Consider the following 116,442-nt stretch of genomic DNA (forward strand, 5'->3'; position numbering starts at 1 on the left):
GCGGGGGGGCAGGCAGGGCGCCTTCTCTTGCGCTTCTACTGCCTGAAGGAGGTGCTTCCTCCTCCCTCATCGGTGGGCCAGCTCTGTGAGAGTGGACCCAATGAAACTACTACGCATGACTAAGTTAGATTCAGTGACTTTACTCTTCCTGTGCATTTGAAGCACTATTTTGTCACTTTAACGATCAGTGCTTCTCCCAGAGAATCCTGGGCACTGTAGTTTGTTAAGGTGCTGAGAACTGTGAAGAAGCGCCTATTCCCCACATCAGTGTTCCCGAACCTTGGGCCTCCAGCTGTTTTTGGCCTACAACTCCCATCATCCCTGACCACTGGCCTTGCTAGCTAGGGATGATGGGAGCTGTAGTCCAAAAACAGCCGGAGGCCCAAGATTGGGGAACACTGCCCTACATAACTACAATCCCCAGAGCAGTTTAACAACTGAAAAATTTGCAATGCAAAGTACCCTATGCAAATTAGCCTAATTTGCACAGGAAAATTATCCTGTTCAAAATATCTCAGAAAACCTACTTCACTGTTCTATACAGAGAGATATACAGACTTATATTAAATGCTATTCTATTTCTTTTTGATATGCCTTCTTTATGTTTCTCAAATGGGAGGGGGGAGGTTTTTGATTTGTCCCCAAGTTGTTGAATTCTCTAACCAGTCTTATCTGAGTGCTGCAATTTGCTGCTGTTCGTACAATCATATATCTGTTCACAGTAAGGAAACTGAATATATAGGCCCCTGTCAGCCTATAGATATCTAGGTACCTTGACTTACTGAGCTTTGAGCAGGTTTGTCGCTGATAACAATATGAAATATCCTAGTGTAGTACAAACATTTACAGAACATTTACCTCATCTTTTTCCTTTTAAAGATAAAAATAAAACTTGTTTAGTTTTACTGACAGCACTCACAAGGTCCCCTACTGTGACACTGTGGTACCAAAATATATTTGTTGTCCTCCAACCCCAACCCCCACATTTGTCCATTTTTTAAAAATCTGTCTGGTTCCACAGGTACCCCACAGTGAGGTTGTGATTCCAAAAGTTTTTTGTGACCCCCAAAGCCCTCCAAAATGTGTCCATTTTTAAAAACCTCCTTGGCTACAGCCATGTTTGCTCTGTGGCCATGACCCCTTGACATGTGCCGCCCAGAGGGTTGGGTACGGTTCAGTACAGCCCTTGGTCCAAAAAGGGGTCAGCTCTGCTTTAGTGAGCTACCGTGAACCTCAGGTTCACATATTCACCTCTCTGCCCTACTTTCCTTAGCCATCAGTTGTCACGGGCCTGCGAACTGTAGCTAATATTAACTGTGGTTTGTTCCAAACTAGGCAACTTCAAACCACTGTTACTAAATCCAGCTTAGAATCATAGAATTGTTGAGATGGGCGGGACTGAGGGCCAACCCCTGCAATGCAGGAATCGTTTGCCCCATATGAGGCTTGAACTCATGACACAAAGATTAAGAGTCTCTTGCTCTACTGACTGAGTTTGCATAAACTTTTAATAATCAATATAACCACTGTTCCAGCCCCAAATAACATAGCAAGCTGTGGCTAATCAAAAGCAGAAATGAGTTTTTGAACCCTTTTCCTCCTGTGTGGAGTGAGAGCTGCAGCTCATTCTGCTAAATACGCAGAATGATTGGAGCCCTGCCACCGCTACGCGGGGCTCCGGTGAGGCACGTGGGAAGAGCGTCCCGTGACCTCGGCTCCCCGGCGGGCCCGCTAAGCTAACGCGCCCTTCCCTCGCTCCCCCTGTAAAGGGGGAGTGGGGGTGAAGGGAATGCGGAGGCTGGGCCATTAGGGGAAATGCCCCAACCGGCGGAAAAGCGGCGAGAACCGGCCGTGGTGAGCGAGACGTTCTACCTGAGAGAGATGAAAGGAAAAGAAGCTGAGGGTCGTAAGTACATTAATTGGATTAACTGCTGAGGTTCAAAGACTTAACGACTTAACGACCCTGGAGGTGCGACAAAGGCAGACCGCCTGGTCTCCCTTCTGACTGAGAAAAATAACAGATAGTGATGCTGTTGGCTATGAATGGTACATTGTTAAGACTTTTTGAGGAGTGAGACTTTAGAGATCTCCCTTGGGGGAGGAAGAGGATGGAAAATATTCCTTTTGAAGTTTTAGTCTTTGCATCCCGGTTTCAGAGAAAATGGCCGCGAAAGCTCTGAACCGAAGTGGAAAAGTACTGAGTACTGTTACATTGAAATAGAAACTGAAATTTGATACCTATGCCCATCCTCACCATGCTGGGCTATGTTTTTGAAATTGTTTTGGACTCTGAACTAACTGATGAAGAAAGGATTATTTTACTGGAACTGGAATTGATTAATCGGAAATTGAAGGTTTTGAGTGGGGGTTTGAAGGAAAATATATTTCCCACAGAGGAGACCTTCCAGATACTTGACACTATGGAAGAATGTCTGGGCAAAGAGTTGAAGGAGTTGTTTGAGAAATTGAGTGAGTTGGCATGGCGATCCCTGGAAAAAGGAGCGTTTCTCGGTGGTGGCAGCTCGAGAACGGCAAGGAACGTTATATCCAGCCCCCGAGGTGTGAGCTCGGGAGCGATGGTCAAGAAATTAAGATATTTACAAATAGAAGAATGCAGCATTGAATGGGAGAAGCCGAGAGATGAACAGTGTATCCTGATGCTCGATGCAAAGATGGTTGGGGACGGTGTCTGGCTGGTCTGGCCCTGTGGACGTATAAGAAAAAAGGACAATCCGAGGAGCGGTTCCGGTGAAAGACGGAGAAGGACACTAGACAGAGGGGGGATAGGGTGAACTTTACTAAGTATAAAATATAAATGCTTTGTTATGGTAATCTGAAATCGGAAGGTTAAGACTGTAAGCTTTATTTTAATTTTCAATAAGAAAAGGGATATGCTGAAACTTTTTGATATTAGCAACAGTTTAAGGGAAGAAGAATAATTTAGATTTAATATAAGAGCAATTTGTTAAGACCCAAAGAATTGTTATTAAGATTGTGGTTTAAGGTTCGAATTGTATTAAGTGAATAAAATTTTTCGAGAAAGGATGTTATTAAAGTAGAATAATGGATATAAAACTGAAGGAGAGAGGGTGGGGGAAGTCAATTGTTAAGATTTGGAACTAGAAGATTTTCTTAAGTGAGGAAATAAGGAAATAACTTATGAATGCCATTATTGGATAGAACTAAAAGTAAATGAAATGATAGTCAAAACATACAGCAGGTAAAGATACTGGTTGTTACATTTTTTAAAAATTCTACTTCCCACCACAAAGCATGTTGCTGACATATTCTCTGTATGATCACTTACTAAGAAGGTCCATTTTCAAGATTTATTCATAAGATTGATAAGCTGCTTGATCAAAGAACACTGCAGAGTACCAATAAAACTGTAGATAACATATAGCTAAAATCCACAAACCAATTAAAAAGCGAATATACATAAAATGATGATTCAAGCACCGATAAATGAAAGTTTAAAAACAAATATAGTTAGCTAAAGTTATTTATTTACTTTGAACATATAAAATTTGCTCTTTCCAGCTTCTACACATACTTCCTCTTCCTGGTGGCAGTTTGTGCAGTAAAATTACAGAGCTCCTTGGCTCCGCGCCTTGTTTTCATTCTCTCTAACTTGTTGCCCTTTGCCCAGCTCTTCAGTTCTACTGTGCCAGTTTTACCCAGTCCTCACTCCTACATTGCCCACTCTGAATACTCAGGATCCTTTCATGGATCTGGCCCCGGCTTAGACTACAACTGTCTTCTTCCCTCCTGTTATGGCACTGTGCCACCTTATCACGCCTCCAAAAGGTGAGAGGAGAAACAGCTGGCCAGAGTTCTCCCAGGCTGGAATTAATATGAGAGAAAAAGAACCAGTCTTCATGGACAGGTCTTTCCCCTCAACTAACCATCATGACCAAGCCCTCTCCTCTGGTGAGATGCATCCAGGCAACAATGCCTGCCCTCTTACCTACCACCTGAAACTCTTAACCTGTAGCAAATCTTTCTGAATTCCAGTGAGAACTAACTTATGCCACCATATCCCACACTAAAGTGCACATCACAACATAGCTATGCTTTGCATTTTGCACTTCTCCAAATTTTGTGTTTCAGTTCTTAGTTCAATAAAGCAGTAAATATATATTAAAATACTTACTTTAGAGCCGGGGGGGGGGGGGATTTAGAACTGCGTATATTGTGAGAAAATATGCTAATTTTCATTCTTAATTTTTGGATGAAAAACAGCAGAGGGCAGATAGGATTGATGGAGATGTGCAAAAGTGATAGAGACTGATCTGTCCAATCACCATCCCTTCCAGGGCATAACAGTCAAACACCTTTAGCAGTCTAACAGAGAATCTGATACATTATTTCAAGCAAGGTAAACTAAGAACAGAACATTCATTACCTCCCAATGTTATCAATGACCTTTCTTGCTGTCCTGTCTATTTCATTACCAGTTTTGCCATTTTTCTCTCAGAATTACATTGTGTTTGTTATTGTACGTGGAATATGCTTTTGGCTGATGAATTAATGAAGCTTGTTAGGAAAATATGCCCTGTACCCATTTTGCTAAAATGACAGAAATTGTTCTAAGCACAGAATGTATAGCAGAGATGAGAGCCTCCATGTGAAATTGCAAACCACACAACACTGAAAGAAAAGAAATCCACTGAAATATGCCTGTTTCTAATGTACAAAGTAATAAACGTTATTTTCCCCACATTTTTAAAAACAGCAAATGCAACAGTTCCAGGGACAGTTAAGATAAGTGCCAGGAGTTCAACAAAGCAGGAAACTCAGGAGTGGAGATTAAACTAAAAATATATAGAAAAGCATTTAAAAGCAGAAGGGTTCAGCTGAGTTGGAGAAAAGAACTTGCTGAGATGTTCAAGTTATTTCATTATGTTGTTTCAAGAAAATCACTACAGAATTTTACTTGTTCTGCATTACTGCTTCAAGTGTGGACTGAAAGAAGCCTGCTTACCAACTAGGCTCACACGAATGGAACATGAGTTTGAACTTTCAAAATAAATGTGAAGTAGTTCTTGATATTAGTCCCTGTCTGCTGGGAATAAATATAAATCTCTGATCTGAAAAGGATTGTCCTTGGAGATGGAGAACAAGCTACCGGTATTCTCAAACTCTCCCCCCCCACCCAAATTGCTACCCCCTTCCTAAACGTAGGAAAGTTTTCCCCAATCTGGTGCCTTGCAGGTGTTTTGAATTAGAATTCCCATCAGCCACAGCCAGCATTGTCAATTGTGTATTTATTAAAATATTTATAGACTACACTTCCATAGCAGGACAGAAGGTGGAATACAGCAAACAAAATTACAATAAAGAGAAGAAAAATGTCAATTAAAACACATCAGGTAAAACATCAATACTGGTTAGTGAAAAGAAATTCCCATGGCAAAGGTCTGACTAAAATCATTTTTAGAAGACATCCAAAAGGCGGCAGGAATGAAAATTGCCAAGTTTCTACTCGCAAGGAGTTCCACAGAGCAGGGCTGACACACGAAAGTCTCAGTCCCTAGTAAAGGCCAAACAAACTCCATGGGAATCAGGAATCACCAGAAGTGCCCCATCAGACGATCTCAGTGATCTAAACCAGAACATAAGGAAACAGACAGTGCCTGTTAGAGATTATATAAGAATGATTAAAACCGTTGTCCAAAACACCTGCAGGTTGAGGAAGGCTGCTTCAAGCATTCAACAAGCCTCAGGGGGATAAAGATCTGCCAACACATTTTATTTTAGAAGCCATCTTGAAAATTCTTTCCTCATTCACTCTGGTTAAAGTCAAAGATTGTGTTTTGTGACGGCCTCTACCACCTACTTGCTTTTTAAATGAACTTTTTGTTCAGGCCAGGTGAATGCCTTTTGCCTCATAAGAATAGTGGAATGCCCTAGGCTTACATTATAGATATAGCTGGCCCTGGTGTCTATCAATTGTTCAATGAAATAATGTAAAACAATAAGTGTCAGGGAAAGAGGGGCTACTCGGGAGGAACAGGGAGAGAGAGAGGAGCAAGATAGTGTTTCCTCCAGAGAAGGGGGGTCGCTGGGTTACAGAGAGCAGCCACCGATAATATCCACTGATTCATCTCCTAGCTCAAGCCCCCGTCAGGAATTGTCACCGGAAGAGGGAGAGGTGCCAGGCTATAGGAGGGCAGGGCAAAGACCAAGAGCAGTCAGTCTCAGACAGGAGGAGGAGACGATGGGGGGGGGGGGGGAGGCGACGCAGACGTCATTTCCAAGTGCCCAGCCGTTGGCTGTGTTGGCGGGCAAGACAGAGTCTGCCACTCCGAGAAACTGAAAGTAACTGACCAGACGTACTCCAGAGACTCTGTAACTACATTATGAAAATAAATAGTTTTAGCTTACCGGAGAGCCTGTCGTTTCTCATGAGCAACATCTAAAGGGGGGAGCAATCCCTTACAATAAGGCAAACACATTTTAAAATAATGACAAGACTTGTGACATCTTAAAAATCTAAAAAATTTATTTGGCCCAACCAGTGCTTTTTTTCTAGAAAAATAGGTGCCAGTAGTCACCATGAAGTTGTTAACACTAAGTGCCACACTTCTTAACAGCAACAACAAAAGAGGTGCCAGTACTGTGTACCCGTGAGTACCCCCTTGGGAAAAAGCTCTGGACCTAGCCTATTGAGGACCCAAGAAGCAACAGACTTGCATCAGCCATAACCAATTCTACCTTGTTCCGTTACAAGAGCAATGATTTTTTTATGTGGGGAAGTATATCCATCTGCTAATGCTATTTCTCCAGAGACAAACTGCAAGGTAGGAAGAAGGCATGGGTGGAGAAGAGTCCTGAGGCCAAACACCTTCCCTTGCAACCTCTTCCCCAAGCTGGTGCTGCCCAGATGGTTTCAACTGCAGCTGACATCAGCTCACACAGGCACCAGGTTTTGGAATGGTGCCAATACCTTCCAGTGTACGATCTCTCAGTCTCTTTCTCTGCCCTCTTTCACATGCTAGGGAGCAGTCTCTCGCTTTCAACTCTTTGCTAAGATACACATTTCCCTTTGCTTATTTCTTAGCTTCGTTCTCTCCCTTACGGGGAAATCCCCACTTCTTGTAATGGAATCCTAGTGTACAGTAAGTGGCTTCAACAGGGCAGCCGCAGAAAGAATGTGGTTCGTCAAGCTGTGGGCTCAAAAACCTCTGGGTCACCTTGTTACAGAAGCCATTAGATGTAACATCAGGAGACATAGGAGCCAACTCTTAGGGGCTGTGGTGGCTTCGGCCCCCACAATAAAATATTTGAGGGGCCTGCGCCTCCACAAAGTTGATGGGCCTTCCCATTCAAATGGTGTGTGCGCACTGCATCGTGTGATCGATTATGCGGTGTGGGGCTTACCTGGGCCCCCCAAATATTTTATTCAAGTTGGCACCCCTGTCGGGAGACCCAGTTAAGAGCAGCAATTCCCTCCACCAGCTCAGGGTCTTGGTACTGCAGAACAGCCTTTCACCCTTTCACTCATCTGCATTTCCCCTCCTCCCATAGTTATATGCCCTGCAAGACAAAACATAAAAGATATATAGGCAACTTGCACATGAAAAGCCTGGATTAAATTCACTCTCTAGCTAATCTCATACGTGTCATCAGAGTGATTTTAAAAAATCATATTAAGCAAAAAGCCCAGCATGGTTCTCCTGATAGATGCAATATGGTCACACAAGGTCCATGGATTAGTTTTCACTGCATCATACTGCATTATCATTGAGTTTGAAAGCAAAGCTGTTCCCCTCATCAAGTGCGCAATAATATTTTAATTCGGTATGGTTTAGGTGCCATGGACAGCCCGTAAATTGGATTCAGATCTAGATGATCTTCAGGAGGTTTCTCCAGCCTCAGCTGCTGCAAGATGGTGGTGAGGATGACAAAGACTTCATTGCGGGCGACTTCTTCTCCCAAACATTTTCGTATTCCCATTCCAAAGATCAATACCTTCTCAGCCAAGCTCTTGTTGAGCTCTCCATTTTCATTCAGAAATCTATGTGGTTTAAACAAGTAAGGGTCTTCCCATAAAGATCTGTTGTGAAAAGGGGGGAACACACCATATTTTAAGGTCCCAACTCTTACAAGAAGCAAAGATGGCTGCTATAGTCCAGGTAGGACACTTAATTTAAGTTATGCTTCACATAATTTAGCCACACCTAAGCAATGAAGAAAGCAACATTCCATTGAGATTTTGGATTCCAATTTTGGGAAGCCCACTTTTAAAATGGAAAAAACCAATGTCCCTTGTGGAGGCAGAGATGAGTTTGAAATGGATTGATAAAAGTGCTAAGTTTATTTGCCGAAGAGACTCAAAAGCAAACAGGAAGTAGAGATTAGGTCACCCATCCATGGGATATACACATGAAGGCAGATGTCGTAGGAGAGTGGCAGAGCACGTCTTCCATGCATATGGTCCCAAGTTCAATCCCCAACAGGTAGGGGTGGGAATGTGCTTGGAGAGCTGCTCCCAGTCAGTGTAGACCTGGTGTTGGGAAACTCTGGCCCTCCAGATGTTGATGAACTACAACTTCCGTCATCTCAGGCCACTGCTTGTTTGCGCTTGCAGGAGTTGTAGTTCAACAACATCTGGACAACCAATGGTTGCCCTTCTGTAGACAATACTGAAGTTGATGGAGCAGTTGGGTATAAAGCACCTTCCAATGTTCCTATCAGTGGGGCACAGAGAGATGGGCTCAGAGAGAGAGAAAGCTTTCAGTTTTAGTCCTGCTCACCACTGCCTTTGACTCACTGGTGACCTCGTAACAGATTGCCCCCAAGGGAATGCTGCCCTCAAGAGAAAAATGATTGCCCTCCCCTGCATTGGGAGATGCTTGAAATGCCCCTTGTGTTGCTGGGAGAGGGGGTCTTGCAGTGCTACAACCAGAGAGGACACAGGCAATATCCCTAACAAGCAAAGGTAATCCCTGATAGCAACCAAACAGGGAGGAGGCATGGCTTCCACTGACAAGAGGCCACAAGGTGGGAGACAAAAGCAGCCAGCATGGAGGGACGTCACTGTGCACCTTGCCTCCTGGTAGTGGTACGGTTGCCAGCTGCTGAGATGATTGGGATGGGGTTGCCAGTGCACTAGCACAGCCAACGAGGCACTTCTGCTAGTCTGATCACACAGCCCTGCCACCTCTCATCTTCCACTCTCTGCCTGGAAAGCAGCAGGGATGTCTCTGCTAGGAGACCAGGTGTATGTTACTGCCCATTGGTCCAATAGGAGCAATGTGGTGTAGTGGTTAAGAGGGATAGACTCGTAATCTGGTGAACCAGGTTCGTGTCTCCGCTCCTCCACATGCAGCTGCTGGGTGACCTTGGGCTAGTCACACTTCTTTGAAGTCTCTCAGCCCCACTCACCTCACAGAGTGTTTGTGGGGGGGGGGAGAGAAAGGAGATTGTTAGCCGCTTTGAGACTCCTTCAGGTAGTGATAAAGCGGGATATCAAATCCAAACTCCTCCTCCTCCTCCTCTTCTTCTTCTACCTGCCATGCTCAGAAATGCATTATGCCCTCCAAGACAAGTCCCTCTCCATCACTCCCTGTCCACCCTACGTTCTAAGCCTATGCATAGCAGACACAAGAGAAACCCTGACTATAATGCCTTTTTAAAAAAATAGTATTGTTACTTACTCATCATGATTTACTTGATACATATTAATGAAGATACAAGTCTTTGCGGGAATATGGTACCCATTCAGAGTGGCATCTTTGGTGGTACTGGAAACAAACACACAAGCGCATACACATCACTGTTGTTCAACACTGTGATATGTGGAGCTGCACAACAGCTTCACAGCAATCTGCAGATAATGGTGAGAGATCACCCCGTGGCCCCTACCTATCAGAAATATAATTTAGGATTGCTCCACACTGGTCTACACTTCCTGCTACGAGTGCCATGGAACAAACAAAAGGAACCACCAAGAATAGCCTGGGTCCATCACTGCTGATGTAAAGGGTCGCTTAGATTTTATGTTGTTATATACCAGCATTACAGATCTTGGCTTCTCCAGTTAGGGATCTGAGAGTTTTCCAAATGTCATGGAATATTTCATGTGAGTGAAATGCTATTTTCCTTATTCATTGTTAAAATAAATGAATGAAAGATGAAATAAATCCCACAACCCGTTTTTCATTTGAGCAATGGTTTCTTATTTCACTCTCCCACTTAATCTTGTTTATAAATTTGCTAAGTTCCTAAAGGTTGCTAAATCACATTGGTTTGGAATTGGTGCAAGTCTCTCTTCCCTCTCCCACCCCATTTTGGGTGGCTTAAATACTGCCAGCTGAGTTGAGGTGATGGACTTTGCTAGCACATCTCTGGCTGAGCCCCAGCTCAGCCGGGAAAGTACAAGATCCACTCTCATCCTGGTGGATTTTGAATTTGGATGGCACTCATTTTTTCTTCAAATTGTTTGATTAAAGATGTCCAACCCCTGAATTATTATTTGTTCATTAATGTGTTTTATTTACAAATATAGGGCATTTAAACAAATAAAACTTTTTGGGTGGTGCTGGTGGTGAATTTTAAACAGTTTTGCCTGAGTGGCTTTCTTGCAATTGGTCACTTTAGGGCTAAGAACATTATAGTATTGGGGGATGGCTAGGGGATCTAAGGTAACTGTAACAGGGTGGACAAATATCCTAAGCCACATCTTTTACCTATAAGCTAGGGAAACGCCTCATAAAATAAGATACTTCTTTCTTCAGTACTCTACTGGACACAGAATTCAATTGATGATGGAAAAAATTATCTGGAATATTACCTCTGTGGTCAAGCCCCAGTATTTAATAATAAGGCAGAATCCAGTGATGGGAAGTTAGGGAAGGTGGTGGTGGGGGGGGGGGCAGAGTGCTAACTATTCTTGGGTTTTACATGGGTTTTGTTAAAAGTCTGTTGAAAATATACAAGGCAAGGTATTTCAGCAGATTTGTAACAAACCCCATGCATACTGAACCCCAAAATAGTTACCCCCTCATTCCCTATCACCTCTACCCTAATCCACCCGCAATGCCTAACCAACCACACCCCACTCCTTGTGGCAAGGAAAATGTAGATTGCATTGCAGTCACTTAAGGTAGCTTGGCAGTTCTGCGTTGGCAGCACCATGCAACACATTAAGTAGTCATATGAGCAGAACTCTGAAACAAAACCACTCTCCAACTCTGCTTCTTACCAGTGAGGAATAGTGAAGGGCAGGAAGGAGGTGTGCCTAAATATTTCGTGAAGAAAAGCTTCTGTGTAATGCAGAACTTTTCGATCTTCAAACCTTGATGGTCTTTCTCCAATCTTTGCATCTGCACAGAACAAAATGGAGCATGTTTCAAGCAATGTGCTTCACAGATAAGGGCCTCAGTATTGTTTCCATTTTCCATTTAATCCATTTAATCAAGAACATTACCAATTTCTTCTTGTATTTTCGTTTGAATTTCCGGATTGCTTATCAGGTACAGAAATATCCATTGCAAACATACTGACAGTGTAGCAAAGCCTACAAAATAAATGAAGAGTCAGGATATGTGATGGTTAAATTATTATTCTACACACAACACTTTGGTATTTCTATATGTTGAAATCCATTGTAGGCATAATGCACAAATCCCAAGAGATATTCCATCATGAAGCTCTTTTCATGGACCAGATTCCATACACTTCCATATAAAATTGACTAGACCGTTATGATTTGACATGTTTTGGTACTACTGGTAATTGCTAATTGGTCACTTAAATCCAGGTCCTGGATATTTCCATGCCTGCATGAGCATTTCCCCCACCAGACGTGCCCTCTAGCGGGGACCGAGGACCCCCAAAATTTTCAAGGAGGGGGCTGGGCACCCTCAAAATTCCACAACCACGCGCACCTGCTGCCAGGGCTGTGGCAGGGCGAGGCGTCTTTGCCCTGTGCATCCCTTTCACAATGGCCAGGGTGCCTTTCAAAAGGTAAGGTGGTGGGCGGTGGGGGATGGCGGGCTGAGTCGCCCTGGTCGGGTGGGTGGGATGGTGGGCGTGTGACATCACGCATGCATGACAGACTCCCCCAATGTTGGGCACAACTCAATGCCTCTGTTTCCCACAGTTGCAATGTTTCATTGGCTTTGTGGGATGGTGTTTTTGTCACCAGGTCCTCAATTTATTGCCATCATTTTATTTAGCCGAATGGCAAATTCAGGTCACAGATCCATTTTCGCTGAAATTTACAGCCAGTTCCAGCTTGACAGTCAATTTTGCAATTCCACCCCTTCTCAATGGTCCAAGAAAATGTTCAGACATACAGTATTTTTCTATCAAATGTTAAAGTGGATTTTGTTGAGTTCCATTCTAGGGGGTGAAACAAATTCCATATTTTATGTGTTGAAGAAATTTAACACACTTTGCTGAAGTTTGTCCATGTTGACACAAAATCCATCTACACAGAAGATACTGGGCAAGAGGACTACAATTAATTAATGTATACTTTTCAAAAATCTCATGAATTTTAAGTCACACTTAGTCTATCCACCAATAAAGATAGGGGCCTTTATATGGTCCCAAAAAAATTTCAGCGGCTCTTCACCTAAAAGATCAGATGTCAACAGCAGGCAGCTGTGTTTTAAGGGTCATGTTTAAAAACTCGCAGTGGCAAAAATGTTTCATACTTACCAGCCCCAAAAATGTCATTGACTGTAACTATTATTTTCTGATGAGATAAAGCTGCAGCTTTCCCATCCTCTCTTTTTTCATTGCTTACACTAATCAGGGCATCTGTGATGTCTCTGAGGTGGTTCTACAGGAAGGAAACAAAACCCCGGATGCTATTTTCATCCAATCACTTTTTACTCGGCAACCTACAATTTGTTTAATCCTATCTTGTTTTTTCCTTCCCAGCCAAATCAAGGGCTTCAGACTCTTAGGACAAAATTTATTTTGGAAAAGGAAACAGCAAGTATCAGCTGTTAATAATATCCCATAATGATAAATAATTCCCATAATGATAAATTCCTTAGGCAACAATCCTAGCCTGACTTCATAGCAAGGTCTTGGCCTAAGGAACATTAAAGCCACAGAAATTTACTGCCAAGTCAATACACACAAAAGAAAGCTAATGATATTTCTCTTGACAGTACAAGAGTGTTATCTTCTCCCAATCTCACATAAGGCTGGACAGAAGTCGCATTAATCTGTGACTTCTGTTTTAAACTACAGTGGTACCTCCGTTTGCGCGCAGGATCCGTTCCGGAGCTCCAGTTGGATCCCGAGGAATTTGCAGCCGGAGGTGCAGCTTCTGTGCATGCACACAGCATGGTAGAGAGCTTCTGCACATGCGGCGAAATAAATATTATTTATAACTTGAAGCCATTGGTTCAGGTTCTAGTCTCTGGAGCAGGAATCATAGAATTGTAGTTTCTAGACCCAGGATCATCTTGCTTGCCCTCCTCTGCACACATTCCAGATTGTCGATATCCTCCTCAAATTGTGTTGCCCAGAACTGGACGCAGTACTTTGGTATGTTTTTTGAACCAAGAACGGATATGCAACATTCCTCCTCCTCAGAATTCCGGATGCAAAATCAGTATCCCAGAACTCCAGGGGGTGAAGAACTCCAGGTGGTGGCCAGGGATATACACACCAGCATTGTGCCTGTGCACTTTCCCCTCCAGAGCTAATAGCAGTTTTTGGAGGTACAATTTTGCATTAACTGCTGCAAAATGCTATTGCCCAATTAGCATCTAAAAAGGTAAAGGGACCCCTGACCATTAGGTCCAGTCGCGAACGACTCTGGGGTTGCGGCGCTCATCTCGCTTTACTGGCCGAGGGAGCCGGTGTACAGCTTCCGGGTCATGTGGCCAGCATGACAAAGCTGCTTCTGGCAAACCAGAGCAGCGCATGGAAACGCCGTTTACCTATTTATCTACTTGCACTTTGACATGCTTTCAAACTGCTAGGTTGGCAGGAGCAGGGACCGAGCAAAGGGAGCTCACCCCATCGCAGGGATTCGAACCGCCAACCTTCTGATCGGCATGTCCAGGATATAATAGTTCTGTTTTCCTCACAAGATTTATATACCACTTTACTGTAATAAATCCTCAAAGTGGTTTACAAAAAAATGAAATTATTTTTAAAACAGTTTAAAACAGCTATTTATAACATTCAAAAGTGATTAAAATCAATGATAAGCAGAAAACTAGATTAAAACACATGTCAACCTTCCACATGTCTGGAATGTTAGGAATGTTAATATGAGAAATGTAATCTAAGTTGCCATTCTACTCTGCCACAAAGTATAGAAATGTAGTGTTTGAACAGAAAGATACTGCATTCCTGTATTCACCCTTTCAATGTTTTTGACAGGCGTCTCCTGCCATGCCTACTTCGTAGCAATTCGTCACAACTTTATGGTATTGGCAGTTAGGCATTGGAATATTTAATATGTGGTGTAATGTGTGTTGTGTGCTGGAGGGCAGGTTGTGGCCATCACCTACCTCCTTTGGGTATCCCATTAAAGGGATCCGGCGGTTGTGGATCCTGTCCGATGCCCTGCTGGTGGCTAGGGCCATGGCACGACCCCCAGTGACGTCAGGGGAAGCTTCCAGTTGTATTTGCATCAACAAGCTCCTCCCACTGGTTGTTAACCCTAAGATGGCTACCCGCCGGTTGGGGTGGAGTCAAGCGTTGTTCTCTTGTCCAATGCCAATACCACTCACATACTGTAACCAATAAAGTTGTGGCCTTATTTTGCCCATTAACCTAAAATCATGTGTCCTTGTGTTTTATTTACCCCACGCAGGTGGCTGGTCATCAACTCGCAAGTGTCATGCTACCTGAAAAACCACCCCCACCACCCCCGGTGTTTTCAGCCTCCACGGATGAAAGCTTACCTTATCGTATGTGGTGTAATGGTCTTCCACACGTTTTGCAACAAAGTTGTTGAACTTCCCATAAAACTCTCGAGCAGCCTTTGCAGCAGGCAGTGGGAGGTAACGGAGGCATGGAATAAAATCAGCTGGATTGAAGGCGCCTGATGCTTTTATGAAATCATCGTTTACCTTAAGCATGCATTGAAACTCCTCGTCATCATGGTCATACCTTTTGTTGAAGCAGAGGGCACAGACAACATTCGCAACTGCACAGGTAGTGGAGACAGCAGGGTCAAAGCTACCAGCCTGTTTGGAGAGCTCTACGAAGGTTTTCACCAGTTCCAAAGCTTCAGCACAAACATGCTCTTCGAGCAGACAAGAGCAAGTTGAAGACATGGTTTCTGATTTGGTGAGTGACCTTAAAGCTTTGCTGGCAATTTGCTTCTGAAGCTTCCAGCTTTCTCCGTACTTCACAGAAAATGACAGGCTCTCTCCATCAGCAAAAAAAGAAAAGGTGTGCATGTCAGGTCGGGCAGCAAAACTCTCCCCATCTCTAAGCAGCACCTGTTTCACTGCATCCAGTCCATTAACTACCACGACTGGTACCATTCCCAGCTTTATCTGAAACACATCTCCGTATTTCTTCCGCATGTGATCAAATGAAATGTAGGGATGCTCTCCCAGCTGGAGAAGATTGCCCACAATTGGCAGAGACCAAGGTCCTGGTGGCCGAGGTTGCTTGCTCTTCATAAAAATTCGTATAGAAATTAAAATGGAAGCCACTGTAAAGAAGGCAATGGTCACCTTTGAAAAGGAAACTTCTTCAGCTGTAAAATTCATTTTCAAAAAAGAAAATACCTGAGAAGAAAAATAGCAGAGACTGAGACTCCTTTAAAATAAAATGAAATAAAACTTACAGACATGTGTAGATACATAGATTTCCGGCAAGACATTTTGCAGCTCCATACACAGTAGAACCCATTTGCTTTGTGGCACATTATCTCCGTGTCCCCCCTTCCCAATGCAACTCAGAGGTTCTCCCACACTTCTGTATATAGTGATATCATATGGTAAAACCACTATATTTATATGTATGTATGTATGTATGTATGTAAAGGTAAAGGGACTCCTAACCATTAGGTCCAGTCACGGACGACTGGGGTTGCGGCGGTCAACTTGCTTTATTAGCCGAGGGAGCCAGTGTACAGCTTCCGGGTCATGTGGCCAGCATCACTAAGCCGCTTCTGGTGAACCAGAGCAGCGCACGGAAACGCCGTTTACCTTCCCACCGGAGTGGTACCTATTTATCTACTTGCACTTTGACGTGCTTTTGAACTGCTAGGTTGGCAGGAGCAGGGACTGAGCAACGGGAGCTCACCTCATCACGGGGATTCGAACCGCCAACCTTCTGATCGGCAAGCTCTAGGCCCTGTGGTTTAGACCACAGTGCCACTATATACATACTATATATGTATATAGTGGCAAAGCATACTCCCAGCTCATTTACATTTTAGAATCCGTATACAACTCTTGACTCTTAAATTACAACCAAAGGCACCTTTCATTGGGTAGAGCACCCTAATACCTACAGAAGAGCCAAATAATTAAATGTGTCTAAATATCTCTTGGGGAACACAGCAATGTTTCACCAAAGCCAAGTTCTTCATAATATATAGCCAGCAACCTTGCGGTACCTCCAGATGGCTGCTTATTGTGGGATCAGTCTTGCTCACGCAAACAAGCTTTTCACAGCATCCATACGATGTTGTCAGCATCAAAATACCAACCCATATTTTTGCACCATTAATCTGCCTGAAGTGCGTGCATATCCTGGTTAGACAGGATTTGGTCATAGCCATAGCCATAGCCTATGGACATGGCCATAGCCTCCTCCTTGTTCCATGAAAACAAACCATGACTAGGGATCTGCAAGTGGTAGGCTGGATTTAGTCCTGGCTCTAAAGAATGTAAGTTGGCCTTTTAGTGCCAACTTAGAAGCAATGGGGATATTAGGAGATGAAATGGTTGTGGAATAAGACTTGCTTGGATTCCAGTGGGGGAGATGAGGACCATCCATCGCCTCCTGAAAGCGGCTATCTTGTCAATGAGATTATCAGAACAAACAACATGGGATGGTTCCTTTGAGAACGTGTGCAGGCAAAACAGAAGGCTGGCTATTTAAGAAATGAAATGAGATGTAATTGTTTTGGGGAAAACATAGTAAGTGGCAAATTCATCCCAAACTATTTTCTTTAAAAAAAAAAATCCACAAACCAGAATATGTCATTATGGATGGAGAAGTCTGCACTTTGGCAATGATTCAGCAGTATTCCAACTCTAAATATTTATGATAGTGTTGTAATAGTGTGCACTTTGAACCAAGTTCTGGCTTCCCCGCTTGTGCCTCTAAAGCAAGAATTGTTTACTGCAAACTGTCCCTTCTCCAATGTAGAATTCCTGGAATCAGTCTCAGCTTCTCTCCCATAAACTGAATCATGAAGAGGCGTGTGAAGAAACTAAAGTTAATTTAAGAACAGGATTTCTGGATAACTCATTGCTTTTCAAAATGTAAACAAGTAGTTTAAATCTCCCCTCTCCTAGCTACACATAAGTCTTCCTCTAAAGAGCTAAAGCAAGATATGTTTGGGTTTTATATCTACAGTATCACCATGTTTTCCAATAGAGAAATATCAGGGTTGGAAGAGATAGAAATGTATTTAACCATTTTCACATTTCCCCCCATATTTATTCAAAAGTTACAATACAATGCATTTTCATTCAATATATCCCTTCCACAGACACCTCTGTGATGATGGTGACATTAAAATATTCTGTTCTTCAATAAAAGAGAAAAGGGGAGACCAGATCGTGTCAAAGGTATCTTTTCTGGAGATGACTTGTGAAGACATTTGTGTTGGGGGGGGGGGGTTGTCCATTGCAAGGGGGTCCCCTGGGTGCAAGGACCATTCTCCCTTTTCTGAGCTCTTTATTTTGGCTCTCTCTGACACTCTACAATCAAGCAGTCACCAAGCAGGCTGGATCCTGATGCGAGTTGTAGTCAAAACCTAAGGAGCCTGCAAAGACTAATCGTGGTCACTCATTGTGTGGGAAAAGGCATTTTGCATATATCCAGGACAGCTCCCCCCCCCCAAATAGCGCAAGAGCAACGCAGAGTATATCCTGCTCCCTTGAAGCACGCCTTCGTAATCCCGCAATGTAGACATTTTCTGGCGGACAGACCACCAGGAAGCCACAATGAGACTCGCGCGGTCTCTTCGCATTTGCCCAAGACCCAAGAGGCTGGACGAAGCGGTTTTCAAGGGATTTCCTAATTCCTTTTATTATGGCACCCTGCAAAACGCTGTTCAAAGGGGAGATCAAGCGACTCTGCACATGCTCAAAGGCACGTCTCTCGGCCGCTTTTTGAAGCCTTCACATTTTTATTTCTCAAAACCAAATCAAGGGTTTTCTTATTCGTTTCTCTTTTGTTCTCTCTCCCCCTCCCCCCACCCTTGCAAACAGCACCGAGAGTGCACGAGCGGCCTTCGCAAAATCAACCCAAATCTGCAAAGGAAAGCCGTGGCTTGCGAAACAAGATCCCCTTTCCCACGGCTCACCTGCCCTTGGACGCAGCAGAACTGCGATCCGACGCAAACCCGGCGCTGCGGTGGCGCTTCGCGTGCCTTCTTCTTCTATTCCGCTCCTCGCTCTTTGCCCAAGCGGAGCCAGCTGCGGCGCTTCCGACTGCTTCCAGCAGAGGGCGCCAGGCGCAGCCCGCCGCCCTATGGCCCCGCGCCGTTTGAAATGGGGGGCGCTGCCGCGTGAGGCTCCTGCCCGCCACTAGAGGGCGCTCTGTGCACGCGGGAATCTCTTGCATATCATTACCATCCTCCTCCGTATCATATATTTATACCCCGCCTTTCCCGCTGACGGGACTCAAGGCGACTTACATATAAAAAGAAGAGCTGCTGAAAACATAGAAAGACCCATTAGATGTTGACAGAATTAAATCTGTTTTAAAAAAGAAAAAAGAAAGCACAGTGCCTTCAATTCAAAGCAGCCAGTTCCCTAAAGCCTGTTGGATGGAGCCAGCCTGGCTTCTCCAGGGAGGGAGGAACAACCAAGGGGTGAAAGGAGAGAGTGCTTCTGAGCATGTGAAGGTAAAGAGGGGTGGTGGAAGCTGCCTGGACTGCACTGAGCTCCTCGGAGGAGAGTTGAGATATGCAGGTAATAAAGCGACATTGCAGGGGGTTGGACTAGATGACCCTTGGGATCCCTTCCAATTCTACAATTCTATGAACATGGGTTAATCTCAGTGCAAAAAATGAGGCATACACAGCTGCTGATGGATCAGCTACAAATGCCATTAATAATAAGTTCATATGTGTTTCCTCAAAGTAATCCAAGTTTCTAAATTTAACTGGTGCAGAAAGTAAGTGTTAACCTACTCCTCCAGACATAGTTGTGCTACAGCTTCCATCATTGGCCATACTGGCTGTGGCTGATGGGACTTGGAGTCCGGAAAAATTGGAGAGCCAGAAGTTCTCCATCCTTTACCTACAAGAAGTATTTACCAGGCTGGTGGTAGTCTTTATGCAGTCACATAATTTTGAACATGTTGGGTTAGATCTAGATTCAGGCTGCAGTCCTGACTCAACGTACCTGGGAGTAAGACCCACTCAATTCAGTAGGACTTATTATTGTGCTGTGTGTCTAGGCCCACTGATTTCAACTAGGCTCCCTTTTTTGGCTTTATGAAAAATGCACTTCTCCTGCTGCCTCCTTTTCCTTTGCAGATGAGACTTGGCCTATAAGCTTTGGTTATATGACTGTGTTTTTCATTCCTATGGCTGCACTAACGTCTGCTTGGAACATCCATGGTGCCTCCTGATATTTACTGTATATTCTGGTATATAAAACTACTTTTTAATCCAGGAAAATCTCCTCAAAAGTCAGGGGTCGTCTTATACACCCAGTCATCTTATACGCTGGAAAATACGGTACTCTTCAAATAATAAGTGACTAGCAATTGCATAACACATTGTCAGAGTTACAAAGGTTGCCCCAGTCACCACTTGTATACTTCCTTGATTCTGCGTATTTTTCTCTCCAAATACTTTTCAGGAAAGAGATTTGCCTTGGCACATATTCAGCAAACATGCCACAGCATGGGAGCTGGACAACTTGGAAAAGAACTTTACCCATAGAGATCAGTTAAGGACGCTTATCTCCTAATTATGCAGGTTAGAGCTGGTATGATAGTAACGCATATTTAGCATTTTAAAATATTGAATGGCAATATCCCTGACAGTTAAATCCAGTCGCGAACGACTCTGGGGTTGTGGTGATCATCTCGCTTTACAGGCCGAGGGAGCTGGTGTTTGCCCGCAGACAGTTTTCCTGGGTCAAGTCGCCAGCATGACTAAGCCGCTTCTGGCGCAACGGAACACTGAAACCAGAGCAGCGCACGGAAATGCCGTTTACCTTCCTGTCGGAGCGGTACCTATTTATCTACTTGCACTTTGGGGTGTGCTTTTGAACTGCTAGGTTAGTAGGAGCAGGGACCGAGCAACGGGAGCTCACCCCTTTGCAGGGATTCAAACTGCCAACTTTCTGATCGGCAAGCCCAAGAGGCTCAGTTTACACCATAGCACCACCAGCGTCCCAGCACAGCAATTGGGTGGTGGAAACATAAACAGCATAAGAGTGCCCCCAGCTCCCAAGTCCTCTAGACTGTCCAGAGAGAAATCATGGTCAATGGTATCAAAAGCCACTGAGAGATCCAGCAGGACCAGGAAACAACTTTCACCTCTGTCCCTAGCCTGCCGGAGATCATCGACCACAACAAATGCTTGGAAATGGAATGCAGGATGATGCCTTTCTCTGATACCCACTCTGGGAATCACATTATAGGGACAGGTGCCAATGCTGTGAAGGCCACCACTGCCAAGAAATACTGATCCTCAGCCGCCACCACCAAAACCTGCTTGCAGAAAAGCTGTCAACCTGTCACAGTATCTCCAGCATCAGTATACAGAGGCCCGTCCGTAACATGGAACTGATGCAAGCCGAAGTGCCGCACCTGTGCACGCGCATGGCACAATTTAGCACTTCTGCGCATGCAGGAGCAGCGAAATCCGGAAGTAGCCTGTTCTTGTACTTCCAGGTTGCCGCAGGACGCGACATGAAAACACGTAACCTGAAGCAGACGCAACATGAGGTATGACTGTATACCAACTCAGACTAGAGCCCCTCCTCCCCGCCCTCTCCCCACAAGCCACTTTTGTATTCTACAAAAATACAAAGTAGACATAAGTGACTTGGAATGACTTGGGGGGGGGGTACCAAGCTAGCCAGCAGCCCCACTGAGGAGACAGAGGTACCACCATCAGAAGAGCACCAGTACATACCACTATGTACCAAAGGCCAGCACCACCCACTAAGGAATGCTCCATAATGAAGCATTCAACGTCTCTCTCTTTTGTGAACATGAAAAGCAAAACCAAGAAGAGGAGGGACTGCAGAACAAAGCAAGCATCTCCTGCCAGTGCAAAAAGGAGGCCTGATAGAAGTAGAAGAAGTACAATAACCTGGGGCTCACGAGATTGAGAGCTCCAGCATCCTGGATGACCAGCCATGCCAGCAGGGGCTAATGAAGAAGAAGAAGAAGAAGAGTTTGGATTTGATATCCCGCTTTTCACTACCCGAAGGAGTCTCAAAGCGGCTAACATTCTCCTTTCCCTTCCTCCCCCACAACAAACACTCTGTGAGGTGAGTGGGGCTGAGAGGCTTCAGAGAAGTGTGATTAGCCCAAGGTCACCCAGCAGCTGCATGTGGAGGAGTGGAGACGCGAACCCGGTTCCCCAGATAACGAGTCTACCGCTCTTAACCACTACACCACACTGGCTCTCTAATGGGAACTAATGGGAGTTCAAGTCTAACAACAACCAGAGGGCACCAGGTTGGGAAAGACAGAGTGAGCCTATCTTCTCCTTCTTCTTCTTCTTCTTCTTCTTCTTCTTCTTCTTCTTCTTCTTCTTCTTATTTTTAGCAGGTAGTAATTCAATGAAGAAATCAAAGAAATGGTCGCTGTAGTTCTAGAAGATCAGGCAAAAGTTTGCATTGTGGGGAGCAGTATTGCATTCACATGATGGTAGATGGTTAAAGGCACGATCTCTACTTCCCCCAATTAACTTCTTCGAATAATCCAGAAAAAAGCCCAAGTTGGTACAACAGAAGGTTAAACAGAGTGAATGCTCAAATATATTTTAAAAAATGGATAACTGTGAACTCTACACTACTCCTTATTAAAAGGTTTCTGTTTCAGGGACCTCAGTTTCTGTTGTCTTCCAAGTGTGCTGCTGTATCTGAAGTTTCTTATTTATTTTCTCCTTTCAAAGACTAATCTGTCAAAGGACTTGAGTAATGCAGCAGTACTTAGGAGTTAATGATTTTTCAAAAACAAAAATGCAAGTGTTTGTTTCTAAATTTGCATAGACAGGGTATTTCCAAGGTATTTCTTGGACTGAAGAATGTCTACCCAGATGCTTAGAAAGTTGAGGTAATTTTTAGTATACTTTAGCATTTTAACTTCTGAATCCTTTGAGGGATGGCTGGGATTTTTTCTTGATTTTCTTGTTTTATCTTTTTGTAGTTTTTTTTACAATCAAGTGGTGTAGAAAGTTTATGAAAGTTTATAAATAAGGGAGGATGTCTTTTATTTATGAGATTTCTGCCCTTTACCAGGGTAGGTTACAGCAATTATACATATGTGTGTGTGTGTGTGTGTGTGTGTGTGTGTGTGTGTGTGTGTGTGATTATAAAACAAATGAAGCAGATGCCATCACAAAACAAGTGTAAAATTAAAAACAGTTCCATATATAAAATAATACAAAAATTAAAAACAATTCAATATATAAAAACAGTTCAAAATAGTTCCAACAGAGATGCAAAATGGGATAAAGATCTTCCTTTAACAGGCTTGTTGAAGGAGGATGATCTTCTGTATTTGTCAAAAAGAGTATACCAAAAGGTTGCTGCCATAGCGCTAAAGGCCCGATTCCTATATTATATGGAACAAACCTGAAAGGATGTTGTCTACAGGAGGTCCTCTACTGCACAGCACAGGAATCAATGTGGTATACAAGTACCTGCTCCATTATATGCATGATAATGAAAAACCAACATATGGTCCCAACCCCCTTAGAGCTATTTTCCTGGAGTATAGGTGCAGTCCCATATTACACCAGGTCATCAGCTGAGAGGCATCAGAATGAGGTGGGAGGCTCTTGGCATCAGCAGAAGTGAAGAGCCACCAGCAACATGCCCAAGAAAATGTCTGTGAGCACTACAGGAATACTCAACCAGCTAAGCCTCTCTGCTGGCCACGGTCCACCTGCCGATCCCTGAAAATGGGGTTGGATTCGTAGGCAGGGTATAGTGTGGTGCACAGGGGAGAAACACACCTATGCTGGTTCCTAACCTCCTCCTGTTGCGCAAACATGCCTGCAAACAGCAAGACAGGAGCTGGCACAAGTACCCACCACCACCACCATTGACTCTAGTGGGAGAGAAAAAAGTAAAATGAGACTTCTACATGAAATAGCGTCTCCACCCCCACCGTTCATCCCACTCAGGTCCAGCTCTGAGGACCTTCTGGAGCATCTCTCACTGTGAGAAGTGAACCAGGGAACCAGACAGAGGGCCTTCCCAGTGATGGCTCCCTCCATGTGGAACACCCTCCCATCAGATGCCAAGGAGATAAAGAACTATACAACTTTTAGAAGGCATCTGAAGGCAGCTTTGTATAGGGAACTTTTTAATGTTCAATGTTTTATTATGTTTTTATATATGTTGGAAGTCGCCCAGAGTGGCTGGGGCAACCTAGTCAGAGGGGTGGGGTACAAATAATAAAATTATTGTGATGATTATTACTTACCCATCCTGCCACATTTTCCTGGCGTTTCTGCCTCCCAAGTCTGGGGTGGTTTGGAAATCACAGAGCTCATACCACCAGACCACGGGCACAGCAGAGCCTCATCCCATTTGCCAATCCATTAAGACTGAGTGACAGCTTTAAACAGCCTGAGCTGAATTCTAGTAAGAAATCTTCGTTTTACATTGTTAGTCATGCCATTTATTTATTTTTTATTTTAAGTATATCTTTAACAGTGGGAGGAAAACAATAAACCTTTTGGGGGGGAACACCACCTTCCTATTTTTTTAAACTTATAGAAATATGTAGCTTTGGATCCAAAGGTATCCCTCTCCATTTAGAATACATTTTAGATTCAAGCCATGGTTTTTTAAAAAATGTTGTTGTTGTTGTTTAAATAATAAGAATTGTATATTTGTAATTCCATGAAGTAAAATATAAATTAAAGGTGTCAAACTGTGCAATTGAAATATTTTAAAGCATTTTGCTTGATTCCTTTCTATAAATACTTCCCTGCAAAAATATAGAAATGTGATTTATATAACAACGATGCAACGGGGGGGGGGGGGGGAACGACTGCTTTTGTTTCCTGACTCGTCGGGAATATTTGACGCTACGGAGTAACAGAACGACGGAGGGGGGCTGGGGACTTTTGCTCCATTGCTTTTTACTGCCACCAATCAAGAGGGAAAGGTACACAGTAGGTATACATTTGGCACACACCCCGAATTCGGCGCCCGGATGCCCTGCACCCCTTTGCACCCCTGGGCAAAGACGGCCCTGCATTTGAAGCTTCAGCTAGACAATCTGTAGCCATTATTGAAAAACATATTCCAGTTAAGCGTTCATCAATTACACACACACACACACCCCAATGCCCAATGTAATATGGCATTATACAGTGCTTTTTTTCTTTTTTTTAAAAAAGGTTCAGAGGTACTCTCATTTTCCTACTCATATTGAAATACTGCCCCTCAATGAAGCCAAACTTAGATTCACAAAATGTTTAGGGGTATGCGTACCTCTGTACCCCCCCCCCCCAAAAAAGCACTGGCATTATATATTTGTTCCAAGTTTAGGTGATAAATCACATTTGACCAATATTGCTAATATGTGCTACCTGCACACATTACCTTGGTTATCCAAGATAAGGAATTGCACAGTGCATTCCTTGAGACCTTCCACCTGTCTGTCCTGCCTGTCATTGCAAAGTGGTCAAGGGCCAAGGGTGTTTTTCTTTCCAGTTAACATTTGTCCAGCACTCTGCAGCCTCCCTGGTTGCCCACACTTACTGATCTGGAAATGCGTCATGAGTTTTGGTTGAAGCTAGGGAGGCTGAAAATTGCAGATCACTAATGAGATGGTTTGTAGTATAAAATAATGGATATTCACACAAAAAAAAACCTCTTGCACCTCAAAAGTAAAGCAAGCACATTTTTTAAAAGCATGCACTCAGCCCCATCTACCACGCCTCATAATCTCTGAAAGACACACACACAAATCAGATCAAATTTCCGAAAAAGAAAATTGAATGAGTAAATAGTTGAGGACAGCCTTATACTGAATCAAACCAACAGTCCATTTAGTGACAGCCACTCTCCAGGGTTTCTGATGGGACATTCCCAACTCTACCTGGAGATATTGAGGACTGAAGCTGGGATTCCCTGCATGCAAAGCAGAAAACTCTCTTTGGCATATCACTGAACTCAGTAAATTATATTTTACCTTGCAGAACTGCTTGTAAAGTCCTGCTACCTAGATAAATCCTAACATCATGCCATCGGCAATTCTGCAAGGAATATTCTAAAAAAAAAAAAAAAAAAATCATACTCAGAAATGCATTGTCCTTGCAGTATAAAACAGGTTAAAACTATTGCACATGTTCTATTCAGCTGCCCATTTTACACAAAAATCCGTGATAAACATTTAAACTCCATGCTGAAAAAGGTTAAATTGTTTTGACCTCTTCAGGGTTTCCTTTCTACTCAACAGTCGGAGAACGAAGCAAAATTTATGAGAGATGCCATGAAACTATGTTGCTATAAGACTTGAGAGGCATTTTTGAACCTTGTTATGTCTATATTAGCTTTATCTTAAAGTAACTCCTTTTATGTTTTGATTTATATACTTTTGTATCTTCTGTATGCCAATAAAGCTGATGGATTGATAAATTGTGTTCAGCCGAGGCAGTGCTGGAGGTGGGTCAGAGCTTCTCAGCTGCCTTCCCAGCAAGTGGATGGCTATTGTGAGACAGAAAGGGAAAGGTGGTGGGGAGGTCAGGATGGTGAAAAGTCACTAGCAGAGCCAGCCGGGACGGTGCTGCTATGTTTGAGCCATGCTGACCTCCTTCTAAGCAACACCACCAATGCGCTTGCCAGAAAGCAAGCATGCCAGCTTCACCCCACAATCCATTTTTGGTGTGCAGTATCAAATACATGCCATCCAAAGTCAGCGAGAAGGAAGAAAGACCCCCGATTTGTAACAAAAGAGAAAAATTTAGGAGATTTATCAGATTAAGTAACTTCAGCATCTATAGTAGAAGGGGAAATGCTTCTTCACTGCAAATCACGCATACATTCTGTAACGCTTCTGCATTCAGAAATGTAATTAAATAGAAGAGTGATGCAAACAGAAGGAAATTATAGTAAAAAAAAAAAGTCAAAATATAAACACAGCAATATTAAAGCAAGGGAGCCAAAACACAGAGGAGTGAGATTAATTTGAAAAACATAATTTGGTTTGCTCAGAAGAAATGGAATAAAATTCTCAGGAGTTTCAGACATAGATTTTCATTATTTGCATACACAGTCAAGGATGCACCTAAAAACTAGTGTGCTCAGTTGGAAGAGCAAGAGACATTTAATCTCAGGGTTGTGGGTTCGAGCCGCATGCTGGTAAAAGATTCCTGCATTGCAGGGCTGGACTATATGACCTTTGTGTTCCCTTCCAACTCTACAATTCTAATGTAAAACTTGAAACTTCATCTTTTTTGTATTAGGAGGCAACTCATAATCTAAAACCCTAAATTGTAGTTTACGTAAATTGTTTGTAAATCTGACACTGATTGCTTGCCATGACACTTGTAATCATTTATTTCCCTCTTTTCCACATTCCTACAGCATGTAATACTAAAATGAAAGAACTGGTGTTTTTGGCGGGGACAGGGCGCCCAGTGTTTCATAATTCAAGGAATTTAATAAATGCATTTGGTGCACAAATCTGAATTGGTTAACAAGGACAGTTAGCACAGATTTTGGCTGCAAATCTATACATTCCTGGAAGTTAATGAGACTTCTTTCCTAAAAGCCATACATACATAATTGTGCTGTAAGCCTATATTCCTAGTCACATATGCATTGGATAGTCATTTTGCTGTCATTGATAACTTCTAACACACGGCACCTAGGAAACACTCACTTAGCAAGGAGTAAACAAAACACATTAAAATCACTGGCATTTACTTGCTCTGTCCAGGTGCTTTATAAATGAAAATGATTATGGTTATGACTTTGAGTTAACCCGAAGGATTATTCCTTAAGGACACTTTTTCCTTTTAGTCACGATGAGAATTAGTTTTATGGTTTGCTAAGTTGCTACAGCATTTTTTCCTTGTCGTTACTAATTATCACATATTTTCATTTCCTAAAAGAAACAAATCTATATGATGGCTATGGTCCCTCCCAGCTCTACAGTTCTATGATGCTACAATTCTAAATCAATATCACGTAGTGCTATAAAATTATTCTGCAATTCTATGAGAGAATAACAATTTTTTAAATCAAGCAAACTTTGGGAAGATTGGGGATCATGTAGAGGAGTTTCATTTGTGTAAAAGCCATTTTATTCTAGTCTGAGGGGAGAGAGAGATTTAACATGTTCCTAAATTGTATTTATCTGCTTTTGGGTACCAAAACCAAAGGCACAGTTATGTGCATTTAAACCCAAACTGTTTGGGGCTTGCCTAACATTCTCCACATCAGTTTGTGATTTTTCTAAAATCTCCATATAAATTCATCATGTATATAATTTTCACTAATATATGCACACTTCACCATAGTATACACATTTTTTAGTCATTACTTGGGTGGCAAACTGCCCTGGAAAAAATAAGAGGAGTGTGAATTTTGAAGGGTGGTTGTGTTTTGGTTTGTGTGTTGTTTTGGAAAATGTGAATGACATATTCTTGCCTTTAAATGCAAACTGAATCAATTTTTTTCTTACATCTTGATGGTGTGCACACATATGCATGAACTGTATGCCCAGTGAAAAGTGTTCTTCAGCATTAAGTCCTGCACCTAAGAAGAAAGACAACTCCACAGGGCACAAAACTGCAACTGGTAAGCAGACATTAGCACACAGCTTGATTAAGTAAGAGAGATTTGTGTCTGTTTTATCCTTTTTAAGAGAGACAACTACAAGTTTCTCATTTGAAAGCAAACACAGAATATAACGGCTTTGAAACAATCCCAAAGAAGCATTTTGAATCTGCAAAACTTTTATGAACAAACATCACTTACTGCCACATTTTCACACTGTTTTTCACTGCTCTGCCCTAAACCTAATTGCATTGCATGGGATTCTGCCAGTGCTGGAATAGTCAAGTGACCAATCTCGTTCTTATACATACTGTACATATTTTACAGTCCGTGGAAACACTCTGGATTTTTATGGGGTTGAATACCAGCCCACATATATTTATATAATCCCCCCACAATCCATGTCATGCATTTCCCTTATTTTGATGCTACTGTGCCCAAGAAAGCCCAGCACAAATAACAGGCTGAATAGCAACGCTCAGAAAGAAGCATACAAATTTCACCTCTATAGCATAAATAACCTGAAACTCTTTTAATAATATTCCAGTTTCTGGAGGTCAGAGCCAGATTTTTAATCCATTTATACAAAATCAGTACATGATGCAATCAACTTCAAGCTCAAGAAGAAAGTTTCCACTGAGATCAGTGACTTTACTTCCAGGTAAATGTGATTGAGACAGAAGTGCTATCTGGCAGAAAAATGAAAAATAAATAGCGTACTATATAATACGAATTCCACTTAATGAATGTATAAGACAGCTGAAGCAAATTATAGATTATTGGTAAAATAGCACCCATGTGTCTCTTTCATCTGTATTACACACTACCTACTCAATAATCAAATATATCAAAGCATTCAATTAATATGCCCTGGCTGAAAAAGAAAAAGGTTTCTGTTCTGCATTCCTTTGCATGCGTAAAGTTGCTGACTTATTAGACTTCAACACAGCATTCCAATTTAGTACAGCAATTGCCTAACTGTCTCAAGAACAGTCCTAAATCAAAAGTGACCCCAAATAAAATAAATACCAATTAATAGTAATCAATTGTTTTGCAAATGAAGTCTTTTTCAGGCAACACACAAGGCCTTCTGCAGAGAGTACATCTGTTTGCTGAGATACTATTTCAGCTTCCACAAAACCCACTTTTAATAAAACAAGAACAGCATTATTCCCATGATTAGAGAATGTATCTTAATGTGAAATGGCCACTCACAATCCAAGCCTAGCTAGCAATTTCATTTCAGCCACATTTTGCTGAATATTAACAAACATCTTATCCAACCTCCAGCTCCTTGCTTATGTTACCTCTTTAAATTGCTGGATCTTGAGGCTCTAAATATTAAATAGAACATCTCCAAGTACAAGCACACATGAACACTTTGTCCTGGCTGTCATCATCATTGATTTCTGGATCTTCTGCTGGAAAGTCAACTCTTTCACTCCATTCATCTTGCTGCCTTGAAGGAGGGTAGCTTCCCATAGCTTCACCCTGGGTGCCTTTAGCCTGACAGGATTCATGATCTTGACTGCAAATCTGATTAAATCCAGCATTAGGAGATGATCTGGATGTGCCAAACATCCTAAATGGGAGTTCTGAAACACAGAGAACAATTTTCTGGGAAATTTCTATTTACCAGCATCTGAAAATGACTCACCAGTTCCCTTTTGTTTGGGGAAGGCAAACTTTTAAAGTGCACCCCCACCCTTCCTGGTGATTATAAGCCTTAGCACCAGAGATGGCAGAGATGGTTGCTTGGCAACACATTTAGCCCTATCCTAACTAAATCTCTCCTGGAAAGCCACAGATTCACTTTGCACAGCAGAAACAGCCAACAATATACTGTGCCACACAGTCTTAAATTTATTTCAGGTATTTTTAAAGTACCTGAATGATCAATAAATTGGTTTCCTAAACAAAGCCCAAATATCTTCCACAGTTTGTATAGTTAATTCAGTTACATCTCCCTCTTCACCCCCTTTTTAAATCAACCATTCGTTTTCTTTAGAGGGCTGGGGGCTGGCAGGAACAAAATCACATTCTGTTTTAGAATACAGGTCATCTGAACGGATGATAGGCTGCGTTAGTCAGCCATTTTCTTTCAAAGCAAGGATCTGCCATGATGCCCTGTAAACAGAATGTGCTTCGCTTCAAGAAATTTATGTGGGTTTATCTTAATGTCATGTGAGGCATAATTTAAGTTTCACATTTGAAAGTGGGCTATATTGATTCAAGGTGGTATGAGTCAGTGAACAAAACAAAAAAAACACCCTACAATTAAAATAATTATAATTAAGTTATAAACTGATCAGAAAACAGAAATGTCTGAAAGCTCTATGTCCTTGTCAGTTTCTTAAACTTGTATCTGCATTATACCAGTTTAACTGTTGTGGGGCTGCATTCAACACGGCACTAATGGCATCCCACTTGCCCCAAAGAACTTCCCTTTCCTCTCTCTGCAAACCCCCCCCCCCCCGCACGCTCCATAAACCTGGCAGGTTTTGCACAGGGAATTGCAGAGAGGAGGCCTCAGGTTTTTCCCTGAAAAATTCTGGGATTTGCTTGGTAAGGCCACTAAGAATTCTGTTAGAGATCCCAGCCAGAGATCTGCAGCATCAGACTACAGTTCTTTGAGTTCCAGAGCAAAACAAACCAGTAGAAAGACATGGACAAAGCCTGCAACATTCTCTCCAGCCTGGGAACTGCAGAATGAGCAGTACCGGAGCTATTTTACCACAAGTCGACCACCCAATCAGATATATTATACCGGTACTTCCCTCCTTTAGTTTAAATAAGTGTGGTTTCAAACCAGGGATGGCGAAGCTTTTGCAGCCCAAGGACTGCACTCCCTTCGGGTCAGCTTTCCAAGGGCCACAGGCCAGGGATGGGTGGGGCCAGAACCAAGAATGGGCAAAGCAAGAAATGTAAAAGAATTTTTTGGACAGTAGATGGGTTTCTATATACAGTTCTCCATCCAGAAAAGCAAAAGGCAGCACCAGAGTCCAAGGACACATTCCAGCCAGGCAAAACTAATGCAGTGAAGAGCAGAATTGGGGGGGGGGGGGTTGTAGCTTGGAGAGAGGAGGTGCGCCTTGCAGCGGCAGGCTGGGGGCAAGAGACTGGAGGGCCTGAGGTTCACCAGGTGGGATGTAAACACAGAGCAGCCAAACACAACATTGCTAGAGTGGACATGAAGGTAACTCAGTCCTCCAGGCATAACTTCCTGCTTCCTGGACTGAGTTAACTTCCTCTGACCAGAAGTAGGTGTGGTCTTACCTGGGAACAAGATCCCAGGTACTTTCACCATTTTCTCTCCGTCTGTTCAAGATGCAACAAGATGTTCTCTTGGCTGGAAGCTACTTTTCCCTATGGAAGTAGCAACCACATGTAAATACTTTTTACTAAGCAAGCCTGCCATTCTGAGAAACACTGTGTAACTCAGGAAGTAATGTGAGTAAACTCTTTTTATTCATTTAGGATACATTGTGTCGTCTGTAGTCCTTTAAGAGGGATAAAGGGGAAATATATACCAGGAACATATATATTATAGAGGCTTTAGCAAGCCTGTGCAAGCGCATCTGCTGTGTGTGTTTTAAAAGGGAATGAAACTCTGCTAAGTTTGGAGCTTGTTAATTCAAGCTGGGATGAGATATATAAAATAATATATCATCATCCACACTCCTAAACATTCCCACACACCACTCCAGTCTCAAACCATGCCCATATTTTTAAATGCTCACAGGCCTCTCATTATGAAAGTGGGGATGAATGAGAGAGCACAGGCCCAGCATGAGCACAAAGCAAGGTCAGAGCTCACACCAGTATCCTTATTTTATTTTATTTTATTTATTTTAAAAACACATATATTAGGACCTGACATTGAGAAAAAATACCAGGCAGCCACAGATGCTACCATCTTTCCTATGCTTGTGGGTTCAGCCACAACATCACATCCCTCTGAAAAGCTGTGTCTGGGTTGACAGGTTTTCTGGGGAAATGAAAATGGTGGTGACCGCAAGGAAAAAGTCATCAACTGCTGACACTCCTGTCGGCAGAGAGTGCACAAGTTGAAGTAAACACAGAGGAAAAAGCCTCTAAGCTTTTGGTGATTGGTTTGGAAAAAGAATGGGGGGGCGGGGGAATGGAGAAAGAAGGACCTCTCGTCTTTTAAATGGGACTGGAAAATATGGGATTGGGTATGACTTAACGGAGACATAACAAATAAATAATTGTGAACTAATATGCTGTTAGGATTTGTTGGAACCCTTGCAGAGAAATACATTTATCTGTTTTAGTTTTATTTAGATTATTTTGGTTTTATTATATTCTGTGTTGAAAACCTTCGATTAAAAATTGATTATAAAAAAGAACAGAAAATGGAGATGGCTGCCAATGTCTGGCCCAGCACTTCTTAGCACAGAGTCGGGGGAACAAGGGGTTACATTACTATCCATCCCTGCAGCCACCTGCTACCATCCTCACCCCCTGGTATTGTGACTTTGGAGGGCCCACCAGGTGATGTGGAGAGGCAGAGGTGACCTTGCCTGGGTACCCCTCAAACCTAGTTCCAGCCCAAAGTCTCCCTTAGGGAGACTTATGATGTCCTTGCGGTGTCTGGTTATTTACAAATTCACCAACAGCATTATGGAAACAAGTGGACTCCTGAAAATTGGCAAAATGGCTGCTAATCCTTCATCAGTTTCTTAGTTGCTATATGCCAAAGATGTTTTGGGTATACCGGTAATATCCAACTTTCATCTTGGGAAAAGTTATGGAAAGAAGAAATAAAATTTACTGCATGTTGTTCATTGAAATAAAACTACAGTATATGAAAATGATGTATCGTTGGTATCTAACATAGAGTAAAATTGCTAAAATGTACAAAACAAGTTCAAAATTGTGTTGGAAATGTAAAGAGAAAGAGGGCACTTTCTACAATATGTGGTGGACATGTACATTGGTAAAGGCTTTCTGGGAAATGATATACAATGAACTTAAGAAAATGTTTAAAAATACATTTGTTAAAAAACCAGAAGCCTTTTTACTAGGTATAATAGGTGAAGAATTACTAAGAGAAGATAAAAGACTTTTTATGTATGCAACAACGGCAGCAAGAATGCTTCTAGCCCAGAGATGGAAGGAAGGAAGGAGAAATACCAACAAAAGAGGAATGGCAGATGAAACTGATGGAATGTGCGGAGATGGCAAAACTGACGGGGAAGATCCGAAACCAGGAAGATCAAGTATTTACTAAACATGGGATTAAATTTGTAATTTATTTAAAAGGCCACTGTAAACAATTAAAATCTTTGGCAGGGATGCAATGACACTTGTAATGTGGAATTATTTATGGTAATTATGGTTATATAATAGATGGATAATGGTAAAAGATGCAGCAAATTTAAACTTAAACATGGAACAAAATGGAGGGAGGGAAGGAGATCCGAAGGTTCAAAAGAACCATGTATTTTAATGTTTGAAATGGTTATGTTTTGTATGTACAAAATTATCAAAAACCCAATAAAATTATATATATAGATATAGATGTTGGAGCAACTCCCCCATGAAGAAATATTTTAGAAAAGGAGGGGGGACATGATAGAGGTGAATAAAATTAGGAATGGAGTGAAGAAAGTAGACATGAAGAAGTTGTCGTCTCTCTCCTAATACTAGGGACTCAGCTACACAGGTAAATTTATAACGTTAAAGATGTCTTATAAACATGTGACACTAGATGGTGCTGAATCCAAAGTTGATGGCATATTGCCTTGGGAGCTTTTTCCCTATAGTTTTTTTTATAGCATTTTAAATATTTGTATAGATCCAGCCTAAGTCTCAGTACCTTCCCATGAAGCTGAATGTCGGAAGATTCAGGAATTACATAAGAAAGGACTTCACAAAGTGCACAGTGAAACAGTGGAACTCATTCCCACAATATATTGTGATAGCCACCCACTTAAATGGCTTTAAAAGAGGATTAGAGAAATTCATGGTGGATAAGGCTATCTATAGCTACCAGCCACAATGGTTGTTTTCTACCTCCACGGTCTGAGACAATGAACTTCTGAATGATACTTGCTGGGAATAGGTCCCATAAGTACCTGGTTGGACTCAGATGGGTCTTTGCAGGGTTGTTCGTGTTGTCTTAAGTTCTCCAGTTAAGCCAGTGTGATGTAGTGGTTAAGAGCGGTAGACTCGTAATCTGGGGAACCGGGTTCGTGTCTCCACTACTCCACATGCAGCTGCTGGGTGACCTTGGGCTAGTCACACTTCTCTGAAGTCTCTCAGCCCCACTCACCTCACAGAGTGTTTGTTGTGGGGGAGGAAGGGAAAGGAGAATGTTAGCCGCTTTGAGACTCCTTCGGGTAGTGATAAAGCGGGATATCAAATCCAAACTCCTCCTCCTCCTCCTCTTCTTCTTCTTCTTCTTCTTCTCCTCCTCCTCCTCCTCCTGCTCTCAGCGCCACAATCCCAGATTCAAACTGCAAACTGCCGTCTTTTCTGCCACAGAACCTGCTTATGGAAACCCTGACTCCAAACCCAATTCTGCAGGTGTCCATCCAATAAAAACCTCCCCAGTTGTTTGCTCCTATCAAGGGAACACTGACCAGTATCATACTTGACAATCAGCAAGCAATCTGCTTACTCAAATGGGTTACTGGTCAGTCACTCTGCAGCAATAGCAACATCTTCCTTTGAGCCCTCTTGCTTAGAAACCTGATAAACTCTCACAAACACCGAAGCAGAAAATAAATTTATTATTAGAGCAGAAGCAGTCTTAGCACAGAAGGAAAAAGCTGAAAATGCCCAAATGTGTGTGAGTCAGCTCAGCAGCACTGGAACTGCTGGGCCAAGTAAGCCCAACCCTAATTGCTAGTTACGAGGAAGACCTGCTGTGCAGAGCTGTTCCCAAGGAGTGGAAGAACAAAGTGGGGGAAAGGGAATGCATACTGCTAACCAAATGTTGCACCCTAAATGCCCCTCCCCAGGTGTGCTAGTAAAATAGGAGTAGAATTTACAAAGATTTTGCAACTGACAGGAGCACAGACCACACACCTGCCTTTATCTGTGCCTTCCTAACTAGCAGAATTCAGGTATGCATGGGAAAACATTTTTCCTTTATTTTAATGCAACCAACATTCTCTGTTCTGTGTTAATTCCTTTTGTTATTTCAAGACGACCCTTAATTATTCATTTTTTCTCAAGTAAAGGAGGCAAAATGTGTTAAAGAAATATATATGAAGAAGCCTGAATGGCAGGTGCCTTAAGGTAATGGTGAATTTCAGTGCATAATATATGCCATTCCAAAAATGTAAAAAATTCAAAAGGCCACACAAAATGTAGGTAGGTGAAGAATGATATTGTGAAATAAATTGATTACAGATCACAAAACGGTTGTTTCAAAGCTCAAAGCTACTGGGTACTTTCATCCACATGAAATTCTTTAGTAAGATGTAACTCTTCCAGAATCTTGAAAGGGTTCAAGAACCTGAGCCAGTGGTATAAGGGGGTTGTAGCTGGGTATGGAACTGCTGAGTGTGATCTTCTTAACCAATGAAATTTCCATCCCTTTACTTAAGGTGCCCACTGTCCATTCCACCATCCATGCTTATTCCAGGCAGGTCTTTCCCCCTGTTTGTCACAGCTGTGTGACAAGCAGAAAGTCAGCTAGTATAGCATTACTTAACATGGATGTGTGATGGCAGGAAAAGCTGGTATTTGGTTGTTTTGTTTTTTCATATCACACAGCTATTGATGGCACAGAAACTTTCAAGAAAAATGTACTAATCCAACCAGCAATATTTAACACTAAATATCAGCAACAGGCTGCTCTTGCAGAGGCAACTACTTACAATGCTCTCTCTTTCTTTCAGAACTTGGGTTATAAGTGAAGTTTGCCCCAGTACATGCAGGTATTTTTGAAACACAACCTGCCCCATTGGTTCAAATTTGCAACATGGAGTTGAGCTGTGTGGATTACATAAATACTGGCATGCAGTGTAAAGGCTTTAAAAGGTGCATTTTGTTTGGACAGCAAGAGTCTCGCTACAGAGTTTCAGCCTTCAATGGCTAACCTGTCATTTTTACAGCAGTTCATTGCTAATCAGTGATGAATTTTTTGTAACACTGGAAATCCCTTTTGCGTAAGATGCCCTCATAAAAGTCCTAGAAAAGACTTTCGTCCTTCCTATTAAGATCTACTATTCTATAGGGCCTACTCTGTTGACGAAGTGAAACTCTTTGTTTCCTTGAAATCAGGTCAAAAAGAGAAGCTCCATATATTCATTTCTCTCTGATCTTCTTTCTTTTCTTACAGATGGCCCAGCCACTTTCATCACCATGCAACCAGCAATACAAACTATTATGGTAGCAAAATAATCACTGGTGTGGCATAAAGAACCCCCATTTATGGTTTTCCTAAATCCAGCTGGATGTTTTGCTGTGTTCTCCCTCCCCTTTCTAATACAATTATGAGATTATAGCTTTACCCTTCAAAAAATAATAATCTGAAGGTTTTCAAAAGGAGCTAAAAATCAAAGAAAGCTATTAGAACTTATGCACAGTGTTTATGAGTAAAATGTCCATGTTTTTGGTGTATTCAAGTTTATCACCTAAACTTAAAAGGCAAGGGTAAAGACTAATGTGAATTTTAAAAATACTTTATTCTTCAGCTATAGTGGAAATGTGCAAGGTCTCCTTACATCTAAGAAATTATTATGCAGAAATTACTGGATTTAATATTCCTTTGGATTTTCAACTCAATTCTACTTCCAAAAAAAAAGAACTCTATAAACTCATGATATGGAAAGAAGTGGAAATATATAATATGAGTAATAAAAGCATGGACCATTGAAGTGATCGCCAAATTAACAATGTATATACAGTAAAATGGGAAAGATGGGAGGTGAAAATAAAGGAATACTGAGAGAAATTGGTTGCTTAAGATCTACTATACTGCATTTACTGTGAGAAAGGAATGAGGAATGCAACCTTGGTTGCAACAAAATGCTCTTAACTAGTACATGCAGTAACATTTGTTGTAATATACAACACACTTTCTCTTGCAAATAGAAGGGGAAGAAATGGATGCAGTGAGAGATTTTACTTTCTTGGGCTCCATGATCACTGCAGATGGTGACAGCAGTCACGAAATTAAAAGCTGCCTGCTTCTTGGGAGGAAAGCAATGACAAACCTAGACAGCATCTTAAAAAGCAAAGACATCACCTTGCTGACAAAGGTCCGTATAGTTAAAGCTATGGTTTTCCCACTAGTGATGTATGGAAGTGAGAGCTGGACCATCAAGAAGACTGATCGCCCAAGAATTGATGCTCTTGAATTATGGTGCTGGAGGAGACTCTTGAGAGTCCCATGGACTGCAAAAAGATCAAACTTATCTATCCTTAAAGAAATCAGCCCTGAGTGCTCACTGGAAGGACAGATCCTGAAGCTGAGGCTCCAATACTTTGGCCACCTCATGAGAAGAGAAGACTCCCTGGAAAAGACCCTGATGTTGGGAAAGATGGAGGGCACAAGGAGAAGGGGACGACAGAGGATGAGATGGTTGGACAGTGTTCTCGAAGCTACCAACATGAGTCTGACCAAACTGCAGGAAGCAGTGGAAGACAGGAGTGCCTGGCATGCTCTGGTCCATGGGGTCACAAAGAATAGGACATGACTGAACGACTAAACAACAACAAAAGTACATGCAGTAACATTTGTTGTAATATACAAAACACTTTCCCTTGCTTTTGTGCTTTAGAGAAACCTGGCATAATTAGATCTGCAAGTGAAAAGTCTGTCTGTCAGAAAGTCAAATATTTATAGAAACCTATAAAAATATACAAAATACATTTAAAAAATTTGAAATATTAAAAATTCAAAGCCAGAGAAAGTAATCATCTTCAGAACAGTATATTAAGATTGCCAGGAAGAGACTGGCTTGTGCTGAAATTCTGCTGTTTGTGGCCCTGCATATTTTCCACAGTCCTTCCTCTCAGACCTTACCCTTCAACATTCCTCGGATGAAAATAGAGACATTTCTCACTCCTCTAACTGACCCTCCTTGACCCCCCCATCCCCCCTGCATTTCCTGGTTTTATTTTATTTTATTCTTCTTTAGTAGATTTACAAAAAGAAAAACACACACCAATAAATAAATAAATTTTATAAATTTTTAGATTAGACGTGGATGCACAAAGCATTTTTATTTTAAATCATGACTTTGTGCTCCACTCCATTCCCCCTTTCTTCCCACCCAGGGCAGTCCTGCCCTCTGCTCATCCCTTAGAGCTGGGGTGGTGCTCAGTGGCGCCAGCCTCTCTTCCTCCTTGCCTGCTCTCCAGCAACCCCTATGAGCTGCCCAAAGGAGGAGGCCAGCAGCAGCAGCCATGGGGGGGGGGGGGTGTTGCTCCCGCACAGCTGCTGCCACTGCAGCTCGGGACAAATACTGGCTCATCCTTCTCTCCAAGCACCGTGGCGGGGGCAGCACTGGCTCAGGAAATGGGGGCATTCTGTGATCAAATCAGAAGCCAGGATGTCTTTCATAATTCTGGGGCTGTGCCTGAAAAATTGAGACCTTGGAAGGTATGAATATGTTATATGCGTGGACATGGATGTGTACATGAAGAGTTAGTCCAGTGGGCATATTTATTTTATTTAGAAAACGGACTAAAGGTGCAACAAATCCTTTGCTCTCTTGGATTACATGATAGACATACCAATGGAGACTGCTTCTGCACTTTGGTGTACTACTTCCTGGAACTGTTTTCAAGATAAATGAATAACCATCACCAGTGTGAAAGGCGAGCAGCAGGAAAATTGCTGTGCCAGCCTTAAACTGGTGCAGAAATTGGACCAAGTGTGGGCCTGATGCCCTCAGGCGATGGTAGTAGAGTGAGCTTAGAATCCAGTGGTTCTGAATCAGGCCTATGCCATCAGTGCCATGAAAGCAATTGGACCAGCTTGAGATCCTGTGAATCCTAGGTTGAGTCGGGCTGGCCCCCCTCTTCTGCCTCCCCCTGGAATGCTTTGGTGGGTAGACTGGGCAGCTCCACACTGATGGACTGAAAAAGCTTCAGAAGGAACCTTTTTTTAGCACATGGAGGCTGGTGGAGAACAGCAGGGCAGGGCAGGGCAGAAGGACAGTTCAACCAGCCAAGGGTAACGAGAGGTTTGGATTGCAGTGTAAAATGAAAAGCATTTTTTCCTTTTAAAAATAAAAATAAATAAGCATATGGATAAAATTGACCAGATCTCAATGTTTAGGTGTTTCTGGGCACAGTTTAAAGTGCTGTTTTTGAATCCAAAGGCCCCTTAAGACTTTATGACTCAGGATCCCAATACGTTTCAGAGCACCTCTCTACATAGGTACCTATGTGGACCTCTCAGTCTTCATCTGAGGCTTTTCTCTCAAGGCAGGGGGCCTTTTTAGTTGTGGCTCCCCATCAGTGGAATGCTCTTCTCTGGCAAGGCCCACCTGGTGCCATCAAGAACATCTTTTTGACACCAGGTTAAAACTTATCTTTTCTCCCACTCATCTGATAGCTGTGTGATGATTGGCTGATGAATGAAACAGTCTTGCTGCTGGAGTTGGGTGTTATTGGAATGGTTTTGTTGAAACATATTACTTTATATGTGATGCCATTTCAGCTTTTAACCTTTTTATCAATTGCTTATAGACTCTTTTGTAGTAACCAAGAAGAGGAGGAGAATAATTTATCTTCCACCTTTTCACGACGTGTTGCATATTGTCATCCTCTTCCTTCATTCCCTTTCTCCGGGTACCCCAAATCTCTGGACCCCTCCACCTTTCCACTCTTCTCCCTTGTTCTTCTGACATTGTCTGGGATGGTTAGGATACACCAGGTCACACCTCAGCCTGTCAGGACACGGCGCCTCCTTTGCCTTGCTGGGCCCATCGCTTCATTTCATCTGCAAAGAGGCTGGCGACGAGCTGGCCTCGTTAGACACAAATAACGACAGCAAAGCCAAAGGCAGCCGGCAGTTTCCTTCTCGGTTACCTGTCACATTCCCTCGGCTTTTCCTAAAGAAAGCAGTGCTTTTATTAACCCCGGTCAAGGCCAAGGCTGATGAAGACAGATACACATGTATAGACAACAAAGGCTTTGCCATAGGCTTTGCTTTCGTTTTGTAACTGACCTGAAACACAGAGAACCTACGGCCCACCCTCCCCTTCTCCTGCCCCCTCGGCTCCCAGATCTCCTCCTGCTGAAACTCCTCCTACTTTTCTTAATTAACCAAAACCCCACTGCATGAGATCACTTGCTGCCTTTGAGGAGCGGCATTTTGTAAATTGTTCCAAAGAATTCTTGGCCTAGGCTTCTGCCTCCGATTAATTAATTAGTAGACAAATGCACTAGTCTTTGCTACAGTGTTTTCCACTGGCGATGACTTTTGCCTTTCCATACCATACACACACACACACACATACACAAAATAAATATATATATATATATATAAGCCATCTTTCCAGACCATGTCCACCCAAGGTGGCAACAATACAACTGTACTACACACATATATAAACACCACTAAAATATAAAAATAGTAATACACTAAAATGTAAACCAGAATAAAACAATTTCCAACCACAGCAGTAAAATTATTTAATAGCAACCTATCAAACACATGACCCGGAAGCTGTACGCCGGCTCCCTCAGCCAGTAATGCGAGATGAGAGCCGCAACCCCAGAGTCGGACACGACTGGACCTAATGGTCAGGGGTCCCTTTACCTTTACCTATCAAACACATCAGTTGCAAGCCATTTTAAACAGGTGGGTTTTTAAAGACTTTGAATACTGCACCAGAGTGCCCATTCATCTAATTTTTAAAGATGAGCCTACAGGTGAAACTCGGAAAATTAGAATATTGTGGAAAAGTCCATTTATGTAAGCAATTGTTTTCATTAGCTACTGGGGCTTAATATATGAGATAGACTCATGACATGCAAAGCAAGATATGTCAAGGCATTTGTTATAATTGTGATGATTATGGCGTACAGCTGATGAAAACCCCAAAGTTGAAATTGTTAATTTGGGGTTCTCATCAGCTGTACACCATATTCTTTACAATTATAACAAATAAAGGCTCGACATATCTCGCTTTGCATGTCATGAGTCTATCTCATATATTAGTTTCACCTTTTAAGTTGAATTACTGAAAGAAATGAACCTTTCCACAATATTCTAATTTTTCGAGTTTCACCTGTATGTTCAGGGCTTCCAATGGGTGGGCTCATATGGGTGCAGGTGATCCCTCAAATAGCCTGGCACCAAACCACTTTAGATTTTAAAGGACAACACCAGAACTTCAAATTGGGCCTGGAAATGCATTGGTAACCAGCAGAACCAGCACAGAACCACCAGTGTAATATAATCTGACCACCTGGTCCCACTGAGCACACTAGCAACCATTTTCCTGCACTAACTGAAGTTTTCACATAGTCTTCAAAGGCAGCCCCATGTATGTAGTCTAGTATGGGTGTAACAAGGGCATGCCTATCCACCACTAGGTCTACTTTCTCTAGGTTGGGTCACAGCTGGCATACCAGGACTCCCATGTGCAAACATGGCCCTTCAAGGAGAATATAGCCCCTGTGCACACACACCAGTTGCACCCCTCAGCCACTTTCTTTACGCATGGTACCACCACCTTGTATGGATTAAGCTTCAGCTTGTTCACTCTAACCCATCTCAAAATCTTGGAAGCTGCCTTTCCTTTTCTTGATGCTGAATATGCACAATGGCACATTTGCCAAGATAAACATCCTGATAAAACAAGGAAGGAAGGAAGGAAGGAAGGAAGGAAAGAAAGGGTGTGGTGAAACAGAATGTAAAACTTGTCAGGTTCAGATTCTTCTCAAAGAAATTTAGTCTAGAGGTGTGGAGGAGCAAAAGTGCTAATTAAGCAGGATACGGAAATCTCTTATGTGATCCCACCTGCTGATCTCTGCTGATCCTCAGTAGACAGCACTGTGAAGGATCAGCAGCCACAATGCACAGCTGGTGAACCAGCCCCACTAACCTTCTTGAGGGGACAGCACAGAAGCCACATCCTTTGGGATAACCCCAAACTTGATGCCCATTGCTTTTCTTATAACCTTGTCTAAATATCCCCTTTTACTATTTTATGTTCTACTTGAAAAGCAGAAAATTCCTCCACCAGTTGTATGAAATCAGACTGACACAATTTGTGACCTACTAAAAAGAACTCAAACCTTCCAGACATGCAATGTGACCTGTCCAAGGCTTGGTCCATTGGAAATCTGAGGCAAGCAGCAAAACTAAATGATTTACAGTGAGCTGGCATGGCTGCATTCGTGTAAGTGGTTTGTGCATTAAAACAGGCGAAAGCAGGAATTGTTTGGTCAGGAGCCTTATCACACCTTGAAGGGCAAAGCTGAGGTGGGTGGTTGCCATCTCATTCACTTTGCATATGCATCTTCTGAGTGCCATGTCTGCTGCTAAGTGGCCCATTTTATTCCATACTTTGCAACACGTGTATCAATGCTTAAGGATACCGAGAGATGCCTTAGAACTCCTGGGTTCCAGGCCACCCTATAATTGCACCATGGAATGCTACCTGTGTCAGGCCAAATCTTTGCACAGCAGGTACTTTTATCAACAAAGATCTCATAGGATGAATGGTTCTGTATGTCTGATATACTATGCACTAGCTTAGACCAGGGGAGGACTTTGGTAATATGGCACCCTGAGCAATGACAAAATTTGGTGCCCTACCCAATATTTCTTATTTTCATGCCCCCCTCCCTCTCACCTTCCATTCTGAGACCCCTTGGCTCAGCGCCTGTGTGGGGAAACCTCACACACAGCCCTAAATCCAGCGTTGTGTAGGCTATTTTGGGAAAACAAAGCCAAGAGTATATGGAAATAGTGCTATTTGAATTTGTAACTATATATTCTACGTATATAGTCTATATCTTCTGCCACTCTGCATGAAGGATGCTGAAAAATAGTTCTCTTTTTTAGTTCAGAGGCCAAAACAAGCCATGCTGCTGACAACATGGATAGTAGGCATTGTGGAGAAACCATAGCGCTGTTGGGGGTTTCTAGCGGACGCTGGTGCTGTAGGCTTTGTCCATAACCAGGCAGGGCTTGATGTTATGGCTCTTATATAAACCTGTACAGCCTCCACATAAGGACAATAATGTGTTGAAGTGAAGCAGAATGGGCAGAGTAGGGATAGTAGAAAGACTTTGGCTTTGGAATCTAGTTTGAAATGCATCCAAATGAAAATAGGAAATGGAATTTAACTCCAGATGGTCTTTGGTGGCTTCTCCCAGGTGCAAGTTAAATATTTACTTACAGCATCAAAAGAATAGCATTTAGCGAACTTTCCCCCTGCTAAGAATGGAGTCTTGCTGTATCCATTCCTCCACCTAACTCTTAGCTGAAACTGAACCCTTCTTGGTTAATGATCCGTTTTCTTTCTGTGGCCACCCCTCCCCCAACCTTCAATCTCTCCCTCTCCCTCCCACCACCCTCATTAGTTTAACTTGAGTTAATTAAGACTAGTAGTCGACCTTCAATCTCTTATGTGTTAAAACAGAACAATCCCAAACAGAAAGACACACAGACACAACTATGTGATTTCATTGTCTCGGGGAGACAGAAAGCCAGTGGGGCTTCCTTTATCAAGGCTAACATCTTCCCAATGCTTAATCTGGCTGGCTTTAAAATGTCCTGCAAATACAGGATCTAGGATAACAATCTGTCCGTGTTTCCTCTCACCGCCCCCATTTCATCATTGGTAAGAATGAGTGAATTGGATTGACATGGAGGTGATGGAAGAAGAGAAATGGTCTGGACGTCAAAATGACAATGTATATTACATGGTTAACAGAATAAATGGTATGTGCAATAGCTGTGGGTATTTTCATCTGCTATGTCAAAAATAAGATCCTCCCCTCCCCCTCCTCCAAGTGTATCATTCAGTTTCCTCCCAATGGAAATTTAGTGTTTGCTTGAAGGATCTGTTTCTATGAGTAACCTCACATGATAAACAGGGGGATGAAGTAGGACTCTCGATAGCCACTTGTTGCGGCAACTGCTGTGTGCATATATATAGAGAGGTCATGCGTGATGCTTTGACTGTAGTGTTGATCACAGACTATAGGACGGAGTGTGCTTTTGAGCGAAGTGCATCCCATCTAGGAACTCAACGTGCACGGGGAAAGGTAGGGCCTTGGATTCTTGATTATCTTTATATTGGGGGGGGGGGTTGGTTGAAATTGGCACTTAAATCATGCTTGCTTTAGAGCGATCTCAGAGAAGATCCTTTACTGCCTATTTAGGAATGCTCTAATTGTATGTGCAATGCAAACAGCAATGTTAAAAAATTACAGCATGTAGATGTTGGCTTCCAAATGCATCTACACAACAGTGAATGGTGTGATATAGGAAGACGGTCTGTTCAGTTTTTCTTTGAAAGTGAAAAGCAAACAGAACCACCATGCAGATAGTTTACAGTACTTTTGAGAAGGAATCAGACAGAATTACCAGCCAATGAAATAAAAGAAAATGAATTATATTATATACATTATATATTTATTATTATATATTATACACATTATATTTATTAGGAAGGATCTCTTGCTTGTTTATTCTTCTCATTAGAAATGGCTGAATCTGAAATAGGGAAAAGTGAATTGCTGATGAAGCCCAAGGTGCATATTTGTAATTATATCAGATGAAATTAGTAAAGCTGATAGGGGCGAAAAACTCTGCTTAAAAATGCCCCTAGATACTGAGGTTCCAGAAGTATTCCTAGAGTTCCTAAAAGCGATCCAGGCTAGGCAGAACATACTCAAATGCAGACAATGTATTGTTGCCTTTAGTGATGTTGAAGTTGAAACAGGATCCATTTATTACAAAAACAGCCACTCTCTCCTAACCGTTCTTAGAATCCTGCATAATAACCCTTGAAGGATAGGTGAACGTCTTATGTAATAACATAATCAGGTTAGCCTTTAAGTGGTTTATTTTTCCATTTCAGCTTTTGAAATGCAGATATGAAATGATTCAAATGATTCAAAATGTAGCTTTTGAAATGATTCAAAAGAAAACAAATCAGACTTTGGCATTCGCCAGAGGTAGGAATCAGTGAAAGATGCTAGTAAATCTAATGTCTTAAGGGGCATGCTACATACAAAAGTAAAATGAAATAAATGGATTGCAACATTTTTGTTTTAAGCAAAGCAGCTTTCTGAAATGTAAACTAGTGTAGGAGATTTCCTCTGTACAAAGAAAGACAGAATAATATCTGCAATGTTAAGAACCCTGCCCTGCTATAATTTAGACAAAAGTTTTGACTTCAGATATTCAAATTTGTTCATGTACTAGACATACCAATAGTTCTAGTGATGGTAATTGTAAGAACCTGGAATACTTTTAATCCATGTTCTTTGATAAATCACTCATCTCATTTGCCTTGCCTCACAATCTACGGAAGTAGGGGAGAAGATTCTGATTAATCAACATATAAATTTTACCCATATTGCTTCTTTGTGACTGAGCTTTACTTGCTCTTCTTTGTAACGTTTTAATATTCCTCCTGACAGAATAATTTACCCCAGCTGAATGTGCATCTCAAGCTTAACCAGCAAGTCTGAACTTCGGCTGAATTAAAATAAATATATTTATAAGTAAAATGAGTTATTATAAATAATGTGACTAGGCATGTTTAAGATATTGCAGGTCTGAAAAGTCAAGGCGGGGGCACTTACCTTTGATGACTTTGAGGTTCACAGTTCAAACAGAAGCATGTTAGTTTACAACACTACAAATAATTCATTTGTGATTATTTTGTAATCCTAAAACAGTATTTTAAAGGATTTGCTTTGCCTTGCCATTTGCCTTTGTATATTTCATCACTTTTTTAATAAACACATATAAAATGAAATATAATAATTTTTGAGTTTTTCACCCACTTTGACTATTTAATACTTCTTAATAACCTAGGCATAATATTTACTCTGGGTTAAAATTTTATGGCGCCTTGCAATACAAATGTCTCATTTTCAAGCATCCCATTGATTTTCTTATCATGCTTTTATCTGTCCAAACTCAACTGAAATATTAGGCTTTAAAGATGATTTACACATCAATTATAATATACACATTAATTGGAAGTAAATGCCAATATTTTAGTGGAACGTACTTCTGTTTTGGATGATACCCTAAGCACATTTTTGGAAGCAGTCTCATTTAAATAAAAAGAGAGACTAAGGCTGCAATTCTAACCCTGCTAAACTGGGAGTAAGCCTCACTGAATTCCATAGGACTTAGTTCAGAGAAGATGAGGTTAGGATTGTGCAGCTATTTCTAGATAATGTAGATGACAGTCCCATTAATCCTAATCCTAAAAACATTGACCGTGATCTAAAGTATGTACCAATAATTTGCTTTAACCTAACATTTTCTAATAGAACTTTCTAATTCTAAACTGTACGTCCATTATAACCCCCATTTAAATTAAACCTCCCACCATATCCTGCAGGATTTTATCCTTGAGAATGCTTCCTACCATTCAGTTTTGGACTCCTGCCCTTTCAGTCATTTTAAAATTCATGTTATAGATTGCTGAATAGTAGCCAATGTTTTCCTTCTGTTCTTAAATAGTTGGATATAGATTTTGAACAAGCAGTTTGCAGATGCACAGGAGACTGTTTGCAGATAATATTGCACCCTTACCCTGGATGCATTCATTATTAGTTTGTTACTATCAACTGTTTCTATGGTGCTTACTTTGAAATATGGATATTAAGGGGGGACATTCCAGGTCCAAACACGTTTACATGGAAGTAAGGCCAAGAGGTTTCAGTGGGGGGTTTTCCCCTCACCCCAAATTGTACTTGATACTTTTATTATCTAAAACAAGCTAACCTAATCTTATGCACGTTTACAATGTGTTGTGTCCTGCTGTGTTCAGAGTAGACTTTTTGAAATTAATGAACCCGCTATTTGTGTCCATTAACATCAGTGGGTCTACTCTGTGTAGCACTAACTTTGAATACCACTCTCTGTTGTTCCGCAGAGCTTATTCCTAGGTTAAGTGTACACAGATAGGATTACCACTTCAATGTTTTGTGCAGTTTACCTGGCTCTTGTTATCTGTGACTTGTATCCTTCCATTCCCCTAGCTGTACAAGAGCCCCAACTTTACTTGTAACTGGGTTTTCAGGGGGTTCATAGCACCTCTGAAATACCTGCAGATTATTTTTTTAAGCCCCACTCCAGAAAGCGCTAAGGACAAATGGAGCTGCCTTGTACCAAGATGGACCACTGATCCATTGAGCTCAAGGTTGCCTACTCTGGGCTTTCAGAGAAGGGTCATTTCCAGGGATGAGACCTAGGACCTTCTGCATTGCTCTACCACTGAGCTATGGCCCTTTCTGAGCCCATTGTGATTCAAAAGTGTTTCTGTCACCTCCGTTATAAAGTTCTCGTGAGAGACCTGCTGCTTGGACACATTTTGGAACAGTTCTTGCAGGAGGTGGTGGTGGGTTTTTGTTTTTTTGTTTTGTTTTAGTTTAATAAATGGTGAGCGTGATGTAGTCCCATAGCATGAGGCTACCATTTCTCCTTTAGCAATGCAACATTGTATGTCTAGAGACAATGGATAAAACAAACACCATTAGATGTACTGCTGGAAAGTGTTTAATGGCTATTGTATTTGTATTTCTTTAGAAACCAATTAAAAACTGCATAAAATAAATAAAGAGATGAAAAGTTTTTTTAAAAAAAGAACATGGGGGTTGTCTTTTGGTGGGTGTGTGCTCTTCCCTCCACCACCACAGTACAATTTTCCTTCTTTTTTTTTTTAAAAAAAGAAACAAGTACCCCCCCCCCAGCAATTTCAATTCCTTATTGCAATATCACATTCCTTATTGCAATATCACATTCTGCTTTCTAACATTATAACACGATTGACACTGAGACTACCAAAGCACTAAGAGGGAAGCTTCTGTCCTTCTGCGGGGAATCTGTGTGGCAAATTGTTGCCTAGATTGATCCTCCATAAATTTAATTGCAGTCCCTGACATCTAGACTAGTGGCCATCACTGCATCTTCTTTTCTCTCTTCTGAATCTTCTACCAACCATCTTCATTGCATGACTCTCAGGAAAGGAAGGGGGGGAATGGTCTCCACACCGTGGGCTGTTTTATAAATCTGTATCATATCTACCCATTCTCACCCTTCCCCCCCCCCTAAACTATGAGGACTCAACTCTTGACCTTTTCTTATAGGCAAGCTCCTTCAAACTCCTGATGGTTTTGATTGCTTTTTGATTGCTAACCTACCACAATCCCAAGCTCTCTTTCCTGGTCAATCACTGCTATCGGTAAATATGTGAAATTAGGATTATTATTTTTTGGTTGCCCCACTGTGCTTGCTTAACACTTAATTACACCAAACCGCATTTGCTATTTTGCTGTGCATCCTCCTTTCAACAAAAGATCCTTTGAATCTCTAACGGAATCTCTAACTGATTGCATGTCTTACAACAACTTCAGTGTGCTTTTTGTTAAATATATGAGGTTGTATGCAATGCTGCCCATGTGTGAACAAAATGGAGGTCTGCTCACTCTGTGGAACTTCACGCTCTTTTCATTCTCCCTAGAGCCCCCTGCACACACTCAACATCTACCCCTGAGGGTTGGGCAGGGGGCTCTAAAGTAAATTTGGGGGGCGTGCAGAGGAAAAGAAATTGACGGTCTGGTGCGTGAACATAAATCTGTTCATTGAACTCATCCTTCTGTATCAGAACAAAAGCCCATCTAGGCAAAGGCATCCTGTTCTCACAGTGGCCAGTCATGCCTATGGGAAGTTCAATGGCACTTTCCTCGCCTGGATTCAACCCCTGGACCATTGCAGGACCAGGCATCAGACTTCCCATACCCCAACCTGTATAATAAGAGACCAACAAGACTGGGTTTTGGGTCAAAGCAGGCCACAACTTTATAGAATACAGTGGTACCCCGGGTTACAGACGCTTCAGGTTACAGACTCCGCTAACCCAGAAATAGTACCTCGGGTTAAGAAATTTGCTTCAGGATGAGAACAGAAATTGTGCTCTGGCGGCACAGTGGCAGCGGGAGGCCCCATTAGCTAAAGTGGTGCTTCAGGTTAAGAACGATTTCAGGTTAAGAACAGACCTCCAGAACGAATTAAGTATGTAACCAGAGGTACCACTGTACAGATTAAAGATTGCATGGGGCAATCTAAATACTTGCGGTCTGCCTGCTGGAAGTGACGCATTTCAATCCAGGTGGGGGTTCCTAAGACTTACATTCAATAGGGTGACCCCCACAGGGACCACTGTCTGGGGGAGTGCCTTCAGCCCTGGCCTCACCAGGACACACAGACATGGCCACTCCCCCTGGATCCCTTTAACAGGATACCCCAGCATTTGGAGGGGCAGGTGGAGACTACAACCTTCCTTCCATCCAAAACAAAGGATTGCCCCAATGTTCAACCAGTTGTGATGATTGCTATGAGGTAGGCAAAACCACCGGGTCAGTGCAAATTCCTACCCGGCCCCTTAAAGGGCGGTGACCACCGTAGCCACAGCAAAGGCATTGACTATCAGCTTAAACAGAGGGTGGGTAGGTGGGGAAACCTGGCGCAGCAACCAACAGGCTGAGCCCCCAGGTGCTGGCTGCCTAAATGGGCAAGGGGCAGATCCAAGGGAAGCCCACTGTTGGCTCCATTGGCTCCATGCCCGGCACAGCCCAAGTCCCATTTGCCAAAGCAGGGTGCAGGCTAGGATCCAGTTCCTGATAGGGAGGGGACAACAGTTTGAAATCCCGCATCATGGCCCCAGTGAAGTCTCCTCTGTCCTGCAATGCCGCCGCACGAAAAGGGGTGAGCAGGCTTATAAAAATGTTGATATATTTCAGGCAATTTGTTTAAGGCATGTGCTTTTAAGATGTGCATGTCCTTATTTGACCCATCTTGACGAAGCTCTGAAAAAAATCAGTAGATCAGCACTGCACACAAGCACAATGCAGTCTTCGCTAAATCATTGCTCAGATGATACAAACTCCCTCTGTAATAAGTGTAGGCTTAGCAGTGATTTTCAGCCTTTGGCCGTGAAATAAAATTCTGCCCATATATTGTTTTGCATTTACTAGTTGGCACCAAGCCTGACAAGAGTCAATGGAAGTGGCATTAGATTTTCTAGCTCATTTTTATTTTGTTTTATTTTGCATGTCTAGCTCAGCATATATTGCTTTGACTATGGATTATTTATTATAGCTCTTCAAACATCTTTCATTGTGAATTTTTACTAGGGCAGGGGAGGATGGGGCAATCTGTCAAATTCCTGTTTCTTGTTTTTCCACATTTCCACATCTGATTGCAGTTTTTTAAAAGTCCTCATAAAAATTAGTAATAGTTTCCCTTTACATATTTTGTGTGCAATTTTACCTAATATTCACATGTTCACAAGCAATTTCCCCCAATATAATGCAGTTTTGTATTTTATTACACTAATATTTGAGCTTTTATGCCCAGTATATCCCCAAATATATATATGTGGTACATCTTACTTGGCTGAAAGAATGCATTGCAAAAATCAGATAAGTTCAAAGTTCAAAGGATAGCTACATTTTAGTTTGTGTATCATTCTGGGAAATGTGAATTAGGTAGGTTCACCTTTAAATGTGAACCGAACCAAATTTCTCTACTGTCTATCTCTAACCTATGAGTCCTATTGTTGCAACCTCGTTTGGCGTTTTAAAGCACCCCCCTTTTATAGATTATTGGTGGCGGGGAATTTGAAGATAAATAAAGTTCATGCATTATGCTAGAAATATGAGGTAGGGTGTGCTTTTGTTGCCTAGGCAACAAGAGGTCACTTCCCGTGCAATGCTAGAAATTACAACACTTTACAGGAAGAAAGGGGAATGTCTCCTCCTGATTCACCAGGCAAAGCAAGGATACTTTCTTCTGTTCCTGCACTATAATGCATGCAAGTCACAGCCCAGAGGTGGAAGTGAGGGGAAAAAACCAAGTGTCTTGACAACTTTCTGTCTCTTCCTTCTGTACACTGCAGCCTGTGTATCCCTGCAACACAGTTCAGAAAGATAGGGAGATTACTGCCCGGGCACAGTGAACCCACCCCATCTAGCCATAGCAGGAAAAACCAAGGACCACCGATAACATTCTTGCATTTAAATTAGGCCACAACTTTTATGGATTGCAGATGTAAGTGAGTTTTGGCTTGGCACTGGGTAGCCACCATCTCCTCCAGCTTACTTGCTGGAGGGATATCAGGGTTCAAGACTGATTTGGGGTTCACCTATGACATACATCAAATAGGTGCAATTCCCACAGACTTGCCACGTTGGAGAGTGCTATGGTCCTCAGTCCTCGCCTGGACGTGTGGACAGAAGCACCTCCCCATGGATCCCTTTATTTCCCCTCTGCCAAAGACTAGGAATTTACCCAATGCCATATCCGCTCATGTTGTGATGATTGCTGCGAGGTAGGCGAAACCCTCAAAACAGGCCAGTTCTTCTGGTGAGAAATTTTCCTCCCTAACCCCACATATGGCAACCATAAGAACAATATCAAGGTCCATCAAATACCACACAACTGCACAACAGAACAGCGAAAACCATGAAAATATGGGGGGAGGGAGATCCGCAGGCAACTGTGGTCTCAGGTAAAGGCCAGACCAGGTTTTGTGCCCAGGGAGTGGACCTGGGTGAAGACTCCACCAGGAAGTCTGCCTCAGGTCCACCCCCCACTGCCACTCCCCCAAGCCCACCTGTGATTGGGCCAAATTGCAGGTGGGCAAATTTGAATTGCACAGCTGCTAGAAGAGAGAGGAGAGACACCTCTCAATTGCTGTTGAAGCCAGAGACTGGGAGCCGGGGCGGGGGGGGGGGGGGCTATGTCAGGCTGCAAAAACCACATCACGCCTGAAGAGATGAGTGGATATTCAGCTTGAGGTCTAAGCAGTTGGGTGACTCATCCTGCCCACCTTGCACTGTGCCACAACTTGCTTCTTATATGGTTGTAAAGTTTGCACACAATCACAGAAGACATGAATTAATTGCATATGTGAAGTTTATATGGGGGTATTTTGAACACCACAAACCCCCTTTCATTCTAAAGTCTTCGCTTGGTGATGCTTTGACTCAGCACAAATTCTTATTGTAAGAACTAATTCTTACTATGAGTGATTGCTTAAAATGCCCCACATACTTTGCTTACCATGACACTGAATGAGTTCTTTTCCAAGATGCAATGTGCAATAATGAGTGCTGACACCTTTCTTTGTGGGCGCCCTTTGCAGGACCGTGCGCGGCACCTCTAGCCACATGGGACTCACAAACTGCTTGGGCTGGTTCGCCTCCCTGTGATAGTCATTGGGGGTTCCCGCTGAACCCCAGTTAACCTATCAACACCTTTGAGAGGTGTGGCCAGTTGCATAAATAGGAGGCGGAGCTGGCAGCAAACATGCAGTCGGCTCTGGAGCTTCACCCACCCAACCCTCCCTTTGTCTATTGCTTGTTTGTTTGCAGGTTAACCATTTTTCCTTCTTGTTCAGTGGGCACTGTTATGGTATTTTGATGGTTGCTGTTGAAGAACTAGGAAGCAATTCGCCACAACTTTGGCGGTTTGAGGCCTTGGGTGGAATCCTTTAGTCTATCTTCCATATATGGGGGGGGGAGGCGTGGTGACTCACCGCCCCCCCCCCAGGTGGCGATTCCGGGGTCCCCTCTTAAAGGGGTTTGTGAATAGGGAGTCACTGGCCATACACTGAAAGGTTGTCAGTGAACTCCCCTGCGTTGCGGGGATATGGGGTGGGCTGCCTGTGTACACAAGCGTCCAGTGTGGTGTAGTGGTTAAGAGCGGTAGACTCGTAATCTGGGGAACCGGGTTCGTGTCTCCACTCCTCCACATGCAGCTTCTGGGCGACCCTTCTTTGAAGTCTCTCAGCCCCACTCACCTCACAGAGTGTTTGTTGTGGGGGAGGAAGGGAAAGGAGAATGTTAGCCGCTTTGAGACTCCTTCGGGTAGTGAAAAGCGGGATATCAAATCCAAACTCTTCTTCTTCTTCTTCTTGCAGCGCACCCTCCCATATCCCATTCACCCTGAGGAGTCCCCATTCCCCGGCTGGGGGCTGGGGGCTGGGAGGGATACACGCCCAATGCCTAAGCCAAGGTCTTCCAACTCTGAAAGGCTTAATAAAGTTGTGGCCAATTTTTAATTCCATAACACGTTGTCACGAGTCATTATTCCTTCTGGTGTCTCTTGGGGCCAAGAAATTCACCCCTTGCACGAGAGGGTGTATATTTTTAAAGATGTGATTTGCTTGGTATGAACTACAATACACATTGTGCCATTCCCAAACTACAGAGTTTGAGTGCAAACACTGTAAAGGGACCCCTGACCATTAGGTCCAGTCGTGTCCAACTCTGTCGTGTCGTGTCCAATGTTACTGGCTGAGGGAGCTGGCGTACAGCTTCCGGGTCATGTGGCCAGCATGACAAAGCCACTTCTGGTGAACCAGAGCAGCGCACAGAAACGCCGTTTACCTTCCCACCGGAGCGGTACCTATTTATCTACTTGCACTTTTGACGTGCTTTCTAACTGCTAGGTGGGCAGGAGCAGGGACCGAGCAACGGGAGCTCACCCCGTCGCGGGGATTTGAACCGCCGACCTTCTGATCAGCAAGCCCTAGGCTCTGTGGTTTAACCCACAGTGCCACCCCCGTCCCAGCGAACACTGTAACCCTAGACAAATATTTGCCAAGGCATCACATAGCCTCATATAAAACATGCTTTGGCTTGGTAGGAACTCTCCCCTGCAAGCAAGACCTTTTCTGTGCACACAGTAGGAAAACTGTTTGTGCACCTGTGCACAGAGCCTTTCCCATGACAGAAGTTAACAGAAAACTCCACCGTGCATGCTTTGGATTGTGTCCAATAAGAACAATTCAAAGAAAGGGGTGCCAAAGTCTCACTGGGATCAATAGGAGCTCAGCAGACAATAAAGTCTTTGCATTCCACTTCTTCCAGTGACACTACAGAATACCTGACTTTCTATTAATCATCCCTTGTCTGTTTGGAAACTTGTCTTGGTGGAATCCAATCTGTTTGCTGGCACAATTATTATAACCCATAAGCTTTGTAGTAAGTGGAAAGTCAGTAATATTGTTGGATGCTTTACATATTAATAAAATTGTAAAATGCCAAAGCAAGCATTCATAAGCAGAGGTGGCCGTAGCTGTTTTGCCACCTGAGACAAAGCAGGAAATGGCAACCCTGTATAATAAAATTTAATTAAAAAAAGAAAAAAAAAAGAAAAAAAAATCAAACTGTATAGCATCCAAGGCTAATCAATTTATTTTGACACCTGAAGCAGAAAAATCCCATAAATGCCGCAACCTGTGTCTAGCAGTTAAAGTGCAACACTAATAAATTAAATAGCTAACTAATTGTCTCCCTTTCATAACACCACAAATCTGCTGCCTGAAGAGGTTCCCCCGCACTGCCTAATGGTAGGAATGCTGAACATTCCTTGCAGTGGTGTCCAAACTTTTTTCAAAGAGGGCCAGATGTGATGAAGTGAAGGGTGGTGAGGGCTGACCAAAGGGCCAATTTTACCCCAGGAATTAAACTGCTGTAGGGGCTGGATTAAACCGACCAGCGGGCTGGATTAGGCCCCCTAAATGGACTTTGGACATGCCTGCTACAGCAATCAGACAGTTAAGAAATGGAAACCTTTGGACAGCTATTGCTTGCTTATACAGTAAACACTACTTTTAAGTATGGAAAGTGGTTTCAGGAAGACTGCAAGTAGGACTGAGCCCAGTGTTGCTCTGGGTCTTATGTCCTGCTCTACTTGGAGAGACCCCTGAGAATGGAGAGGGAAATTGCAGTGGGAAGGGGCTGCTGGCAGGGCCTCATATGGCACCACGTGGCTCATGAAACTGGAAACTCCATGTGTCCCCTAACTCCAGAAGGGGTGCATTCAGAGGAGGGGACAATACTAACCAAACTGTTTCACTTGACATCATAACCCTGAAATGCAGACACTGCATATATTATCACAACAATGTATTCTGTCATATCTAGTCATGCTGACTGGATGTATCTTCCAAATGCTGACTACACCGCAGTCTTTCTTCAGGATGTCAAGGTTCTGGACAACCATATCTTTGTGCTGCAGCACAGTCAGCATTTGGAAGATAACATCCAGTCAGTGCAGCTAGATAGATACATTGCTGTCATCATTTGCAGTGTCTGTTTTTCAGTGCTGTGAAACTACAATTATTCGCTTACTGTATGTTCTATTGGCCATAGGCCACAAACTTCATATCTATGTTATAGAAATACAGTATGTTCATTTAACATCTTAACTTTATGTATTCTTTTGCAATTTGGGGTATTGCCACATCCTGACAGTGTGAGGAAAGTCTTGCTTTTGCTCTCTGAGGCAAAGGCTGATGTGGCGCCTCCTGCCCATTTCTCATATAGAAGCCAGTCAGGCTGACAGCTGCATCTGACTTCAGCACTGATGACAGAAGCAGAAACACACCTGAGGGGACAGAGGGCAGGCCCGCCTCAGGGGGTACACCTCTCCAACACTCAAGTTTACAGACTTGAAGTTCTTTCTAGGGACTGAACCCAGATTGTGGTAGTAGCCAAGAGTGAAACTCTTTTTTCAGACAGAAACTGTCTTGCCTTTATACAGTTCAAGTAAGTTTTTTGTAATGTGCCCCATGGCTTATATCTGGAGTGGCTTTGGCACTACCAAGGATTTGCTGGAACAAGCAAAACTATGAAGGCTTTGAGCTAAACTGGAAGGACAGGACAGGACAGGTTAGTGGTGTGGTGCAGCTGAAACGTTCTGGGCAGCTAGCCATCTTGCTCAACAGGTGAACAGACCTTGGTCCTCCTGACTGAGGTATTTGCAGGGTGTGAACCTTGAATCTGGTTTCAATCTCACAGTGCAGCTCTGGTGCTTATAAAGTAATAAAAATAAAGTGCCAACTAGACATGTGCAGAGTTTTTTTCTTCACCTCCAGTTGACTGCATCCACTTTTCAATTTTTGAATGAGAAAAGACTTGCAGCTTACAGCAGGGTTGCCATTTTTATTGATCCTGTTCCTTTGTCTTTCACAGCAGCCTGGTAGGAGGAAATTAAGCAGGTGGAACTGTCTCTGTCATTAGCTCTGCACACCATGAATTTTAGGTTGCTGATGAAGGCAAAGCAGCAGAACCAGTCAGGGCCGGCGCATCCATTTAGGTGAACTAGGCAATTGCCTAGGGCGCCAAAATGGAGGGGGCGCTGGCCAGGCTTGGGCGGGATGGGTGGGACAGGCTAGCAACAGCTTTTCCGCTGTAGCGGAGAGGTGCTGCTTGCCCCCTACACCACCCCCCGGCTCCCGCTAAAGCAGGCTTTGGCGGGCGGCGGGCGGCTGTACAGGCGAGCAGCAGCTTCTCTGCTACAGCGGAGAAACTGCTGCTTGCCTCTCCACCACCCCCACCTCCCGCTAAAGCAGGCTTTGGTGGGGGGCGGGGGGCACCAGAAGGTGGTCTCGCCTAGGGTGCAAGAAAGCCTAGCACCGGTCCTGGAGCCAGTAACGGCACAATATTTGTGCAAGTGAATTCGTGGAAAGCAATGCTTTTCAAATGCACATAAACTGGATATATTATTCTGCTTTCTAACCACATGCAGGAACAGGGGAAAATAAGAGGCTGGTGTGTGTGTGTGTGTGTGTGTGTGTGTGCATGCGCACACAGCATAGTGGTGCATCTGTGGATGAGTACAAGGTTGGATGTGTCCATCTCTTTTTATGAAACATTGTATGTTAGATACAAATCTTTAAGAGAAGCCAGATATGTTATAAGGCATACCTGTCAACTTTCCCTTTTTTGCGGGAAATTCCCTTATTCCAGTGCCGTTTCCCACTGCAAAAAAAGGAAGGTTGACAGCTATGGTTATAAGGCGAACAGCTCTGTGCCAACGCTCTTGTGTTGCAATATTCAGGGCTAAAGGGCAAAGCTGAGGACTTCAAAACGTTGCTGATGTTTCTGAGCATTACCACACCCTGCATCTAGTTTATAGCAAAAAAAAAAAATGTCAGTCATGGAGGGAGGGAGAACATTTTGTACAGGTGTGGAGAAAGGCAAGGCAGCCCAATCAACATGGCATGCATTTCACAAGTAAGGTTGCCATCTCCCCCCCCCCCAAATAAAAAAATTGTCCCTTTAAGTGGCAGAAATCCAGTTAATGCAGCATTCTCCCTAAATATTTTTGGATCTTCTTTTTTTTGGGGGGGGGGTGAGACTGAACAAGGTGCCTGCAATGCATAGTCAGGAGAAAGGTTTTGCTGTTTGCCAGAACTTGACTGCCTAGTCTTATGCATCTTTAAGGAACTAACTTTCAAACCTGATGCCACAATGCCCTGCACAAATGTCGCTTGTTCTTTCACAAAATCCTTCCAGTGGACACCACCTCTCCTACCTTGACAAAGTGGTAATTGCCCCAAGCACCCATCTCTGAAGGTCTCCTGCATACATGACCTGCCTTCTGCTGTCCTAGGTTCCCTCCCATGGATTGGACTCCCCCCTCTGCAATGAGAAATGGACAGATCTGTTGGTTTCACTTTGTCATTTTCCTAATCTCAAGTTCATTTCTGCAATCAATTTGTGGTTTTTGTTTGTCCATGGGGTGTCCAGAACACTGTCTAGTGCTGTTATGTTGAATGAATTTCAGTTAGTAAGTTTTGAGGACATGGACAATGTGTTTGGATCAGTTAGGACTTGCACTCTGGACCCTTACCTCTCTTGGCTGATAAAAACTAGCAGGGAGGGGACAACTGGCTGGGCCAGAGAGATGGTTAATGCCTCTTTACGAGAGGGGGTGGTTCCTGCCTGCGTGAAGGAGGCAGTAGTAAGACCGCTCCTTAAGAAGCCCTCCATGGATTCAGAAAAATCTAAGGACTAAGCTACATTAGTCCAAAAACAGTGTTTTGAATTTGTTATAAACATGCAACACCAGATGGCACCAGAGAGAGAGAATAAATTCTATGCAAATTTTACATAGCATTTTTTTCTTTTGTTATAATGATTTAATTTCTGACTTATTTTTAGTGGGGGGGGGGGGTTTCCCCCCTGTGTGTAGATCCACACTAAGTAAGTAAGTACTGGCCAGTTGCCAATCTTTCCTTCTTGGACAAGGTTCTTGAGTGGATGGAGGGAACTGGTTTTCTAGATCCATTCCATTGGGATTGAGGCCCAGGTTCGGCACAGAAACTGCTTTGGCCATCCTGTATGATTACCTCTGTTGGGAGAGAGACAGGGGCAATGTGTCCCTGCTAATTCTCCTCAACCTCTCAGCGGCTTTTGATATCATCAACCATAGTATCCTTCTGGCACTGCTTTGTGGTGGTTCTGGTGGAATTTGCTGCCAGGGAGTGTGGTGGAGTCTCCTTCTTTGGAGGTCTTGAAGCGGAGGCTTGACAGCCATCTGTCAGGAATGCTTTGATAGTGTTTCCTGCTTGGCAGGGGGTTGGACTGGGTGGCCCTTGGGGTCTCTTCCAACTCTATGATTCTATGGTCCTACATTAATGGTGATGCTTGGATAATGCTCTTCAGCTCTGTGGAATCCTCAGCATGGGGTTCCTCAGGGTTTGATTTTATCCCCTATGCTATTTAACATCTACCTGAAACAGAGGTGGGAGGAGGTTGTCAGCAATATGCTGACGACATGCAACTCTATTTCTCCTTTACATCTGCAGGTGAGGCAGTGGAAGTGCTGGATCATTGTCTTGCCTCAGTAATGGACTGGATGAGAGCCAACAAACTGAAGCTCAATCCAGATAAGACTGAGGCACTATTAGTGGGTGGTTCCCTAGACTGGCTGGCTGGGAGGTTGCCTGGTCTTGATGGGGATTACACTCCCTCTGAAGGAGTGGGTATGTAGCTTAGGGGTACTCCTGGATCCTTTGCTGTCACTTGAGGCTCAGGTAGCCTTGGTGGCATGGAGTGCCTTCCATCAGCTTCAGTTGGTGGCCCAACTGTGCCACTATCTGGACAGGGATAGCCTGAGTTCTGCTCTCTATGTTCTGGTAACCTCTAGGTTATAGTACTGCAAAGTGTTATACATGGGTCTACAGACTGTTTGGAAACTTCAGCTGGTGTAGAATTCATTAGACAGGTTGCTCACCAGGGCAAGACGGTTTGAGCATATAATGCCAATGACTGCATTGGTTGCCAATTAGTTTCCAGGCCCTGGTTTTGACCTATAAAGCATTAAGTGGCTCAGAACCACAATACCAGAAGGACCGGCCCATCTGAGGACCTTCTTCGTGTGACCCCTCCATGAGCAGCTCAGAGGGCGGCAACATAAGAACTGGCATTTTCTGCAATGGCTCCCTGTTTATGGAATGCTCTCATCAGGGGGGGGGGGGGGGCTTGCCTGATGCCTTCATTACAGATCTTTAGGTGCCCAGTGAAAACATTTCTCTATAACCAGGACTTGAGCTGAATAAACATTATACAGTATAGCCTTTTAAATGTGTTTGTGAGGTGGGGTGTTATTGGTTTGTTTTTGTTTTATTGTGTGTTTTGTGTTTTCATTTTGTATGTTTATGTTGTGTGAACCACCCTGTGATCTTTGTAATTTAATATTAATTTAATAAATGATAAAAATGAAAATTTATGAGCATTTTAGTGTGATTTTTTCCCTAATACATATCCATTTTTGTATGCTATTTTGCAAGCAATTTCCTCTTATACAATGCATTTTTATGTTATGTGTTATTTTATTATATATGCCATTATTTTCAGTAATAATGCATTTATACTTTTCTATGTACACATTTTTGTGCTTATTATTTGCTAGAAGAATGGTTTCACAAAATTTCAGAAAGTATACCTGCTTCAGTTCACATCTTGTTTCAGCAGGAACTGTGAATTAGGTCGGGTCTCACAAAAATCCAAACTGAACCAAATATGCTGCCCATACTTGACTTGTTTTTGTCTTCATTAGACCATCTTGGAGTTCCATGTATATTATAGTCCTATAACCTGAATCTCACAGTGTAGTGAAGTAATAAGCTTGCTAGGTACTGAGTTCGTGTTTGGTTTGGTTTTTCATAAACTCTTCTTCTCTCTATCTCCCTTATTCATTATTTTTAAAATAAACTCTGTATTCTTTTGGAATACTGGAGGCTGGATGGTTGCTTAGTCATTAGACCTAACATGAGCCAGGCTGCCTCCAGTAATGTGCTCCAAGATCTTGGCAAACAGGAAACCTGGAGAAGATGGTCTGACTTTTTCTTCTAGTGCCAGTTGGAGATTTCCCAATTCCTACAATAAGAGCCTGAAGACTGTGTGTCTGCAACCCACTAGCCTGGAAGTTTAGAAGCAGCGTGGTGGCAGTACTACCTAAAGGTTGGAGCTGTGGGTGATGTTTTACCCCCCACAGGCCAGATGCACACAGTGGGCTCTGACACTGCAGTCATGGCGTTGCACTCTGGAGTGCACACGCTTGTATATCTAACTAAGAATAATACGTCCTGGTGATATTATTGATGAACCACAAAATCTGATTGTTTTAAAAGTGCTGCAAGGCCACTTAGTTGGTTTTGCTGCAAAAGCCAGCATGGTTTCCTGCTTCCTGGAATGTTTCCATGAATTATTGAAAATGCATTGATTTGACATATTCAAATTAAACACTCTTTTCAATATTATCACAGCAATTCCTGCCAGGAAAAGCTGAACCTGTTGGATTTTTGCCCATCTTGTCACTGCTAGAAGGACAGGAACTATTTAAAACACACACACACAGTATATATTTGTGTAAATTTCCAAAGCACTGAAATATCTTCAGAACTCTTTTTAGTTTATCTATACTGATGTTTCTGAGTGTAAGTTATTCTTGCAGGTGAAAAGGAGCAGGCTGCTATTTGCACACATCTAGAATGCCCCCCGACCTCATATGGACTTTTGCACCCAAGTACACAGCCTGCTTTTCTAGGTGTTACACATCAGCTGTAGTTCCCCCCCCCTTCTCTCTGTGCTGTGCAGTTGTTCGTCCAATCATACCCTTGCATGCAAATATACTATAGCCAGTTCAGATAAAAAGGCACAATTAAATCGAAGTGCTCAGTCAGGGCAAATATCACTGAACTTTTCTTACAACCTCCTTTCACCTGTGTTTCAGGAACTAGTCCAAACATGTCAACTGCCCCGGCTTTGCCAGAGCCCCTCAAGGATCTGAAGATTCAGTATACTAAGGTTAGTTATATTTATGTGGATTAATTTCCCTCAAGCTCTGCCACTTAGGCAATCTCCTTGTGTCTTATTGCTGTGGGTCTGTGCAGTTCTCACTTTAGCTGTGGATCTCAGTGCATATAACTTTGTTGCCGGTTTTTACCTATGGATCTCACTGCAGCTTTATTCCCCGATGATCTCCCCTGTTTCCGCAGAGTGTGGCTGCTGACAGCCATCCTGTTTCAGAATGGTTGCAATTGTTGCTCTGTGTGAATTATGTCTGAAGCTATGATTCTGTGAGCCCAAAGCATTTTAGGGCTTCAGCCTTAACCATGGTACTATTTGCAGACCTATGCATATGTGCTTGGGATGGATCTTACGCATGTTTACTCAAAGCAAGACTCACTGGGTTCAGTGGCACCTACTCTGAAGGAAGTATGCATTGAGATTGGGGCTTTTTTGTTTTGGGAGATGTGTATAGGATTTGATTGGTGCCTAGAAACAAGTTCTGCAGAAATTATAGCATTACTTCCACAGCGGTGTTTTCAGGACTGGATTATAACAGAGTATTAATGGTTTACAGAGAGAAAGATAAAATCAGCAAAGGGGAAAATCAGAATATATTACTGTATTAGGGAATGTAACATTGATTTATAATTACAATTCATTCCTAAAACATGTAGACTACAATCTTCTGCAGTCAACACCACTGAGCACAATGGTATTCACTTCTCAGTAGACGTGTGTAGGGTTGCACAGTTTCTTGGGGGAAATCCAGCAGAAATGTTGAAATGTGAACAACACACATGCATAGCCTACCTACCTGGAAGAGAAGTGCATACATATATACCGTATTTTTCGCTCCATAGGGCGCACCGGACCAGAGGGCGCACTTCGTTTTTAGAGGAGGAAACCCAGGAGAAAAAAATTCTGAGTTTCCTCCTCTAAAAGCCCTGTTTTTTTGAGGATCAGCTAAAAGTTTAGCAACTTTTTTTTGCAAAGGGAAAAGCCCTGGTTTTTTTGAGAATCAGCTACAAGTTTTACAGCTTTTTTGCAAAGGGAAAAGCCCTGGTTTTTTGAGAATCAGCTACAAGTTTTGCAGCTTTTTTTGCAAAGGGAAAAGCCCTGGTTTTTTGAGGATCAGCTAAAAGTTTTGCAGCTTTTTTGCAAAGGGGGGAAAGCAAAGAGGAAAAGCCCCATTTTTATATGGTTCAACTCACATTTCTGCAGCTTCTAAAGGAAAGGGAGCCTTTCCTACAGTTTCCAGACAGATAATCTAATCAGCCAGTCACATGTCGCTGGGGAAACAAACCACCTCCCTCTGCAGCACATTCAACAAAGCAGGCCTGGGCAAGGGGGCGGGGCTGAAAGGGAGCCCAGGACTCTTATCCCTCTCCCGATCTCTTGCTGATCAGCTGCTGAGCGGGGTCCTTTCAACAGCCCCTTTTTGTAAAATAAAAAGCATGATCCTCTTTTGGCCCCTGGGCAATTCAGCTCCAGGGACCACCATTCGCTCCATAAGACACACAGATATTTCCCCTTACTTTTTAGGAGGAAAAAAGAGCTTCTTATGGAGCGAAAAATAGGGTAGTTGTATAGTTACTGCAGTTCAGCAATGGTGTTCCTCTGTAGCAAGCTTCCATTCATGGTTTTCTCCTTAGATCATGTGTGGATGGGCATCTGGGTGAGAGACACCTGATGAAATCTGTATTTGCACTGCACATGTGGGGTGGGGATGTACATTCCTATGTGCAGCCCGGTCCACTCTGTTGAATCTTTGGTTACATAGGGCCTGGCTGCAGCTAGACTCAAGCTAACCTATTTAGTATTCAGGCATTAATGTACTAGGCATCAGAAGGATTCTCAAAATAAAACTAGATTGTTTTCATGTTCTTCCTATATTCCAAGGACATAATGAACCTGTATATCCAGTTTCCAGAAGCTCTTGAAAGAAAAACAACATTGTGTTGTATCCAGTGCTGCCATTCCACTCACACAACAGACTTCCCCTTGAACAACCAAACTCCCCCCTCTCCTCTCCCATGTGGCTCCTGTGCACCCTCAAAATCTGCCTCAGTGGGCTGTGAGACCCTTTGGAGCAGATACTGGGAGTGTGAAGGAAGGGGAAGTCACACTGCATGAGCAGAACAATGCTCAAAACATGCAGCATTGACTGCAACCCAAAGAGTCTTGTGGCACCTTAACATCAGTTATGGGATAAGCTTTTAAGGACTGCAAACTACTTCATCACATGTATGACATGTTATCCTGAGTTGCAGGTGTGTGCATGCATATGTGAATGTAGGATGGGCGAAGGATTGTAAACAGTGAAGTGAGAAGAAAACAAAATGCAGAAAAGTATGCTGGTGATAATTATCTTATTAACTGGGCCTTTCATACATACAGACACACACAACATACATCCTGGCATTGGTAAAATGATTTTTTTAAAAAAAAAATTAAATCAATTCTGCAGTTTCAGTCCAGAAAAGACAGCATTTAACCTTCCCGCTGCAGTCTTCTTTTGAAGTTCCTGTATTCACGTTATGTTGGTTGCAGTGTCATTGGAAGCTAAAATGTCCACCTACTGTTTTTTCTATATTGCCATGTTGCCATTTTAGAGTAGTGTTGTGTAGAGAAAAGCCTGTTTGTCTTATAAGAGAATTCAGAAGTGCCATGTTGGCAGCTGATGGCATATCATTGAAAGCTGATCAGGTGAATGAATCTCAAGGGTTGCACATAATAGAATAGAATTGTGATGGCCTGGGAGTCAGACTCTGATGCTGAACCTGAGGGATCCCAGCCTGCACAGGATTCCCCGCCTCCAGAACCAGCTGAGCCGGGGCCAGGGCTTGAGCCTGAAGGATCCCCACCTGTGCTGGATCCCCAGGTGCAGGCATCAGCAGAGTCTGCTCTGGCTCCTGATGGGAGGGAGGACCCATTGCCTGCAGGTGCTCCACTCCCAGCCTCTGCAGAGGAAGCTGAGGCATCCCCTGGGTCCAGTAACCCACCAGCCTCTCCTGAGCTACAGAGGCTCAGGGCAGAGAGGCGAAGGGAGTTAAGTGTCTGCAGGAGGAGTGCTCGCCTCCAGGCCCGGAGGAGAGGCGAGTCTCCAGAGGATCGGGGCGGCCCTAAGCATAGGGCCAGATAAAAGCCAGCCAGACCCAGCCCAAGTTGCGTGAGCAACTTAGTTGCAAGCGTGTGCTCAACCTGCAACCTTGTGCCTGAACCTGCCTTGAACCTTGACCTGCTCCCTGCCTCGCTCCCCGCCGGACTGACCTCCTTTGGACCCCTAGACCCAGGACTGGACTTGGACCTCGCTTCATGGACAAACCCTTGGGGCCAGCACAAGAATAGAATCATAGTTGGAAGGGACCCTGAGGATCATCTAGTCCAACTGTTTTTGGGGGACAGGGGGCAGGCAGGTGGGGGGACTCCCTGGTCCTGAACGGGGTAACCGTGCCCCTGAAAGACCAGGTGCACAGCCTGGGAGTCATTTTGGACCCCACAGCTATCCATGGGGGCGTGGGTCAATTCTGTGACCAGGGAAACTGTCTACCACCTCCATCTGGTAGACCGGCTGCTATAACTTGTGGATTGAATCAGCACAATGGATTTTTATCACACTACATGTGTTAGTTGCTTTATCAGTGCCAGGATGTCTGTGCTATCAGCCCCGCTTTTCTGCAAACAAGGTAAATTACCACCTCCCATACTTACTTTGGATCTGACAGTTTACCTCCTCTAACCATCAAGTATATATGTACCTGAAACTGAGGATACCTTTTCATATCTCTGATGAAGTGGACTGTAGCCCCCAAATCTTACGTTGTGATAAATTTGTTAGTCTTTAAGGGACCACAAGACTCTTCGTTGTTTTTTCCATATATCCAGCTAAATCCTCTGCCTTAAAAAAAATCCATGCTGCAAACAAGCTTGCCATAGAAGCAAAGAATATCATAGCAAATTCTTTCCATGCTTATGCACAAACAGATAAGCAGAAAGGTATTATCTTATCGAACCCCTAAAGTAGTTCTCTCATCTTACCACCAGCATGTTGCTATTCCTTGCATCAGAGTACAATTGCTGAAACAAAAAGTATCTCTGGACTTTGACCAGATTGGCAGCAAACGTTTTGAAGATTTTCAGGTCATCTGAAGGAGAAAGGAAAATAGCTGTGCAATTAAGAGAATCACTAGCAGGGCCCTTTGCTTATCACTTTATTGACCATAGATAGCTGTGAGTTGGGGGCAGGTAGGACACAGCCAGTCTGTGCCTTTCACAGCAGTTGGGTGTGCAAACTCTGGCAGGTGACTGAAGTTTATCTGCATGCTGCTGAAGGATCACCTGCTGATAGTAACACAGAGAAGTGCTGTGCAAGGCAAAAGGGCAGGAACGTGAGGGTGGGTTCCCTCCCTCCCTCCTTCCCTTCGATACCGGTCAGCCCTAAGCCACAGTTTCTCACCTTTAAGCATGTGCTCAACACTCTCGCATTGAAAGCAGTCTTGGCTGGATCACAGCCCCAAATGCATAATATTTCACAAGAAAAGAAGGAGAAATGTGGGAGTCCTCTTCTGGAATGTTGAAAGCATTAGGAAAAGGTCTGGAGTTGTGACTTTATTCTCAAATCAAATAGTTCCCCCTTGGTAAATGCTTGGAGGAAACACCCTGTGGAGGGACCTAATTCTGCAGCCTCTTCACCTGCACCTGCGCTGACTGCTCTGTGCCCATCTTGGTGTTTGCATTTCCTCGATAAGGCAGTAGAGATGTGGTGAGAGTTTGGTAATATTTAACAAGTTTCAGAAACTGGCAGCAGTGTTCAACTTTTTATGATTATAAAACACTCCAGAAAAGTAGGGAGAGTGGTGTATGGGTGTGTGGGTGTGGGTGTGTTTTGAAGGTATAAAGTTATTACTTCTTTTCTCTAAAGAAGAAGGAGGGGTGAAAAATGCAGGCTTTCCCTTTGAATTATGTCCAAAATAAAATACTTAGTGAGCATAGGAATTTCTAAAATGTGCTATGTCCAAATCCAGATTAACCACCACACATTATTTCCATAATGCCCACTAACTGCCTAATATTTTACTTCCTGTGATGGTGACACGAGGGATCATGAAACCAATACAGGCATTGACAAGGCTCCCCAGATCGAAATAAATAGATAGCCAGTGTTGAACTTGAAGCACCCCACTTATAATTTCAGCAACTTATTTGCCACTAGCTGAGACTGGCAGAGGTAAAGAACAAAATGAATTTGAGTGTCTCTAAGGGAAATGGGACCTGAAACAGTCCAGAGAAGACCTGTAGTAGCTTCTGTTCTCTACTCCCTACCTGGGACTTTGCAATTTGATATATCCACAAAAGCCATGGTTTCAAATGAGTCTCAAATGAGTCCTCATTTAGCAGCATTAAAGGAACAGTACCAGGATTTAAACATTAGGCAAAGAACACATCCCCCCCCCCTTAAAAAGAAGGCTAAGTAAGGAAATCTGGGTGGAATTATAGTACAATCCTCACTTTATCTATCAGAAGTAGACATTCTGAGTTAGAAAAATTCTGTATCTGCTTGCTTAGCGCAGCTTTTTTTTGTAATTGTATGACTGATTCTGTATGGGCTTTTAATGATTTAAAAAGAAAGATGGGCACACATTTAGCATGCGAATCCTAATCCATTTTGTCTTTCTAGAGGCATACTGAAGTGTGAACATGGGATGAAAACTTAGCCCTTAAGTGTCAGGCATAGCCAAGCCTGCCTTTTAGGGGGCAGATGTGCCACAACTCAGTCTAATGCACAATAAAGTTCCACTTCAGTGTGTCCCTCATCCATATGCAGCCTGCAACCCATTGATCCCATTCCTTAGGATGCTTTTGCTTCTGATCGAATGAATGATGGAGCAGACAGCAGTATGCCATTGTCCTGATCCACAGATCAGGGATTCCAGAAAAGGATGTCAAAACTGCCAAAAGGATTCATTCTAGTGCTTTATTATGAAAAGGCGAAAGCTTCAGTGCAATGCCATAAACCTTACTGCCTTTACAGACTCAGGATAGACACGAAAACAGCAAACATTCATCATGACTGCCTGCCCCTGGGCAAGCATTTTGTGCATTGCTTATACAGAAAACATCATGTGTCAGTTTGGTTAGAAACCCCCATTGGCCCACCTGGCTCACGAAGGCAGGGGTGGCAGGCATCCAAGCCTCCCCTCCCTAGGCCAAGAGCCAAGCATCCAAAGTCCACAGATAAGCATGTATCAAAGCAAGCAGATAAACATATATGAGCTCATTCTTGCAGCAAATAATAGTTAGTCTTGGGGTTCTCTTGCCTACCAAGATGGTATTTACAGGCCTTTAGAAACATTTTCACAGTTTGGTTCTACACAAAGATGTGTGGTGAATTTGCTACTCAGCTCCAAGCAAAATCCGCAACAATGCACAAAACAACACCAAAAAGCAATCCTATTGATATAATTGTGACAAAAATCATTAATAAGTGGTGCCACCACACTCCAAGCCCTTGGAACCACCGTGTTTCCTGTCCCAATTTGGCTATACAGTGGTGCCTCGCTAGACGAAAATAATTTGTTCTGCGAGTGTCTTCGTAGAGCGAATTATTCGTCTAGCGAAGCACCAATGCAAACCGCTACTTTTCGCGACGAAAAGAAAATTTGTCTTGCGAGGCAGCCCCATTGACATTTTCGTCTTGTGGGGCAGCCTTCCGCCAGCGAATGCCGTTTGTCTAGCGAGTTTTTCGTCTAGCGAGGTATTCGTCTAGTGGGGCACCACTGTATATTTACACTTCTCATATATCTATTCTGCTTTACAAACCCCTCCTAGAGCAGCTGTTGATCAGGATAACCAGCATAGTAAGGGTGTGTTCGGCGGAGATGTAGCAATAGCACTGCGGAGGTAGAAACCAGAGGGCTTATCATCATCATCATCATTATCTTATACCCCGCCCATCTGGCCCGGTTTTCCCAGCCACTCTGGGCAGCTTCCAACAGAATATTAAAAACACAATAAAACATCAAACAATGGGGTTGGAGACGCTCCTTCCTATATCCTGGGCCAAGGCCGTTTAGGACTTTAAAGAAGATAAAGGTGCTCTAATCTCTAAGGTGCTACTGGAAGTAATTCTTTTATTTTTTTATTTTGTTTTGACTATGGCAGACCAACACGGCTACCTACCTGTAACTAGGGCTTTAAAGGTCAGCACCAACACTTTTAATTGTGCTCAGAAAAGTACTGGGAGCCAATGTAGGTCTTTCAGGACCAGAGATATATGGTCTCAGCAGCCACTCCCTATCAGCAGTCCAGCTGCCGCATTCTGGATTAATTGCAGTTTCTGGGTCACCTTCAAAGGTAGCCCCATGTAGAGCACATTGCAGGAGTCCAAGTGGGAGATAACTAGAGCATGCACTACTCCAGTGAGATACTCCATGGACAGGTAGAGTATCAGCCTGCTTACCAGATGGAGCTGGTAGACAGCTGCCCTGGACACAGAATTGACCTGCGCCTCCATGGACAGCTGTGAGTCCAAAATGACTCCCAGTCTGTGCAACTGGTCCTTCAGGACCAGGGAGTCCTCCACACCCCCAATACAGTACTTCTGTCTTGTCAGGATTCAACCTCAATCTGTTAGACGCCATCCATCCTCCAACCACCTCCAGACATTCACACAGGACCTTCACCACCTTCACTGGTTCCAATTTGAAAGAGAGGTAGGCTAGAGAGTCTGATGACATTGTAGGGGATTCAGCTGGAAAGTTAGAGAGGCAGGAAAAGCAGCTGCTCACCTTTGCTGCAAAAGTGGATGCGGCTGCAGCGTCCTGGGGTAAAAGCTATTGCTCCATCAGGCTAGTCACCATCAGGGTGGGATCCCGAAGCTGAGGATAGCACCTTAACTGAAGAAGGGGAAGGGGAATTGCCTTCAGGTAGAGAAGGTGAGGGAAGGATGCTGCTGCACATCCTTTGGTGAAGTCTAAAGTGAAACATCTTGACCTGTCCATAGCTTCCCTGAGTTATTCAAGGTGTTATTCAGAAAGTGAGGAGGAATTAAAGAACCTTTTAATGAGGGTGAAAGAGGAGAGCACAAAATATGGTCTGAAGCTCAACATAAAAAAACTAAGATCATGGCCACTGGTCGCATCACATCCTGGCAAATAGAAGGGGAGGAAATGGAGGCAGTGAGAGATTTTACTTTCTTGGGTTCCATGATCACTGCAGATGGTGACAACAGTCACGAAATTAAAAGATTCCTGCTTCTTGGGAGAAAAGCAATGACAAACCTAGACAGCATCTTAAAAAGCAGAGACATCGCCATCACCTTGCTGACAAAGGTCCGTATAGTAGTTAAAGCTATGGTTTTCCCAGTAGTAATGTTTGGAAGTGAGAGCTGACCATAAAGAAGGCTGATCGCCGAAGAATTTATGCTTTTGAATTATGGTGCTGGAGCAGACTCTTGAGAGTCCCATTGACTGCAAAAAGATCAAACCTATCCATTCTTAAGGAAATCAGCCCTGAGTGCTCACTGGAAGGACAGATCCTGAAGCTGAGGCTCCAATACTTTGGCCACCTCATGAGAAGAGAAGATTCCCGGGAAAGACCCTGATGTTGGGAAAGATGGAGGGCACAAGGAGAAGGGGACGACAGAGAACAAGATGTTTGGACAGTGTTCTTGAAGCTACCAACATGAGTCTGACCAAACTGCGGGAGGCAGTGGAAGACAGGAGTGCCTGGCATGGGGTCACTTGGACACGACTAAATGAGTAAACAACAACAACAACAAAGTGAAACAGCCTCGGGGGCTGGTGCTGCCCCAGCCCCACCAATCCAGGTGAATAGCATTCACAATTACACACCTGGTGTGTTCATGGTGATGGTTAAGAAACTTCACCAGCAGCCACACAAAACACTGCTGGCCTGACTGTTACATTTGTGGGATGAAGGGACAAATGCCTGCTGTCTTGGTCTTCATTCTCTGTCAAGGCAGCAAGGCTTTGCTGACTTTTGACAGTTTACACCTTCTTCTGATACAGCACTGGAGCTAGTCATTCTGGCATTTTGGGCATCCTTCCTTGGTATACCTGCATCAGACCATTCACACGGGCCCTCCTTTGCGCCTGGGGATCAGGACAACCAAGGAAGAAGCAAGCAAGAGCCCTGAACAAACTCTGGGCCATAGCCAGAACTGCGGGTCCAGGCTACACCGCCCATATATTAGTGGCATCCTGTATATTAGTGACAAAGCCCACGCTGTAGCCCCAGGCAGGCATGAAAAAGAGGGCCTTATTTGTCAGCTATGACGATATGCCAGAGTGGATGGCAAGTACAATGAAACAATCGCCTGGCTACTTCATCACATACCTAAAGTCAGCATGGATAGGTCTATCTGTCATGTGCCATAGCAGTTTGGGCATAAGAATTGGGATGAAATCCATTTAATTCCATGTATTCCCACTTGCAAGCAGGGAGGTGGGATTTAAGTTAAAACAAACAGACACTGATTTCAATGGGCACTAAGCACAACTAACTTCATCTAGATTCAGTTCATTTTCCAAAATCAGGGTTCATTCCTGATTTCCCTCCATGCCCCAAACTCATACTAAAAGCCAGTAGAAGCCCTTAATAAGACTCATGTGTGTTTTGGGTTAGTAAGGAATTCAGGAAATGGCCTTTGATATACATACACTAGTAAATATTTTACTTGATTATGCTCCGGAGTTAAATAATGATTATTCAACTAATAATGTTGTCCTTTGAATTTTTCTGTTACACTTTCAACCTAGCTTTTTTTAAAAAAATTAAAAAAATAATTTATGCTGCAATGCTATAAAGGCTTAACTGGGAGTAAATCTCAATGAATTCAGTGGAACTTCCTTTTGCTGTGGATTGCATTGCACAGTACTAATTTGTAGTTATGTAGAGCGACTGAAAAAATACTTTTTTGTTGCCTTTGGGAAGCTAAGCTGAAAGGCAACATAAATGTATTATTTACTAAGCAGAAAGAAAACTATAAGACTCTTAAACCAATATGCTGTGAAAGGTGGTCATTTGTATGCCCATGGTGTTAAGTCTGAAAGAACTCAGACATTAAACTCTTTGTTTTCTTTATGAGTTAAATTATTGGCAACCTTTTTCTACACAGTTCAAATCTGGTAAAGCCACTGAGGGCGAAATACAATTGTTCTGCTTCTGTAGGCCATATCCATATCATGGGGGCATCAACTGGCTATGCTTGGTCTGGGAAAGACTTGCTTGGCTTCATTTACCAGAAGCTGCTCAGCATGGACCTTGAGCTTTGCATTCAAGTATCTCCCAAGGCCACCTTCCTAGTGGTAAGCTTCCTGGACAAGGCCTCCTTCTGTGAACATTGGATCAGCTAAGCCAATGGCAATCAGTGGAGCTGTGGCACCTTTCCTTGTATGGCATCACAGCCATCAAAAAGGGCAGAGGAGACAGGGACTTTGGAGAAGACAAATGTAAGCCGCCTATTATAGATGGATAGGAAGACACACAAACATTTTGCATACTTGAATAATGTTAGACACACAAAGTCTTCTGAACATGTTTTCATTTTACCAAAATCCAAACTCAGTGAGTCACAGACTTGTACAAGAGAGCCCTTTGAGGAAACTAAACCCACAATTAGCAAAATAAACACCATAGAGGACACCTCATCCATGTTGTGCTTTCGAATACTTGTTCTTGCAAAGAGGACCAGTTCAGACAGGCCCAGAACAGCTGTTGATGATGATCCTGCTTGCTTATTTGTTCATTTCTTCTGCCCGTCAGTTGTGATATGTCATTCACAATGGCATGCATTCTGCCTTAGCACAAGGGAGCTCAGCTTCCATGGAAGACATATTAGAAAGAAAAGTGATGAGTGTGGTAGCGTGACCCATTCCCTGCATTTCAAAAGCCTAGGAGTTCCCTACCTCTCTTCAAGGGAAAAGTTCCAAGAAAAATGGGGTACATATACAATTTATGTACAAAAATATACTAAGGGACAAATAGCTATGCCAGCCTTTCAATAGTCTTGGAGATAGAAAGAGGAAGATGATATGATAACAGGGTACCGATTGATATTGTAGTGGAATGATGATGTAATAAAGATATGTGGACTTGTCGACCTACACTTATAAGTAAGAATTGGTAATATGTTTGGGGTGGACAGGAAGTCAACTGGGTTTGGATCACATATTAGCATTGATTTTTGTCGTTTTGGTATATGTTTTTGTTTTGTTATTGGTGGGTGGGGGGTGTTTCTCTCTCTTTTTTCTTTTTTTTCTTTTTCTCCTTTTTGCTTTTTATTAATTAGGTCTTCATTTCTTCTTTTATTTCCTGTAGTTATTTATTTACATGTATATTATCTCTAGCTTAGTGGATGATGTTATTTTTAGGTGTGGCTTAAGACTAATGGTTGTATGGTAAATGCTAATTGAACACTATTGAAAAACAATATGAATGTTGGTTTAGAGATAAAGATAAAGCGTAAAGAGCTATGGAGCAACAACGAAGCACAACAAAATGGGACTACAGGCTTCTGTTCAAATTTCTTTATTTATTTATATTTGTATTTGGAATATTTACTGTACATTTTTGTATAATACTGTATAAGATTAATAAAAAGTTTTCAACAAAAAAAAGGAGTTCCCTACCCCTCTGTCATTCCCCTGCAAACTCATGAGGGGAAGGCACAGTTCTTAGGATCATAGGAAGTTGTTTGGATGGACGATAATGCTAATAATGGCTACCAGCCATGGCTGCTATTTCTGCTTCCACCGACAGAAGCAGGAAGCCTCTGTATATCAGTTGCAGGAAATCACAAGTAGAAAGAGCCCAGTTGTGCTCAGGCCTTGCTTGGGGGCTTCCCTTAGGCTTCTGCTTAGCTGCTTTGAGAACAGGATGCTGGACTAGATGGGCCTTTGACTTGCTCCAGTGGGGCTCTACTTGCGCTCTACAGTTACCAGGTCAGACTGTTTGTCTGTTTTGCTCAGTGTTGTTTATCCTCCGGGCTCGCAGGCAGAGGTCCCGTCCCCCACTGCCTGTCCCATCTCCTATTATTTTTTTCCTATTATCTAATCCATTATTTTTAAAAAACTGGAATGTCTGGGTCTGAACCCAGCAAAGCTACCGTCCCTCCTGAACCTGCAATCCCTCTGCTCTTGGGGGCCCACAACCGAGAGCAAGCTGGACATTGATGAAGGGGAGGAATTACAAAAAGAAAAAAGCTGGGGCTCAGTTTCCTACTATTTCCAGAAATATGGCATGAAGGTACTGGTAGTCATGGGAAGGAGCAGAAGCCCCTCTCTGTGGTGAGATGCCAGTCTAGATGATCAGGCAGCCCATTCTGGGAATTTGTATATTTTAAAAACCCTGCACTTAAGGGCACATAGCTAACATGTCATCTAGCTTTGCCCATGTTGGCTGTGCTGCAGTCAAGCTGTCATTTGGAGGTGATGAGAAGAGGAAATAACACACGGTACCTGATATAAAAAGCCTTTGAGTCAGTGGCCTAAAAGTAGCACTAAGAACTTCCAAAAAAGGTATGTTTCACAATTGTCTTTTTTCATAAACAGATACAAATTTGACTTACCCTTGCATCACATGGCACTGTTATATTAATATTTACGTTTCACGCACTCTCTCGTTTTGGGAGTGCACCTTGTTGCCAAGCGTGGGATTTCATTATTTGACACTGCTTGCTATCTTGTGCCTAGTTTAGTTTTCATCGTAACAGATCATGGTTCTGCCCTTATGTTTTTTAATCTACATCTGGGCTTTGCTATCGGTTTCCCTGGAAAGGATTTAGGCCACCATCCGCTTCCTGCTTGCTTAAAGGTTAGAACTGCATAGGCAAAATGCTTTAGCTATCTTACATCTGCTGCTGAGTAAATGAGTATGATCTCTGGGTTGCTCAAAACCATGATATGTTTAAGATAATATTATTACTAATACTGGCACTCTTGTCTTTGTTTTCATGGTGCATCTGAAGCCTAGGAGGCAAAGGGAGGATTGGGAAAGGAACAGGAGACAGAGGAGGAAAGTCCAGGTGCATCCGGTGTCCCCTCTCCTCAACCAGCCCAGACAGACATATGGGAGCAGGAGAGTACCACCACCACCACCACCCCCAGCCATTCTGCGCGCCTTTGAAAACAGCCAACACTCATTGGGGTTGACATTCACAGGTTGCCCACCTACATGTAGATATGGGGACGATGGAGAGGGGAAACTGGGTAAATGGGTGCAGGCAGAAGATGAGCCCTTGGTCCCCGAGGCCACACGTAGGGGCTGCCTGAGGAGAAGCACCATCCACTGTCACTGTCTCTCAGGCCAACCTACCACACAGGGCTGTTGTGAGGATAAAGCAAGGAGGGGGAAACCACCACTTTGAGCTCCTTGGAGGAAATGAAGGTATATAAATATAAATAATAATAACTGTGGTGAATAGGAAGTGAGGCAACATGCTTCACTCATGACAAGGACTTGAATGACACTGGAGGGGAGCAGCTTTGGATGGTGGCAGTGGGACATCCGATGTAAAACAAAAATAGTTTAAGGAAAGCATGGGATCCAGCCAGGCAGTTGTGACCTTCCAGGCACTTGACAGCACTTCCTGATTTTGCTGCCCTGGGGAGGAACTAGAAACAAGGGTATCAAGCACCTCCTGGGATGCTGTACATGACAAGTGGGTTCTGTCTATATTGGCACCATGTGGGAGCAAGAGAGAAAACAGACCCGGTGCCAGCAGTCTGCTTGGGCCCTGGCAAAGGCCCCACCTGTTCAGAAAGATCCCTCACCAGCTTGTCTCAGCTGTGCTGCCCTAGCATTGTCCTGAGGCAACTCATTCTGGGTAAATTAAAATGGCAGCTAGCCACCACAGATGTGAGCCAGGCTAGGCATCCCTGCCAGCCCTAATCTATGATAGCACCCAGAGTGCTGGGGAGGAGGACAGTCAATAATGACCCTTCCCCACATCAAATGGGGTGCACATTTTGCGTGGTTGCGAGTAGCCCCCTTGGATCATGGTGCAGCTCCTCGCAGTTGGGTCTGGCACCACCTATCCAGGCTGGATACCTATGGTTTCCGCCTACTCCAGCAGCCGCCCAATCCTGCCTGGGGAGGTGTTGCCGGGGGGATTGGCCACGTAGAAGGAGGGATACACAGTGCACACAATAGAAGTTGTGTCATACCTGGGAAGCAGCCATTGGCTTCAGAGCTTCCCCACCCTCCACTCCCTCAATTAAAGTTTATTTTGCAGGTTAACCTTTTTTTTCCACAGCCACACAGGCACACAGGCGCTGCTATGTCAAGATCACCGTTGAAGGGCTGGAAAGGACTTTCCCTACATTGGCAGGTTTCGCCTTTCCCGTAGCAATTTGTCACTACTTTGGCGGTTGCAGGCCTTGGGCAGAATCCTTTAGTCATCTACCTAAAATAGGGGGAGTGTGGGGTGGTGACCCCCGCCCCCATTGTGGCAGTGATACCAGGGTTCCCGTTAGAGGGGTCTTAGGGGGGAGGCATTGGCCATACACCCAGAGGTCGTCATTTCCCTCCTCCTCCAGTGGCGGCGAACAGGGGGGGCGGGCTATCTGCTTGAACATATGTTCTCCAGAGCTAGCCCAATACCCACACATGCTGGATAACCCTGAAATTACCCAGAACCCCGGCTGGGGGGCTGGGAAGGATAAACGCCCAATGCCTGAGCCAAGGTCTCCCTACATCTGAAGCTTAATAAAGTTGTGGCCAATTTTAATCCCATAGAACGTTGTCCTGTGTCGTTATTTCCCTCAGGGGCTGCCCGGGGTTTGGGGGGGATTCCGCCTGACCATGCAATGTTACTGCTCTTGCCCTGGTGATGGCGGGGGGGGGGGGCAAATGCAACTGCATGAGGAGATGTGGGTGCTGTCGGGAGGTCCATAAGGGTCCCCTGAAGGCTGAGGAAATAGAAGGTGGTTTTAACAAGCAAGTGGAATGGTGGAATGGGGATCTTTAGAAGTCAAGTGAGTTGCTAAAAAAATATTGACAAGAAAAAAAATATTTTCAATTCCATCTCCTCAGTGTAAAACAAATAATTTGTGCATGTAAAGAGCCTGCCATCTCCACCAATCAGCCTTAGGATCAGTTTACACAACCACTTTGTTTTCAGAAACCAGGAATCTCTCTCTCTCTCTCTCTCTCTCTCTCTCTCTCTCTCTCACACACACACACACACACACGAGAACACATTTGGTTTTAATGGCGTTACCGGTATTTTCAGTGCAACTCAACATGAGCCAGGAGGATCTGAAAAAGATACCAGAGATTAGCACTCTCTTTGTATCTTTTTTAAAAATTGTGACAGGGGATATAGTTGTGTGGAGGGCATAGTTCTGAACTCTCTCTCTCTCTCTCTAAATAGTTCCTGGTTATGACATTTCTTTAAACAAGAACTGTTATGTGTTGTTTTTTCATTTCAGAAAGTTGTGTGTTTTGCAGGGTGGAAAAATAAAAATGTTGATTGATTTGATTTGATTTAATGTTTGTATTCCGCTTCTCCAACAACAAATTTTGAACTCAAAGTGGCTCAAAATAATAACAATAATATTTTTAGAAACCTCAAACATTGCAATCAATATCATATAAGATACAACAACATACAAAATAAAACAAAACTACAGCAACAAATTAATCAAAACAATTAATACATTTCAATAAAGTCATAGTGACTCCTAGTGTTGCCAGGATGCCCTGTTGGTTATCAGATGCATTGTTTTGCAACACTTCAGTGGATGGAAATGGGATAAGGAGTCACATCATGTCATCAATTTATCCGTCTGTCTTCCATTCCCTTGCAGATATTTATAAACAATGAATGGCATGATTCAGCTAGTGGCAAAAAATTCCCAGTCCTTAACCCTGCGACTGGAGAGAAAATTTGTGATGTTTCAGAAGGAGATAAGGTAAATTTTCCTTTCTATGGACTTTATCTTTATTTGGGTGTAAACCTCTGCCCCAGGTCACTGTCTAGGGGAGAAGAAATAATGGCATTGTGAGATAGCTCACTTGGTAGAGCAAGATTCTTAATCTCAGGGTTGTGGGTTTGGGCAAAAAGTCTCCTGCACTGCAAGGGGTTGAACTAGATGACCCTTGTGGTCCCTTCCAACTCTACAATCCCATGAAATCAGCCACACGGTGTGGCAAGGTGTGGCAGTTGTCCAAGGATTGGAGAATCAAAGCCACATTCTGGGGCTGTGTGCACGTTACCATTGACTCTGACTCCAGTGCCCTCCCATCACTGGTGTTTAAACCCAAGCACACATGACACTTGCCATAAACTACATTTCTTGATGAATACTGTTGTTTGATGTGTTTTCTCTCAAACCAGCTTTCATCCAATTTGGAAACCTAAGCCACAGTTAAACTGAGGCGTGTACATTTGAAACATCCATTATGCAGGTGCAGGTGACAGCTTCATTGAATAAGAGTTTGAGGGGCTGCAGGGATGGGGAAATAAATCAGGTGATAAGCATAGGGTGAAGCCATTGCTGCCCCCTCTCTAGTGTGTACAGCAATGTAAAAATGTGATTTGAAATTCAGCTGGGGAGTGTGGAGGGGTGTGACCTTGCTGCATTTTAAGCTCCTGGTGTGAACGCAGCCCCCGGCATTCTGGCTCAATTGCAAAAAGTCCTAAGAATGGGACTATCCTGACCCAGGATGGGCTGCCAGCTAATGGGATGACTGAGCTGAGCACCCATCCTTGAAACAACAGAGAACTGAAGAAGGGTTCTAAGAAGACTAATGCAACATGTTTTGAACAGACTAGGGTTGCCATATGTCTAGAATTTGCCAGACATATCCGGCATGTTGGCAGTGTCATTTTTTGTGATTTTCCTTAAAAAATAGCTCAAAAACTTACTTTTTGTGTGAATGTGCCAAAAAAGATCAACAATTGTCCAGATTTTCACTGTTTGAAATATGGCAACCTTAAAACAGAGAGGACTATTTGGACGCCTGATTATTGTGTCCAACCCAAGTGAGCTTTTTAAAAAGCTCTTTTTAAAAATAAATCCTGATTCTGAATGTATGTAGAAGATGCTAGTTACATGCAGTGCTGATTGGCTAGTGCCTATAATATCATCCAAACTGCCCCCACCTTGATCCTAGAGCAATTTCTAAAGAAGAAATATGGATAAACTTTCACTTCCTTTTATCACCAGCTTCTTTCCCCAGATTAAAGATTGTTACAAATCAGGTGGGTCCGCTGCTTGAGCAATCTTGAATTAAACTGTGCCAGTGATTTACTCAACATTTGGGGCTCTCATAAGGTTTTAAAAAAGAAAGGTTTACAAACCATTTATTGATTTGTTTGAGCTTTCTCCCCCCCCCCCCAAAAAAAATCCTAATGTAGATTGACAATTAAGTAGGCCCTGAATCCAGCAAATTATTAAAAAAAATCAGCTAATTACCGGTATACAAGTAATTGTAAACTTCAGAGCTTAGTACTTAGGCAGTGAGCCAAAAGATTTTAAGTCTTTAATCTGGATGTTCAATAGCGCTAACAAAGAATTGTGCACTACTTTTAAAAAAAAAAGCTTGGAAAATCAAAAGGGGATTACAAATCAAAGACACACATGGGAATGGGAAATAGTATCCTTTCAATTAGATTGTTCATTTAGGCTGCGCTCTCTAAGACTAAATGCCTTAAAGCATGATTGCATCTATTTCAAAAATGGTCCATGGGAAGTAAAGTACATTTACAGTCTAATATATGCATGTCTACTCAGAACCAAATCTCACTGAGTTTTATGGCACTTACTCCCAGGAAAGTGTGTATAGGGTTGCAGTGATAGGGATCAATCATGTACTCCCTCTGGCCGAGGGGTCATAGAACGCTGTGTGTGGACCTCCCTCTCCACCAGCAAAAAGGAAGGTGTGTAGGTAAGAATTGAAAATTCTGCTGCTGCTGCTAGAAATGGGGGATAAGGAGGCACGGTTGCCCCCCTCCCTCAAATGGACTCATAGTTATGCCTTTCCAGGAGTTTGTTTGTTCAAAATCTATCAACACAGGACACTTTTTAAAAACTTAAATCAAGCATTTAACTTTGAACAAAAATCCTCCGCTACTCACAGCAATGACAAAAACTCCCAGAATTCCTAAGTGTTCTGCAGGCAACATTTAGCACAGCCTCGCCTCTTGCTCGTGGACCTAGAGAAACACAGAGATAAAGAAAAGGCTTCGTGGGGGCCCTGATCCAGCTCAGGGGGTTTATTGGCATCACATTGGCTGAGGGAAGGGGGAAGCATCCTCTGCCTCATTATTTGGCAGAGCTACTACACACCTCTAGCAAATAATGTTTGCATGTGAGCCCTGGGTCACAATTTTTAGCATCTATATTACATCCATGGTTTATGGAGGAAGGAGAAGGCAGGATGGAGCAACAATGATGTGGTATTCCCAGGGTTGCGCTGGCAGTGGAATATGTAAAGCTAGAGATGCACTTCTCAGATTTCACTAGAATCCATGTACTACTGATATGGTTCAGTCAAAATAAATTGAGCATCATTTGCTTGGTACTTACTGTGTTTAAATGGATTTTCTGTATAGGCAGATGTCGACAAAGCTGTTAAAGCAGCAAGAAAAGCTTTTGAACTTGGGTCCTGCTGGCGAACCATGGATGCTTCAGAAAGAGGAAGGCTATTGAACAAACTAGCTGATTTAATTGAAAGGGATCGTCTCCTCTTAGCTGTAAGTCTAAAACATGGACCACATTTTAAGCAATTGAAGTATTTGGAGATTGAATTATTCTGAACACAACGAGTATTTGCTTCAATGTTGCGAAAGACAAACTCCAAAATCTGTTTCAGAAAGTCGGGGAAAGTTGGTGGGGATGAACATTCATTCTAAGATACCTCAGCTGATCAAACGGCATAGTAATATCTAACCACAAACAATCCCATCCTCAGAAACAACAGCTTGTTGTTGTGTTCTGCTTGACATTGGATTTAGACTACTGTCTTCCTTTCTGTATTTAGCAAAACTGACAAAGTTGGCTAATGCCATTTTAAGGTCATGTCTCCCTACTGCTGCTGTAGAAGAAGAATATAAGAAAGCTGTCAATTAGAGCACATATAGTCACTTTGAAAGCAAAAGTTGTGATGGGTGAGCAGACACACATCTCCTCCACTGCCAAATCAGTCCATGTGCTTCCAACTGACTCTTGACTTCTATACCCATCTAGACCATGGGTGGGGAACTGTGGTTCTCCAAATGTTGTTTGACTACAGTCTACAACAAGTGTGGACAACCTTGGGCCCTCTGGACATTGCTGAACTGCAACTCCCATCAGCCTCAACAAATGTGGCCAATGACTAGGGGTGATGGAAATAGTAGTTGAGCAACATCTAGATGGTCTACAACTACCAACATACTGCCTGGAGCTGATGGAAGTTTTAGTCCAACAGCATCTGGAGAACCGCAGCCCCTCCCTCCCCCACAAATCTCAAACTATGGCAAATATTTAAGTATGTTAATTTTTGGTTTGATACCAGTGTTGCTATCACTGGCAGAGGAAGAGGAGTGCGGGGGGAGCGCACCACCCTCGGCAGCGCAATCCCGGCAGGGTGCCATCGCGGCTGCCCCCCCCCCGCGTGCTGGGCGCACTGCCCCCAGGACGCGTGCCAGCCCCGCCCCCATCTGCTCTCTGCCCCCCAGTGCCGGAGCATGAAGCTCCGCCACTGGTTGCTATGTCAAAAATTGCTTTGTTTTGCTATATCCTTCCAGAGTTCTTCATTAGTGTGGTGCTGTGTCAGCATTGCAGCACCAGATGTCTCAAAAGCATCCCAGATTGCTCTTCTCTGGCGTCTGATAATCAGACATAGAATGTTCAATTCCATTCTTAAAATTTTAACCTCTTATATTTAATGCTAATAATCACTACTGATATATTTATTGTCTAAATACTACATAATAATTGAAAAAAATTATTTGGCCCTGTAACCTGAGAGAAAGAGATTATCATCTCCCAAAGAAGGGGGAAATTGCAGAAATGGAACAAACTCATGCGCTTATCTCAGATAAAGTGGATGTATTTGCTGGCAGTGGAAACTAACCTTAGGAGTTTAATCATTTCTTTTCCACTATTTCCTTAGCCAAGAACAACAAATCTACTCTTAAGCTAAAATATATTTATTTTTCCATAAAGGCATACCGTACTAATCATGATTCTTTCAAGCAGGCCCATCTTCTTGTTTTGGAATTAGTTCTGCACTTCATACACTACACATTAAAATTCTTTCAATATTTTTGGGTAGTTTGCCTACTCTTACAGTGTATTTTTACGCATGTCTACTCAGAAATATGCCCCATTAAGTTTAATGGGACTTACTCCTGGGTAATTGTGTATAGGATTACAGCCTTACAGTACTCTCCTAAGCCCGCTGATCTGTGATGCTGGAGGTGTCAAGATAAGGCCATGTTGGCCCTCCACCTGGCTCAAATGCTATAGGTTCCCCCACTGAGCCTAGCAGGCCAGGAAGCTACCAATAGTGGTTGTCCTATCAGCAAGAACTAGGGGCAAAGCTTCAAAATAGGCAGAGTAATGATGGCTTTGGATCCACTGGATTCATAATCCTGCATATCCCCCAAGGGGTTCAAAAATGACAAGCCATTGTGAATAGGTGATGTTTTGATTCAGAATGTTTCTAGGGTCAGACTGAAAATTGAGGCTCAGAGGAAGGGGACAGAACTAAAATAACATCTAACCACATTTGGGTTTATAAATGGTTATAAATTACCTATCTTTCAATGCCAAAAGATACTTTTTGGACAGAGATGAACAAGGGCTTCTTCTGTGGCATGTGTGTGTGGTTTTTGGTTTTTTTGTATGCTGTATTTGATATACTTGTTTTTCCCAGCTGCTGTAAACCTTTTGGAAGAGAGCACATTAAAAGTTTATGACTGCAAATTCTCTGCACCGTTAAGCTATTAAATCTCAATGAAGTCAATGGGATTTGAATAGCCTAAGTGTTCAGCCTAAGTAAAGTCATAAACAACTCGGTTAGGACTTCATTCAACATGCAGTCCTTTTTTGTCCTACGAAGAGGCAAATTTTACTCTAGAAATCTTTCTGGTAACATCCTTTGTCAGAATTGAGCAATGGAAGATTGGCAGGCTTTAATGTTTACTTCATCCTACAGTGTTTGATCACAATGCACAAAGCAGCCATTCTGGATCAGCCACTTAAAAAAGAAACCCAGTGGATGATGCCAAGAGCTGGTCTGTCATGAGTTAAAGATTCAGTTTTCTGCAAGCACTTATTGTGCAAGACATGCCCATGCCTTATACAACAACCAGTTGCTGTGTAATTTATTTGTATTTTTAACGTAAGGTTAGTGTGCTACATTAGGACTTTGATGCATACACTAGATTAGTGTCTACAGGCCACACGGAGGGCGATGCTACCAGTGCTACCTTCAATGCCCACCTTAGTTTCAACAAGATGCCAGGCCTATAAACCAGAGTTGCAAACAGTAGCCCTCTAGATGTTCTTGGATTCCAGCTCCCATTAGCCCCAACCAGCATGGCCCATGGTAGGGATGATGGGAGGTCACTGGTTCCCACCCCAACCCCCACTGCACAATGCTTAGAGCACTCAATGGTTATAGACCACCATATTGTTTTACTTATTTATAACTCAACATATTTTGTTCTAGACAATGGAGAGCCTTAATGGGGGCAAGCTTTTCCCCACCTCCTACTTAATGGACTTAGGCGGCTGCATTAACACTTTGCGCTACTGTGCAGGCTGGTCGGACAAAATCCAAGGACGTACCATCCCAATGGGTGAGTCATTCTGATAAAAAGTTTCTGAGCAGAGAGCTGATTTGGATGAGAAGTTCTGTAACATTTTTCAGCTACATGAATGTGTCATCTGAGAAAAGTGTAACCTTAAAAATCTGTTACATAAGTGCAGAGCTGTGTTGGGTAAAGTTTTATCAGCCAATATTGCCTCTTTAAAAAAAAACAAAAACACCACCACCAAAAAATCATTGCTGGCATATTTTGTATTACTTTGTTCTATAACCCTTTTTAGTGAAGTTCCTACAGCTGCAGCAAATGACAGAGTCCTGATAGAAATAATTTTTAAAAAGAGGTCAGCAGGTCTTAGTCATCACCCTTCTTCCATCCCTAGGTCATGTTTAGGAGTAGCCAATTCTTATATCATGTTTGTATATAATCCTTATATTAGGATTTCTGCTGCACAGTGGTCCTGCTAACAAGAAATGTCACCACTGATTCCATCCATGCAACTTGATTCAGATATTACAGCTGGTTAATTGGACATCTGGGCTAATTTAAATGCCTCACTGCCCTCCTGACTAGCTGCCAATTGGTCAGCTTGGCTGTATCCATGTTCTCTACCTTTCCCCATCTATCTGTTTTTTCCTTGTGAGCAGTATCTTTAACTCCCTGCCATGGCAAATTTGTTATGTTTGTGTTGTTAAAATTATCAAAGCGGGGGGGAACTCTGCAGCCTTGTGCTATGGCAAAATACAAGAGCTGAAAGATCTCTCTTCTGTATGATTGCTTATAGAATTGGAGCATTCATTCTGCCCTCCAAGTTCCTGCGTTTGGTCAATATTGAATCTAGATATGTTTACCTTTTCTTTTGATAGTATTATATTATAATAGTATGGAACAATGCTGAATAATGTGAGACATTTTCTTTTGCTTAGCTATGCTTGCATCTTACTCGTGTGCTCTTATCTTACTTAGATGGAAACTATTTCACATTTACAAGACATGAGCCTGTTGGAGTATGTGGACAAATTATTCCTGTAAGTTAGATCCATTGATATACAGTGGTACCTCAGGTTGGTTACATACACTTCAGGTTACATACGCTTCAGGTTACAGACTCTGCTAACCCAGAAATAACGCTTCAGGTTAAGAACTTTGCTTCAGGATGAGAACAGAAATCGTGCTCTGGCGGCGCAGCGGCAGCAGGAGGCCCCATTAGCTAAAGTGGTGCTTCAGGTTAAGAACAGTTTCAGGTTAAGAACGGACCTCCGGAACGAATTGAGTACGTAACCAGAGGTACCACTGTAATGGTAGAAATGGGTTGCATCCAACGTTGACCTTGCAAAAGCAGAAGTCTTTCTGTTTGTGGATAGACTTTTTGTCTAGCAGAGGCTTCTGCTAATGGAAAAGGTGGAGTGATATTGTCTATTTCCCCTCCTCCCTGCAGAGTAGACCACCTTCATGCCATTCTTGAAGGTCCCCAACCCTCTGGAGCAGATTTTAGGGGCATAGTGGAGAGGAAGAATTGCCAAAAAAGCTACTGTTACTTCCATTAATAGAGGCCTCTACTAAATCAAATGTCTGTCTACAAACAGAAGGACTCCTTCCATTCACAGAAGGGCATTTTGGAAGCAACCGTGTGTCTTTTATTTAAGTAGCATTATGTTGAACTTTTATTTAAGTAACATTTGTGGGTATTTGGGTAGGGGTACACACTGACCTCAAGATTCAGTTCCTATCTCAATTTGGCACCTCACCTTAGTTGACGATGGTTTGTAGGCTGTGCAATTCATCTCGTCTGCTTGCATCCATTTCATCTCCCCATCTCCATTCACAGACATTCTTTTAAAAATAGCATAACTTTCCCCCCATTCTGCAGATGTGGATAGAATTTCCAGGTTCGATAGCTCCTTCAGAGTGGATAAAGCCTGCCTACTAAATTGCTAACAAATAGGTCCAGGGGCTTTTGTGCTCTAAAATATGCTTTCTCCAAAAAATAATCCTTCTCTAACTTTTTTTGTGGGGAGCCGAATTTGATTAAATTTCAAAGAATGGTTGCTCCTTCTGAAAACTGCCAGATTTCAGAATGATGGAGGGTAAAATAGAAATCATTTAACATGCCTTAATGTTTTGTGAGCAATCAGTCTGAAAACTGTGGACATCAGCCAAATTGCAAACAAGAAGGTCTGCGCTTGAGAACTGCAGTTTATCACCAGAAACCCAAAGCATTCTGGGAACTGTAGTTCCCTTCACAGAGATAAAATTCTGGCAATCTTAACAAACAGTACTTCCCACCATTTTTTGGAGGGGAGGAGCCATGGTGTGGATGTTATCTAAGTTTTCCATGTGTTGATGAGCAGAGTGCATGTGTCATTGTCACATCCTAGATGCTGCCCTCTCTGGTTAGATGCTTGCAATCATAAAGGCCTTACACACTGATTGCAGCTCAGCAGCCAACTGTGTTGTAATATGATTGAGACCCCAAAAGGAGCTATGGTGTTGTGGTGATCAAAGCAATCTGCAATGTCCTCCTTCAGTTCCTGCAAGAGGTCCATTTAACAAAGGGAATCAGGGAGGGAGCTGATTCAATTAGTTCAATTAACACACTTCCAGTTCAGAAGTTGTTTCAGGGTTTGGAAAGAATGAGTTTATCTTCCATGAACTGGAAGGGTGGGTCTGCTTAGCAGATGTCATAACCAAAGCCCAGGAGGTGTTCTCAGGGAAACAAAGACAGCGTCATCCTAGGCTACTGCCTCACGGGGAGCCTTCTGTGCAGATCTCACAGGCCGCAGTGGTTTTGTCATCAGGGTCAGTCCATGAGATAAGCCCCAAGCCAGCACACTGAAAAGCCAAAGGGTCCACTTGGGCTCATTTGCATCACTTTAACCAAATCCTCAAGCCAATATTGACTTTCAGCACTTATTGAATCTGAAAATGCACAAGACCCACAGAGCATTAGGTAGCAAAAAGGGTGTGAAGAGAATATGAAAGATAGGAGAATGTGTTGCTGTGATTTGTTGGTCATCTGTTCTTGTGCTGCCTTTTCAGTGGAACTTCCCACTGGTTATGTTTATCTGGAAGATTGCCCCTGCTCTTTGTTGCGGAAACACCGTGGTGGTCAAGCCGGCAGAGCAAACTCCACTAACAGCTCTTCACATGGGGTCTTTAATTAAAGAGGTGAGTTGCCATAGCAAAGCTGCCGTGTGCATGTTCCCAAATGTGAATGTGAGTGAGCCCTTACCTTTGCAGTGCTTCTGAACAGTGAGGGCTGTTCAGCTTTGTGTCACTGCAGCTCGCAGCATGTCTAACCTTGTCTTGGGGAATTGTAATGCGCTGCAAACCACTGGAGCAAGTCAAGGGCATGAAGCCTCACATAGCTTTCCAGGCTAAATTGCTCAGAAAACAAATCATTAGCAGCTTAGCAAACTGAACATCTTGGCAATCGTCAGGGCCTTCTGGAAGCAAAAGCAAACAAGAGCTCAGAAAAGCAAAGTGTTGGTCTGGATGGTGGGGGCGGGGGAGATGGTTTTTCATGCAAGTGTCTGAGTAACAAAACTCTTGTCTGTAATTTGATATATTAATTTAACTTTGTGACTGAAATATTTACCCTTCCCAGCACAAAACTGACAAGCATCATGTTTGGTGTGCCCAGGATAAATACACACCTTATAGGGCTGTAATGCCAAATGTATTTGCTTAGAAGCAACTCTCCTTCAGATCAGTAGGATGTAGGCTACATGTACCAATGCAGCCATATGAGATGGTAATGTAGGCATACATAGATCTGCTGGTTTTCTTCTTGCAGGAAAGTATTCGTTTTCGTTTTAGTGCAGAAGCATTGAACAATTGGATATGCCACCTGCAATCCAAAGTGCGACAGCCCACCTTCTAACCTTGGCACACTCTTCCACTCCATTCTGCTGCATGTAGAAATCAGGCTGCATTAAGGACTCATCTTCTCCCATGCCTGGAAAGCACACATCTGAGCAGTTTTCCACTTGGACCGTGCCTCCTAGGCACAGATCAGAGAAGTTTCCCCCTTGCCCAGCAACTCTCCAAGGGAAAACAGGCTCTTTAGTGCTAAATTGGAGCAAATGTCAATCCGGAGAAAACGTGAATTGCCGTTTGCTCCGATTGAGCACTAAGGAGCAGTTTTCCCTGCGGGAAATCAGTGAAACAAGAGGAAGTGTGGATAAGCCCTAAGTTTCTAGAAAACATAGGACTGGTGTATGAAAGTAACAGGTATAATCATTTTTAAGCATGATATTGGATCATTCGGCACAATTGTATTTGCTATGCAACCTGGAGTGAAGAATAATCTTATGTGGTTCCTGAGCAGAAAAATAAGCTAAGAATACTCCTAGCACAGCATGGAGAGGTAACTGGAGGAGCTAAGGCTAAGGTTGTTGTCTTTACCATGCTTACTCAGAGGCAAGTCCTGTTGAAATCAATGGAGCTTACTCCTACATAAGTGAGGTTAGGTTTGCAGCTAAAATCTTTTCCCTGTCCCTTTTTTGTACAAAAGGAAAATAAACTGAAGACAATTGTGGTCCTGGCAAGTGTTGCTAATCATTAACAGTACAGTAACCAACCACAGAACTAACAACAGTGATTCAGCAGATCTTGTTCTTGTCACGGCAACAGTGACTCAGCAAAAGTGAGCAAACAGTGAAATACCACTTGCAATTAAATGGTTATGGGTCAACAAGTAGGCAAGTCTGCCTGCGACGGGTGACTCACACTGAAAATCACCATATGGAATTCACATTTATTTTATTTTTTGGTATTCACTAGCATTTCTCTTCTCTACTTTTCATAAAGCAATGAGAGTCTGCTCAAAAGTCATAGATTGTCAATAAATGAATCCTTAAAGACCAACATTCTAATATGAAGGGTGTCGATCATGTTATGGATATTAACAGATTTTTAAACAGATGGAGCCCTTCCGCTGAATGAAACATGAACATATACATAAACAATGCAGCATTCCAGGGTGGCAAGATGAAGGGGAGGGGGAAAGGAAATGATTCTGTAGTAGAGAATTTTCTTCCAGCTGAATAGGTTTAGTTTTGCAGCCACCAAAATGGAATAACCATGGAAAGGAAGAGAGGCCAGGAGTGTGTTTTCTATCCTCTTAGCTCACTGGCTGCTGATAGGACAGAGTCTGAGATCATGGTTCTAGTTATTTTCTAATGCCAGTCTTGGATTAGTGGTCTAGGCTTCAGATCCTTACGCACAGTCCCAGGGTTTAAACTAAACCTGTGGAATAATATTGAGTGCCTCCAGTTTAACTTGTTTGTGAGTCAATGATCCATGATCTGGAAAGTTCCAGAAAAGTTCTGACTTGATGCTACCAAAAGGTTCACCAACTACCTTTGAACTTGAGCCCCCTTCAAAGCTTATTGTACTTTCTAAGTCCCCAGCCCATTCATGGTCAACTCCCCAAGAAGCAAGTGAACAAAATCCTTATACAGTATGCAGCTGTGCTTATGTTGGCTGTTGGTGTGTGTATGTAAGACTTGTGGATACTTTTTGAACCTTCCCCCTGTACGCTGATTCATCTCCACCTGTAATTAGACCCATTATGGTACCCATTATCAGGTACTAGTGGCATGTTCTATGCCAGAAAAAAGCCACAAATTTTAAAATAAATATGCCCTATTAATCACAGACTATATGCTGAGAAGGTGACAGGTTGCTTTATAAGGCAATCCGTCAAATATTTTTTCTGCGCATTCCCTGTTCTTTGACTGACATTCACAACAGAGACTCTTTCAAGCCCAATGCCAGGGGCATCTTAGCCATGGAGGCTACTGGCACAAGGCGCCAGGGTGCCACGGCCCGGAAGGCGCCTCCGCCATGCCACACTGCACCAAGAGCCTCCTTCCTGCCACCAGAGGAGCCGCCCTCCAGCCGCGCCGGCAGCACCACTCTCGCCCACCTCTTATCGAGCTGCGGACGCCATCGCGGGGAAGCTGTCGGTGAGCCTCCCGTCGGCGCAGCAGCCAGGGCTCCCTGGTTGGCAGCGCCGCTTCGGCCAAGCAGGCAGAGGCTGAGGCAGAGCACAGCTGGTAGTGTCCCTGCCTGCCGTGCCGCACCCTCCGGCTACCCACCGTGCCCTCCGGCTGCCCGTTGCACCTGGCCCTCTTGCATGGGAAACAGGGGGGGGGAGGGATCTTCGCGCCACAGCACCAGATATCCTTAAGACAGGGTTTAAACTATGCATTTGCTAAAATTAATTGCAGCAGCACAGAAGCCACTTTGGCATGGCTCTGCCCCTCAAAGCACCCACAGGTTGTAACTTCAGTTAAAACAGGAAATCTGGTGGGCAGGAAATGGTTGCTTCCGAGGTGACCTCTCCTTCCCAGTGATGCAAATGCAGGTAATAATAGCCAGCCCTTGTGGTTCCTATATATGGATCTTTACTGGGACACTTAGGGTTGTGAACGTGATCCGTGTGGGAGGCACATTCGCAGCCTGAAGCGCCACATCTGCACGCACGTGTGACGCGATTTGGTGCTTCTACACATATGCGTGACATCATTTTGTGCTTCTGCACATGTGCGAGTGCTGAAACCCGGAAGTAACCCATTCCGATACGTTCGGGTTCAGCGCGGTCCGCAACCTGAAAACGTGCAACCCACAGCATTCGTAACCCGAGATATGACTGTATTTGACTTTGCCCCAGTCCCCACCCCACAGTGTTGTGTTGCAAAAGAGAGCTATTAGCCTTCCAGTAAGAAAAGGTACTGCATCTCAAGAATGAACTTCAACTGCTTTTGTTGGTATAACACAACAAGCCTAGAAGCTCTAATTAGTTGGCCATCTTAGCTGTAGCAAGGACAGAGGTTCTTCTCGGGCTGCCTTTGGAAGGAAGGTGGCTTCTTCTGCATGTATTAGCTTTTCACTCACCACAATAGTGTTGCATGTATTTTACCACAAGTTTTTGTGAAGGTTGGGGGTTGGGGGGAGAGAGGAGCATGCACTCTTTCTTTGAGAAAGGATGGGATGAAATATCGTAAATAACACAGGTGCAATAACTGTATGGCTGAGAGGTACAACTGTGTTCTTTCCCCTCTGATATTCAGGCAGGATTTCCACCTGGAGTAGTGAATATTGTGCCAGGGTATGGACCCACGGCTGGTGCAGCCATTTCCAGTCACATGGACATAGATAAAGTGGCCTTCACCGGCTCTACTGAGGTATTTACCTAACCCTGTGATTAAATGAACCACAAAAGTCCTCAACCCACCCACACAGACTCTGACAAGTGATTTAGTGCCAAGTTGTGTAATTATGTTAACCTTTTTTGCCTGTGAGCTTCCTAAACAGTGTCACTGAAATGATTTGTTGGTTGTTATACTCCACCTCAAACACATCTACATAGTGTTTGAATTGTAGGAATATCCCTTCAAGCAAAAGAATTTTTGGATATAAAATTGATTCTCCAAAGCTGAGGAGAGGGTGAAGTTTAAATTTTGGCTTAGTCTTTTGTTTCCCCACTCAAATTTCAGTGTAAAAGTAAAAATACACATTTTTATTTTTATTTCATCTCTCTTTTTTATACAGAAAGTTGCATTCTACAAAAATAGGTAGCTTATCTCCCTCATTGTGAGCATGCCTCGTATTTTAGAAAGGACTGATTTTAATGAAGAATAGTGTGGAGGGGGACCAAGATATTTCTCACTGTGTGGGGTATTTGACAAAAATGTTCCAGGTCAGGCTGTTTGTCCATTGGGCCCAGTATTGCCTGACTAGCAGCATCTCCTAGGCAGAGAAAAGTTCTCCACTCTGCGTATCACAGTTAACTGTATTTTTAAGTAGAGGTGCATTTTGCATGCACCACATGTGTCCAACCACTGAGCTGGTGGTCAATTTTCCACTATCAAATTGACAAGAGAGGTCAGCCTGAACCTCTTGCAAAGCAATGACCACGGTCCAAATACAGTGTTACACACAACAGTTTCAAGTTGTGTCTTCTCTTTCAGGTTGGCAAGATGATCAAAGAAGCTGCTGGGAAGAGCAACCTGAAAAGAGTCACTTTGGAACTTGGCGGGAAAAGTCCCAATATCATATTTGCAGATGCTGATTGTGAGTGACATGCTTTTCTTGGATTTCTTGTCTTCAAAGCTGTCCCCTTCCACTGTGTTGCAAAGCTTTTTAATGTCTAAGCAAGTGAAAAACCAGATTGTTAGATTACGTTGCAAGGACGGCTCTTTTTGATTTGCAGTATTGACTGAGATGCTCAATGTTGGCCTCTTCTGTGTCTCTCTCTTCGCAGTGGACAGTGCTGTGGAATTTGCACACATTGGCTTGTTTTACCATCAGGGACAATGCTGCATAGCTGGATCTAGGATTTTTGTGGAAGAGCCAATATATGACGAGTTTGTACGTAAGAGTGTTGAGAGGGCTAAGAAAAATGTACTTGGAAACCCACTGGCTCCTGGAGTAAATCAAGGTCCTCAGGTAAGGAACAGTGTTTTGTGTCAGGGTTATCACCTGGGTCAGTGTTGTCAACCACAGGTGGATTAAAAATGCAGACATTCTGGGAGATGGCATGGAATATTTCTTCTTATGCCACTGCAAGTCTGTAGAAAACCACAAACCCTTCTGAGCCAAAGTAGTTCTATAGGATCTTTGCTACCCTTCTTCACTGCATTGGCTCCTGCCCTTTTCTGGCCCTATGTAAGTTATCTTTCTTGTCTACAAACTTTGTGCATCAAATCAAAGCTGTGTGCAACTCTCTTGACTCCCACTTTAACCATTCCCTGACTCTCTTAATTTCTGGTTGAGGCAAGCTTCCTCTCCCTGTTTTCCTCTGCACACCTGCCCAGGCTGCCTTTAAGGAACTGATTTCAACCTCCTTTTTAACCAACAATTCTGCCATGCCCTCCAGTCAGATTCCTCACCCCAACCCTGGAGGGAGGGCCCTGAACATCACCCTGATGTATGACACTTTGGCAAACAGGTTCAAATACTTTGGCATATGTCATTAGGAATGAGGCTTGCCTTGTTTATTAGACATATGGGCTTTTATCTTAAAATGCATTTAGACTCTGATTTTGCTCATGGGTGGACAGCCCTCTTCCTACAAAACAGACATATTTAATACAAATAATCCTAGCCTACTGCTTGTGGTGAAACTAGGAGGTTCAGACTAACATGAAAATATTTATTAAGAAACTTTCACAGGTCTTTGGAGAGTGGGACTAAATTTCATAAACTGTATTTAGTCCGCATTCAAATGCTTAAGTGGGCAATATGACTTTGAGGATTTGAGCAGCAGGAAGTGTTAATGTACAAAAACCTTGGCCTATCTCATCTGAATCTATAGGATGTGAAACTGCTGTAAATATAGTGCAAATGTTAGCCCTGTTCACATGTGTTATCTGAAGGAGCAGAGTCCCATCATCATTGTCTCCAGCCTACAGCTGAATGTTCAATGTGCTTTCTGGCAAGAAAACCTTTTGCATTTGTACACAGTTCAAAATCACATGGAGCCCCTAAGCATGAGCAACTACTCATGTGACATGTTCCCTTTACAAACATCTACACTCAACACACAAAGTCTGGTGGTGTTGCAGAAACAGGGGTGCAACACTGGGGTGGGGGCAGAAGTGGGTGGCTGCTCCTGCTGCCAACTATAAGTACAATATTGTGTTTGCATTCTCATGAAGGTATCCAGTCACAAGAAGGGTTGCAAAGACTCCCCCCACAATCTTGGTCATCAGCATTCTGCACTAGCCTCATGGGACGCCTGACACACTTCACAGGTTTCCATCCATCTCCATCTCATAGCCATGACATTGGAACCAGTTCTTAGGTGTTGTGAAACACAGCCCAAACTCAACCCCTACATTTGGAAACATCCTCTTTTATTATTACCATATTTACTGTACTTATATACCGCCCTACGCCCGGAGATCTTCTATAACCCTCATGTGGGATGTCATGGATCTAAGACTCTGCACTGAAAATCCCAAGTCCATAATTCTCCTACTTTTCCTTTGGTGCAGAAAATGCCGGAAATGAAGATCTAGTACAAATAAAGCAGTAGGGTTTCCTCTCTAATTGGCTTATGAAACTGTTTTACTGACTAGCTTTTGCTAACTACTGCATGTAATTGCAGTCTTGAAATCAGTTCTGAATTCATTTATGCAAAGTCATTGGTTTGAGAATGCCATCCAAAAATATTTTTAACAGAAATTGGATAAGGCAAAGGGAGAAGTTAAATACTTGAATGTAAAACTGAGCAGAGAGAGTTCACGAAAGTCCATGGCTCACAGGAGTGCCAAGACTGTATAGGCAGTGCTGATTAAAAAAAGAAAAATTCTTTTGTGCTTGAAGTCCTAATTACTGAACTTTGTGGGGAAAGGTGGCAGGGATCCAGCCACTCAGAGGCAACTTGTTGCCCCATCTCTTGCCGGTAAAGAGTTTTTGTTTCTGCTTTGTTAATCTTAAGGCCAAAGAAATATCTGGGAGAGTGACTTATCAGTGCAATATTTCTTATTTAGATTGATAAGGAGCAGTACGATAGAATCCTCACACTAATTGAGAGTGGGAAGAAAGAAGGAGCCAAACTGGAATGTGGAGGAGGCCCCTGGGGAGACAAGGGCTACTTCATCCAGCCTACAGTTTTCTCGAATGTTACAGATGAGATGCGCATTGCTAAAGAGGAGGTAAGCTGATTCAGAACATTCTGCATGTTGGACGACATTTTATGTTTCAATTGCCATGCAAGATGTGCCTTTTGAAAATCAAGCATGTAGAAGATTAGTTTTCACACATTAGCTTTCCCACCCAGCCCCAATCTAGGCTACGTAAAGCTATGTATTTACAGCTATGTGTGTTAATTTGGGTCAACTAAATAGAACAGGTCAGCAGGAATTAATACTTTCAGATGTTTTCAGCAATCATCAAATACATCCAGATTTCCAAAGAAGCTGAAGGGCAGTTACAGTTGTGAAAGTCTTCCTCCTGGCATTCTCTGGCAAGGCACATGCCACAAAAAGAGGTCCACGCCTTGTCTCTGGAGATTCCTGTCCCTGCTGCTGCTGCTCCTTACTGGAGTGCCCATTAGCCTGCCCTTTCTCAGCAAGGAAGAGGTCAGAGGAGCCATGACAAAGAGCGATAGCCTCCAGATCTCTTATTCCTTCCCTCTGGGAGGTGATGTCACACCCTCCAACATTTCTCCAATGAAAATAGGGACGTCCTAAGGAAAAGCGGGACATTCTGGGATCAAATCAGAAACTGGGACTGCGAATCTAAATCAGGGACACCCCTGGAAAATAGGGACACTTGGAGGGTCTGCATCTGATGTAGATTAGGCTCAGAAGGAGAGAAAATCAAATTGGCAGCAGCCACAGCAGGGAGGGGGAGAAGTGGCCTCCTCTGAAACGAGGGCCCCCACTGAGATGGCCTTGGCCAAGCCCCGCCCCCCTGCAAAAAGCCATGGATCTGACACAGGCATACTATTTCTCCTGCATCTATTGCTGACACATATCGGGATGCATATTCCCCATAGTGATGCTCATCTGAGTCTCATTGAACTGGCAAAATGCATGTTTTGAGGTGATGGAGAAGGCACATCCAAATATGGGGCCACCAGTGGCTATATGTGACTAGCTACTCATGTCCTGAAACAAAGAGGGAAACTGAAATCAAGCAGCAAGGAAAGGCAAGTCGGGGCTTGACAATCCTGGTGAGGCCATCCTCCTAATTTTCCCTGCAAGCAAATTCTAAGTTGGTTGTGGATTTGTGCTTTTGAAAAGAAAAACAGTTAGACCTGGAGCACTGAATACTGATTTGTACAAACAGTGGCATTTATTGCTTAAATATATTCTGGCAATATATGGAAATGACTTTGTTGGCTCTTATATATTGTTGTAACAACTGAAATAAAATTAAAGCGAGTAGCTGGCATTCAGCTAAATTTTACTCAGAGCAGACCCACTGAAATTAATGGGCCTAACATGGTCACATTCATTCATTTTGAAGAGTTGTCTCTGAGTACAACTTACTTCAATGCCAGCCAGTATTTGCATGTCACGAGCTCAGCACGTTTTACTGAGTATAGGATGCTGCTGCATGACTGCAATCCTGCAGTACTAGTACTAAGCACCAGATGAGCACAGTCGGACTCACTTCTGAGTAAACTTGCACGGGATTGTCCTGTGGTTTCAGCTTCTGTGCAACTAAAGGTTTTATGCAGAGGGTCTGGGAGCAGAGAAGGATGAGGCATGGTTTAACACAACCTTCGCCAGCCTGGCACCCTCTGGGTAGTTGGACTTTAATTCCTATCTGCTCCAGCCAACACTGAAGCTGATAGGAGTTGTAGTCCCAAACATCCTGGGAGTGCCTGGTTGGTGGTTTCCAGCTGTATTGTCTTTACCAAAGACATTGATAAATGTGGCAGTTTATAAAACTATTTTGGAAGTCATAGTAAGCACCTTACAAACGAACCAGACCAGAAAGCGTCTTAACCTGAAGAACTTATGCATCAAAGGTAGTTGATGCATAAGCTCAACTACCTTATGCATAAGAAGAAGAATTGCCCATAATGTGTGCACGGACCCCAGTGTTACCTCTGCTAAACAAGCTTTGTATGTTTTGTATTGTTAAGGACTTCAAAACCTGGTTGACCAGAGATCAGAGTGCGACAATAGAAAGTGTGAGAAGTGAACTTTCTTCCAGACTATCACCTTTCTTTAAAAGCAGTTGCCTGTCTCTAGTGCCCTCAGCTGTGAAAACCAGAAATATAATCTCCAGAGATATTGAGGATGCCTTGTGATCTTTGTGGCTGCTCTCTCTCTCTGTTTGCATGTGTGTGTTTATTTCTAGCCACCCTTCACCCAAATAACTCCGGTCAGCAAACTTGGTTCTCCCCCTGCCCATTTTATCCTCATAACAATTCTGTGAGATAGTTTAGGGAAGGGGTGCGGGGCGGGGGGGGGGGGTTCAAATAATCTGCAAAATGTCCAGGTTTTTGCCAACATAACCAGGAAGTGTGTGTTTGAGTATAACTCTTTGCCTTTTGTGGGTGGCAACTTTTGTATCCAGATTTTTAGTTCTTGAAATATGGCAATCCTAGTTTAGGCTGATAGTGGCAGGCCCAATATCACTTCTGTGGCTGAGTGGGAAGTTGGTTTGCACTACACTGACATCTTTCCCAGGAAAGGTTTGACCCAGATTTACATTCTGATTTAGGAAAGAAGCTGCCATTTCTTGAATTCAGTGAATAAACAAAAAGTTCATGTGGGAATTTCTCTCCACACAAACTCTAGAAACAAAAATATTCTACTTTTTTAATCAGGATGAAAATAATGAGGGTCACAAATGGTTCAATATTTATATAAAAAGGTGAGTCTAGTGGAAATGTGTTCTTGTAACAATAGTTCAAACAAAAGGAATAAAAAGATTTTTTAAACTTTGTTTTCTTACTTATGCAGCAACTTGTAGATAAGCAAATGTCCAATAAACATTTATGAGATGAAAACACAAATGTGTTCTTAATTTTTAAATAGAAGCATACCACAATAAGTTTAATAACAATTTACTTGCACACTCATCACAAGGATGTATTTAGACAAGATACTTTAAAATCCAAGTATAAATTTGAGGTGTTCCCCCCTCCCAAATATGACCCAGGCTAATGAAGAAATGGAGCAGACATATTAGAGTGTGAGAATGTGTGAAAGTGACATAAAGTATAAATAGAATTCCTCCATCCCTGGTTCAACTATTCCTTTCCCACCCCCACCCCACCCTTTTATATGCAGGCATTGTGAAAGAGGTTTCAGGTTTGCAGGTTTCTTTCTCCACTGTGTGAATCATAGCATCAGAGAGAGCATTGTAGGTTATTTCACAGAATTGTAGAATTGGAAAGGATCCTGAAAGTCATCTAGTCCAATCCCCTGCAATGCAGGAAACTGACAGCTGGAGCACCCCCCAACAGATGGCTGTCTGGCCCCAGCTTGAAAATCTCCAGCAAAGGAAAACACACATGCACAAACAAGGCAATTGGTTTCATTTTCAACCTGTTTTCACTGTTAGCTTAATCTTACTAATAGTGTATTTGCCTGTCTCCCCTTTAATCTAGGGGCATCTTCACGAAGTCCTCCCGGACCTTCCCCTGTTTAAATGTACACGTGTGTTTTCAACCTTGGCTATTTTACACTTTCTAAGGATTGAAAAAGCCCATGCTTAATGAAGGGAAAGTCCAGTGTTGTCATTGTGATGGGGCAGGTGCTTTGTGGTTTTACATCCTACATCAGCAAATCCACATTTCGCTTCTGAATGGACGAGCCCTAAGGCTACAATCCAAACCCCAATTACCTGGGAGTCAGCCCCACTGAATTCAATCGTTCTGGGTAGACAGAATTATACAGGAAATCATCTCGACCTGCATCCTCAAGCAGCAGAGAACCAATCTTAAACTTCCTCTGTGTGACAGACCTTTGGGTGTTTGAAGAATGCTATCATTTCCTCTCTTAGTCTTCTCTCTCTTCTCTGGGTTAAACATACGCAGCCCAATATTCAATATTTCTTTGGAGGACTTGTTTTCCAAACTGCTGACCATCTTTCTTGTTCTCCTCTGAAGGCAATGGCTATAATAGGAGATCCTACATTTATTTGAATCTGAAATCTCCATGAAGCAGGCTATACATAATCTCTGTGTTCCATTTCATGGAGTTATGAAGATTAATGTGATAGGGAAGGAGCAGGCAGGTTGATAGTTTCATAGGGAAAATGTGGGTCTAAATTTATAAAGTAACCACTATGTCAAAGAGCACTGATTTGATCACTAATGAGAATAATACCTTAAGACCTATGTAAAAGGGAAAGTATACTTTGCAAGAAAGTATCTATTGATTTTTGCCATGCTAATTGTTTGTTGCTTCTTTTGATTTCAAACAGATTTTTGGGCCAGTTCAGCAAATCATGAAGTTCAAGACTGTTGATGAAGTTATAAAAAGAGCAAACAATACTCATTATGGTCTAGCAGCTGGAGTGTTTACCAAAGACATTAACAAAGCTCTGACATTTGCAGCTGCTCTTCAGGCTGGAACAGTCTGGTAAGTACCCTTGGTGTTGCTATTTTAGCCAAATTAACCTTACATAGAAGACTTACGGCATGATTTAATGGGTATTTGTGATCTGAAGGCACACAGAGTACCTGAAGAGAGAGAAAAGCTGTGTAACCTCAAACCTGAATAGCATCTTTGAGACATGAACCTATTAAGTCTGTTACCTCTTCCCACATCTTTAGACAATGTAGTTTTAACAAGGAATCTTTTTTGCTTCAGGGGTCATATCCTTATCAGGATTGGCATCACACGCCACCCACCTGTCAATCATCTGACATCCCAATGACTTCAGATGCAAGGTGCTTTGAGGTCCCAAAGCTGGCTATTTCCTTCATTTTAGCAAGAGATTCCAGGCAAACGGCTTAGTTTTAGCAGCAGTTTCTGTGTAAATGCCTCTCTGAATCAAGAAGGAGTTTGCATGGACTCCTGTGAAACTGAGCAAGGTTTAACCTCTGCTTATCAGCTGACGGATCCTGCTCCAATAACGGGCATGTGCGGCCAACACAAAATACAACCCTGCCCATTAGATGGCATCATGAGTTAGGCACAATTTTGGAAAAACATTTCTCAAGGGATGCAATTCTACAGCTTCTGGGCTACTGCTAACTCACACCACCCTCTGCCATGCTGCAAATGGTGGGAGCACATGAGGTTGGGCCTTTGAGGAAGATCTCAGCACACAGGTAGGAACAAATGGGAGCAGGTGTTCTTTGGGGTTTGATGAGGTAGACCATTTAGCGCTTCAAAGGATAATACCAACTTTTTCATTTTGGTGCAGGAACTGCCTGAGAACCAATTAAGCTGGTGAATCACTAAGACCATTGCATTTTCTGAATATTTTTCAAAGGCATCCCCATTAGAGTAGTAGACTAAGGCATGCATCATTGTGACAAGGCCATTCTTCCTCAGGAAAGTGTGTAGCTGGTGAACCAGCTCAAGCTGACACACTGCAAACAACCCAAGGAATCCTTATCAGAGCAGGGATTTAAGTCTGAAAGCTCACTATCCATACTAATCGCTGAACAATATGCTGCTACACATGTAGACAGTACTGTATTTCTGTATTTTCTACGAATTGGGTTGAATAATTCAACAATTTCTACTGTTAGGTAGCAGACCTACAGAAGAGCTTGCAGCAGTTCTGAAAGCATACTTGTATTTTTGTGACATGAGAGAAATTCATGTTTCTTCTGGTTTTTAAAGTATGCACATAGTGCAAGATTCTGTAAAGAAACTCAGCTAGCTCTTATGATCTAGCACAGGGGTCTGCAACCTTTAAGACGAAAAGAGCCACTTGGACCCGTTTCCGAAGAAAAAAAAAGAAACTGGGAGCCGCAAAAACATTGCGACATTTAAAACAAATATAACACTGCATTTTATTTTAAAAAATCCGATTTAAATTTAAAAAATCTGATTTAAATAAAAAATCTGATTTAAATAAAAAAAATCCATTTTTTTTATTTTTTATTTTTTAAAATCATTCATTTTTATCCACCCTGGGGACCACTACCAGGTCACAGCCTGATCCAAGGTGGGTGGCAACAGCATACAAATATTTGATTTGTTGTTGTTTTTTTAAAAAATGAGTCCTCAACTGCACACTTGTGTTAAATGTTTGTCCCATGTCTAATTGAAGACTGCTGGCTTTTACAATAATCTTAGTGTCTTTTACCCTTAATATTCCAGACCAGAGGCTATGCTCACCTCTTCCAACCTCCTCTCTTGCTAAATAAAGCACAGAATTGCACCAGAGAAGCCTGTGATGTTTGTGCTGACTTGTATGCAGGTGGCTGTAGTAGTTCATAGTGTTCAAACCTTTTTAGGGGAGTTCTCTGCCCCCTTAATGACAATGGCGATAGATTTTGCACATGAACACAGATCCAAGTTAGGACTCCTCTCTTCCACGCCAACAGGTGCTTTGTCAAGGCTCCCCTAACACACACTCAGGACAGAGGAAAAACTGCAACCTTTTGGGGCGTCATTCTCCTACCCATGTCTCTGTGAGAACCAGCCCTTTATTCTGCCTCCCGTAGTACATCCCCCCTTCAAGAAATCATTTCCTTTGGACTTTCGGCCCATCTCCACCCCTATTACTCCTTGTCCTCGCGAAGGAAGCATTTTCACAAGTTTTCTTTTTGGTGGGCTGTCCGTGCTTCTAAACGCCTGGAAGTCACGACAGGGGCTTCTCCCCCACCTAGTAAATTCTGCCTCTGCATAGGTTACGCAGGTTTGGTTTTCTTTACCAGCCCACACCCCCCCCCCCGGTCGAAGTAGAGCAATAAGTCATTTACCTCAGCAGGGGACAAGCTCAGCTCCAATAATGAAACCCTTCCAAGGAGTGGGGGGGGGGTCGAAACTCGTGACAAGCAGGTAGGTGGTTGGAGAGCAGCATCGGAGGGGGAGGGGGGAAGGAAATGAGAGGGGGAGGGGGGAAGGAAGCGAGATAAAGCTTTCCCAGTTTTTACGCAAGCCGGAGCCTGAAAAGTTGCCAGAGCGCGTGCAGCAAGGAGACTAAAGAAGTGCTATTGTGGGTCGAGTGACCTAGAACTGGGAGAAAAGAAAGCGCGGGAGAACAAGCCCCTCTTTCAGCCGCCGAGGAGGAATCCCCCGGATCTCCTCCAGCCACAGGCTGCCCAACCAAACCGGGGCAAAGCCAAGGCACCGCTCTTTGCGCCGCACGTTTGGAGAGGCCACTTTGGAGAGGCCACAGCCGGAGGGCGCGGCGCAGGCGGCCAACTTGCGCTCCCGTGCTCCGCCCGGCAGCCTAAGCAACACACCTGAGGAAGCAGCGGCAGAGGACTCCCCCTCCCCAGTCCCAGTCCCCCACCCCAAGGGACTCGTTGGGGGGTTGCAAAGCCCCCCGCCCACGGCAGGCAGAGAGCTCGACGGCGGTTTCTGCCCAGCCAGCCTAGTTTGCGCCCTGGAAGGCGGGGGCGACGCAACTAACCTTGCCTGGTGAGGTCCGGCAGCGGCTCCGCTCGGCGCTGCTGCGGAAGAACGCACAACTGCCTTTTCCTCCAAGCAGCCTTTTTAAGCAGCCACGTCCCTGCTGTGCGTGCTCGGGCTCCTAGGTACCTCCAAGCCCCCTCGCGACACGTGCACCCATTGGCTCCTGAGACACGGGTCCCGGGCAAGGGCGAGTCCCAGCCTTGCTCCGGGACGGAGAGAGACGCGCGCCCGCGAGAGCGCGGTCTGAGGCTGCGAACGGAACCAGGAGCGAAGGAGGCAGCGGCAGGGAAACAGGCGCTGCTTCCTCGACCATTTTTAAAAAGAGGGCTTCCCCCCTCACCCTCGCCCACCACCCGCCGCCCCTGGCCCAGCCCGCAGCTGCCTACCTCGTCGTCGCCTCGACGCAGCGGCCAGCAGCAGCTCCACACCAGCAGCAGCAGCCACACCTCCGGAGGGAAACTGCTGCTGTCTGCTGCTGCGCCTGCGCTGGCAGAAACGAGGCGCGACGCATGAGCAGAGCAGCACAGCAGCAGCGCCCTCAGCCTCCGGAGGGCGGGCCGCTGGCCAGCTGGAGGGCGGCCGCTGCCGCTGGCCAGCTGGAAAAGTGGACAGGCGTATCCGCCCTAGAGCCCCAGAGCCGCGGCAAAGGTGTAAAAGAGCCGCATGCGGCTCCGGAGCCGCAGGTTGCAGACCCCCGACCTAGCAGAATTCCTGCCCATGACTAAGTTGTTCCATCTTCTCTTTTTCTTCAGGGTGAACTGCTATAGTGCAGTGGCTGCTCAGGTTCCTTTTGGAGGATTCAAAATGTCAGGAAATGGCCGAGAGCTGTAAGTAAAGTCAGTGGGGATTTGTTTCAGATACAGATTTCAGAGATTTTATCTGAGCAAGTTTGTATTTTATCACAAAATGTCATCACTACAACATTCTTATTTCCAGGAAGTCTGTCTTTGCTCTCTTGGCATTTCCGCTGCTTTAGCTTATAAAGAATGAGTAATCAGTCAGGGAAGACAGGAAAGGAACATCGCTGTGTAGAAATTGTGGGTTGTATTAACTCATCCTATGATATGCTGTCCATATCAGTCACAAATAGGAAGGAAATAATCTGTGCTGTGTATGTTTTGCTGTGGTTTCTTTTTCACCAAATGTCAAGTTATTCATCTCACTGTTCACTATTTAATGTAATTTACATAATTATTTATCAATTTAACATAGTGAATGATGCAATTACTGCCACACTATTCATTTCAACACAATTTAAAATGGGGGTGGGAACCATAATCAAATATATATATATTTGGGACTGAGAAACAACAACAGCAAAGACTGATCCGTATTTGCTGAGCATGGGGTGAATAAGTGAACATCAGCAGCTTTTGCTTCTGTTTTCATTGCAATTCTTCAACATTGCTAATTACATTTTCTATCCAGAAGTTTGCCCTGTTGGATATTCTAGTGGCATTTGTTTTCCTGCTAAAATGGACTGTTTTGTAAAACTGAAATGAAAAAATGTGAATGTACAATTCATTTCAGTTTTACAAAACAGTCCATTCTAGCAGAAAATCAAATGCCACTAGAATATTGCCTGAAGCTACCCGAAACTTCCATTTTAAAGATATCATAAAATGGTATTTGATAGCACAGATCCATACAGAATGCAATCCTCTGTGCCTTCTTGGTGAGCAAATAGCCTTTTTTGGTGAAGAAGCTGATTTCTATGCTGAAATGTTATCTACCCCAGATCATGCATTAGGCCTCAGAGGAAGACAATAATTTCTGTAGAGTCTGTGCCCGGGTCCTGTTGTGTCTAAGAGAATTTGGAGACAATCACTAGAAATATGCCCTTTGTCAGACTCTCTTGAAGCTTCATGGAAATGAATAGAAATTGTACCAGAATGTTGGTCCTTTCACTTCCATAAACAGGAAATGCCTTCTATCAGACTTGATTGGAATACCCCCTTATCAGTCAACCAATTGACACTGCCAAGTTCTCATTTGAAACCCCCTCAAACAACCAATGTAAGCTGAAGGAGGCACATGGTTTAACTTTCAAAAGCAGCTCATTGACCTTAGCATTCAGATTCCACTCCTAGCCACTCAGTTGCCAAGCCAAAGCTTCCCAGACTCTGTCTGTCATCATAAAAAGGCCGTCACAGAGACTGACATCTCTGTCTATCCAAGCTTCCTGTAACATCTGATAGATCAAAATACACTGTCAGATTACATTTGCAGCTCTTGGACATTGAACATGCTAGATCACAGATATGTTAGATATGGTTGCTATTCTGATGGTCTCTCTCTCTCTCCCTCTCTCTTTAAGTGGAGAATATGGCCTTCATGAGTACACAGAAGTCAAGACAGTCACCATCAAGATTCCACAGAAGAATTCATAATGTCACTGCAGGGAACAGGAGGACTTGACCACATCAGATGCTAAGCAGACTTGCAAGGCCAGCTATAGGGCAGAACATTTTGTAGAAGATGTTTTCATGTAATTTGGGTTTTCTTTCTATCTGTAAAAACAAATGTGTTTAGCAATTAACAATCATTTAGAAAATCTTGAATCTGCTTAACTAAGAAAGGGAAATCTTAATGTCTGAATCTAATTAACAAGCTTTGAATCTTGATGAAAAAAGCAATTTTAACTTTCCACCGTATTTGAATATATTTGGATATATCTGTAGTGCTATGGTAAATAAAATTGTGAACATATCATATTTACACAATTTGCTTTAGTGTGCTGTTATAGAATCGTAAGCTGTCATCTCTTTCTTCGTTAAGAGCTTGGCAAAAGTATTTAAATATGTCTATCTAATAGAGACTTTGTAATCAAGAGCAAAAATCATTAGCAATCTTCTGGGCCATGCTGTAACTTTGATTCTGTTCATAATAACTACTGTGCAGAGGCATTTTGGATGTAAACTTTTAAAATCTATCCTTTTCTACTGTTATTCATTCAGTTGTCTATCTCCATTACAAACTACCCATCAAACACAACGAGGCTTATTTGGCAGAGGTATGTAAGGCATCACACCATAAGACGTTATGCTTTGTCATTAAGACATTGGGAATTTTTACATGCAGCGTTTTAAAAGCTTAAACTGATTCAGTTGGTAGTAAGACATACCAGTACCTATACTGCCCCATCTACAAATTTATTTTATATATTCCATTTATATACATTTATCCAAAGATCCCAGAGTGGTGTACAACATTAAGAACATTATTTATGCAGCATAATAATAAAGACATAATACACAGCATAATAATAAAATAATCATAACAATACTGCCCCACATTTAACAGGTCATAGATTATTTAATGGCTGAAGGTAAAGAGGAATGTTTTCACCTGGCACTTAAAGACATGTAAAGATGGCAGCAGCACCCACAGATGTCTTGTTCTTGTTCTTGACCTCTCTCGGATGGGGGACATAAAGAAGAGCCTCAAATGACAAGTGCAGGGTCTGGGTCAGTTTGTATGGGGAGAGGTGGTCCTTAAGGCATTTATAGGTCAGCACTTTCAATTGGGCCTGGAAACTAATTGGCAGCCAGTGCTGTCGGGCCAGCATTAGAGATATACAGAATGCTCAAACCATCTCATTTTGGTGAGCAACCTGGCTGTCAAATTTTGCACTAGCTGAAGTTTTCAAACTATCTTCAGAGGCAGCACCACATACAACACCTTGCAGTGATCCAACCTGGAGGTTACCAGAGCATAAGCCACAGAAGTTAGGCCAAAAGCTGATGGAAGGCACTCTGTGCCATTGAGGCCACCTGAGTCTCAAGCAACAGCAGAAGTTCCAGAAGTACCCCTAAGCTACGTATCTGCTCCTTCAGGAGCAGGCAATCTTCCATCCGGTTCTAGGGAACCACCCACTAATGGTGCCTCACTCTTATCTGGATTGAGCTTCAGTTTGTTGGCTACCATCCGGTCCATTACTGGGACAAGACATCCACTGCCAAACCTATAGGTGTAAAGGAGAAATAGAGTTGTGTGTTCTCAGCATAAAGCTGACAACACACTCTAAAACTGGATGACTTCACTCAGTGGCTTCATGGAGGATAGAATTGAACCCGTAGGGACCCCACATTGAAGGCCCCCATGGTGCCGAAAAACACACCCCAAGCATCACCCACTGAAGATGACCATCCAGGTAGGACCAGAACCACTGCATAGCCATGCTGCCAATCTCCAACTCTAATAACTTTTCCAGGAGGACACCGTGATCAAAGGCATTGAAAGCCACTGAGAAGTCAAAGAGGATTAACGGGGAAACATTGCCCCCCCTCCCAACAGATGTCATCATGTAAGGTGATCAAGGCAGTTTTTGTGCCAAAGTCACGCCAAAACCCCAATTGAAATGGATCTAGAAAATCAGTCTCCAAGAACTCCTAGATCTGGTCAGTGACCACTCACTCAAGAACCTTGCTTTAAATATATAAAAAAAAGCTGGCAACTGTCTGGTAGTTACTTAGGCTCTCAGAATCTAGGGATTGTTTCTTAAGCAGTGGTCTTATCACTGCATCCATCAAACAAACAAACAAACAAACAAACAAACAAACAGGAACCACCCCCTCTCATAAAGAAGCATTGACCACCTGCCCATCTCAGAAAGCTGTCTCCTCCCTGCTGGATTTTATCAGCCAAGAGTGCAGATAGTTGCCCAAAGCAATCCAAGCTTCTCTCAAGCTACAATGTTGTTTTTATGAGGACATACGCTCGGTCTTCATCACCCCTGTTATACAGAAAATTCCAAGTGGGTCTGAACCTCAATGCTTAAAATCCCTGATGGAGGCTAAGGATCCAGAGATCACACTAAGGGTGGCCAAATTTGGTGTGTTGCCATAAAACTCAGGGAACAAAGACTAAGGCCCTAGATGATATTTTAGAGACTATGACCTAAACCACATTTCTAATGGCTGTCATATTCATATTGCTTATTGTTATATTCTATTGTAAATTCAAACTTTATTCTATTTGTGTTTCATGTTTGTTTAGTACGGTATGTGAATCTGGTCTGGGACCGTAATAAACTTCATTTCATTTCAATCCAAGTGCCTTGTCCACATCATCAAATCACAGCAACTGAAATTCATCTAACGTCTCTTGAGATTCAAATGCTATTACAGCAGAGACAAGGTTCTTACGGATTCAAGTGATTTTACCCTCCAAATGCTTGGCAAGCAAGTCAGAGCAAGCTACCTTCAGTTCTACCACCTCTTGTAGCCAGTCAGCAAAAGTCCCTTCCCTACCCAGAAAAGCTCTGCCAGATGACATAGTGAGGATGCAATGGACGTAGCAAAGTATGCTTTTTTTGCTGCCTTCACTGCCACTGCCATTCGTCTGGAGTTTTCCTCCACCTGCATTCAAGCTGTATTGCAGTTGGATTCTTCATTTAAGTTTGAGAGGATACCATGTAGTCAAACGGACTCCATGAAGCAGGAGAGGGTGCTCAGGAGTGATTATGTCAACAGGTGTTCCACTGATCGACCAGGGCTTCAATGGGAGTGCCTGCCATATCAGCAGGGAAAACTCCCAGAGTCATCTGGAAACCACTTGGATCCATCAATCATACTAATAGGTCCCCCACCTCTGCAGAGGGGAAAGGGTGTTGAAAGCCTAAAGCTCAACAGGAAGTGGTCTGACCATGACAAGGGGCTGGTGTCAATATCCCCCACTTTCAGATCACTCTCTTCTGGCCCAGTCAAAAAGACAAAATCCAGAGTGTGACCAGCCATAAGTGTCGGGCCAATGACATGTTGGGACAGCCCCGTTGTCATGGCAGCCATGAAGTCCTGAGCCACCCCACCTTGGCATGGATATTGAAGTTCCCAAGAACCAACAGTCTGGGAGTCCTAAACATCGCTGCCAAGACCAGGTTCCCCAGCTCTGGCAGGGAGACTGCTGGGCAGCGAGGCGGGCAGTAAACCAACAGAATCTCTATTTTGTCCCAATTACCCAATGTCATAAATAAATAATTAAAACATAGCAAATATTCTAGTCTGAACTAAGCCCGGCTGAATTCAATGGGACTCACTCCCATAAAAGTGAAAATAGGAATGCAGACTAAATGGCCTGAGAAACAAAAAAGGTTTTCATTTGGCATTGAAAATACAGCAAGCTCAGCACCAGACAAACCTGCCTGTGAAAAGAAAACTGGGGCCAGAGCATCACCATGGAGAAGACCCTGTCTCTGTTGATGTCAGTTTATCTCTGTTTCTCATCCCTCCCCCCCCCCCCAAGAATCTTAAATTCATCATCACTTCATGGATTTTACTTCAATGCTCTATGTGCAGCTTCCTTTGTGCGCGATCCCAAAGCTACAGCTAGTGCAGAATGTTGCAGCATGATTGCTGACAGCAGACTCTGCTACCAGGCCAAGTTCAAGGTGCTGCCAGTGGCGGAGCCAGCCGCTCGGGCACCCAGAGCAGCGCACATGCTGTGCACCCGGGGGGGGGGCGATCTGGCATGGCGGCAATTGCGTTCAGGGGGATTTTGCCACACACTCACCCATCAGGAATGACACCTGGGGCGCTGCGCCCCCACCGCCACCCCCCTTCCCCTCGGTGCTACTATTAGTATCTAAAGCCCTAACAGCTTGGGACCAGTTTACATCTGAGTTCTTGCAAATGCAAAACAGGTCTTATGTGCCACCTGTAATAGTGCCAATTCTGCCAATCAAAGCAGTCAAGTGGGCATGTGTGAGTTAAGGCAGTCTCATAGGTAAACTGATCCCAAGTTTTTAAGACTAGACAACCACCTTAGATGCATTGTGCAATGATTTAGCACAAAGGGGGTGGGGGATCAGGAAGTATTTCAGGTGTTGAAAGAGCTAATTTAGCATTAGGAATTAATTTTGTTGTTGTTCAGTCGTTCAGTCGTGTCCGACTCTTCGTGACCCCATGGACCAGAGCATGCCAGGCACGCCTATTCTCCACTGCCTCCCGCAGTTTGGCCAAACTCATGCCAGTCGCTTCAAGAACACTGTCCAACCATCTCATCCTCTGTCGTCCCCTTCTCCTTGTGCCCTCCATCTTTCCCAGCATCAGGGTCTTTTCTAGGGAGTCTTCTCTTCTCATGAGGTGGCCAAAGTACTGGAGCCTCAACTTCAGGATCTGTCCTTCTAGTGAGCACTCAGGGCTGATTTCTTTGAGAATGGATAGGTTTGATCTTCTTGCAGTCCATGGGACTCTCAAGAGTCTCCTCCAGCACCATAATTCAAAAGCATCAATTCTTCGGCGATCAGCCTTCTTTATGGTCCAGCTCTCACTTCCGTACATTACTACTGGGAAAACCATAGCTTTAACTATACGGACCTTTGTCGGCAAGGTGATGTCTTTGCTTTTTAAGATGCTGTCTAGGTTTGTCATTGCTTTTCTCCCAAGAAGCAGGCGTCTTCTAATTTCGTGACTGCTGTCACCATCTGCAGTGATCATGGAACCCAAGAAAGTGAAATCTCTCACTGCCTCCATTTCTTCCCCTTCTATTTGCCAGGAGGTGATGGGACCAGTGGCCATGATCTTAGTTTTTTTGATGTTGAGCTTCAGACCATATTTTGCGCTCTCCTCTTTCACCCTCATTAAAAGGTTCTTTAATTCCTCCTCACTTTCTGCCATCAAGGTAGTATCATCAGCGTATCTGAGGTTGTTGATATTTTTTCCGGCAATCTTAATTCCTGTTAGGAATTAATACCTACAAACAAATACAGATTCCATCCAAAGGGCAATTCAGCCTACATTCTTTTCTCCTGTATTGAAACCAAGCCCTGTTCTATATTATTAATCTGATTAATCTGATGTACTGAATTTGCCCATGGGTCCTGCCAAAGCAAAGAGATAGACCTTTTGTCAATTTAGAATTCAGGCCAGCCTAAGACTGAACATGTTAGTGTTTGCTCAAAACATTTGAGATATGCTTGAAGGAAGAAAAGCAGCCACTCAGCAGGATCCATCATAAGATGTGGGAAGGGACAAACAACCCTTTTAGCCAAAGATCACATTCCACATCTCTGAGCCCAAACTACACTTTGAAAAAGGACTGCACAAAAGCTCATGAAAACCAGAGCAGTTTATCAGTTTATCAGCCTTTTGATAATCTTGGCCATTTCAGAAAAATATAGAAAGGGGGTGGAATCCAGAGTTCTCAACTTCAAGAGAATTGTGGTGTGGCCATGGGATGGACTGTCTTTGTCTACTCTTCAGGTAGCATAATCTGAAGATGTGAACAAGATATTTGGAGAGGGAAAAATGCTACTTGCCTTTATTGGACTGCTGGAAAGCAACTAGGGCACTGAGGAGCAGATATTACAAATATTGAGGGAAGGTGTGGTTCTGACACTCCCGAAAGTCTTAAACAGACTAGCACTTCACCTGCCTGAACTGAACATTGCAAATTTGCTTGAGTATGTAGTGGGTCACCCAACTTCTGAGTTTATTGGATGAAATTGGTTTTTTAGGTGCTTTCCAATCTGGTTGCCTGTCTGGTTCTTGAACAGGAACTTCCATGGATGATCTTCATCAGGAGATGGAGAAGGGGAGCAAGACCCTATTCATTCTCTTCATTGGCAATGTACTAGCTGGAATGTGGCTTGGTGGGTCCATTTTGTTCTGACTTCAGTCCTTCCAGGGAAGATGGGCTGAGGAGATGGTGGTAGGAGATTGCTGCAGTTTTTGGTAAGGTTGCCACAAGGATGCTGCCACAAGGATGAAGCTTGCCTCCTATGCTGTTTAACATCTACAGGAAATTGATATCTGGGTATCATGACCTTGGACCCGGGTGAATGCCATAACCTGGGGCAGATGTCAAGACAGCACAGCACTGCATGCAGCTATGCTCACATCCTCACATGTCTCTGATACCTGGGTGCCATAATTCAGAGGTGCCATGACTCTGAAAATGTATACATGAGCTGTCCACGTGTTCTGTTATCCAATGATATTGCAGGAAAGCTTCATACATGTGACAATCAGGAGCTAATCATGTATAGAGAATGTTATAAAGGTTTGTTGGATTTTATATTCTCTGCCCAGTCTTTCAGAATTGTCCACTCTGTCTCTTTATTCACACAGCTGCATGTGATATATCTGAATGCTTTCCATGCCCTGTGTGTCTTCTTTTTGCTTGAAGAATTGGCGTTTTCATTGCACAAAATGACTTGGTCATGTTCCTCTCTGATTTCTATCTTCTGATCCCAGAGAGGCAGAGGAAGTCTTGAATCAGTGTCCTGTATCACTTTTGGATTGAATGAAGGTAAACAAAGCAAGGACTGATGCTCATAATTATGATGTGAATGTAGTGTTGGTTTGGTTTCTGGTGATCTTAGAGTAGTTGTAGAACACACTCCAACATTCAGTTGCTCTTTCGGGGTCCAGAGGCCATGTTCAACTTCTTCTTGTTCTTCCTTGTAAACTTACCTACTAGGCTTTTCGTGAAATGCACCCCACCCCTCCATCAATTTATCCACCCAAATTCTCATTCTGCAAAAATGGGCAGAGGGGAAGGGAGCATTGAAGTGGGCATTAAAGGAAGTAAAAACAACAGCAGACAATACTACTGGGAAAACATGGTTCTGGAACTGCCAGCAGAAGTTCATGTTTCCCATGAGCCCCTACAGTGGATACTAGGACTCCATGAAGCCAAGGAGAGTGAGGGCAACTGCCGGCTGCTGGGGCTGCTGGGGCTGTGATTTTAAAATAAAATCACCAAAAGAATTCCTGTTAAAACTTTCAACCAGTCTTAATTACAAATAATTGCTAGTGTTGTGACAATTTGTCAAGGGGTAGATGCAGCCAGCCTTTGGGGGGGGGAGACAGAGGAATGATTATTTTTCCTTGCAGCTTTTCTCAACATGGCCAGGTAGCAAAGAGGAAAGCTGCACCAATTTAATTTCTGTCTATGGTGAAGTGCTTAAAAGCAGCACTGGCATCTTGTTAGGGGAGGGGGTGGAGCAGGCAGGTGTGGAAATGTCCAGGAAGAAGTCGGCTTTAAATCCTCTGGGCTGGGGTGCACAAAGGAATTACAATGCATTACAGTGCGAACCTATAGGCATTTGCTCAGAAGCAAGTGCCATTGAATTCAGTGGGTTTGCTCCCAGGTAAGCAGTCATAGGTGTGTAGTTTTATGTCACAGAACATTAAGCCATGACTGGGAAAGTGCTGCTTGACAGCTAGGAATAAATATTGGATGGAAACACCCTGACCAAAACAACCACAGAACCATGAAGGGAGAGTCCTCTGATAAAACTTAAGCAGCTGTGAGTCATGCAAAGCAAACCACGGCAAGTGGGCATTGTCAGAAGGAACCCAAGGTGCGCCCGCCTCTTGCCAAGGTGCTTCTGTGCTTGGGCAGCACCCAACAAAATGCAGCCTAAGCACACTTGGAAGCTCAGGTCCGTCAACTTTCAACCTTCATGATCTGTGACAGGTCATTTTCTCAAATCATGGCAAGAAATTTCACAAAGGAAATTGGGTTTTTTAAGCAAGGCTTCACCCCTAGACACCCCCCAAAACACACCTGCTGGTAGCTGACTGGTGCTTCTTTGCTTCAGCCCAGGAATGGATTAAGAAAGTTGCTTTTGGCAGACCAGGGGAGCATCAGGAGAAACTGGATCAACCTTTATTTCTTCATACAAAAGATTCCAGGTTTAATTATTGGCATCTCTTAGTAGTGCTAGAGGTAGCAGAACCTCAGTTAGTTAAGTATTTTTATTCCTTTTTATTGATTTGGGGGGCAGTTGCCCCCTGCCCCCCTTGGCTGCCCCCATGAGGACTAGCAGAGAGCCCTGCCTGAAATTGTGGAGAGCCTTTGCCAGTTACTGTAGTAGACAATACTGAGCTGATGATCCAATTCAGCTTCCTATTGTCATTATGAGCTGGAAATAAGCTAACCATTTAGTAGATATTTCAAAAACCGCTGCCTTCTCAGGCTTTTATTTTGAAGGAGTCCAATGCTAGCCACGAACTGATTATTATGTTTCTTGCATTCAGATCATAGCAGAGCGGCTGGGCAGGGTTCACACACAACATAGCAGCCCAAGTGAGAGGATGCAAGTGTCCCAGCTTCCCAACACAGTGGGTTGCTGGCCCTTACCAAGAGGGAGAGGGGAGGGCGAGGCATGGCCCGGTGCTGTGTGTGACCGCTGAGCCAATCTAGTGCTCCCACCACCATGCACCACCCCAGCCAAAGAGCAGTGGTGTTCCACCTGCACCTCCTCACCAGCTGCTAGCCATAGTTGAATGTAGCTCAAAATACCATGCACCAATCAGACCAGGTTCTGTGGAGGGGCGAGATGACCTCCTGCTCCCCCCTCCTGTTAACAATGCCCATTTGTTTACCATCTCACATGGGGCCTAACTCTACAGTCACTCGAGAAAGTGAAAGGTGAGCAGAGGCTCCTTGCTCTTGTCACTGCTTTGCTTCCTTAGAGGGGACAGGTTAGCCATCAGTGACACCAGAGAGGATGAGCAGTTAAAGCCAAGGAGGCTGTGGTACTGCCCCAACTCCAGCTGGGATGTCAACCTCACCAGGTGCTGGAAACAGTGAGCCAGAAACAGAGGGACTGGATGCAAAGGAGAGATATCCTGCACCTTTAACAGAAGCACTGAGGAGGAAAAATTGGCAAGTACAGATTCATGCAATGGATTTCTGAGGCTTATCTTGAATGCAGGGAGTTGAATAAGTGATTAAACATATTCATAACTGCAAAAAAAAACTATTTTGTTTAGGCAAGACTAACCTGACATGCAATCTTACTACATTCAGTTTTTTAAAAAATAATAATCTTGATTTTTATCTATATTTTTGAAAATTTTATTATGTCCACTATTTTAAAGTCCATTTTTATCACTATTTTACTGAATATTCCATATAATTTCATGAAAACTGCTTAAATATCTATTATTATTATTATTATTATTATTATTATTATTATTAAATATAAATCTTGCTAAAGGACTCAGTATCTTGTCTTAAACCTTGGTTTTATATACTCCTCAAAATTGCTTGGAGCTGGAAAGTAATCTGAGTTGGAGAACTAGGGAGATTCACGCCGACTGTCTGCTTTTTAAACATATGAAGCTATTCTTCCTAAAACAGTCACCTTTGGATGTTCATAAAATAAATTATTTATTTTGAAGGTGAGACATTTAATAACAGCCCTAGACCAGACACCAGGGAAATGTATAACAAACGGGAAGCCAAAACACAAATCTTTGCAGAGACAAGAGCCCACGAACAGGATGAATCCAGAAACAAGTTAAATATTTAAAGCTAAAAATTCCCATAGTTTAAGCAAGGCATTGTGCAAATAAATAGAAAACATCTGTTGAATTTTTCTTCATTACAGCTTGAGGGGGGATCAGTTGCTATTGTGAAATGCCCAGATATATTTATCATGCAGGGACTCAGTGTCAGATCACATGCTTCACAACTAACCAGCTGATCGCAGCAGAAGAGGCAGGATAAACTGTTCTTAATAAAACATTCTACATGATGAGCAGCTAAAGTTGCTCAGGGCAGCGGATTCGTTTTCACAGGTGTGTAACATCTCAGCGCAACTGGGTCCTTGTTGCAGGTACTTCCACTTAACAAATCTGTGATGTGGTTGACTTAAGCCCTCTTTGTGCACTCAGTCTGAATGGACAAAGTGGTACGCAGCAACATGTATGATAAGCCCTGTCCCCTTGACGATGCTTCAGCACCAGGCACAGGGCAATGCAGGGTTGGTGCCAGTCTGCCTCACAACATGGGGACATCTCACTAAGGCAGAGAATGCAGCAGTGGGATCAATGCTGTTCCTGCATGCAAGTTTGGTGCAATGTCCACTCAACGCCATGCACATCATTTTCCTATTTAATCCAGATTTTTTGGGAGGGGGGGGGATAAGTCACAGCAGGAATGGTAACCTAGATATAATGGAATGGTGTTCTGATGAGGATGATGTCACGCCACGTGGATGCTGCAAAAATCTTGCATGCTGTCATGTGGGGGATGCCCTCTTCTCCAAGGCGCCACTGCCCACCTGCTTGCCATCTCCCTCTGGACCAAAACCACACAACTGTGCAGCAGAAGAGCTCCATTTCCCCACTCTTGTCATTTCTTGCATGCTCAGAGGGGACAGGCGAACAGCCATCAAGAGGGGAGAAACTGCTGGACCAGGAGAATCCACAGAATGGCAAATGCTGCCTGCTGCAAGGGTTTGGGTCTTGGCAGGTGCTCAATGATGCCTGCTCCACATTTCTGGATCAGGTCCACCTAGTCCAAAAATGGACAATATGACATCTCTGGAACCTCATATACAAGATGTAAAGATGATGCTTCTGGTATAGCAGCTATGGGGAACCCGTGGCCCTCCAAATGTTGCTGGACTCCAACCAGCCCCATCTAAGCAGTGCTATTTTTCTAGAAAAAGAGGTGCCGGAACTCACCATGAACACCTCTCTCATTCTCTTAGAATGACAATGGTGCCCACCTGAGAGGGGCTGGAACTGAGTTCCAGCAATTTCCAGCTGAAAAAAGCCCTGCATCTAAACATGGTGCACATCTAAACATAACAGTATGTTCTTTTAAAATGTGGGGTTCTTTTTTAGGAGGGTTATTGGGTTGTTATTGTTGTTGTTGTTGTTTTGATTATGTATTTTGTGGTTTTATATTTCAATTTTATTCTGGGAACCATCCTGCTACCTCTGGGTATATAAATTCAATAAATAAATAAATAAATAATAAAATAAAATAAAATAAACAGTATGCCTAAACATAGAAGCTCCATGTATCATTCATAATAGTTGACATCTGTATTCTGCGCAAGCACATTGTTACAATCGATTACTGTCAGACCAACTCTCCGAGGGCTTCTAGCAAGAGGAAACTTATCATCTCACTAGAAGGTGGGGCAGAGCTCAGGGCAACCTGAAGCCTGTGGATCTTATATCAGCTAGCCTCTGTTGTCTCAGGTAAAGAATAGTTCGTAATCTACTATCTTGTCTGAAGTATTGTTTCCTGACCTAAATAAATGTTACATATCCTCCATGAATTTGTCAGGGTGGTGGTGTTTGTTGAGCCATCTAAGCTAGGTGTCCTCTGGAGTTTGGGGCTGGGTTGTCATCAATATGCTGATGACACCCAGCTTTATCTGCTGATGGACGGCTGCCCTGACTCGGTCCCGGACACACTGACCAGATGCTTGGAAGCTGTGGCTGGATGGCTGCGTGGGAGCTGGTTGATGTTAAATCCTTCAAAGACAGAGGTCCTCCGGCTGGGTCGGGACATCATGGGGTTGGGGGGCCAACTCCCATCTCTTGCAGGGGTGCAATTAGTGCCAGCGCCTTCTGTCAAGAGTTTGGGTGTAACCTTTGATGCCTCCCTTTCCATGGAGGTGCAGGTTGCAGCCACAGCAAAGGTGGCATTTTTCCATCTCCGCCATATCAAGCAGTTGGTCCCTTACCTTTCTCGCCCTGATCTGGCCACAGTGATCCATGTGACGGTCACCTCCAGGCTTGATTATTGTAACTCGCTCTACGCAGGGCTGCCCCTGAAGCTGACTCAGAAACTCCAGTGGGTGCAGAATGCCGCAGCGAGGCTCCTTACCGGGTGTTTGCCGCGGGACCACATTCATCCAGTGCTCTACCAGCTGCACTGGCTCCCGGTGGAGTACAGGATCAGGTTTAAGGTGCTGGTTTTGACCTTTAAAGCCCTGTGCGGCCCAGGACCCTCGTACCTACAGGACTGCCTCTCCTTGTATGCCCCACGGAGGACCTTAAGGTCCACAAATAACAACACTTTGGAGGTCCCAAGCCTCAAGGAGGTTAGATTGGTTTCAGCTAAGGCCAGGGCTGGCCCCGACGTGGTGGAATGCTCTGTCACAAGAGACTAGGACCATGCGGGATTTGACATTTTTCTGCAGGGCCTGGAAGACGGAGCTGTTCCGCCTGGCCTTTGGCTTAGAATCACTCTGACCCCTTATATGGGATTTGGTATATAAATTTTCCCTTGGCTTTTTTGCTGGCCCATGCAGGACCAGCATGGATATCTGGCTCAGGTGAATATCTGATGTTTCCTCCCTTTATGGTCTTGATTTATGGGCTACTATTAAAATGAGGCTGCATTTTAAGCCGTATTTTAATTGTTTGTTTGTTTGTTTGTTGTTTCCTATTACATTTTATTGTAATTCATATTTGGTGTTAGCTGCCCTGAGCCCGGCCCTGGCCAAGGAGGGCGGGGTATA

At 43.4% G+C, this 116,442-nt stretch overlaps 2 protein-coding genes across 5 annotated transcripts; one reads left to right on the plus strand and one right to left on the minus strand.

The window, feature by feature from the left end:
- Positions 1-7,352: 7,352 nt before the first annotated feature.
- Positions 7,353-29,471, minus strand: LOC117055045 (cytochrome P450 1A1-like). 2 transcript variants are annotated; one of them, XM_033164373.1, is made up of 7 exons: positions 29,428-29,471; positions 14,889-15,728; positions 12,673-12,796; positions 11,435-11,524; positions 11,210-11,330; positions 9,663-9,749; positions 7,353-8,059 (listed from the first exon to the last, which is right to left on the minus strand). In XM_033164373.1, the coding sequence occupies exons 2-7, from the start codon at positions 15,705-15,707 to the stop codon at positions 7,777-7,779; spliced, it is 1,524 nt and encodes a 507-aa protein (XP_033020264.1). In that variant the 5' UTR covers positions 15,708-15,728; positions 29,428-29,471; the 3' UTR covers positions 7,353-7,776. The 2 variants fall into 2 exon arrangements, with proteins under 2 accessions (XP_033020264.1, XP_033020265.1); XM_033164374.1 differs by lacking the exon at positions 29,428-29,471 and adding an exon at positions 18,485-18,549 and having other exon boundaries at positions 14,889-15,725.
- A 14,448-nt stretch (positions 29,472-43,919) lies between these two features.
- On the plus strand, positions 43,920-104,174 carry ALDH1A1 (aldehyde dehydrogenase 1 family member A1). 3 transcript variants are annotated; one of them, XM_033163851.1, is made up of 14 exons: positions 43,920-44,010; positions 61,354-61,427; positions 77,243-77,347; positions 79,993-80,133; positions 83,100-83,229; positions 84,163-84,224; positions 86,236-86,364; positions 90,276-90,389; positions 91,176-91,278; positions 91,469-91,653; positions 93,702-93,866; positions 98,104-98,261; positions 101,975-102,049; positions 103,540-104,174. In XM_033163851.1, the coding sequence occupies exons 1-14, from the start codon at positions 43,935-43,937 to the stop codon at positions 103,610-103,612; spliced, it is 1,590 nt and encodes a 529-aa protein (XP_033019742.1). In that variant the 5' UTR covers positions 43,920-43,934; the 3' UTR covers positions 103,613-104,174. The 3 variants fall into 3 exon arrangements, with proteins under 3 accessions (XP_033019742.1, XP_033019744.1, XP_033019743.1); XM_033163853.1 differs by lacking the exon at positions 43,920-44,010 and adding an exon at positions 44,152-44,336; XM_033163852.1 differs by lacking the exons at positions 43,920-44,010; positions 61,354-61,427 and adding an exon at positions 74,146-74,246.
- The last annotated feature ends 12,268 nt before the right edge of the window (positions 104,175-116,442 follow it).

The sequence above is a fragment of the Lacerta agilis genome, chromosome 11, assembly GCF_009819535.1.
Source record: "Lacerta agilis isolate rLacAgi1 chromosome 11, rLacAgi1.pri, whole genome shotgun sequence".
Lineage (NCBI taxonomy): Eukaryota > Metazoa > Chordata > Lepidosauria > Squamata > Lacertidae > Lacerta > Lacerta agilis.

Excerpts from the sequence above, each read along its gene's own strand:
- ALDH1A1 (XM_033163851.1), top strand. The coding sequence starts at position 43,935 with ATGGAGGTGATGGAAGAAGAGAAATGGTCTGGACGTCAAAATGACAAT. Across the intron at positions 80,134-83,099 it reads GGGATCGTCTCCTCTTAGCT|ACAATGGAGAGCCTTAATGG; the intron begins GTAAGTCTAAAA and ends ATTTTGTTCTAG. Across the intron at positions 98,262-101,974 it reads CTTCAGGCTGGAACAGTCTG|GGTGAACTGCTATAGTGCAG; the intron begins GTAAGTACCCTT and ends CTTTTTCTTCAG.
- LOC117055045 (XM_033164373.1), bottom strand. The coding sequence starts at position 15,707 with ATGAATTTTACAGCTGAAGAAGTTTCCTTTTCAAAGGTGACCATTGCC. Across the intron at positions 9,750-11,209 it reads CCCTTCACTATTCCTCACTG|TACCACCAAAGATGCCACTC; the intron begins GTAAGAAGCAGA and ends GTTTGTTTCCAG. Across the intron at positions 8,060-9,662 it reads TATCAAGTAAATCATGATGA|ATCTTTATGGGAAGACCCTT; the intron begins GTAAGTAACAAT and ends TTTTCACAACAG.